We start from the raw sequence: 144,179 nt of genomic DNA, 5'->3' as shown, positions 1-144,179 counted from the left end.
AATCTCAAGAAATCTAATAATATTAATAACTCTTCCTAGAATTTATATGTACGTTAAGCAAGAACACAGGATAAAAGATCAACACAAAAATTGATCACGTTTATGTATACTAAAAATAGTCATGCAATCAACAAAATTAAAAGCACAATACCATCTACAAATGTTCCAAATATAGTAACTTATTTCAGTACACTAGTAACAAACATGCAAAGGATTTGTATATAAAGTATTTTAAAATGTTGATGATAGAAATCAAAGAAGATCTCAATAACTAGATAAACATACCACCATCTTAATTTGCAGGACAATGTAGTAGCATATTGGTGAAGACAAATAAACTTAATGAGCTCAGATAAAGACTTACACACTTACACTCAACTGATTTTTGACAAAGTAGCAAAAACAATTCAATTTCAACAAAAGATGCTGGAACAATGGGAAATTCACAGGTGAAAAAAATGAAAGAAACCTTGAACTAAATCTCATACAAAAATTTAAAGACTTAAATGTAAACAAAAAACTATAAAACATTTAGAGAAGAGTATGTAATCCCCTAACTCCCCCTCCCCCACAAAATGCACAACAGAAATAGAAGACAGTTTTCAGTATAAAGGCAAGGCAAGGAGTTCTTAAACTTGTCAAAAAAGAATTGTCTAGAAAAGGAAAAACTAACAAATTGGACTTCCTCAAAATAAAAACTTTTGCTGTGTGGAAGCCTATGTGAAAAGGATACAAAAACAAACTAAAAAATGTGAGAAAATATTTGCAACTGACATATCTGACACAGGAGTAGTTTCTACATTATACAAAGACCTCTTCAAAATCAACAGTACAAACATCCAAATAACTGACAACACCAAGTCCTGGTGAGGATGCAGAACCACTGGAATTGTACGCATTGCTGGCATAAATCCAAAATGGTATAGCCATTTTTGAAAGCAGCTGGGCAATTTCTCATTAAGTTTTATAATTATTATAATTATTACTATTATTAATTACCATATGTCCCAGCAATATCACTCCTGTTATTTACCCTTGGAAAGAAAACCTGTTCATGAATAGAGAGGTTATTAAAAATCACCTAACCCTGGTAAAAGCACAAACATCTTTCATTTGCTACATGGTTAAATAAACTGTGATGCATTCATACAATAGATTATTTCTCAAAAATAAAAAGGAGCAGACTAATGATATACATAAAAACACGGAAGGATCTCAAATAAAACATTCTATTTTAAAAACATCAGACTCAAAGGGCTATAAACTCTATCATTCTATTTATATAAGATTCTGATAGAGGTAAACCTATCAGTGGCTATTTAGGGGTAGGAGTTGGAAGAATGAGGGACACAAAGACATTTTTCGCAAAGGAAACACAAGACATTTTTGGTCTGTTCTACACTTGTGCAAAGGAGCACAGGACATTTGATATTTGATCTGCACTTTCATTATGGTGGTTGCTAAAGGACTGTGTATCTTGTTAAAACTCTTAGAAGTAACACCAAAGAGAGGATTCAGCATTTTACTTTAATAAAAATATAAATGGCATAAAAATTGTGAAACACGTAGGAATAAATGGAAAAACAGACATGTAAGACCAAACAACTATAAAATTATTGAGATAAATTAAATAAATGGTGAAATACATTATGTTCAGGGATTGTATTGTTCATTGCCATTCTCTAAATTTATCTAAAGACTTAAAGGAATTTCTACCAAATTTCCAACAGGCTTTTCGTTTAAAATAAATTATAAAATTTATTTGGAAAGGGTAAGTTTATTAATCCGCAGAAAAAAAGTCTTGAAAACAAAGAACAAAGTTGGAAGATGTATTACTTGATTTTAAGATTTACTCAAAAGTTATACTAATCAATCATTGATCAAAGGCTACATAAATATTTCTGTGAAAGATAACAGAAAGTCATATGTGATATATAAGGGGTGTGTGTGTGTGTGTGTGCATGCGCACGCACGTGTGTGCAGGCTATTTATTTTCAACAAATATACTAGAGTAATTAATGAGATGTTTTCACAAAAACTTTGTTTTGTGTTTTCGTATAAACATTGACTCTTTTCCTCCTCAGACACAAGGAGTATTCTGAAATGGATCATAGGCCTACACATGAAATTCAGAATCATAAGGCTTCTGGAGACTGTAATAGAAAATTTATAACATTGTGGTAAGAACAGATTTCATAGACAGGATACAATAAACAGAACCCGTAAAAAAGGTCTAAAATTGGATTTTATCAAAATTAAAAATTTTACTTATCAAATGACAATATTAAGGATACAAATAGGCAAACTACTCTCTAGGAAAAATAGTTGCAGCAATATATGAAAAAAGAACGCTATCCAGAATACATAAAGAATATAAATCAATATTTAACAATCTAATAATTACTAGGTAACATAATTGAATAGACTCTTTACAAAATAAGATATACAAATGGTCTGTAAGGCAGGAAAAGATATTTGACATCACTATTAATCAGTGAAATGGAAATTACAGTTACAATGATATTCTACTTCATGCTCACTAGAATTGTTACAATTAAAAACAACTAATAAAAACATATCTAAGGATATGCAAAAACTGGAGCCTTGATACTTTGCTAGTGGGAGCATAAGATTCAAACATTTAAAAAATATGAACCAATTTTCTAGCAAGTTTAATCATAACAGCATCCAGCTGGAAAAAAAAGTTCCTCAACTTCTGAATGGATAAACAAATTGTGTTATAGCCATACAATTGAATACTTGATAGCAATTTGAAAATGTCTACCATATTAATCAAAAACATTAATATCAAAAGTATTGTATTAAGTTAAAGGAGCCTGCTCAACACAATAGAATACATAGGATATAATATCAATCATATTGCATACAGTAAGTCCTCACTTAATGTCATTGATAAGTTCTGAAAAATGAGACTTTAAGAAACATTGTGTATAATGAAACCAATTTTTCCATAAACTAATTAGTATACATAAGAGCTAAGATTCTGCTACCTATTTCTGGTCTCAAAATCGTCACCAAATTCCTAAATAAAGACCAAAATGTTTATAATATTAATCTTTTAAATACATGTGAAATATACATGCATTTCAGAAAGATTAAGAAGAAGAAGCAAAGCAATGATTTACCTAACTATTCTATTTCAGGATTTCAGGTGGTCAGATTCTATCTTAGCAGGTCAGGGAACAAGGTGGGAACCAACCCTGGATAGAACACCATTCCATTGCAGGGCACACTCCCACACTCACACTCATTCACACCAGGACCATGGAGACATGCAAATTCACCTCACGTGCACAGCTGTGAAGTGTGTGAGGAAACCTGAGTACCCATAGAAAACCCAAGGAGACATGCTAAGAGTGTGCAAACTCCACACAGTGACTCTGGCCAGGAATTAATTTTTTTTTTTTTTCTCATCAACATTATGATGAAACAAGGTTGTTCAAGAACAATGATATTCAAGGAACTGCTGTGTAACTGATAGCAAAACCAATCTATGGCAGGAAATATCACACAGTTGCAGGGGGAGGAAGCTTACTGCTGACTAGAAAGTCCTATAATAAAACTTTCAAGGAGATGGGAAATAATTGTATTCACTATTTTTGGTAGTGGCTACAAAGGTGTATACAATTGCCCAAATTTATTGAATATAAAATTTAAGACCTGTGTAATTTATTGCATATTATTTATATCTCAAAAAAATACAGTGTGATTAGTCCTATGAAGGTTAAGGGCAGAAAGTTGGAGCAGGCATAAAAGAAGCACTCAGCCCAGGCATGGAGGCCCTGAGTGTACCTGAAACTTCTCCCAGCCAACAGACAAGACAAGGCCTTGAATCAAAAGCATGGACTAGGAGCCAAGTTGAGTGTCACAGTGTAGAGAAACTAGAGTGGAAATTCAAGCTAGATGTGATCCTCAATTTCTTTATTTTGCTTTGACATTTTAAATTGTTCCGGTCTGTTCTCAATTATGCCAACGGATAATAGGGAAAAGAATTTTGTCCTTGATTGGGTCAGACTCCAGTGTACCCCTGAGACCACCATGGGTGTTGGAGATGAAGTATGTGAGGAAGATGCTCGAGGCCCTGGTTCTCAAAGTGTGGACTTCAAAGTGTGGTCTTAGGAACCACAGCACGTGTATTACCCGGGAGCTGGTTAGAATTAGAAATTCCTGAGGCCCAATTTAGACGGTCTGAATCAGACACTCAGATTGCCTAGTAATTTGTGTTTTAAACATAAGCATTCAAGTTGATTCTGATGTAAACTGAGTTTGAAAATCGGTCTTCAGTGGCAAAGAGAATGATCAGAAAAAAACGTTTTCATGGCTGCAAGAGTCAGCACCTTCCTTCTTGGCTCTTCATCTTTATCCTATCCTAGAAGATTAAGATCTAATTATTTTATGTAGGTCTAAGGTGGCCCTTAGGTATTTACACTATAATAAATCCCATGGGATGCTGCTGCAGCTGGACTAGACACCACAGAAAACTGAGGATTATATAATTAAGGACAAAAAGTGTCTTTATATAAGGAAAGGGAAGCTTTCTAGAGGAGGTGATACCAATGTGAGCATAAAAGGGATAGGTTTTAGCCACAAATGTAAGAAGTAATTTCTATTTTAAGAAATAGTACGTACAGTTGACTTTTAAATAATGCAGAAGTTTGGGAACCACTACCCCACCACTGCAGTCAAAAGTCTACTTATAACTTTTGACTTTTCAAAAACTGAACTGCTAATAGCCTACTGTTGATCAGAAAAGTCTATTGACAACATAGACAGTCAATTAATTCATATTTTGTATGTTACACGTATTACATTCTTACACTAGCATAAGCTAGAGAGAAGAGAGGTTATTAAGAAAATTATTAGGAAGAGAATATATATTTACTATTCATTAAGTGGAAGTGGACCATCGCAAAGGTCCTCATCCTCACCATCTCCATGGTGAGTAGCTGGAGGAGGAGGAGGAAGAGGGGGGTTTGGTCTCACTGTCTCCAGGGTGGCAGAGATGGAAGAAAATCCACCTATAGGTAGATCCCTGCAATTCAAACCTGTGCCTTTAGTGGGTCAACTGGAATGAGAGTACTGCCAGCCAGTCAAAAGCTACATGCTGAGAGTTGAGATGATGTGAATCAATTAGGTTGGTAGGAAAATCAATAAGAATAGTAAAGAGATATATTATTCCATCATTAAAATGCCAGTGGGCAATAGTAGAAAATAAAGGCTGCATGGATGGGCAGAGTGGCTCACGCCTGTAATCCCAGCACTTTGGGAGGCCGAGGTGGGCGGATCACCTGAGGTCGGGCGTTCAAGAGCAGCCTGACCAACATGGAGAAACCCCATCTCTACTAAAAACAATAAATTAGCCGGGCATGGTGGTGCATGCCTGTAATCCCAGCTACTCGGGAGGCTGAAACAGGAGAATCGCTTGATCCCAGGAGGCCGAGGTTGCAGTGAGCCGAGATTGCGCCATTGCACTCCAGCCTGGGCAACAAGAGCAAAACTCCATATGAAAAAAAAAAAAAAAGTAAAGAAAAGAAAAGAATGGCCACAGAGAACAATGGGGGCTTATCCACTGATTGACCACAGCACATGCTGGTGGCCAAGGGCCTGCCTTCCAGCTACTTGCTTCACCAAGTGACTCTCAAGTCCTTTGGAACTGGGTTTCTGCTTTGTGGCCACGTAAATTGATCTTGATCTGCTCCTTGCTAATCTCTAAACCTGTCACGCTAGTCTCTTCATATCTTTTGTGTATATCTCATTCTGTTCTCCTCATCTAATTTCCTTTTGCCAGTAAAGAAATTTGTTTAGTGCAATACACACTTCACAGTCATTTTACATATCTTAGCCAGCTTTTTAACCTGACACCTGCTACTGAGATATGCATTGTTCCACTTTCCAGATGAGGGAATTAGGTCTCAGATGGCTTAAGTGTCCTAGCCAAGGTCATATGGGTTGTTAGAGACAGAGTGACCCTGCAGACATACTCTTTATATTCTTAGATTATTACTAATTTTGATTCACCCTAGCTTCAGGATTGCTTTCAGGGAAGTCAGTGGAAGGAAGAAGAAATCATTCTTAGACTCTTTCCAAGGCATAACTCTTAATGTTTGTTGCTGCCTTTTAATTTTCCCCTGCTGCCTCCTATTACTCGTCTCAGTAACTGCATTATTTAACTCTATTAAATATTTAGGAGTGCAGTATGAGAGATGTCATACAAAATAAAGTTTTATTATCCACAGGATACAGGTACACACATAAATTATGTGCAGAGACAGATGCACAATCCAGAGAACGATTACGCCCCTGGGGGAATGACGATTGTTGTATCATCAGCCTGAGCTCATATTCTTTACCTTCTTTCCTCTCAGGCTTGGGTCGTGGCATGGCTATTTATGCCTTTCTGATCTCGAAGTGGAATGACCTCAGTGCAGTGTTCTGCTAGGAGACAATGTCAGGGCTGATCATAGAGCTGATTCACTGTGCCCCAGGTGACAGGATCCATCCTTCAAAAGGGGTAAAGGTCAGCAGTCTCTTAGATCGTTCCAGTTCTATGGTTACAGATTGCATCCATTTCCAGAATGCTTAGCCTCTAACTCATATGCAAGGTGACATGATTGCTAAATGGCAAACTTAGAACTAGAACCCTGTATTTGCTAATCTTGAAAATTCTTTGCATTTACTTTTGGGTTTCAGGAGTTAATTTTGCCCTCTTATATTGAATGTGGTGATTGTTGCCCAGTGGTGATGAAGCGACTGTGCGTAGAAAGAATAGATCATGCTGACTTTCTGAACATAACTTCTTTTTTTTTTTTGAGACGGAGTTTTGCTCTGTCGCCCAGGCTGGAGTGCAGTGGCCGGATCTCAGCTCACTGCAAGCTCTGCCTACCAGATTTACGTCATTCTCCTGCCTCAGCCTCCCGAGTAGCTGGGACTACAGGCGCCCGCCACCTTGCCAGGCTAGTTTTTTTGTATTTTTTAATAGAGATGGGGTTTCACCGTGTTAGCCAGGATGGTCTGGATCTCCTGACCTCGTGATCCACCTGTCTCGGCCTCCCAAAGTGCTGGGATTACAGGCTTGAGCCACCGCGCCCGGACTGAACATAACTTCTATAGCAGCAACATCTGCATATCCATACTGCCTCTTCCTCTGATGGTCTTTCCACCTGCATGCCTTTATGTGCACAAGCATTGAGCCCTGGCAAATAGTTACTACACAATAAACATTTGCTTCTCCATTCCTTTTTTAACAAATATTTATTTGTAACCATTTTATGCTAAATATTGTTTTAGCCACTGAAGATAAAACACTAAGTGATAGAAATAAAGACTGTACTCTCTAGATCCTAGTTGGGGAGACAGCTACCATTAAATAAATACATAAATGAATGAGAATTGCTTAGTGCAGTGGCAGTGTATAAAGGGAATTTTGGAACACATTAGTTATTGAATGTTTAATAAGTAAATATGTGTCATAAGTGAATGTATGTCTGAATTATGTAAAAAAGATTACCCTTTAGCTCCTGATGGACAATAAAAATAATAATAATAATTGGAGGTTATAAAACCAATATGGGGTTAAATTAAAAAATATGGTGGTGATGGAAGTGTGGTAGGGAGAATAGTGACCCCAAAAGATGTCCAGGTTCTAATCCCTGGCATTTGTGAATATGTTACCTTACATGGCAAAAGCGACTTTAGAGATGTGAGTAAGGAGAAGGGCCTGGAGATGAGGAGGTTATCCTGGGCTATCTGGGTAGGTCCAATCTGATCACAAGAATCCTTAAGAGTTGAGAACCTTGAGTTGATCAGAGACAGATGTGACAACAGAGCAGGTTCATGGAGATAGCATTGAATGAAATCAAAATATTGTACCCCAAATATACTTCGTTGACATATTTCATGATGACTATTCAGAAGGCCTGCAGACAGAAGTAGCCCTGCTAAGCTGTCTTTTGTGGGGCAGATTTGCATCTGTCGGGAATCTGCATTGATGCAGACATGCTTTCTCTGAGGCCTTCCCTTGTCCAGAACTAGGGAAGATTAACTGAGAGTCTAACACCTCTAAAGGTCTGAAAGAAACATGTTCCATCCCTTCTCTCTGAGAGCTGCTCCCTGTCAGGGTTCATTTACATATCAAGACCACCTTTGCTAGCCAGTCCTCTTCTTCTCCCCATCCCATAACCAGTCTTACCAGGATCCAAATTCCCTTTCTTTCTGTCACCACAAGATGGCATATAAGCTTCTGAACTCCACTGGGGCATTGGGCTAATAACTGTGGTTCTCCCCGATGTGCACGTTTAACAATTAGGTATGCCATTTCCCTTATTAGTCTGCCATTGTCAGTTGATTTTTCAGTGAACTTTGAGAGGGCAAGGAGGAAGATTTTCCTTGGATTCTACAACAGCATAATAAAGACAGGTTTTGAAGGTGGTGGAACAGGACCCTAAGCCATGGTCTGCAAGCAGCCTCTAGAACCAAATGTAGGTGATGGAACAAGATTCTCTCTATAATCTCAAGAAGCAGCACAGTCCGGGCAGACACTTTCGTCTTCGCCTAGTAAAGCTGACGTTGCCATTCTGACATGTAAAATTCTACGATTGTAAATTGGTGTTGATTCAAGTCACTAAATTAGCGTTGATTTGTCACAATAGCAACAGGAAACTCATGCAGTCACCATGGAGTGATATGACGTCAACAGAATCAGAACATCATTATCTTCTCTTACTCTCATTTGTCCTGATTTTTCTTTCATGATAGCATTATACTTTTTTTCCAGGAACCTTTAATTTTACAGATCCTCAAACTTTTTGAAAACCTTTGAGGTAATCATATCACAAGGATGTGTTGAAACTTCATGTTCCGTTTCTCTTTGGAAACAAAAGTTTTTTGTGAATACAGGATTGCTACTATGAGATCTCTCGATGAGCCCCTGGCAACACTTTTATTTGAGAAAATAAAGTGTTTGAAAAGAACTCTTTTTATCCCAGTTTGACTGTTGAAAGTAATTGTCTCTGGTAAAAATGAAAACAAAAACAAAAACTTTTTTCTCTTAGTCATAGTGCAATATAAAAAATAGAAAAAAGTCTACTTTTTAATTTTAATATACTAGATAAGTTTCTAAAATGTTCTTTTTGCTGTCTGCAGCATGTAGCAGAAGATATTTAATTTTGTTCTCCTATTATTTATTTGTTGATATTTTTTGTCTGTTTAATGTTTATCTTCTCCCATATTTTTGGAGCATATTTGCTAAATACTAAAATTTGGGGGATTAATTAATTAATCCCTTAGTTAATGAGTGTATAAATGAATGGAGGGATTTTTATGTTGGATTTTTTAAAATCTTATCTTATTGCACCAGAATCATACACTCCCGAAGAATATTAAGTAGTAAAATAATGTGCTTTGTTTCACGTAAATTGGTTCTTCCTCTGCATTTAATGTAGCAAATCTAACCCTCCTCTTATTGAATATGAGAAGTTAGCGCTTTGTGAGACGTTCCTATTGCAAGACATTTAGTAAGTGCTTTACATGTGCTATTTATTGCTATAACCAAACTTCTCTATGTTGCTTCTCTGATGAACACTCTTTTGTCAGAATGCACACATACAAATTGAATAATTATCTTATTTTCTGAACGTGAATTGGGCTATGGTCTGATAGAAGAATACCATTTGAACCCAAGACTACATCCAAACCATCCTGAATATAATTCTGTAACCTCTAATACCCTATCATATACTTTGATGGACAAGATAAGGAAATGAGTCATAGCTTATACCTTTGAGATTAGTAAAACTATCTATAATCTCTCTTTCTCTCCCTCCCCCATTCCTCCTTCCCTCTCTGCATCCAGTTTCTCTATATATCTATCCCTCCATTGTACTTGAGTGCCCAGCCCTTTGTGTACCCTGTTCTATTTTGGTGAGAATTGCTGTGATGTCCCTTTCTTAGGGTTAAGGCCCTGTTAATAAGAGGTAGTTCATACTAAGATTCCCATCCTTTAACTAGAATACGTCATAACATAGAGACTAAAGACTTTGGACTTATTGTTGGTCGAAGCAAATTCTTTGTAGTGATTAAATGAAGGCAGTGATGGTCTAGCAAGACTATCTGAACATCTAATATACTCAATGGTTTTGGGCTGTCCAGTCCTGCTTACCTGGGAAATATCAATAAATCCAGCCGGCTCCCTATAAAGACAGACCCCTGAGGCCGATTATTTGGTTAAGCCTTAGGCAAATGAAAATGCAGGGAGTCAATGCTGGTTTGCCCTGCCGGGATACACTGGTGGAAGTGTTGGCTCAGCTTTGGGCACAAGCAGAAAGGGGCCTGCCTTCTGAAGAACCCCTTTCTCTAACTTTAGCACTTTCAGAACCTGCCTGGAATATGTGAGAATCTGAAAGTCTCAATGTTGTTCCCTGTCTCCCTGTCTTCTCCTCTGCCCTCCAGTGTGAAACAAAAGACAGCCTTTGTATATATTTGTATGCTTTTTGTTTGTTTTACTTTTTTTCATGCTAAGGGTTTCCATAGAAATATGTATTCACCCTGAGAGAAAAGTAACTGCTCTAGTTCCACTTCTGAAGAGTGTGTGTGCGCGTGTGTCTTAAAAAGACCAATAGAACTATCTTGAACCATCTTGAAAAGAGAGAATATTCTTTCTATATTATTTGTTCGGTGTTCATGCATTTTGCAAGTGTTGTTTTCCCATCTGATAGAGGCACAATTCTTGTGTGTACTTGGTAGATTCATAAAGACCCATCAAGGTCCAGCCCACATGTCACTCTGTTGGTTTATCCATCACTGGTAAAACAGTGCATTTCTCTCTGTGCGGAGACCTCTTTGTGTATAGATATTACCTCATCAATGACCCTGTGTTACTATTGGCTTATCTGACTTCCTTACCATCAGAATCTCAGGAGGGAAGGGGTGCTTTCTTTCTTTGTGTATCTGGCATAGTTTTTAGCACGTGCTAACTGAAAGTATGTTCAATAGGAATGTGTATAGCTGAATCTCTCTTTTAAACCTCTAACTTTAGTCTCTCCTTTAGTATGCCAAAGATGAGTCATTTGTCTCTCCTTCGATGATCACCACTGATACTTGCAAAAAGTCAAAAATCTGTCCTGTAATTTAGAAAGCTTGTGTTTTGTTTGGGTAGTCATTTTGAAGAAACAACCAGAGCTTGATAATAACCTGCATTTGTTAAATTGCTCTACAATTGCAGCTCATTTACAGTTGCTGAATGTATATTTTAGATTATGATAGCAATATACTCACATTTTAGCAAAATTAGAAATGGGTTAAAAATTAACCATAATTCTAACTCCTGAAAAATATTGTTGTTAGCAATTTAAAGTTATTAATATCACACACACACATACACATAAATATATCTATGTTTTTACTTTTAAAATAGCCATGCCATGTTTTTCATTGCGCTCATTGTGATGAGATGCTCATTGTGATAGATCAGTTCATAATAGATGCTCATTGTGAACTATTTAGGAAGATTACATTTACTTACATCTCTTAGACATAATCATTATTAGTATTGTGCTCTTTTCCTCTAGATTTAGATTCATGAAAAAGTTCACACACACACACACACACACATGCACACACACATTCACTGGCATACACTTTGGTCTACGAGTTCCCTTCATAAAATAAAACTGAAATGTAATGCTGCAGTGTCTCAGTGTTAAAGTTGTTTTAAGGAACGTGTGGAAGAGGGAAGTAATTTCATATCAGTCATCTGAAAATTATTCACAGATGTTAAACTCCCAGTAGATTTTTTATAGGTCTAATGACTGGAAGCCTAGGTGAGTCAGGTGACTGAAGAACACCTTTCAGAATCTTTTTAGATCAATGTGTATCATCTAGTATATCTGACGTCTCTCATATATTTATGCCATTCTTCATTTACTTTATGAATGAAAAAGTTAAAGGCAGAGATTTGTCATGTATCTTCACTATAAATTCATCAATTGTTGACACTGTTGAATAATAAATCCACCCAATTCTGGATCCTGAAAATAAATAATCATACAACATTTTATAAATACAATGAGCATCTATTATCAACATATACAATTTTATAAAATTCAAAAATATCTCACGGGCCAGCTTCTCTCAAGTTAATAAGGTTAGGTACCCATCAAAGAATTAATTGAAATTTATTTGTTATTTTTTGTTTGATGTTTTTCATTGGTCACTGTGGGAAGAATTTTCAACTTCCAGGGGCTCATATTTTCTCTTTTATAATTTGTTTCTTACATTAATTGTCTTCTGAATTTTTATACTTTTTAAACTCTTGCCATTTGAATTACTGATGTTGCTTTGTTGTATTTGTCCTTCCTTAAATCAGATGTACAGATCTGTATCTGAAATTATTTTGTAAATCATCATCACCACCACCATCATCACCATCATCATAACATTTGTAAATCTGCAGTCTTTCAGCATCTTTTGTGCTTAAAAAAATAAACTTTGTCCTGGCAAGGTGGCTCATGCTTGTAATCCTCGCACTTTGGGAGACCAAGGCAGGTGGATCACCTGAGGTCAGGAGTTAGAGACCAGCCTGGCCAACAACGCAAAACTTCGTCTCTACTAAAAATTAAAAAAAATTGCCCAGGCATCGTGGTGGGCGCCTATAATCCCAGCTACTCGGGAGGCTGAGGCATGAGACTGGCTCTAACCCATGGGGCGGAGGTTTCAGTGAGCCAAGATCGTACCACTTCACTCCAGCCTGGGCGAAAGAGCAAAACTCCATCTCAAAACAAACAAACAAACAAACAAACAAACAAACAAACTTTTTGGAATAGTTTTAAGTTTACAAAACAGTTTAACACAAAGTACAGTACCCTTCAATACTCCCTCTTCCTCCTCCCTTTCTCCTGTTATTAACATCTTGCATTACTGTAATATATTACTATCGATGAACCAATATTGATACATTATTATTAACAGAAGTCCATAGTCAGTAATGGGGTTCACTGTTTATATTGTATATTCTGTGGAATTTGACAGAAGTATACAAACATGTTTCAGTCATTACATTATCCTATGGAATAATCTCACTGCCCTAAGAATATACCACGCTCCAGCTTTTTATCCCTCGCTTCTCTCTTCATTACAAACCTGTGGCAAGCACTGATCTTTTTACTGTCTCCATAGTTTTGCCTTTCCGGGAATGTCATACAATTGGACTGATACAATATATATCCCTTTCAGACTGGCTTCTTTTACAGATCAATAAACATTTAAGTTTCCTTCATGCTTTTGTGTGACTTGATAGCTCATTCTAGAATCTCTTTCCGTCTTCTCAGTTCCTGAAATACAATGAATTGTGATTCAATTGCCATAATAGCAAGTTTTCCCAACGTTCCAATAATTATATAGCCACTTTTTAACTTTCCCCTTCATCTCATCACCTAAAATAAGTTTACTTTTCTCAATATTTCTTCTTCATTTTTCCCAGTTTGCAGATTTTTCTCTTTTGTAGGCAAGTAGACTGCATGTGCCCTAGGTTTTCTAAGCCATTTGTTTCTATTTGATACCAGAGAAATTGGATTAATCTACTTTCTTCCTGAAGGAACTGTATGCAGGTTATCGAATGTTGAAAAATCTCTTTGCGTTTTCCTAATAAGTTTTAACTCATTTCCTCCACAAGGGAGGTAACACTTTGCTAGGAATAAACAAGGCCAAAAGTTCAATTCTGCTGGCACAACAATTCCTTTTCTCCCTAGGGCCTCAGAACTTGAGCAGCCAACCATCAGTGTCTGTTTGTTTAATCAGCATAGTAACCAAAAAAAGCATGCTTTCATGGATACCAGAAATGAGAGGAAGTGCACAGAGCTTGTTTAATTAACGAGAAAACAGGATGTCATTTATTCCATTGGCATCAGTAACTATCAAAAACAGACATAACCTTCTTCTAGCATCAGATTGTAGAATGACAAGCTGTGTGAAATTTTCCCAAGAGACAACATTTAAAGATAGCCTTAAACAGAGTTGTCCCTTAGCTTTAAAACAAAAACCAATAACTAATTACATAAATAAAATCACAAAACAGGCATGTAAGTAAGCACATCAATCAAAAATAATGATTCTTTTTTCAGGGCTAAATTGGGTCTAGTAACAATTATTACACACAAAATCTGGGAGGTTCTTTGGTATTATCTCATATTTTTAAATAACTTAAGGAAACAATCTTCACATCACTTTACTTGTGAAGAGGCAAACTCAAAGGTTGTATAGTTTCTCTGGGTCACAAGGCTAATAAACAGGGGTGATTTCATACTTTTCATTTTAGTTCCTACATTCTCCTTCATAAACTTTCTACTTGATCAGATACACTTTCTAACCAGCCTCTTGATAATAACATTGTGGATTTTGGCTGCACGTACTGGCTCACCCTTGTAATCCCAGCACTTTGGGAGCCCAAGGCGGGCAGATCTCCTGAGGTCAGGAGTTTGAGACCAGCCTGGCCAACATGGCGAAACACCGTCTCTACTAAAAATAGAAAAATTACCCGGGCCCAGCGGTGGGCGCCAGTAATCCCAGCTCGTTGGAAGGCTGAGACAGGAGAATCACTTGAATGCGGGAGGCGGAGATTGCAGTGAGCCGAGATCCTGAGATCATGCCACAACATGGGCATGATCTGGGCAACAGTGCGAGACTCCATCTGAAATAAAAAGAAGCAAACAAACAAACAAAACACATTGTGCATTTCAATTGTTTTTTCTACCCTTATTGAAAAGAATCATTCAGTCTTCCACTAAATGTTGGAGATAGTAGACCATGAGTTAGCTTACATTTTTTATTTCCTTCATTTACCAGACACCCAATGTAAAAGTTGATTTCAAAGGATCCCATTACTATATTAACACGCAAAGGTGGATATGATTAATCTAGATTTTATCAATCACATATTTGAGATTCCAAAATTAAATAAACTGCCCAATACTACAGAATAAGTGGTTCAAAGCAATATTTATATCTAAATTCATCTTTTTTAACTTAACCCTTGCATGCTCACCTTAGTGAAGTCATATTGTTGAATATCTCATATGAATATCATTAAAATAATTTCCATTTATGTATAACTGAATAATTTTACTGAGAAGGACGTTTTGAAATAAATTCTATGTTGGATATCCAGACAATGTTTATAGAGCACCTTGGATTCACCACAGTTTGTGCTAGACATGGAGGACACGCATCTGTTAAATAATGTCTGTGTTCCCTCCAAAAGAAGCTTGCCATCCAGCTGGAAATACAGGCATGGGAATGAATTACTGCAATTAAATGGGATAAGTCTTAGATTGGAAATTTTGATTTTAACCTATGCTGATTTAGTACTAAATATAGTCACCCCATGGGTCTTTCCTGCATGCTGCACTGACAAAATCAATTTGAGACCACCACGTTGCAGTCGATAAACAGTTTAATTGACCTAAGGCCAGCAACATGAGAGAACTGCAGTTATCACTCAAATCAGTCTCCTCAAAGGCTCAGTTGTTAGGATTTTTATGGACAATTTGGTGGGCCGGGGCTAGGGAATGGGTGGTGCTGATTGGTTGGGGCTGAAATAATAGGGATATGGAAAACAATTCAGGGCCTGGTACACTGATTTTGCCTCTGGGTGCGACCACAGAACCAGCTGAGTCATGAGTCACAGTCTGCGTGGGGTCAGTCTGAAAAAAAACTTCTCCAAACAGCAATCTTAAGTTCTACAGTGGTGATGTTGGATGCAACTGGGAAAATCACAAATCTTGTGACCTCTGCCCACGTGATTCTTGAGCAGTAAGTGATTATAGAAACTGGGCCTACATTTCAGCAGAGTTCAGGCCCCTCTTATAATCCTAATCTTGCCACCCTTCACAAGTTTTACAACAGTGGTTTCACTTGGGGAAGGACTTCTATTATCCTTGCTTGAAGACTAGACTATTATCCCTCCCAAAGTTAGCTTGGCCTATGGCCAGGAATGACCAAGGACAGCTTGGAGGTTATAAGCAAGATAAAGTCAACTATGTCAGATTTCTCTCACTGTCATAATTTTGCAAAAGTGGTTTCATAACTAGATTTATCAAATCTATAAGTAAATATTTGGGTGGGGGAATGCCCAGTCAAATGTTATCTTTTAGGGGCAAATAACTTTCCAATCCCCATTTGTACTCTCATCACTGGCCATGCTGAATGCCTTGGAATTCCTTGAACACAGTAGTCCCTTGTTACCTGTGGGAGATACAATCAAGACTCCCATTGGATGCCTGAATCCCCAGGTAGTACCAATCCCTATATATACTATGTTTTTCGCTATACATACAAACCTATGATAAAGTTTAATTAATCTGACACATCATGTTGCTACCAATAATAATATATTTCTGTATATGTCTTCTACCCACAAATTTCATTCTTTTTCTGTCCTAACCAGGTATTTATCAAGTACTGTGGCTACACCTTTTCCAATTTGAGGTGCGGCAACAAAACTAGCACAAATTCCTTTTTCCTTTTCAAAATTTCACACATCAAAGATTTGTTCTGACTGTAAAATTTTAGCAAACTGTGAATTTTTTCTTTCCTTATTTAGAGAATTTTCACTTAAAGGAAGCACTTTACAGCTTCTCTTTGGCATATCCAAATTGCCAGCAGCTACTCTTGTGCTTTAGGACTATTATTAAATATAATAAGGGTTACTTGAACATAAACACTCCGCAGTTGATCTGATAACCAAGACAGCCAATAAAAGACTAACAGGTAAAGAGCTCCTACAGTGTGGATACCTTGTGCAAAAGGTGGGACAGATTTGGGAGGGAATGAGATTTCATCTCATTACTCAGAAGAGTGTGCAATTTAAAACTTATGAATTGTGTATTTCTGGATATTTCCATTTAACATTCTCAGATCACATTGACTGCAGGTAACTGAAACAGAGGGAGGTGAAACCACAGATAAGGGGGAACTACTGTAATTTACCACATAGGTTCACGACTTTAAAAACACATGAGAGTTGCAAAATGAGAACGTATGGACACAGGGAGGGGAACATCAAACACATGGGCTTGCCGGGGGGTTGAAGGCAAGGGGAGGCAGAGCATTAGCACAAAAACCTAATGCATATGTGCCTTAAAACCTAGATGATGGGTTAATGGGTGCAGTAGACCACATGGTATGTGTATACCTATGTAACAACCCTGCATGCTCTGCACATGTATCCCAGAACATAAAGTAAATTTTTTAAAAAAAATTGTACCTTCAACCTTAAATATCTTTCTATCCTGAAACTAGTTACCTCCAGCAACCAGATTACAGACTACCTCCTCTAGGACATATTATCTGAGAACCACACCAATTCTAATTCAATGTTGGTTTTCTGTGCATCACTACATTCTGTAAATAACTCAATTACAGCACAAATGACACATTTGTAAGGTTTATTATACCTAACCTGGATCCCCACTAGACAGCATAGTGCTTGAGGATAAAGATCCAAGAATTTGGCTACTCCTTAGGCTATAAAAGGTGCTCAAAAATTTTTAGTTGGCTGAAAAATCAATCAATCAATCAATAAAAATTGATTTGCTAGATGCTTTCAAATTTTTTTTTTTTAGTTTTATTTTTTAAAGGCAATATGTTGCACAGGCTGGTCTTGAACTCCTGACCTCAAGGAGTTCCACCTCAGCCTTCCAAAGTGTTGGGATTACAGACAGAAGCCACCATCCACAGCGGTTGTTTTTTTTTTTTTTTTAAGGCTTTTCAACATTCCATTTTCCCTTCAATATACTCTTCTTTTTTGAAAAATAAAATAAAACTCCAGAAAATAGAGAAATTTCATATTTAGAACTGATTGTATGCATGTATTTGGTCAGCATCATATTACCATTCATTTAATTTTTTTACATAATTTATCATAATTTATCCATAAGTGGATAAAAATCATTTTTTGTATTTGATCTCTGGTATATGAACATACTATGTTTAATTTATGTATTTTTAAAATCAGACATTTAGGTGCATATAGTAAAGGTAATCTTTGTTCTGCAACAGTATTGTAAATATTGAAATACCATTTCTTAATATAACAGAGATTTATTCGGGGTCCACCTAAACTCTAGAACAAGGAGTGTTCCTCTGTCTTGAGGGTCCTCAGTCTGGAAGATATGTCTGCTGTACTGTGGTAGGACAAGAAAGGGATAGAGAACTCACACTGGTTATTTTAATCACTTTTGCTCAGATTAGATGGTAAAAACTAATCACATCGACTGAACACAGGTGCACGGGTTTCTGGAAGATGCAGGTGTGTATATGGAATATTTGGGCTCAGCTATAAAGCGTGTCTAGATTGTCATTTTATAGTGCCAAGAGCCTCTTCTTCTTCTATGTTTGGGCCTATATGTGAGAGTTTTCTGGGGTAGAAATAGGATTGCTGGTATGGTTTCCATATTTTCTATTTTGCTAGAGCTGACACATTGCTCTCCTATATAATCATGCTAAATTATTTTTTTTAATTAGTGCTGAAGCAGCTATACTGGCATTTTGAAGTATATTTCTCTAAGTTCCTTGTGGTACTTGTCAACTGTATTCAAATCAACAATGGGAGATGATTTTGGACTTTTTTTTGTCTTCAATGAGGTCCCTAAAACACCTGTAGGCCCACAGATTTTTAAATTTCTTTATGGAGAGCGATTTATTTTCTTGACCTATCCCTATGTCAATGGTGTGTTTGTTTATTTATTTGTTTACAAAGAAAAGAGATTTCTTTGGCTCATGGCTCTGCAGGCTGCACAAAAAGCATGACACCAGCATCTCCATCTGGTGAGGGCCTCACGCTGCTTCCACTTGTGGTGGAAGGGGAAGGGGAGCTGGCATGTGCAGACATCACAGGGTAAGAGAAAGAGCCAGAGAGAGAGGGCAGGTGCCATGACCAGCTCTCAAGAGAACTAACAGAGTTAGAACTCACTCATTTCCCACCCACCCCACCACAAAAACAGAGAGCATTAATCTGTTGATGAGGTATCTGCCCTTGTTGTGTTGATTTAAATTACTATGTCTTTATAACAAGTCTGGTTATTAGTAGGGTTGGTCTCTTCGCACTTTCTTACCATTCAGAATTCTTTTGCTATTCTTGAGTATTTTGTTGGAAGTTTTAATAAATGGCATTATATGGATTTTATAGATTTATTTGAAGATAATTCCCATCTGTCTAGTAATAAATATTGGTTATAGCAAAGATAGTGTATTTTCTTTAACTGTTAAAATTGTCTCTCAAAGCTATTTTTTGGGATGATATTTTTAAGTCATTTAATTTCAGTCTTTCTTATTCTACCCTGTGTATATTTAAAGCTATAAATTTACTTCAAAAGGTAATTTATCTATGTGAGACTGTCTTAATGCATAAATCTCACAGTTGGATAACTCTAAATCTGTTAATTGTTATTGTGAGTTCTTCAGTAATTCATAAAGTATTTAGGCTGGTATTATTTTTCATATATTATGGCAAATTTAGTTTCTCTTTTACTATTTATAATTTCATTGCATTGTATCCAACAAATTTCTCTCCTTGACTCATATTATTACTATCTGATTTTTCCATTTGTTGTTCATGTTTTGTGAAAGTAATTTGTCTTTATATTTAGAGATGTTCTATTTTCCACAAGTTCCCAGAGATTTGATTGTGATGTTCACCTTGGTGTTGATTACATTGTTCTTTCCTGCTTGTGGTTTGTTGCATTTTCTCATATTTATGGTTCTATATTTATATCATATTTGGAAAAGTTGCATTCATTACCTTACATATGTATATGTAATCCCCTATATTGCCCCTCTTTCTGGGACTCCAATTATACATATGCTAGCTATGTTATGCCACCTATATATAATGTCCCATAGATCAATAATGCTGTGTTTTTGTTTTTATTCCCTTCAGTCTGTTTTTCTCGAGGCTTCATTTAGTTTGTCGAGTTGTATACTCATGGTTCATCATTCTTTCCCTCTGCCATGTTTAATATGCTATTAATCCCTTCCAGTGGTCTTTTTAAAAATTTCTGATATTGAGTTTTATTCTCTAGAAGTCTCGTACATTTCTTTTCATATCATTTGTTTTGTATTCACTTCATGTTCATATTTTGTACATGATTAAACAGATGAATCATTTTCACAATAGCTGTTTTACCATTCTTTTCTGCTAATTCTATCATCTTTGTCATTTCTGAGTCAGTTTCTTTCGACTGGTTTTTCTTCTAGGTATTAGTGATAATTTTAATTGTTCATTACTCTAGTACTTTTGAATTGGGTGTTGGACATTTGGAATTTTATCTTTTTGAATTCTGTATATTGATTTATTTATATTTTTCCCTACCTCTAAAGAGTGAAAGAATGGTGAATTTGTTTTCCAACAGTCAGCTAAGTACTTTTGAATTACACTGATCCTTTTGAAGTTTGCTTTTGAGTTTGTTTTGAGTACAACTATAGTAGTCTTTATTATACAGCTAGTTTCATGGACTGAAAGCCTGTTGTATTCAGGGAAGTCTCTGTACTCACTGAAACTCAAACAATTCCTGGCTTTCTGTGACCTTTGAGGATTCTTCATATTATAGCTTTGTATAATGATTTTTTCCTTCATATAATTGATTTTTGTTTACTCTTAAGGGATTTCACACTATGCATATTGGCATTCAGAGAAAGACTCATGGGCCCTTACACAGATTTTCTGAGCTTTATAGTTTCGCAGATTTCGTTCTCTAGTTCTCTCTAATTCCCTGAGTAACAACTTCTAGCTTTCTCAGACTCTGAAAATTCCAAGCTCTGTTTTCTCAACTTACTGAGATTCCCCAGCATGGTTTGAATTCTCCTGACTGGGTTACAGCACAGAAATTACCTCTAGACAGACACACTAGGCAGTGGTTTAGTTCATCTATTTGTTTCCCTTTCTTGTGAATTACTGCTCTGTGCTGCCTGTAGTACAACATCTGAAAATAGTGATTTCCTCTATTTTCTTCAGTTGTCTAGTTTTTGGGGAAAGAGGATTATTTCAGAACATATTATTCCTCATGGCTAAAAAGCAGAAGTGATCCCAATTGTTTCTCTCTCCTTTTAAATTATGGTCATGCATTTTGTCAAGTATATTTTAAAATATTTTACCTTTTGTTCTATGTTTAGAGTTGGAGAACTACATGATGCTCACCCTCCCATTTTTGTCAGAATTCCTAGACTACTCTAACTTTTTTTCTCCAAGTGTTTTAAAATACATATTTGAGTCACACAATTGGAACTCATATGTTCTAATGAAATAGGACTTTCTTAGCTATTCATTTAAAACTACAGAAACCTAATTCAACCCATATAAAGGGGAAAAGATAAAATTAATATGTTTATGTTAGTAGTTTGAATTTTTTGTTTTAAGCACTGCTGGGTGCAGAGATCCTAAAAGCATTTTTATCTCTGCCAGCTCCCCTGCCCCTACCCCCCTCATTTTTGTTACTACTTGACTGTGCAGTCCCTTTTTCCTCTGTTTGGCCTTATATTCTGCTCCTACAATTACCAATGGGAGTCTATTAATGACCAGTAGAAGTCCTAGTGGATACAGCATCTCTCTTTTCCAAGGGGCCGTTTCAGGGAAGTCCTCTTATTGAACTTGCTTCCTTTCTGTAAGTGCCCAGGAAGGGATATTATAATTAGCCTGTCCTGAGTCACATGACCATTATGTGTAATGGATTTGTAGGTAGTTACACAAAGGAACAAATGTTCCATCAGTCCTTGTGGTACCAGGATTTGTGTGTTTGTGTAACCAGATACAAATCATCCACTGCTCTGTATTCATGACACATGTTTCAGTCATACTTGATTTCTGAAAAATGTATACACTCATTAAAGACTCAGATCATGTTTTACAAGTCAGTGAAAAATATCCCAAGAAGGTCTAAAATTAAAATAGAAACATTATGATCACAGCTTTTGTTTCCAGGCTTATTTCTTACTAGGTCTCCAAGTTAAAGAGTTGTTACAATCAAATTGCTCTATTCACTGTCTACTGAAACATGTCCCATGCTTTCCTCAGCCTCATTTCTCAAACTGCTCTTTCTACCTAAAATGCTTCCAAATTCCCCACATTCTCGGCCAATGAAAAATTCTACACGGTCTTCAATACTCAATCTACAAAGCCTTACTGATTCACCTGGGCTTAAAATAATCTGTTTCTCTTCCTCTGAAATTTCTCAAGTGTCAAAGGCATTCCTTTGGCACTTAGTGATGCTAGTTACCCTTTTTCTAAATGTAGCTCATTACCTTACCTACTAGGTTATGAACTTTTTTAGGTTAGACATTTTTGCTCTATATCTAACATGTGGATAGTAAAACTAAGAGGACAAATTTCAGAGCCAGAAAACTGGGTTTGAGTTTAACCATAACCGCTCATTCTCTGTAAGATATTTTTGAGTGTGTTCCTTAATAGTTCATACAGAGTATCTATGTTTGTCATTGTATTAGTTTGTTTTCACACTGCTCAAAAGATATTACCTGAGATTGGGTAATTTATAATGGGGGTTTAATTAACTCACAGTTCTGTGTGGCTGGAGAGGCCTCAGGAAACTTACAATCATGGTGGAAGGTGAAATGGAAGCAAGGCACATCTGACACGGCAGCAGGAAGGAGAGAGTGAGAGAAGTGTCACACTTTAAAACCACCAGCTCTAGTGAGAACACACTCACTATCACAAGAACAGCATGGGGGAAACCTCCCCCATGATCCAGTCACCTCCCACCAGGATCCTCCCTCAACACTTGACACATGTGTATTACAAATCCAGACGAGATTTGGTTGGAACACAGAGCCCAACCATATCATTCTGCCCCTGACCCCTCCCATATCTCATGTTCTTTTCACATTTCAAAACCAATCATGCCTTCCCAACAGTCCCACAGTGTCTTAACTCATTCCAGTATTGACTCAAAAGTCCAAGTCCAAAGTCTCATCTGAGACAAGGCAAGTCCCTTCTGCTTCCAAACCTGTAAAATAAAAAGCAGGTTAGTTACTTCCAAGATGCAATGGGGGTACAGGCATTGGATAAATGCACCTATTCCAAATGGGAGAAATTGGCCAAAGCTAAGGGGCCACAAGCCCTATGCAAATACAAAAACCTGGCCAGGCAGTTGTTAAATCTTAAAGCTCCCAAATCTCCTTTGACTCCATGTCTCACATCCAGGGCATGTTGATGCAAGTGGTGGGATCTCATGGGCTTGGGCACCTCCACCTCTGTGGTTCTGCAGGTTATGGCCCCTGCAGCTGCTTTCAGCTGCTTTTTTATTTCATTGAGTGCCTGCTGTTTTTCCAGGCACATGGTCCAAGTTGTTGGTGGATCTACCTTTCTGAAGTCTGGAGGATGGTGGCTCTCTTCTCACAGCTCGGCTAGGCAGTGCCCTAGCAGGGACTCTGTGGGGGATCCAACCCCACATTTCCTAGTGCTCTAACAAGGACTCTGTGGAGGATGCAACCCACATTTCCTTTCCATTCTGCCCTAGTAGAGGTTCTCCATGAGAGTTCTGTCCCTGAAGCAGACTCCTGGCTGGACATCCAGACATTTCCTCTGAAATCTAGGTGGAGGTTTCCAAATCTCAGCTCTTATCTTCTGCACATCCCAGGCCCAATACCACGTGGAAGACACCACGTCTTGAGGCTTCCACCCTCTGAAGCAACAGCACTAGCTGTACCTTGGCCCCTTTTAGCCATAGCTGGAGCTATGGGATACAGAACACCAAGTCCTGATAATGCACAGAGCAGCAGAGCCCTGGGCCCAACCCAAAAAGACCATTTTTTTTCTCTCCTAGGCCTTCTAGCCTTTGATGGAAGGGGCTGTCCTGAAGATTTCTGAAATGCCCTGGAGACATTTTCTCCATTGTCTTGGATATTAACATTCAGCTCCTGGCTACTTATGCAAATTTCTGCAGCTGGCTTCAATTTCACCCCAGAAAATGGGGTTTTCTTTTCTAACACTTTGTCAGCCTGCAAATTTTCCAAATCTTTATGCTCTGCTTTCCTTTTAAACATAAGTTCCAATTTCAAACCATCTCTTTGTGAACACATATAACTAAAATGCTTTCAGAATCAGCCAGGTCACATCTTGAATGCTTTGCTAGTTAGAAATTTCTTCTGCCAGATACCCTAAATCATCTCTCAAGCTCAAAGTTCTGCAGATCTCTAGGAAAGGAACAAAATGCTGCCAGTCTCTTTCCTAAAGAATAGCAAGGGTGACCTTTGCTCCAGTTCCCAATAAGTTCCTCCTCTCCATCTGAGACCACCTTAGCCTGGACTTCATTGTCCAAATCACTATCAGCATTTTGGTCAAAACCATTCAGCAAGTCTCTGGGACGTTCTGAATTTTCCTACATCTTCCTGTTTTCTTCTGAGTCCTGCAAACTGTTCAGACCTCTGCCTGTTACCCAGTTCCAAAGTTGCTGCCACATTTTCAGGTTATCTTTATAGCAGTGCCCCACTACCTTGATACCAATTTTCTGTATTAGTCTGTTTTCACATTGCTATAAAGGTACTACCTGAGACTGGGTAATTTATAAAGGAAAGAGGTTTAATTGACTCACAGTTCCACATGGCTGGGAGGCATCAGGAAACTTACAGTTGTGGCAGAGGCCAAAGAAAAGCCAGGCACATCTTACATGGCAGCAGGAGAGACAGAGCAAGAGAGTGAGGAAGTGCCACACTTTAATACCATCAGCTCTAGTGAGAATTCACTGCCACACTTTAATATCATCAGCTCTAGTGAGAATTCACTGACTATCATGAAAACAGCATGGGGTAAACTGCCCCCATGATCCAATCACCTCCCACCATGTCCCTCCCTCAACAGGTGAGGATTACAATGCAAGACGAGATTTGGGTGGGGACACAGAGCCAAACCATATCAGTCATATAGAGATGATGATATCTGTCTTAATTCTTTAAAACATCTTTGCTTATAATACAGGGTAATTTTCTTAAAATAAATTTTTTTTTGGCCTTCTTGCAACTAGTACTAGGCCTCATACCCAGCCAGAGCTGAACAAATAGTTACTGATTGATTGCCCAGTATAAATTAAGCAAGACTCCTACTCGACACCTCCGAGATTTTTTACTTCAACATATTCACTTTAACACATTTAGATGGGAAATTAAAATGCAGGAAGAATCAGATTACATTTTGCTTGATTTTCGCTATTCTCAGCTGATTTTTTCAATGGACTTAAAATCTGAGGTTATAGCTTTATAGCATGATTATAAGGATGATGCTTTATTTTTATTTTATCAAAGAACATATGACTATAATGGTTTTTATAATGCTTAGCAGTAAATAGTTGTTGGACCTGTCAACACAAACATTTTCTAAATAGCATAGTTTTAGGTCATGACTTTTGCTCATTTTTTCTTTACCCGAAACTAGGCTAAGGCTTGGGGAAAAAAAGAGGAAAATTTACAATTATATTTTACTCATATTATCATGGCAGAAGAGAATTATGTTAATACCCACCATTTGTTAAGATACTTTACTTATACAAATAATCTCAAAGACAGAAAGAAATTTCATAATTTCATTATTAAAGTGATGAATTTAAGGCTCATAGAATTTAGATAATTCAAGTAAAAGTGCTTGCTGCTGGATCAGAACTCAAATGGTTTTTATTGTGATTTCAGTATTCACACTGCCACTCTACTACTATCTCATTACCCTCCATAAAAAGGCTTGACTAAAAGGTTCTATAAACAACCCTACTACAAAACGATTTTGAGGAGAGGATCTCTAAAATAGCCTCTTTTTTTTTTTTTTTTTTTTTTTAAATGGAGAAATTTTTATCCCAAGAGGATATTTGCTTATATCATCCATCCTGAAGATCTGCTGTTTTTTAACTAATCTGATGTTTCTACCTTGCATTTGCAACATCAAAATCCTTTCCTCAGTGTCTGTAATGTTATCACAAATAGAAGATAACAACGTGAGGACTGAATAAAGCAGGAGGAGGAAATAAACCCTAAAGAAATAAAGATCTCATTTTCATAGGAATTTTCCATGCCATGTGTAACAAAGCAATCGGAGGCAAAGCATATGATCCAGCCTTGTGATATAGCCCTTAGGAAATATCACTGTATAAATTAACTGTATGTGACATCAGTCATTATTTTTAACATCAATTAGACTACCAGTCAAGCATCTTTCACTAAAAATCAAACCAAAAGCTCATATTAGTCTGAAGACTGGAACAAATAGTGAAAGAAAAAAATATTATATTTTTAATTTATTTATGTGACCAAATTTGTGGTGAACTCTGATAGTTATTTTTTAGTATTACTCTTAAGGTAATTCTTTAAAGTTCTACTTATTCTTTATAGAATCCATATTATATATAGTTTAAATGCTAACCTGTCCTTCTTTCCCATGTGTTTATAAACTTTTAATATAGAAATGTTCTTTTATGTAAACTGAAATTCCAATACCAAATATTGGCCTATAGTAGGTCACTCATTTTGACTGTTGAAATAAACATGATTTTATACATTTAGTCTTTTATTTATTCTTACTAAACACATCTCTATTTAATATTCCAAAATAATAATTGGTTTAAGGTTATTTTGCTAAGCAATAATTGTAAATAATTATCATTTCTTTTATAACAAACATTACTACATATCTACAAATACCACAAATGTAAAATAGCACAAATATTACATTTGTGGTAAAAATCTAGAACTAAGTTTTTTCATGTTTTTACCAAGAAACATTATTATATTTCTTTTACAGTTATAGTTCATAAAAATGGATATTTCCTACTGAACTTCTGATGTATTAATCTCATAATCAGATTTTTGTGGAATGGGTATACATTTACATAATATAATTTTCTTGTTGAATTTCTGCTTATAAACGTGCTAAAGTCCCATCAAATAAACATAAAGCAAAGTAAAACAACAATAACAACAAATGTTTAGCTTTCTCTGGCACCATGGCAAATGGTAATTTGGACAAGTTAACCAAATCTAATTTAGTCAATTAAAGCAATGAAATCACTATTGATAGATTTTTTTTTTTTTTAAAGGAGACTCAAACAGAAGTCAACTAGTGTGAAACTCAAGAGGCAGTTGGGAAAACATCATAGATCTAGCCCGCTTGTAACCCCTTAAGCTAATTTCTCTCAGCCTGAGATCTCATACATTCAGGGTGTAAGCAAACACAGACGTTAGAATCCATTAAGAAAACAAACCGGCCAGGCGCGGTGGCTCACGCCTGTAATCCCAGCACTTTGGGAGGCCGAGGCGGGTAGATCACCTGAGGTCGGGAGTTCAAGACCAGCCTGAACAACATGGAGAAACCCCGTCTCTACTAAAAATACAAAAATTAGCCAGGCATGGTGGCGCATCCCTGTAATCCCAGCTACTCGAGAGGCTGAGGCAGGAGCAGCACTTGAACCAGGAGGCGGAGGTTGCGGGGAGCTGAGATCGCGCCATTGTACTCCAGCCTGGGCCAAAAGAGCGAAACTCTGTCTCAAAAAAAAAAAAAGAGAAAAAAAGAAAAAGAAAAAAGAAAACAGACCTTCTCATTGCTCTTATTCCTCATCTTACTAAATGATGTTTGCCCATTTCCTCTTCTTATTAGTCTTCTCAAAGTTGCTTATCAGAGTGATTTAGGGTTTTCATAAGAATTTTATTTATTTCACATGTTTTCCTTGACTCCTTTTTGGAGTGGAAGATTTACTATTCTTAGGGTGATCATACAACCCAGTTTGCTTGGGACAATCCTGTTTTTTACCTGTTGTCCTGTCTTACGATTATTAGCACTTTGTGTTCTCTTACACATTTCCCATTCTGTGGTTACAAATTATATGATTTCTCCATCCAAAGTCACTAACCTTAAGACCCTTGATTTTACCTTATCCTAATCTGGAGGTATTCATCCATTCTCACACTGTTTTAAGGACATACCCAAGACTGGGTAATTTATGAAGGAAAGAAGTTTAGTTAACTCACAGTTCTGCAGGGCTGGGGAGGCCTCAAAAAACTTACCATCATGGCAGAGGGTGAAGTAAACATGTCCCTCTTCACAAGGGGACAGGAGAGAGAAGAATGAGAGCTAAGCAAAGGGTGAAGCCCCATATAAAACCATCAGCTCTCCTGAGAACTGACTCACTAACATGAGAATAGTGTGGGGGTAACTACCCCCATGATTAAATTACCTCCCACCGGGTCCCTCCCAGGACACGTGGGGATTATGGGAACTATAATTCAAGGTGAGCTTTGGGTGGGGACACAGTCAAACCATATCGTTGACATACAAGACACATATACCTAAAAAGCACCTTCTCTCTGCCTCTATCTCTGTCTCTCTCTGTCTCTCTGTCTCTCTCTCTCTCTCTCTCACACACACACACACGCACACATGCACATACACAAGAATGCAAGCTGAGCAGAAAAGAATGATTAGAGAAGAAATATAGGTATCTGGAGAGGTTTAGGGTATAAGGTAGGCATTAATCTGAACATTGATAATTGAGAGAAATAAAACATTATTTCCAAAGGGAAAAAAAGACTGTTTTGTTTTTAAAAAAATTCCCATGAGTTCTGTAACAAATGACCACAAAGTTTGTCTTAAAATAACAAAATACATTTTCTTACAGATCTGAATGTCACAAGTCCAAATTTAGTGTTGCAGGACTAAAATCAAGATGTCAGCAGTACTGGTTCTTTCTGGATCCTCTAAAGTAAAATACATCTCTCACCTTTTTCAGCTTCTAGAGGATATCAGCACTCCTTGACCAATGACCTAATCACTATAACCTCTTCTCCATTGTTACATCATGTTCTTTTCTACTTTGACACTCTTACCTCCCTCTTACAAGAATGTTTGTGATTATATTGGGCCAATCCAGATAATCCAGGCTATTTCCTGCTTCTCAAAACTGTTAATCACATCTGCAGCCATCCTTTGCCATGTAAGGTAACACATTCACCAGTTACAGGGGTGTAAACATTTTCGTGGACAATTATTCAGTCTACCATAGAATACATTCTAGGCTTTAAAGATTTACATTTTTCACAGATGTAAAATATGCTTAGTAAAATTACTCTGTCTTTATTGACCTGTGGAAGTAGAAAACAAGTTATCTAGTCCCAAAATACAATGGTAAAAGAGGCATAAGAGAACAATCATAGAAAGTCCCACTCAAAAGGGGATAGATAAAACATGAAAGAAGTCACAACGAGAAATGTTGAAATTTAACAGGGCAAAACTCCAATAGATTTCAAAGCCTGGGAATAATATGCTGTGACTCATTTCTCTGCCCTCTGGGCTCACAGAGCTGGTCTTGGAGACATATTCCCTTTTATTGAAAGGTAGCAAATGTGTGCAGCTGAGTAGTTTTATCAGCCTATTTTCTGCCTATAGAACTGTTGGATGCCTATAGGCTTCTTTCATTCTGTTTCTTCTCTGACTCTTTCAGTCTCAGATGGCAGTGTTTCTGCTGGTATACATTTCTCAAAAATATTATGGTTTTCTCATGCATTTCACAGAACCGTACTCCATTAGACAAGAAGATTCTCCACAGATCTTTCCCAAATTATTGTATCTCTAGTTTTTTACTTCTGCTTAATTGACTAAGGGATCCATGAATCATACACCTAATGTCTTCTCTGTGTGATAGACCACTCTGACTTTTTTATATTTTCAAAGTAATAACCTAACGTTTTCCAGCCATCCCTTTTACTTCCTCTTGTGATCGTAATTTCCTATGAGTGAATCTCTTAATTTTAGCATTTTCTGCAATCTGGACAGGCTGAGAAATTCCTAAATCATTTAGTCCATATTCCTTTGTGTTTAATACTTTTTCCCTCAATTTTTCCCTTTGCTCTGTCACAGTACTATAAAAAAATAAGAAAAAACAAGGATACTTCATCAACAATTTGCTTGGAATTCTTCTCAGCTAAATATCCAAGTGCCTCACTTACAAGTTCTGTTTTCTATGATTTCTATAAGACAAAATGCAGCTAAGTAAGAAAATGCAGAGATTATGTCAATAGAGATAGGATAAATCAGAAAGGAAAGATGAAGAAAAGTTATACAGCTACAGCTTCATTTGTGTTTTCAAACATGCTCTAATTATCTAAGTGGAACTAAAATCTGTGCATACGAAGATAAATAATAATCCCTCTCTGCTTTCCTAGGGTTCTTGTCCTAGTGAAAAGAACAGATGAGCCCAAGTGACATGAAATATGTGTTTATTCTTACACTTTAGGTAGAATATCTACCACCAGAGTAATTTAAGCACAATGCTCACATATTTATTATAGGTTATCATCCAGCTGTAGGAATAATGAAATGCAATCCACAGTACATAACAGTCTTTCTAAAAATTCCTCTTTACACATCACTTCTTCACTAAGTACCCATGCTCATGGAAAATCACCATACGCTCACTTTTTCTCTTTTGCTCTTACTTCTATTCACCACTCTTTCCTGCAATAGTTTCTAATCTCCAGACTCACTCCATCCCTTTCTCATGCATTACTTTCATAGCAGGTTGGCATGCTATTGACGTGTGCTATTCTTCCCTTAATTTTAAAACCTAATAGATATGCCAGCAAAGAAAAGAAATGATTAAAAATAAAAATAATGTAGTTTGTCTCCCCATTACTCAATCAAAAAGGTTAACCAGGCTATAATATATAACATATGGGACACAGAAAGCATAGTAAATTTCAAGGAATATTTTGGGAGCATCCAGCCCAAGCTGAATGCTCCAGTAACTACGTTTATATGGGAGAAGTGGTGATAATTAAGATTTTGCAAAATTAAGACATTTTATCAAACAAATATTAAATTGGGAGGAAGGTTGAGGAGGTTTTGCATTGCAGGAATAGCGTGTCTAAATACTATGTCTTTGGTAAACGTCATTTTTTTTAATCACAATTACTTTTTTATTTTATTTTTAAATTATTTTTGATTCAGAGGGTACATGTGTAGGTTTGCTACTCGGGTATATTGTGTGACGATGCTGAGGTTTCGACTTCTATTTGAACCTCTCACCCAAATAGTGAACGTAGTAGCTTATAGGCAGTTTTTCAACATTTGCCCCCTTCTTCTCTTCCACCTTTTGAAGTCCCCAATGTCTATGATTTCCATATTTATGTCCATGTGGACTCAATATCTATCTTTCCCTTATAAGAGTAAACATGTGATATTTGATTTTCTGTTTCTACATTAACGCACCTAAAGATAATGGCCTCCAGCTACATCTACATTGCTGCAAAGAACATAATTTTATAGGGCTGCATAGTATTTCATAGTTTATATGTACCACATTTTCTTTATCCAATTCACCATTGATGAGCACCCAGGCTGATTTTATCTCTTTTCTATTGTTAACAGTGCTGTAATAAAGATATGAGTGCAGGTGTCCTTTTGGTAGAACGTTTTTTGTGTTGGGTGGGGAGTGATACATACCCAGTAATGGAATTACAGGGTCAAACAGCTTTCCACAGGGGCTGAAATAATTTTCATTCTCACTAACAGTGTAAAAGCATTCTTTTTTCTTTGCAACCTCTCCAATATCTTTTTTTAAAACTTTTTAATACAGCTATTCTGATTAGTGTAAGATGGTCTCTTATTGTGGTTTTGATGTGCACTTCTCTAATTACTGGTGATGTTGAGCAATTTTTAAAATATTTTTGTTAGCTGTTGGTACGCCTTCTTTTGAGAAGTATCTGTTCATATGTTTTGCTCAGTTTTTAAAATGAGGTTGCTTATTTTTTTCTTGTTGATTTATCCAAGTTCTTTATAGATTCTGATGGTTAGTCTTTTGTCAGATGCATAGTTTGCAAATATTTTCTCCCATTCTATAGGTTGTCTGTGTACTCTGCTAATAGTTTCTTTTGCTGTGCCCAAGCTCTTTAGTTTAATTAGCTCCTGCTTGACAATTTTTGTTTTTGTTTCATTTGCTTTTAAGGCCTTAGTCATAAATTATTTCCCTAGGCCAATGTCCAGAAAAATATTTCCCAAATTTTCTTCTAGAATTTTTATAGCATTAGGTCTTACATTTAAGTGTTTAATCCATCATGAGTTAAGTTTTGCATGTGGTGAGAGGTATGGGTCTACTTTCACTCTTCTGCATATGATTAGCCAGTTTGTCCAGCACCATTTTTTGAATCGGTGCCTTTTCCTCATTGTTTTTTCAACTTTCTGGAAGATCTGTTAGTTATAAGTGTCTAACTTTAATTCTAGCTCTCTATTTTGCCTTATTGGTTTATATTTGGTTTTTGTGCTAGTACCATGCTGTTTTAGTTACTGTAGCCTAGTATAACAGTATAGTTTGAAGTCAGATAATGTGATAACTCCAGCTTTGTTATTTTTGCTTAGGATGCTTTGGCTCTCTGGGATCATTTTTGGCCCTCTATAAATTTTAGAATTTTTTTTTAGTTCTATGAAAAATGACATTGGTAATTTGAATTTTGCTGAATCTATAGATTGCTTTGTGTAACATTAAAAGATTAATTCTACTGATTTTCCCAATTGATGAGCGTAGAATTTTTTCCATTTGTTTGTGTCATCTGTGATTTCTTTCAGTAGTGTTTTGTAGTTCTCTTTACAGAGATCTTTCACTTCCGTTGTTAGATATATTGCTAGGTTTTTTATTGTGTGTGTGTGTGTGGCTATTTTAAATGGAATTTGTTCTTGATTTGGTGCTCAGCTTGAATGTTATTGATATACAGAAATGCAACTGATTTTTGTACATCAATTTTGTATTCTGAAACTTTACTGAAGTGTTTTATCAGGTCTAGGAGTCTTTTGGAGAAATTTTTAGGGTTTTCTCATTATGGAACTATACCATCAGTGAACAGAGATACTTTGACTTTCTGTTTTTCAATATTATACTAAATGGGCCAAAGATGGAAGCATTCCATTTGAAAACTGGCACAAGATAAGGATGCCCTCTCTCACCACTTTTATTCAACCTACTATTGGAAGTTCTAGTCAGGGCAATCAGGCAACAGAAAGAAATAAAGGGTATTCAAATAGGAAGAGAGGAAGTCATATTGTCTCTGTTTGCAGATGACATGATTGTATATTTAGAAAACCTCATCGTCTCAGCCCAAAAACTCCTTAAGCTGATAAACAACTTCAGCGAAGTCTCAGGATACAAAATTAATGTGCAAAATTACAAGTATTCCTAAACACCAATAATAGACAGAGAGCCAAATCACGAGTGACCTCCCATTCACAATTGCTACAAAGAGAATAAAATACCTAAGAATCCAACTTACAAGGGATGTGAGATGTGAAAGACCTCTTCAAGGAAAACTATAAACCACTGCTCAAGGAAATGAGAGGACACAAACAAATGGAAAAACATTCCATGCTAATGGATAGGAAGAATCAGTATCATGAAAATGGCCTTACTGCCCAAAGTAATTTATAGATTCAATGCTATTCCCATCAAGGTAACATTGAATTTCTTCACAGAATTTTACAAAAAGACTTTAAATTTCATGTGGAATCAAAAAAGAGCCCACATAGCCACGACAATCCAAAGCAAAAAGAACAAAGCTGCAGGCATCATGCTACTTGACTTCAAACTATACTACAAGGATACAGTAACCCAAACAGCAAGGAACTGATACCAAAACAGAAATATATAGACCAATGGAACAGAACAGAAGCCTCGGAAGTAACACCACACATCTACAACTGCCTGATCTTCGATAAACCTGACAAAAACAATCAATTGGGAAAGGATTCCCTATTTAATAAATGGCATTGGGAAACCTGGCTAACCATATGCAAAAAAACCAAAACTGGACCCCTTCCTTACACCTTATACAAAAATTAACTCAAGATGGATTAGAGACTTAAACATATGAACTAAAACCATAAAAACCCTAGAAGAAAACCTAGGCAATACCATTCAGGACCTAGGCATGGAAAAAGACTTCATGATTACACACCAAAAGCAATGGCAACAAAAGCCAAAATTGACAAATGCTATCTAATTAAACTAAAGAGCATCTGCACCGCAAAAGAAACTAGCATCAGTGTGAACAGGCAACCTACAGAAGGGGAGAAAATTTTTGCACTCTATCCATCAGAAAAAGGTCTAATATCCAGAGTCTACAAGGAACTAAAACAAATTTACAAGAATAAAATGACCCCATCAAAAAGTGGGCAAAGGGTATGAACAGACACTTCTCAAAAGCAGATGTTTATGTGACCAAAAAACATACGAAAAAAAACTCATCATCGCTGGTCATTAGAGAAATGCAAATCAAAACCACAATGAGATACCATCTTATGCTGGTTAGAATGGCGATCATTAAAAAGTCAGGAAACAGGCGGGGTACGGTGGCTCATGCCTGTAATCCCAGCACTTTGGGAGGCTGAGGCAGGTGGATCATGAGGTCAAGAAATCGAGACCATCCTGGCTAACACAGTGAAACCCCGTCTCTACTAAAAATACAAAAAATTAGCCAGGCCTGGTGGCAGGCGCCTGTAGTCCCAACTACTTGGGAGACCGAGGCAGGAGAATGGCGTGAACCTGGGAGGCAGAGCTTGCAGCGAGCCAAGATCAGGTCACTGCACTCCAGCCTGGGCAACACTGAGACTCTGTCTCAAAAAAAAAAAAAAAGTTGGGTAACAATAGGTGCTGGAGAGGAGGTGGTGAAATATGAAAGCTTTTTCACTGTTGTTAGGAGTGTAAATTAGTTCAACCATTGTGGAAGACACTCTGGCAATTCCTCAAAGATCTAGAACCAGAAATACCATTTGACCCAGCAATCCCATTACTGGGTATATACCCAAAGAATTATAGATCATTCTATTCTAAAGACACATGTACACGTATGTTTATTGTAGTACTATTTACAATAGCAAAGACTTGGAACCAACCCAAATGCCCATTAATGATAGATTGGGTAAAGAAAATGTGGCACATATACACCATGGAATACTATGCAGCCATAAAACGAATGAGTTTATGTCTTTTTCAGGGACATGTATGAAGCTGGAAACCATCATTCTTGGCAAACTAACACAGGAACAGAAAACCAAACAACGAGCGTTCTCACTCATAAGTGGGAGTTGAACAATGAGAACACATGGACACAGGGAGGGGAACATCACACAGTGGGGCCTATCAGGGTGTGGGGGCCAAGGGGAGGGAGAGCATTAGGACAAATACCTAATGAATGTGGGGGTTAAGACCTAGGTGACAGTTTGATGGGTGCAGCAAACCACTATGGCACATGTGTACCTATGTAACAAACTTGCATGTTCTGCACATGTATCCCAGAACTTAAAGTATAATAAAAAATAAATAAATAAAAATAAATAAATAAATAAAATATGCGTCCATAAAAGAAGAAGAGGATGAGTAGTTCAGTAAGATGGCAGCATGAGAAATGTTTCACTAATTGAGCTTGCTTTAGTGATGGAGAAAGAAGGCCATGATCAAGGCCCATGGAGGCCTGTTAAGTGCTGAGAATGGCCTTCAGCTTACAGCCAATAATAAAATGGATCATTGGTTCTACAGTTAGAAGCAGCTGAATTATCCTAACCATACACATGAGCAGAAAACAGATTCTTTTTGCTGCCTCTGGAAAGAAATTCAACATATTGAAACCTGGATTTTAGTGCTGTGTGGTCCCATGGCAAGAGTTGTAAGATTACAAAGTTTTGTTGTTTTTAGCCACTGAATTTGTGGTATTTGTTATAGCTGTGATTTAAAAAAAAAAAAAAAAAAACTAATATGAACTTATTTTTTTTACATTTCTGAAAACTGTTTCACTTATACATATAAGAAAATAAGTGCCCAAGCTAAGAATGTAATGGTTGAGATGATGGTCATAATTATTAAATGAGAGTTAATTGAGCCTACTGTTGAATGAATTGAGTACAAAAAATAAAATGTCGAGAATAGATTCCAGTTTCATTTTTCTTGTTTGCTGCTGAATAGAGTTAGGGAGCTTTCCATTGACCAAGACAAGGGAGATTAGCAGGCTTGGTGTAGAAGACCAAAAATTAAGTTTGGTTACCGTAAAATTAACATGTTTGTGTGACATGCAATTAGGGAAATCCGACTAGATAGGTGTACAGGTCTGGCAATTATCAAAATTTATATTTTATGTATCTATATTTATATGTCTATATGCCATGTAGATATTAATATAAATACACAGATACAGAGCTATAGATATAGACATCTACATATAGAAATGCCGATATAGATATAGACATGTTGATATATAAAATCATTTATGTAACTTTTATTTGAAGCTATGAAAGTGGATTGGAATCTCGGCAGGGAGAAGAGGCAATTTAAAGTTATGTCCAACAATAGCAGAGACGTTGATAGGGATGGTGGTCAAAAATAAATAGTTATCAGGGAGATTGTAGAGTATCCAGTTAGGAGGAAAATAAGATTTAAAAATTTGAACAAATTACAGTGTTGAGAGTTTCAAAAAGTGATTATTGGTCAAGAATATCATAAATAAATTGGTTCCAAGTTACATAAATGCTGAAATTCTTTCAACTAGACAAAAGTTAAAATATTTGTCACTAAGAAAACACAATTAGATGACAGAGGGAATAAAATTGACGTTGGAAGTTGGAGAATAAAATAATGATTAATTAATGTAAGACACATGTGTAGATAACGCTCTCAAGTGAGAAATTGAGCAGAGCAATAGGACTGTTACTAGCGTCCAGGAAGGAGTTTGCTTCTGCATTGTTTTGTATAAATACCCACATGTTAATAAAGATGAAATTTTATTTCTTACTCACATAACAATCCACCTTAAGTATTTATTTGCAGTGTCGTAATGTTTCAGGAATCCATTTTTCCTTCCATTTTGTGGCTCGTATGCCTTATGGTCTTAGATTCAGTTCTGCCTTCTGTATTAGAAATCACATTAATTTCTTAACCATTTCAGCTCTGATGTGGCGATGTGGCCTCCATCATTTCCTCCACACTCGCATTGGATGGAATCCAGTTACATGTCACCACTAACTGTAAGGGAAGCCAAAAATATAGTCTAATTTTTTGGTAAGAAACAAAAATAATGGTTCAGGTAAAAATGTAGTCACTCTCAAAACAAGTAATTGTATTTTTATTCTAGGAGATATTTATTAAAAAATTTAAAAAGAAAAGAAAGAAAAATTTTTTAAAAATTATGAGAACAAAATCTAGTAAGAAAAAATAAATTAAATATAGGGGAAGGTGGGAGAGCTATATAATATGTTGTCACTTCCATTTTTTCAATTCCTCTTAATTTCTTCTTTACTCACTTTATTCAACATTTCTTCTTCTCTCAGCGATTTTTCTTCCTTATTATCCCCTTTATTTTCTCTTCTGATCCCTATGGTTTTTATTCTTTCTGTTTTTACTATCTTGTCCTCCTTTTCTTCTTACTACCATTTATTCTTCACAAAAATGACTTACTCATAATCTCCAAGGTCTTCCGAAAAAAAAAAAAAGGAAGAAAACGAATTTACCTTTGCTATCTTATCCGTGGAAGCCACTGTTAGAGTTAGATTTCCAAGTCAGTGGAACCACAGGCTGCCTTTGAGAACAGACCTACAGAAGGTACCCAGCGTGCCTTGCTAGCCCTCTAGGCATGAGAGGCGGTGCCTAAAAAAAAAAAAAAAAAAAAAAAAACAACGTGAACATGAACTCTGAACCTTTCTGTCTATTCTTCTGTTTCAACAGGAAGACGCTACTTCTTTCATAAAAATAATCCTGAAGTAGTTCTAAACTGAGACATGGAAGCTGAATAGTACTAGCTAAAGAATCCTTTAATTTTGTGTGTACATTTTCAAAAGACGAAAACATCACAAGTATAAGCACACTGTCATGCGTAAGAACCGTTAGCTAGCATAACCTATCTGTCCAGGAAGCAGCAGGGACTTGTTTGGAGTGAAATAATGCCTCTTTTCCCCCCGCTATAAATTGTACTGTATGCAAATACAATGAATAGAAAAGAAAAATTGCATTTGATTTTCCTGCTGTGGGTTGATGTATCACTTAGTAATTCATTTGTAGCTGTACCTCCTTTCTATTCTGAGTCATTGTATAGTCATCTTAAATCTGTAAACCTAAATAAGTGTAGGTTAGTTTCCACAGAGGATGATGTGTACATGTGCATGTGTGTGTGTTTTCTTGACAGCTCTAAATTATTCTTTACACATTTTATTTACTGGGTTTCTAACATATGTCTACACAACCAGGGGAAAATGTTAGTTGACCTTTGTTTGAGATTATACTTGATAAACTCTGTTATCACTTCTGTTAACCTAAACTGGTTAGATAATAAGAGAGATATTCCAGAACATTTATTTCATTTTATAGACGATAAAATGGAGACACACAGAGAAGTTACGTGCTCAAGGCCACATATATGTGACAAAAAATTTTATGTATCTTAGTGCTTCTATCACACGTTCTACAATTTTCACTCAGTGTATCAAAGGTAAATGTACAGTCCACAATAAATTATTATGTGTTGTCTACGATAGGTTGGTACAAAAATCCATGCTCTGATTGCAGATGGTCATTATTTTTCTCAAATAGAGTTTCCTACACAGTACCTTAGAAAATAAAGTACAATAATAGCTCTTTTCATTTAACTAAAATGACATTTTAATTTAGTAAAGTAGAATACAGATACATATATTTTTTACTAACTTCGTCGTTCCATTCTATTATGTTGCAAGTTGCTTTTATTCTTACTTCAAAACTTTCTTTTCCATTGTTTTATTTCAAAATGTATTTATTTGTTCCTGAACATAAAATAAATGGGAGTTCACTATGGAAAGTTTAAAACTAGAGAAAGACAGCACAAAATATTCATAACTAATAGCTGATGTCTTTTAGCATGTCTTGTTTCTGTTAGTATAGAATAGTTACATTTCAGACAACAAAATTATTAGTTTTCTTGTCTGAAATGTACTATTATATACTAAAGATCCATAAGGATCAGAGTTCACAGACTAAGTCTGAAATGGCACATGGATACAAATTTATACTGGTGTTCAAAATATGTAATGAGGCACAGGATTTTTTTTTTTCATCTCTGTAAATCTATTGAGTGACAATAAGAGCTGTAATATCTTCAATTAATCTCATATTTTAATAAAAATTTGCACCTGAAAGTTGGTGATATAGCAGTTATCAATCTATAAAATGCTATATAATATTTTAATTGCTTATCCCAAAATATCAATATAATTTTCTTTGACTTAGTATTTAAAATTCTAAAAGGAATACTTTATTGAAAGAAGTAGATTGTCAGCCTTGTAAGAAAGAATTTCTGCATTATATTAGGAAATATTTTTTATGAAAATGTGTTTTTAGGAGACTTTCTAGATCTGTGTCACTTTGTGCTTATATATTTTTAATCACATCGCTACTATTGCAAGGCTCTTACGTGGGCATGGTGTTTCAACATTAATGACAGCAACACATACACACCTACCATTAGGTGCAAAGCACCACTTTCAGAACTCTACATTAATTTATGTAATCCTCACAACAGTTCGGAAACTGATGCACTGAGATATTAAATGAATTAACAATGGAAGACTTAAAACCTGGAAGTTCAGTTCCAGATCTCTGCTATAAATCTGGATACAATCTAAAAGTACAGCCTCTCGCATGCTAATGCAAAAAATAGCATATTTATCTCCTTATACGTGGCATATTATTACGTGTATGACATATATATGTGCACACACATACATGTGGATATATATACACATGCATATATATGTATATGTAGGTAGGTAGGTAGATAGACAGACAGAAATTTAATCCAAGTAAGTTTGACATGTATCCTCACCGCTTAAAGCTCAGAAGTCTTCCTAAAATAGGTGAGGTAAATGTGTGAGTTGCTTTTGTAACCTGCTTGTCCCATATGTGGTTTTTATTTTATTTTATTTTATTTTGCCGGATGCTTACTTCAACCTTCCAGTTTTCCAGGTCAAAAATGTTTGGACTTATCTTCAGCTTCTCTCTTCCTTTACCAATCCTTATTGAATTCTCCAATAAATACTGCAGCTCCATTTCCTGTCCAAACAGTGGTGGCACTTTGTGAGCTCCCTTTATGGCCCATCATCTTTCTCCTGAATTATAACCTAACTGATCTCCCTGTGTCATATTTGCCCACCTTCACCTGTCCTCCACACAAGGTCCAGGGCAATACCATTCAGATGTAAGGATACAACAGTCTTGGTGTTTTCTTGCTCAAATTCATCTGATACCACTTGTAGTGAAATGGCATTCGTATGCGCTAAAAGTTCCTATGTATTATGGACTCCAGCTTCCTCCCCAACTTCAGGGCCTTCCGTTCTCAACTCTGCTCTCACTCTGTTGCAGGTGAACTTCTGTGCTCATTTCAGAAGATGTCAGTAAGGGGTTTGCCTTTGCCATTGCCATTCCTTAGGCCCGGGGTGTTCTTCCTAAGTTATCTATTTGATTCTTTCCCTCACCTCCTTCAGGTATTTATTTGAACATGTTATCTACTTAGTGAGAACTTCCCAGACCACTCTATTCAACAGTTTTACTATCTCCCCTTATATAAACTCTCAATATCACACTTATTAACAAATTTCTCAGCTTCAGGTTTTATCTTAGAACTCATGGCTACCTAGCATACTACAGATTTGATTTAGTCATATTGTTTATTATATTTCTCCTTCTTTTGGAATGTGTTCTTCAGGAAATTAAGGGTTATTTCTGTTTCACTCACTTCTATATCCCTATCAACAAGAATAGAACTGGCACCTAGTAGGTACCCAATAAATGTCTATTGAGCGAATATAAATAGGACATCTAAAAGTCATGTGTCCTTAAATAAGGGTGTACAATAAAGTGCAATTCACATTTACAAGTAAAGAAATTAAACTTGGCTGTAAATGTCAGCTCTTCTCTATTTCTGCCTTTATTAATAACAAGTATTTGGGCCTGGCGCGATAGCTCACGCCTGTAATCCCAGCACTTTGGGAGGCCGAGGCGGGTGGATCACAAGGTCAGGAGATCGAGACCATCCTGGCGAACACGGTGAAATCCCTTTTCTACTAAAAATACAAAAAATTAGCCAGGTGTGGTGGCGAGCGCCTGTAGTCCCAGCTACTGGAGAGGCTGAGGCAGGAGAATGGTGTGAACCCGGGAGGCAGAGGTTACAGTGAGCCAAGATCGTGCCACTGCACTCCAGACTGGGCAACAGAGCCAGACTTTATCTCAAAAAAAAAAAAAAAAAAAGTATTTGAAACAAGTCTCGATTTTCATACTTTTAATACCCTCAAATTTATAAATCTATTGTCATATGTCTAAATTATTATTTTTTTAAATTAAAGTAATTATGGGGTGAAATTAACATGACATAAAATTATAAAAATTTTAAAGTGAACATTTTAGTGGCATTTATGATATTCATGTTGTATAACTACCAGCTCTATCTAGTTCCAAAGTATTTCCATCACCATGAATTCAAAGTAAAACTCCTAGCCTATTAAGCAACTTCTGCCCATTGCTCTTCTGCTCAGTCTCTGGCAATACCAACCTGCATTCTGTCTTTTCCTGATATTTTATAAGTTATTTTATATATGTCTTTTCCTTATATTTTTTCCAAGTGGAATTCTGTGTGATTTTTTGCATCGGGTTCTTTTATATGATACAATGTTTTAGAGGTACGTTCACATTGTAGTACGTATCAGTCCTTAATTTTTATAGCTGAATAATATTCCATTTTATCTATATACATTAATTTATTTATCCATTCATCTGTTGATGGGACATTTGGACTTTTTTTACATCTTGGCTATTGTGAAAAGTGCTGCTCTGAGCAATCATGTACATGTACTTGTTTGAATGTCTGTTTTCGATTTGGGCAGGACTATAGGAATGCAATTGAAGCATTGTAGGATAATTTTGTGCTTAAGATTTTGGCAGGAGTATACTAGTAATGTAATTGAGGCATTGTAGGATAATTTTATGCTTAAGATTTTGAAGGATTGCCAAACTCTTTTCAACAGCAGGTGAACCATTTCACGTTTCCACCAGCAATATAGGTTGGTTCTAATGTAATAATTTAAACACATATTCTATAACACTGTTTTTCTTTTTTACAAAGAATTAGCTATCCTACGAGTGTTATGTGTATCTAGTGATTTTGATTTGTATTTCCTAGTGACTATTGATTTTAAGAGATTTTTGCTTAAGCTCTTATATTTTAGTTGTTGACCCACTTGAGTTATTTTTTGTATATGGTATGAGGCCCAAATTTATTATTCTGCATGTAGGTATCCAGTTGTTCAAGCACCATTGTTCCTTTTGTTTGCTTTGTTTTTTGCTGATCAAATTATCTTGGTACCCTTGCTGAAAAGCAGAGAGCCCGCATGTATGGGCTTATTTCTGGACTCTCAGATTTGTTTCATTAGTGTGTACATCTAGCCTAACATAACCTAATATGTCTAGCCTAGCATAGGGTGTATATTAATAGTAACACACTGTTTTGATTACTATAGCTTAGTATTAAGTTTTAAAAATGTAAAGTATAAATCCTCTGATATCGTTATTCTTTCACAAGATTGTTTTAGAAGTTTGGGGCTTCTTGAAATTTTATATAAATTTGCAGATGAGCCTTTTAATTTTTCCAAAGAGGTCCATTTAGATTTTGAGTGATTGCATTCAGTGTCTACATTGCTTTGCATAATATTGACATCTTGAAAATATTAAGTCTTCCAATTCATGAAGAAATGATGAACTGCAATGAAAAATACAACTGATTTTTGCATGATGATTTTGTATCCTGCAAATGTGCAGACAATATTATTTGCATTAGTAGCAGGCTTTTGCAAAGGACTTTGGATTTTCTAGTTGTAGTATCATGCCATTTATTAGTAGAAATAGTTGTACATCTTCTTTTCCAATGTGAATGCCTTCAATTAATTCTTCATGCCCAATTTCTCTAGGCAGAAATTCCAGTACAGTGATAAATATTGGTTGTAAAAGCAAGCATCCTTGTTTTGATCCAATTCTCTGAGGGAAATATTTCAGTCTTTCACCAATGAGTACGATGTCAGCTGTGAGTTTTTCACAAACACACTTGATTATGTTGGTAATGTTTCTTTGTATCCTTAGTTTGTTTAGTAGGGTTTCATTAGGAAAGAGTGTTGGGTTTCATCAAAGGTTATTTCTGTATATATTGATATCATCGTGTTTTATTTTTCCTTCGTTTAATCATGTAGCATATTGCATTAATTGATTTTCTTGTACTGGGTCACCTTTATATACCCTGTATATATTAATATTTCACTTGTTCTAAGTATACAATTATTTTAATATGTTATTGTATTCTATTTGCTACTATTGAGGATTTGTATCTGCATTATATTGTATGTTTGTATCTGCATTATATTTTCTTGTGATGTCTTTATGTGCCTTTTCTATCAGGGTAATGCTAACTTGATAGAGTAAGTTAAAAAGTGTTTTCTATTCTACTTTTTGGAGAATTTTGATAAGGTTTTGTGTCAATTATTCGTTTAATATTTAATGGAATTCATCAGTGAAGATATTTGCCCTGGGCGTTTCTTTTCTGAGAGGAAATTTTGTAGTGCTATTATTATCTTATTTCATTTTTGATTCAATCTTTTTACTTTTTATAAGTATGTTTCATTTTATTTTGCTTTATTGCCTTTATCTTTTAAAAAAATCCTATTTATTTACTTTTTAAATTTTACTTTAAGTTCTGGGATACATGTGCAGAATACGCAGGTTTGTTACATAGGTATACATGTGCCATGGTGGTTTGCTGCACCCATCGACCTGTCATCTAGGCTTTAAGCCCTGCATGCATTAGGTGTTCGTCCTAATGCTATCCCTCCCCTTTCCCCTGATGCCCAACAGGCCCTGGTGTGTGATGTTCCCCTACCTGTGTCCATGTGTTCTCACGGTTCAACTCCCACTTATGAGTGAGAACACTCGTCGTTTGGTTTTCTGTTCCTGTGTTAGTTTGCTGAGAATGATAGCTTCCAGCTTCATCCATATCCCTGCAAAGGACATGAACTCATTTTTTTTATGGCTGCATAGTATTCCATGGTGTATATGTGCCACACTTTCTTTATCTAGTCTATCATTGATGGGCATTTGGGTTGGTTCCAAGTCTTTGCTATTGTAAAGAGTGCTGTGATAAACATATGTGTGCATGTGTCTTTAGAGTAGAATGATTTATAATCCCTTGGGTATATATCCAGTAATGAGATTGCTGGGTTAAACGGTATTTCTAGTTCTAGATCCTTGAGGAATCACCACGCTGTCTTCCACAATGGTTGAACTAATTTACACTCCCACCAACAGTGTAAAAGCAGTCCTATTTTTCCACAGTCTCGCCAGCATCTGTTATTTCCTGACTTTTTAATAATAGCCATTTTAACTCATGTGAGATGGTATCTCATTGTAGTTTTGATTTGTATTTCTCTAATAACCAGTGATGATGAGCTTTTCTTCATATGTTGGTTGGCTGCATAAATGTGTTCTTTTCAGAATTGTCTGTTCATACCCTTTGCTCAATTTTTGATGGGGTTGCTTTTTAATTTTTTAAATTTATTTATTTTTTAGATAGATTCTGTCTCTGTTGCCCAGGCTGGAGTACAGTGGTGTAATCTCAGTTCACTGCAACCTCCGCCTCCCAGGTTCAAGCAATTCCCCAGCCTCAGCCTCGTGAGTAGCTGGGACTACAGGCACATGCCACCACGCCCAGCTAGTTTTTGTATTTTTAGTAGAGACCAGGTTTCACCATGTTGGTCAGGCTCATCTTGAACTCTTGGCCTCATGATCCCCCTGCCTTGGCCACCCAAAATGCAGGGACTAAAGGTGTGAGCCAACACGCTGGCCAGTTGTTTGTTTTTTTCTCATAAATTTGCTTAAGTTTCTTGTAGATTCTGGATATTAGACCTTTGTCAGATGTGTAGATTGCAAAATTTTCTCCCATTCTTTAGGTTGCCTGTTCACTCTGATGCTAGTTTCTTTTGCTGTGCAGAAGTATCTTAGTTTAACAAATCAATGGCTTTTGGTGTTTTAGTCATAAATTATTTGCACATGCCTATGTCCAGAGTGGTATTGCCTAGGTTTTCTTCTAAGGTTTTTATGGTTTCGGGTTTTACATTTAAGTCTTTAATCCATCTTGAGTTGATTTTTGTATAAGGTGTAAGGAAAGGGTCCAGTTTTCTGCATATGACTAGCCAGTTTTCCCAGCACCATTTATTAAAGAGGGAATCCTTTCCTAATTGCTTGTTTTTGTCAGGTTTGTTGAAGATCAAATGGTTGTAGATATGTGGTGTTATTTCTGAGGCCTTTTTTCTGTTCCATTGGTCTATATATCTGTTTCGGTACCAGTACCAGTCTGTTTTGGTTACCATAGCCTTGTACTATAGTTTGATGTCAGGTAGTATGATGCCTCCAGCTTTGTTCTTTTTGCTTAGAATTGTCTTGGCTATATGGGTTCTTTTTTGGTTCCACATGAAATTTAAAGTAGTTTTTTCTAATTCTGCAAAGAAAGTCAATGGTAGCTTGATGGGAATAGCATTGAATCTATAAATGACTTTGTCAGTATGTTTCACTTTTCTATGACTTTAGTTTTTATAACTTTTGTGTTTCTGAAAATTGTTCTATTCCTGAAAGCTTATCTAATTTGTTGGCATTTAATTTTTCATAGCATTTTTTAATAATCTGTCTTTCTTCATGTAAAGTCAGTAGTAATGTCCCTAGTTTGTTTCTAATTTTAGTTATTGTTACCATTTCTAATTTTTTCTATGAGTTCTAACTGAAGATTTGTCAATTTTGTTGATCTTTTCAAAGAATCAACTTTTGATTTTATTAATTCATCTCTATTGATTTTCTAGTCTCTACTTCATTTATTTCCATTCTAATCCCTACTTTTCTCTTTCTTTTGCTAGCTTTGCAATTAATTTGCTTTTCTTTTTATACTTCCTTGAGGTTTAAAGTTACATTATTGATTTGAAATCTTTACTTTAGGCTGGGCGCGGTGGCTCAAGCCTGTAATCCCAGCACTTTGGGAGGCCGAGACAGGCGGATCACGAGGTCAGGAGATCGAGACCATCCTGGCTAACACGGTGAAACCCTGTCTCTACCAAAAATACAAAAAACTAGCCGGGCGAGGTGGTGGGCGCCTGTAGTCCCAGCTACTTGGGAGGCTGAGGCAGGAGAATGGCGGGAACCCAGGAGGCGGAGCTTGCAGTGAGCTGAGATCCGGCCACTGCACTCCAGCCTGGGCGAGAGCGAGACTCCCTCTCAAAAAAAAAAAAAAAAAAAAGAAATCTTTACTTAAAAAAATGTACATCGTTGCTGCTATAAATTTTCCTCTATCGTTGCTGCTATAAATTTTCCTCTGAGCACTGCCTTCACTGCGTCTTTCCATTTTCATTTATCTCTAAGTATAATATTTTCTACATTATCTTTTGTTTTCTTCTTTGATCTCTTGGGTGACTGAAAATGTGTTGTTTAAATTCTATGTAATTGTTCATTTTCCAGTTTTTCTTTTGTCATTTACATTGAGGTTTATTTCACTGAAGTTGGAAAAGATGTTCTGTATGATTTTTAAAAATTTGTGAAACCTGGTTTGGGGCCTAATAACTGGTCCATCATGAGAATTTTCCTTGTTCACTTAATTATGATGTGGATTATTCTCTTATTAGATGAATTGCTTTGTTGAGGGTTCTAGTTTACAGTATTTTTGTAGGTTTCTTGTTTTTATATAGTAGTATTTATAGTTTTATAGTATTACTTAAGTCCTATTTTAAAAAAATGATCCTCATTCAAGCTATACTACTCATTATAAAAAGCAGAGATAGACAAGGCAAGGGGAAATGTAAATGCCACAAAGCTTTTCCAATGTTTTAAAACTGCCTTTTCTTGATTCAGTGTTTGGTTGCTGGGAAATTTTGCCCATTTTTCAGAGTTCTGAAAAAGTTGATTCTGTTCACTTTGTGTATTTTATTTATTTATTTATTTATTGTTTTTCCCTTTTTCTGTGTAAGGATGGGCATTGGGAGCTGCCTACAACATCTTTCTGCTGATGCTACTCTCTCTAAGCTATTTTTTAAGGCATGCTGTTTTTTTTTTTTTTAAATCATTTGGAGCAAGTGGCTTGATATGCTCATGAAGAGAGTAAAAATTTTCATTATCTCTGCCTTCATTGTTTTATGAATATGTTTATATAGGTGTGTGTATATATACATATATATACACATATATGATTTTTAAGATATTTTATGTCAAAAGCAGAAACCACAAAATTTGAATCAATCAAATTCACCATGATGATTTTTAATGCTCACTGCATCTGTTTATTTTCATAGCAGAAGCAGTTTGCTTTATGTGAGAACAGATGTATCTGTGATTATTTGCACCACAATATCTAAACATTGGAGTAAAGCAGCAATTGACAATTGCTGCCTGAGACTTCTCTTAAGTACACAATTAGTGAACAATGAATAACTCATTACCTCTTATAGCTTTAGAGTCAAGGAAACAACAATTAAAATTGGTGGTGTGAAAACACATACAAATAAAATCACATACACATAAACACACATCACACTATTTTTAATTTTCTGAAACTGAAAAACGTCTGCTCTGTTATTCGATACTCTCCTGTAGATGACAATTTTATCCAAAACATGTTATTTTTTTGGTATCTCAACTTTTTGATATTTGTTTTAATTCTTAATTTTAACGTTTTATATTAAAAGGGGAAGAAACAATAATGAAGGAACATAAGCCATAAGGAAAAAGATTAACTTCTTTCATGACTAGGTAAATCTTTGACAGATTAATCTCTGCTTTGTTATCACCTCTTTGGTGATAATAAGACAATTTTTATTAACATAACTCCTCCATACAGGGCATTGATTTTTCATTAGCTTTATCCATATTTTTTCTTTTGCAAATGGAGGATACGCATGTTTACCATACCGTTCTCCAAATAATTTATTTTACTTTTTTGTTTTATTTTGTCTTTATTGAGGAACAGAATTTTGTTCTGTCACCCAGACTAGAGTGCAGTGGTGCAATCATAGCTCACTGTATCCTTGAACTCGTGTGCTCAAGGGTTCCTCCTGCCTCAGCCTCCCGAGTACGGAGGACTAAAGGTGCTAACCACCATGTTCAGGTAACTTCTAAGATATTTTGTAAAGAATGGGTCTCACTGCATTCCGCAGGCTGGTCTCAAACTCCAGGCCTCAAGCAATCCTCTCACCCCAATCTTTCAAAGCACTGGGATTACACGCATAAGCCATCATGCCTGGCCTTATTTTACTTTCAGTATATGAACTAAAATAGGAAGCGAGTCTTTGGGTGCTCTGCAGAAATTCTACTACTCTCTCTCTATTCATCAATATCATATTCTTTTAGAAGAGTCTTTAGTACCTTCTCCTCCCTTGTCAAACCTTTATTTACTTCTGTTCATTTTTAGATGAAGATCTTCCTCTTCCACTAAGACACTATAAACCATCATAAAAGAATGTCTACCTTGCTCGCCCTTCACTTGCTAACCGATATTTATTCGATTTGTTCTTGTTTCTATATAGGAACCCTCCCTCAACCTAACCAAGGGTGGCCTCTTCATTTGTGCACTAGGTTCCTTTTCATAAGGTCTTCTAATATTATCCCTCTAGTGAATCTCCCCTATTTATTTTTTCTCTCTCCTTTTTTCATTCAAAAAACCACAAAACTTACTACTTTGAGAAAGATTCAGAGAATGAAGGGAAATGTCTACAATACTTCTAAAACTCCGAAACTTTCATATGCTTGAGTTTTTACTGAAACCTGGTTAGATATGATTATAGTGAGTTCCTTTGTTTAAAATTACTTTACTGAGGTATGTTTAACATACAAAAAGCTAATCATGTTTAATATCTAAATCTTGATGAGTTTGTATGTAAGTGTACACCCCTGAAACTATCATCACATTCTATGCCTTTTATAAACATATCCATCACCTCCAGAAGTTTCTTCACATCGGCTTTATTATTATGTCTACCTTCTTAGCAAAATTTTACTTATATAACACAGCATTTTTAACTGTGATCACTATGCTCTACTTCATTTTATTTAATATCATTAGTAATTTTTTTTTTTTTTGAGATGGAATCTCACTCTGTCGCCCAGGCTGGAGTGCAATGGTGCGATCTCGGCTCACTGCAAACTCTGCCTCCTTGGTTCACGCCATTCTCCTGCCTCAGCCTCCTGAGTAGCTGGGACTACAGGTGCCTGCCACAACACCCAGATCACTTTTTGTGTTTTTAGTAGAGACTGGGTTTCACTATCGTTAGTATATTTTTAAATTTTTATTTTGCAGAGGTGGGGTCTCACTACGCTGCCCAGGCTGGTCTCAAACTCCTGGTCTCAAGTGACCCTCCCATTTCAGCCTCCCAAAATACTGGGATTACAGGTGTGAGCAACCATACCCAGACTGTACTTTCTTTTAAATGAAAGTTATTTTTATTTTAACTTTCTCTACTAAGTCATATTGCTTCACGTATCTGGGTTATTTGACAAGCCAATTGCTTTTCTGTTTTTTAACCTTTATTTTAAGTTCAGGGGTACAAGTGCAGGTTTGTTATATAGGTAATCTTGTGTCATGGCAGTATGTTGTACAGATTATTTTATCACCCACGTATTAAGCCTAGTCTCCATTAGTTACTTTACCCAATCCTTCCCTTTCTCCCTCCCTCTAATAGGCCCAGTGTGTGTTGTTCCCCTTTACACATTCATTTGTTCTCATCATTTAGCTCCCACTTACAAGTGAAAACATGTGGAATTTGGTTTTCTGCTCTTGCGTTAGTTTGCTAAGGATAATGTCCTTCAGCTCTATCCATGTCCCTGCAAAGGACATGATCTCATTTTTTATGGCTGCATAGTATTCCATGGTGAATATGTACTACATGGTGGATATGTACTACATTGTTTTTACCTAGTCTATTATTGATTTAGGTCAGTCAACTCCACATCATGCTATTGTTAATTGTGCTGCAGTAAACATACACATGAATGTGTCTTTATAATAGAATGATCTATATTCCTTTGGGTATATACTCAGCCATGAGATTGCTGGGTTGAATGGGTGTGTCTTTTTTTTCTTTTTTTGAGACAAACGCTGTCACCCATCTTGGAGTGCAGTGGCATGATCTTCACTCTCTGTAACCTCTGCCTAGCAGGTTTAAGCAAATCTTAGGCCTCAGCCTACTAGAACTACAGGTTTCTGCCACCCTGCCTAACTAATTTTTGTATTTTTTGTAGCGACATGGTTTCACCATGTTCCGCAGTCTGGTCTCAAACTCCTGGTCTCAAGTGATCTGCTCACCTTAACCCCCTAAAGTGCTAGGATTACAGGCATGAGCCACCGTGCAAGTCTTCAAAGGGTATTTCTTTCTTTAGGTTTTTGGGGAAATGCCACACTATCTTCCACAATGTCTGAAGTAATTTACACTCCCACAAACAGTGTGTAAGCATTCCTTTCTCTCCACAACCTCACTAGCATCTGTTGTTTTTTGACTTTTTAATAATAGCCATTCTGTGAGAGATGGTATCTCATTGTGGTTATGATTGATGGTCGCATGTATGTCTTCTTTTGAAAAGTGTCTGTTCATGTCCTTTGCCCACTGTTTTATGGAGTTGTTTAGTTTTTTCCTGTAAATAGATGCTGGACATTAGGCCTTTGTCAGATGCATAGTGTGCAAAAAATTATCTCCCATTCGGTAAGTTGTCTGTTACTCTGTTAATAATTTCTTTTGCTGTGCAGAAGCTCTTTAGTTTAATTAGATTCTGTTTTTCAATTTTTGCTTTTGTTGCAATTGCTTTTGACATCTTTGTGCCTGTATCCTGAATGACATTGTCTAGGTTGTCTTCTAGAGTTTTTATAGCATTGGACTTTATATTTAAGTCTTTAATCCATCTTGAGTTAATTTTTTATATAGTGTAAGGAAAGGGTCCAGTTTTAGTGTTCTGCATATAGCTAGCCAGTTATCCCAGCACAAATTATTGAATAGGAAATCCTTTCCCATTTCTTGTTTTTGTCAGGTTTGTCAAAGAGCAGATAGTTTTAGGTGAGTACTCTTATTTCTGGGTTCTCTATTCTGTTTTATTGGTCTGTGTGTCTGTCTTTGTACCAATACCATGCTGTTTTGATTACTGTAGTCCTGTTGCATAGTTTGAAGTCAGGTAGAGTGATGCCTCCAATTTAAGCAATTTTTTAAAATTTAGGTAATTTAATCAGCTTTTATGGTTTGTTTTGTTTTCTGCTTAGGATTACCTTGGCTATTCAGGCTCTTTCTTTTGGATCTGTATGAATTTTAAAATAGTTTCCTCTAGTTCTGTGAATAATCTCAATGATAGTTCAATTGGAATTGCAGATTGCAAAACTTTTCTTCCACTCTATAGGTTGCCTGTTTGCTCTGATGATAGTTTCTTTTGGTATGAAGAAGCTCTTTAGCTTAATTAAATCCCATATGTCAATTTTTGCTTTTGATACAATTGCTTTTGGTGGTTTCATCATGAAGTCCTCTTTGCTCGTAACTATGATGTAAATGCTATTGCCTAAATTTTCTTCAAGGATTTTTATAGTTTTGGGTTTTACATTTAAATCTTTAATCCATGTTGAGTTAATTTTTGCATATGGTATGAGGAAGAGTTCCAGTTTCAACTTTCTGCATATGGATAGCTAGTTCTCCCAGCACCATTGATGAAATAGGGAATACTTTCCCAATTGCTTGTTTTTGTCAGGTTTGTCAGAAATCAGATGGTTGTCGATGTGCAGTCTTGTTTCTGAGTTCTCTATTCTCTTTCGTTGGTGTATATGTCTCTTTTTGCACCAGTACAATACTGTTTTGGTTTTTGTAGCCTTATAGCATAGCTTGAAGTCTGGTAGCATGATGCCTCCATCTTTATTCTTTTTGCTGAGGATTGTCTTGGCTATATGAGCTCTTTTTTGGTTACATATGAATTTTAAAATAGTTTTTTTTCTAACTTTGTGAAAAATCTCAGTGGTAGTTTAATGGGAATAATTTTTGCACAGTGACTTTGCATTTTGAGACTTTGCTGAAGTTTATGTCAACTTAAGAAGCTTTGGGGCTGAGACAATGGGGTTTTCTAGATATAGGATTACATCATCTTCAAACAGGGAGAGTTTGACTTCCTCTCTTCCTGTTTGGATGCCCTTTATTTCTTTCTCTTGCCTGATTGCCCTGACCAGGACTTCCAATACTATGTTGAATAGGAGTGGTGAGAGAGGGCATCCTTGTCTTGTGCCTGTTTTCAAGGGGAATGCCTCCGGCTTTCACCCACTCATTATGATGTTTAGCTTGGACTCCACCAACTCAGCCATCCTCTTATCACTCTGATGACATTTTCTCATACTAATTTATAAGCAATAACTGATATTCCTAAATTTTAACATTGTGGTGCACAAGATTCGTCTTTACACCCTACTTCTTAACTATCACCTCCACTTGAAAGTTTATTAGTTACCTCAAAAATAACATTAAATTTTTATTTGATTAAAAGGTAAATAGCTAAGTGTGCATGAAATATGATTGTATAATTCAAAAAATTTCTAAAAGCACAATTGTTTATTAGCATCACAGGGGCCCACCATTTGTTATTTGCTAATAAGTACCACCCCACAAGTTATCAATCCAGTAAACCTTATATAAATGAAATCATACAGTATGTATTTTTTTGTATCTGTTTTATCATAATATTATTTGTGCAGTGCATTCATAATGTTGTAAATGGACACATTGCTGTATAATATTTTACTGCACAAATATATTATAATTTATTACTGATTATTATATAGTCTGCTTCTAGGTTTTTGGTGTTATAAACAGTGCTGCTGTGAAATTTCTTGTACATGTGCTTTAGAGAAATTTATATACCCCATCTTTGGTGAAGATCTCAGAGTAGAATTCTTGGATATGTGTATATGTTATTTTATTATAGTAGATTCAGCTAGACAGTTTCTCAATGTGGTAACAATTTATACTCTCATCATAAATTTATGAGAGTAAATCTCAAATGTAATATATCCCTAACCACACTTCTTTTGTCTCCCACAAACTAGTTTCTTATTAAGTCATCTGCCATTTAAGTAAGTGGCAAATTATCTTCCTGTTTTGATCATACCTAAAAAGAATCTTAACAACACCTTTAACTCCTCATTTTCTTGGCTACTATATTTGCAATCCATGAGAAAGTTCTTAAGACTTCTTTTAAAAAATAATATGTATATATATAAATATTTACATAGTATATTACCATATTGATGTTTATATGAATATTTAAATATATATGTATAAATTATGTTTATATTATAAATAGAGTCTCTTTGTGTAGGCTGCCTTTATCTCTTGCTTGCATATTAATTGCCTCCATACTTCCATTCCATCCCTTACAGTTGATTCGCCACTGAGCAATCAATTATCTGGAACAGTGCCTGGTATAGAGCAGGTGCTGAGTATGTGGTATAATTGTTGAATAAATAAGTGGACTTGTCCTTTAATAAGTAATTTTCAAAGTATAGTGATAATCCAACATATATTTAAGAATTGAAAAGTATAGAAAACATCATTTGGTCCAGATTCTCCTGTTCAAACTGAAATTCACAAGGGAGTTATTTAAAGATGTTAAGCAGTATAGATGTATTCATCCATGTAGAATAACCAAAACATTTTATAGAGGCCTAAAACATATGTACTTCTAAAAGTTAATTATTTATATAAACCAACTAAAACGTAATAATATAAATTTTCTCATTAACTACATTAAATATGTTTAACATGATCCCGTATGTTCAAATATTCCTTAATTATCTAGGGTTGGCATTAGACATAAGAATGATTGCTCTAAACTATGATAATATGAATTCTAAAACATTTTACTTAGTCTGATTCAGTGCCAGGTTATAGGTGACCAGAGATTTCTGAAATAATATGGATATAGCAATTCCATATTCTTTAAACATTCTTGAAGTGACACATTAGGATACATGAGTTTTTTAATATTCAGTTTAATTGTGGTATCAGTTATCCAAATCTTTAGAGATTAAAATGTAATTTTTGTTGGGTTGTTGTTAAGAAATATCCATGCTAAGGATTCACTCAATACAAGTTAGAAATAAAGTTATTTAAAAGAAGCAAGAAAGCTTTTCCCTTAAAATTCCTCCTTCACTGATTGTCTAATGCAGAAAAGTGCTTAATTAGCAATGAATTTCTTCACTTCTTCTCAAATACACATTAAAACATGATGACGTTAAATTATATTCTGGGCTCCAGTTTCAATCAGAGATATAGGACAGAATCCTGGCCTATGGTTGTAAGAAAAGAACATTGAGAGTAAATTTAGGATATCATCGAGACAAGAATATTTCGAAGAAGAGAGAAACAGATGGCTCAGAAGTCTAGCTTTTATACCTTCCCTGTAGGTAGTGTGATGCCATATAATTCAGAGTGCTCACTGGGTGTGCGGAAATAACTCATACTTAACCTTGCCTTCATCATCTCCTAACTTTGACTTTGAGCAAGTTACATCATTTCTGTAGACTCAAATTCTTTATCTGTAAACTGGGGATAATGATCATTATTTTTTGCTAGGATTAAATAGGTAATGTATTAAAGCTTTGGTTACATTGGTTATGTTCAGTAGATGTTAGCTTTTCTGCCTTTCCCCTACAGTTGTTCTTGGAAACAAGTCCCTTGGCATGCTTCTGAGATTTTTTGTAGGTGGTGGTTGTTGTTCCAAACTCAGGATATTCTGTATCAAGTAACACAGCCTTACTATGCTATTTCTCCTCTCTTCTGACATTTCAGAAAAAGTACTGAAGGACATTGGAATGATGCTTAATGAATTTACACATGAAAGTTACTTTGGACTCTGAAGATGAAAGATCTGGTTGAGATTCCAGGTACAGCTCACCAGTTGGGTGCAAGCGGACAGATCTGAACGTATTAACCAACTGCTGCTGAATTTCAAAACATCTACAATCCATTGAACCTTCAAGCACCTTTGCAAACGTATTTTCACTTAACTTCTTAACATTATAGGTAATTTAAAGAAAAAAATTAGCTAAGTAGTTTGAGTTCATTTATATTATATTATCAGATGACATTTTTCTAAGCACTTTAAGCCATTTTGAGTTCTTCTGATATGTTTGAAAGCTTTAAAGAAAAAAATGTATGTTTTATATTTACAGAAAAGGGGAGGACGTATGTTAATAAAAGATAATTACCCTCAGACACTCAATTGTTAAAATACATTTGCAATGGTTCCTTTTCATTGAATCAAATGTAAAATTCGACCCATTTTAAATGTATACTCATTTTTCCGGGATGCAAAACAGAGAATATTGTATTCTTTAAAAACATTTTATTATAAGCACAAAAAGAAAATTTGAACTAGGAAAGTGAGGAGATTCCTTCAGGTAAGAAGTTTGGAACAGAGCAAGATCTATATAAATTTGAAAACATTGAATGTAATGCTGGGAAGATGAACAATATTCACTGTCTACTGAGTGTTTCCATGAGCCAGTCACAAGCGTTGAAGGCCTGAGCCTTCAGACTCCAAAACTCCTCCGTGACTCAGATGCAAAAAAAAGTAGTCCTAGTCCTACCTTTTTCTTCTTTTTTCTTTCTTCCTTTATTACTTGCTTTTTATTTTGAGATTATTTTTTCCTCAGTTCCTAAATTGAAACAAATGCATTAAGGAAAGAAATCACAGCATTTTAGTATAAGATGCATTCATGTTTCATGGAACCTGTTACTCCACTGGTGATTACGTCGGCTCCTCTTGAAACAGGGGCCCAGGGATGAGAGGGCCATAGTCCCCCATCATCCCCCACAGCCCCTTCCAAAGTCATTCTAATCCATACAGTCAAAATTCAAATAACATGCTTTTAATAAAACAAAGTTTCAAGACAAATCTTGTAGCGCTTCTGTCAACAAGACTGTTGCCCTTAAGTCATTCTAAACTGGAACCTATAGCACCAGCACTAGGGCCCCATTGTGTCACATCACAGGCATCAGGTAAATTTTGACATGAGAAGTTAAATGGATGAGGTGAGTTTAACTGCAGCCGGTCACTGGCAGCTGAGCACATTCGAGAGAATCATGGCTGCCCAGAGGCTAGTCTTTCACTCAGCCACATCCTGGTCTTTATTTTTCCAAAGAGACATCGCTATAGAGATATATTACACATTACATATCTATAATTAGAGCTATATTACACATTATGTATTTTAGATATGTAATTCTAACAAGTCTAGCTGGGGGTGTCTGTGTACTTAATCTTAACTCCTGCTTAGAACTGGGAAACGTGATCCATTAGATGCAGGATGCTCTCATAAACACAGCATCTCAGGCAATGAAGCTCTTCTATGCTTCAGTGAAAATTTCAGCCTAGAGCTCTTAAACTGATGACTCTGAATCAATTTTCACTTAGGCAGAGGTTTCTTTATAGTGGCTGATTTTAAGTATACTCTGATGAAATTAACTGTTGAACACCTCTAAATACTTCTGTACTTAGGCAGAATATGTTCAGTTAGTTGTCTTTTTGCAAAGGGATATATTTCTGTATTTCTTTCTGCGTATGTGAATATACATATATATGAAAATATACACTATATATTGTATTTGGTTTTTGTTTGTTTGTTTGGCAGATTTTGGCGTATTAGAAATTTGAGGTTTGTTGTAGGAAGAATGATGTCACCTCAAAGATGCCTATATCCTTATCCCTGGAAATGGTGAATATATTATGTTATTTGGGGTTGGAGGGATGAAAGTTGCAGACAAAGTTATGATTGCTAATCTGCTGATCTCAAAATAAAGAGAATAGCCTAGATTATCTAGGTGTGCCCAATGTAATGACAAAGGTATTTTAAAGGTATATAAACTGGTCTATTTTAAAGACACTTGCACACATATGTTCGCTGCAGTGCTATTCACAATAACAAAGACATGAACTCAATCTACATGCTTATCAGTGATAGACTGAATAAATAAAATGTGGCACATATACACCATGGAATACCGCACAGCCATAAAAAGAATGGGATCATATACCCTTTGCAGGGACATGGTTAGAGCTAGAGGCCATTATCCTTAGCAAACTAACACAGGAGCAGAAAACCAAATACTGTATATTTTGACTTGTAAGTGGGAGCTAAATGATGAGAATATAGGGACACATAGCTTGGAACAATACACCCTGGGGCCTATCAGAGGGTGGAGGGTGACAGGAGGGAGAGGATCAGGAAAATCAGCTAATGGGTACTATGTTTCATACATGAGTCATGAAATAATCAGCATAACAAAGCACCACGACACACATTTACCTATGTAACAAACCTGCACATGTACCCTGAATGGAAAATAAAAGTTTTCTTTAAAAAAAGACAGAAAAAGGGGAAGGAACAATCTGTGTTCAAGCAATGCCGTGTGGGGGGGAAAAAAAAAAAAAAAAAAAAAACCCTCTTCTACCCCTTGCTGGCCTTGAGATGGGAGGGGCACAGGCAAGGAATGTGGGCAACCTCCAGGAGCTAGAAGAAGCCAGTTTCGATTCTCTCCTAGAGATTCCAGCAAGAAATGACACCCTGCTGACAAAGTTGATTTCAGCCCAGTATGATCCATTTTAGACATTTGGTCTCCAGTACTGTAAGATAATATCTCTTGTGTTGCTTTAAGGCACTACATTTGTGGTAATTTGTTACAGCAGCACTAAAAACCAACAGAAGTTTCATTTAATTAAATATGTTCACATTCTGCTATGTATACCACTAAGTACAGTTGTAAAAAACTATGGGAAATAATTAGCAATATTTCAGGGAAGAAAGAAATCAGGCCAGGCATGGTGGCTCACACGTAATCCCAGCATTTTGGGAGGCCAAGACGGGCAGGATCATTTGAGGTCAGGAGTTCGAGATCAGTCTTACCAACATGGTGAAACCCTGGCTCTACTAAAAATACAAAAAAGTTAGCAGGATGCGGTGGTGCGTACCTGTAGTCCCAGCTACTCGGGAGACTGAGGCAGGAGAATCGCTTGAGCCTGGGAGACGGAGGTTGCAGTCAGCCAAGATCATGCCAGCCAGCCTGGGTGACAGAGCTAGACTGTCTCAAAAAAAAAAAAAAAACACACACACAAGTCATTCTTATCAAGGGTTTGTTAAAGTCAGGAGGTTCACACTACCTAAGCCAAGCTGGGGTAGGGGCATTCCAGGAAGAGGAAACAGCATTTGCCAAATTCGGGAGACCACCGGTGAGCTCCCCACTCACCTTCAGTACAAATGACCGTGGGGTTTTAGGTTGTCTTGGTTTTGTTTTTTCGCTTGACTATATTATGAAATGCTGTTTCTCTTCAATTTTACGAATATCATGGCCAAAATTTTGCCTCCGTTTCTGAAGTTTAGATAAGCCTCTCAGGGCCTGCTATATCTCAGAAACAGACTCTGAAAGTTCTCTGTCTTTCTTATTCTAACATGATTGCCTTTATATGGATGGACTTGGCATGAGCCACAGCACATGACAAGCTTAATATCAATTACCAAGAACCTGGATTACTAACCAGGAATATTTACTTTGTGCCTTACAGAACCTTCAATCTCCCTTGGTCCAAAGGTGACATCATTATCTGTCTCCAAATGCTGGTTTTCTTGACCTTTTGCTTTTCCTAGTTCTGCTGACCTTGCTCACTTCCTGCACACTCACTCTCACTTTGTACCCAGAGCCACACTTTGATCTCCTTCTCCATGTCCAGGCCTTTGTCTTCTTCCCTAGGATCCTGTCTCTGCATTCCCTGCTGCTTTCCTCTCACTGCCATCTTCATCCATGGTAGAACTTCACCGTCAGGTGATTTATTTGGCCACTTCAAGAATCAACATGTCATATTCATTCTTACTCTTCAGGGGCATGTCCAAAGCCGGCAGATTCAGACAACTTTTTAACAGGATTGCCTTGATCCCCTAAAAAGGCATTGGGCTGCAAGTCACAAAACAATTCTGCTGAGAGTTCCTAAAATAAGTTTTATCAGATTTGCTCCCTTGATATGAAATCTTTTCTCTTGCAAATCTCTCATTAGAAGGTTAATATCCTACCAAGGTTGGGTAGCAAACCAGCTAAATTAATCTATATGATCATTATCATATACACGATATACATTACACACACACAATACACATTATATACATAAACACACACATACATGTATTCATGAGTTAGGGCTTGTAGTGAGTTTATTTTGATGAGAAGTGTGGACAGGGAAACCTGAAATACATGTTTCTTTCCAAAATGTGAAGCATCTCATGAGAGGATGGTGAAGGTAATTCATTCACTAATTGTTTAATGTTGGAAAATATATTAATCCGTGGGAGGAGAAATGCCAAATACTGAGGTAGAAGGAGCTCAAACAAATTTGGATCTTCTTAAAACTTTGCCTCAAATAAACCCTGTGAAATATGTATCAATTACTAATTGAAGCCAGTGGGTATTAAAAGCATCTTAGTATTTTCTATCCAAAGTAGCAAACCTTTGTTTCTTCTGTATCACTGTCTTAAACAATAATGTAAACCAATTGCACAAAAACAAATAACTATGCTTTGGATAGTTTAGATTACATTTTGATTCTGTCATCTTCAGCTTTGCCTATGATTGCTTTCTTCAGAGTGACTCCAGCAAATCCGTCTTTTCAATATTTTATTTCTTTCCATTTAAAGCATTGTAGCAAGTATTTTTGAGGCAGATCTTCCCTATGTAGTATCTCCACTCAGGTCATTGCGTTCCGTGTGGAAGAAATTTGAAAAGTTAAAAAAGAAAGAAAATTAGCACAAACCTGAAGAGTGGTAGTTAATGTGGGCCTTTGCAAATGTACTAGAAAAATTAAATATGTTGTCCTCAAATTAGCAATAATTTTCTTAATATTTTTACATTCAAAGAAGATTGAAATATCTCCCTACTTTATCACTAACATCCAACAAAAACGAAGATTAAACAATCCCTGTTACGCGAGGCAATTGTCTTGAATGCTTTCACTTTCATTTGTACATTTTCCCCTAATGTCCTGTGTCCCATCTTCTTCTGAACTTTAGATGTGTTTTATTGTTGTTGTTCTCCATACTGTAATCAATGATTGGAACTGACAATAGTTTGGTTTATCTGTCTTATACAGCTTTCTCCCTGAGGATGATGGACCTATACATATTAATTAAAAACAGCCAAATTATAGTACAATTTATAGATTAAAAAAATCAGAAAGTGCCCCATTGTTTCTCCAGTTTTGGGATGATACTGGAAAACATATGGCTGAATATTTAATCTTCCTATAATAGATAACTTCCAAGTATAAATCATGATTCCCTCTTTGTTCCTATAGCCTTTCGGTCACTCCAAAATCCATTATAACCCTTCTACTGAAGGAAAAGAACAGACCAAAGAGAAGAGATGAACTTGCCACTATCTTTTCAGTGCCTTTTGTTGTTAGTTGTTTGTTATTGTTTATGAAGAGGGTGTCACTGGAAGACTCATAGACATACTGGAATAAGTTTGCTCACAGCTTCAATGTTTACATCTCCATCCAAAAACCAAGTCCAAATTCTCTTAGTTTCAACTCCAAATTCTCGTATGAACTCATGAGCTCGTGAGTTCATAAACTCATATGAACTCTCAATGGTCCACTGCCCCTTGCCAGTCTAGGCAACTATGCCCAGAGAGTGGGGAAATCCAAACCACCAGCAAGGTTGATAAGTCTGCCTTTTGAGGTCTCTTGAATGAACTCACAAAATGTCCTCATGAAAGTTTGGTAGGTTGGTAGGGGCATTGAACGTTTTGCTGAAATGATTTTTTCCAGTCCAGGTTACGTTACTACATTGTAGCTCTGGAACCACAGAATCTTTTTTTTTTTATGGTTTTGTGTTTTTGACTAGCTGTTTCTGAGAATCCATCCTTAATGTGAAAGTTTCTTCCCTTTACTTGTAGACTCTCACATATGTTCATTCTCCTCTATGATTACCTTCAAAGTTTTTTTTTTTTTTTTTTTTTTTTTTTTTTTTTCTGCCTATATCTAGCCCTGGAGCTAAAACTCCTGGCAAAACAAAGACACATTTTCCCATTCCTTGACAATTCCTTCTTTCACTCTTCCATGTAGCCTCTCATACCTCTGCCAGGGGCTGCTTCCCTGGAAGGTCAGCCAAAGCCATGAACATCCTAAAGCAGAGTATCAAGAAGTCACCTAAAGGCAATTCAGTCATTGCAAATGTGATTCCTCGGATGTGTCCAGATATAACTCAAGTGCGCTAGAACCTATAACATTCTATGCAAATGAAAATCATTAGATTTCAGTTAGTTCTCTCCAAATAGCGTAGTTTCCTCAAAACTGGGTATCAACATGTACAAAGCATCAGCAGTCAGATTGCTAAAAACATGCCACAGTACTTTTACACTACAGGATTTGCCCTAATATGCAAAGTTGCTGACTGGCTGGAATTTCTTTTGAATTCCAATCTGACCAATGAACATATATATACAGAAAATAATTGACTTCCTGGGATTAAAGTCCTTGGAGGGGTGTGGAAGGGTCATTTTCCCCAGTGGTTCTTGTGGTGTTTCACATGCAGTATATAGTAGGAGTTAGAGAATCTTCAGATAACAGGAAGACAAAATTATGAAAGATGCATCATGAAACAAATGCCGTTTTGCTTCTATCTGTTTTTAGATTGCCTTTGACAAATGTTCAGATTTAAATAAAAGTTCCAAGACTATTAGAAAGAATTATCATATATCCTTCACTCAAATTCCCCAAATGTTAAAGTTAATGTATTTCTATATTTGCTGTATCATGGTCCCCTCTTTCAGATAGTTAGATCGATATGTGAATATATAGGTAGCTATGTCTACATTAATCTATATAATCTATCTACTACCTTCTATCATCTATTTGTCTATCTATCCATCTATATATCTATCTAATCATCTATCTATCTCTCTTTTTTACTTACGAGACTAAGTTGCAAATATAATTCTATTTTACTCCTAAATACTTAGGAGTATATTTCCTAAAATTAGGGCATTCATCCTCTTACATAAAAATAGAACACTATTAAAATCCAGAAGTAAGCACTGACAGAAGAGCATTATCTAACCTGCAGATTTTATTTGAAATTCATCAACTGTCCGAATATTGTGTGTTATAAGCCAAGGCAATCCCAATTACTGTGTTGCACTTAATTGTCATGTCTCTTCAGGATCTTTCAATCTGGAGAATTTCTCAGTCTGTTTTTGACTATTTTGACATTGACTTTTTAAATTTTATTTTATTTTAAGTTCTGGGATACTCGTGCAGGATGTGCAGGTTTGTTACACAGGTAAACGTGTGCCATGGTGGTTTGCTGCACCTATCAACCCATCACCTAGTTATTAAGCCCCACATGCATGAGCTATTTATCCTGAGGTTCTCCCTTTCTCTGACCCCCGCAACAGGACCCAGTGTGTGTTGTTCTCCTCCCTGTGTCCATGTGTTCTCATAGTTCAGCTCCCACTTACAAGTGAGAAAATGCGGTGTTTGGTTTTCTGTTCCTATGTTAGTTTGCTGGGGATAATAGCGTCCAGCTCCATCCATGTCCTTGCAAAGGACATGATCTTGTTCCTTTTTATGGCTGCATAGTATTCCATGGTATATGTGTAACATATTTTATATATCCAGGATATTGACATTTTTGATAGATATAAGACACTTTTATTTTTTAAAAATTCCCACTTGGAGTTTTTCTGATATTTTCTTGACATTAGACTATGGGTATAAATTTTGGCAGGAATATCACAGACTTGCTGTTGGTTTTTCTCATTGCATTTCATGAGGAGGCACATTGCAATGCTGACTTAAAGAATATTGTTGATCTTAACTTTGATTACCTTGGTCAGATGGCTTCTGTCAGGTTTAACTTCTGTAAAGTTTCTCTTTCTCCCTTTGCAGTTAGTAAGTAATTTGTAAGATGACACTATCAGACTAGGCAAATATTCTTTTTAAATTTTTACCCCCTAGCTTTTTTTAAAAAAAAAATTATTCATCCAATTTATTTATTTGTTAAGTAGCTATTATGTACATCAGAAATTATAAACTTAGATAGCTAGACAGACAGAAGACAGTAGCTAAGTAGATAGATAGATAACATAGATTAATCTAGACATATCTACCTATACCTTCGTGTGTGTCAAGTGTAGGAAGCAGCTAACTAATGGAAGTCTTAGATTTTCCTTTCAAATATTCTTCACTTTTTTAAAAACAGTTACTGGCCAAACCAGATTCCCTTTGGAATACATCTGGCCCACTGCTGTCTACCAATGTATGCAAATATCCTTTTTGAGGTGGCAGATACAGTCTCTTTCTTTTGAATTCCAGTCTGACCAATGAACATATACATACAGGAAATAATTTACTCATTCAGTCACCCATTCATTCAATAACATTTGAAATGACAACTATATTTCCAAGCGTTTGTATGAAGTAGAACACCAGGGCAGTAAGATTCAGAGGTTACCATCATATATGTTGAAATATGAACCCTTCTCTCATAACCAATCAGAATTAGTTTTCTCTTTATTAGAATTCCCACATAATTTTCTGTCTTGCATATATTTCTTTTTTATTAATTTTTAAAATTGTGGTAAGTTACAAATAAGGTAAGCTGTGTCATCTTGACCATTTTAAATGTGCAGTTCAGAAGTATTAAATAGATTCATGATGTTGTGAAATCATCATTGCCATGTATCTCCATAACCCTTTTCACCTTGTAAAACTGAAACTCTTTATCATTAAACAAGAGCTCCCCATTCCCTGACTCCTATCCCCTAGCAACTACCCTCTACTTCCTATGAATGTGATTACTCTAAGGATCCCTGTGTCCCAACAATTGTAGTAGGTACCAGGGATACAATAGTCAATACATAAAATATTTGACAGTTTTTTGAGAGCAGTTAAGCAATATTCACTATCATAAATAGGTATAACCTTCAACAAAATTTGAACAGAAGAATTTAACCAAAGCATCTTAAGTTAATTATAGAAAGTTGCCTGACACCGTAATTTTTTTTTTTTTTTTTTTTTTTTTTTTTTTTTTAGACGGAGTCTCACTCTGTCGCCCAGGCTGGAGTGCAGTGGCTGGATCTCAGCTCACTGCAAGCTCCGCTTCCCGGGTTCACGCCATTCTCCTGCTTCAGCCTCCCGAGTAGCTGGGACTACAGGCATCCGCCACCTGGCCCGGCTAGTGGTTTTTTTTTTTTTTTTTTTTTTTGTATATTTTAGCAGAGATGGGGTTTCACCGTGTTAGCCAGGATGGTCTTGATCTCCTGACCTCCTGATCCGCCCGTCTCGGCCTCCCAAAGTGCTGGGATTACAGGCTTGAGCCACCGCGCCCAGCCCACTAATATTTTTAATAGAAAAAATAAAATAAAATTAGCTTAATATTTACCCACAGTAGAGAATATTTAACCACCTTATGCTAAAACTACAATGACAGCATATTCTATAGACGGCAATAAGAATGAGGAGGATTTTATTGAAAAACCAAAAAATAGAAGTGTGCACTACTGTTATGTAACACAAATATGCTTGCATGTATCTGCCACGTATTTATTACTTTTACCAAGAGTTTATAATATGAAACTATTAACTATAATTCAGGAAATTCAATGCATGAGTCTAAGTTGGCAATGTGTCTTACTTACTTTAACTTTTACTATATTTAAAGTTTTAAACATTTTGATGCATTTTTATTATTTAAAAGACTAAGAGATGAAAATATAAAGATTAATATTTTCTTTTTTTTTTTTTTTGAGACGGAGTCTGGCTGTGTTGCCCAGGCTGGAGTGCAGTGGCCGGATCTCAGCTCACTGCAAGCTCCGCCTCCCGGGTTTACGCCATTCTCCTGCCTCAGCCTCCCAAGTAGCTGGGACTACAGGCGCCGCCACCACGCCCGGCTAATTTTTTGTATTTTTAGTAGAGACGGGGTTTCACCGCATTAGCCAGGATGGTCTCGATGATTAATATTTTCTAACTAAAACACTGTGTGCAATTTTACCTTATGCTCTCCTTAGGACCTGTGTGATCAATTCCTCATAGAATTTGATATGAAATAAAATATGGGAAGAAATCTATGCAAACCTGTCTTCCTTTTTAAATCTCTTAAAAGTATCCAATCCATGTGAGAAAGAAACCATTCTACCGCTATTGGAAACAAAGAGGGACTTGATAAAGACATGTGTAGAGGCATGGGATGAGAGTAGAGGAAAGGGAATTAGAAGCTCACTTCCCTAACAACCACCATTCACGAAACTCAGGTGAGACTTCCCAGGGGTTTTTCTCAGCTCTGCCTCCATTCACACAGTCTCCTCACTTCCCTTTTCATTAACATTTTCCAAATGAGATTCGACTCTACAAAGAAAGATAAGCAAAATATACGAGAAGGAAGAAATTCTAAAATTTAACTCCATGAAACTTTTAAAAAATTTTTTATCTTGATACAGAAATTTAAATTCAAATATATAATTAAACCATTAGCAGACTAAATCTAGGATTTATATCTTTCAGTTGAATAAGGAAGTGAGGGTAAGACATGATTGATAAAACTAGAAGTAAAGAAAAAAATGCAAGAAAAAATAATCAACAGAGAATGCAGAAAAAGACAAAAAAAAACCTTTACATATGAGTTTTTCATAATACTATGAGGAAGCTAGTGTGTGTGTGTGTGTGTGTGTGTGTATGAAAGGATCTTGTAAAAATCTAGCTCAATCACTTTTATAAATATAGACGTAAAAACGTGAAATAAAATATTACCAAATCTAATCCAGCAAGTCATGATCAATTACAGTGTCATAAGGGAATGCAATTTCTTCTGAAAGCATGAAATTTATTAATGTAGCTCATAATGTTAATGTATTATAGTAGAAAAAGAAACATAAACTGGATCAGTATTTCTCATCAGGGACACTGATTGCAGTTGAACATGATATTGCTATGCATGCGAAGAACCATTGGTATTTCTGCCACTTTCCAGTAAATTCCTGTCATAGTCACCAGTTACTGAAACAACCAAAAACACCGCTTCCCTCTTTCACACCACATTCAAATGCTTTCTATGGGAGACGAATACTACCTCTGGTTGAACGTTATAAGTCCAGCCAGATAGAAGCTGAAAAGCTTTTGTAAGATCTAATATCTATACTTTTTTCCAAGTATTGATAAACCAAGAACAGTTAAGTTTGTCCATAGGAGAACAATAGCAAGTATCCTTTTACAAGATGAAATGGTGAAAATGTGCTGCACTGAAGACAGAAAGAAGAAAAAGAAGGCTGATTTGACAACTAATACTCAACATTGTTGGAAATTCATGTCTATGTGAGTATAAGTATTGGGGAAAAAGTAAAACAAGCATGAATGATAGTGGATGTGATTGTCTCCCTAGCACATCAAAGAGACATATATGAATGAAAAATAAATAATTACGTGCTTGTGTGCAAGTGTCTGTGTGGGATCTAAGCCATGAAGGAAGCCAATAGAATATATAGATAAATCCATACAGCTGTCTATACATCAGCAGTGAATAATTTAAAATGGAATAAAAAGGAAAACTCGAAATGCAGTAGCAAGATATGAATACATTTAATATGGAAAAGCAAATAATAATTTGGAAGACCTGTATGAAGGAAATGTTAAACTTTACTCATGGACATAAAGAAAATTGGATTAACTTCAGAAATATTCTGTGTTCTCGGATTCTCTCCCAAATTAATCAACAATTTTAAGCAGAACTATCAGAGATAGGAACTTTGTGTGTGGTAAAACTGGCATTTCAATTCATTGGTGATAGGATACATAATTAAATGAAAAATTTTAAGTCAAATTCTTAGTGGATTTTTGCTATTTACTTTACAGTTTGACAAAATAATTCTAAATTTTACCAGGAAGTACAATCTCTGGAGAACAGATACTATTTTTAAAAGAAAACAAGTAATCAGTATTTGCCTTAGAAAATGCTAAGTTACATTACAAACGTACATTAATTATAGCAGTGTGGTATTAATATATAGGAAAGAACAGATTGTAAAGTTCGGAAACATTAAACTAAAAAGAAGCACTTAGAATATGATAAATATGGCCGGGCGTAGGGGCTCATGCCTGTAATCCCAGCAGTTTGGGAGGCGGAGGCGGGTGGATCACCTGAGGTCTGAGACATTGGAGACCAGCCTGCCCAGTACAGCGAAACCCCGTCTCTACTAAACATACAAAAAATTAGCCGTGGTGGTGCGCGTCTGTAATCCCAGCTACTCGGGACGCTGAGGCAGGAGAATCAGTTGAACTCGAGAGGCAGAGGTTGCAGTGAGCCAAGGTCATGCCACTGCACTCCAGCCTGGGAGACAAGAGCGAAACTCTGTCTCAAAAGAAAAAAAAGAAAAAAGAGTATGATAAATATGTCATTTCAAATTACTGGGGAAAGGTATGTTGTTTAAAAATAAGAAAGGAAATCAGTATATCAAAGAGATATCTGCACTCCCAAATTTAGTGAAGCATTATTTAGAATAGCCAAGATTTGGAAGCAACCTAAGTATCCTCCAGTAGACAAAGGGATGAAGAAAATGGGTCCCTGTACACAATGGAGTACTATTTAGCCATACAAAATGAGATTCTATGATTTGCAACAACATGGATGTAAATGGAGTTTATTATGTTGTAAAATAAGCCATAAACAGAAAGACAAACTTCCCATGTTCTCACTTATTTGTGGGAAGTAAACATTAAAACAATTGAACTCATGGAGCTAGGAGAATGTTGGTTCCCAGAGGCTGGGAAGGGGAAGACAGGAAAGAGAAAGAAATAGGAATGGTTAATGGGTACAAAAATATAATCAGATAGGATGAATATGATCTGGTATTTGATAGCACAACAGGGGCACTATGATCATGAATAGTTTACTGCACATTTTAAAATAGTTAGGAAAGCATAATTGAAATGTAATAACACAAAGAAACAATAAAATGCTTGAGTTGATGGATACCCCATTTACCATGATGTGATTATTAAGCATTGTATGGTTGTATCAAAATATCTCATGTATCTCATAAATATATATACCTATTATGTACCCACAGAAATTAAAAATAAAAAATTAAAGTAAAAATAAATTTAGGTCAATATTTTAAAATTAATTTCTTTTGTTTTCATCTATAGATACTTCATAATTTTCACCAAAATAACTTGTGGGTTGCATATATTTGAAAGTATAAATAATGTTCTAAATCCACTGGAATAAAATTTAGAAAGGAAATACACACAGACACACATGCATGTGTGCACATATATGTTCATAATATTGGAGATGTTTTTAAGATTCACAGTAAAGTAAAATGTGCAAAGGGAAAGACTGCTAGACCTAGCTACTTAAAAATGTAATGTTTCTTAATGGTAAGTACAGACAACAAATTAAAGACCAAAAAGTGAACTAACAAAAGTAATGAATGATTCCGATATGACAGCAAAGGGTTAATATTGCTAATATTTAGAACCTTTTAAAAGATCATTAAGGAAATAAAATGACATTATTAGAAAAATGGGCTAAGCATATTAATGGACAAAAGTTTAATGTATAAAAAAGACACGTGGAAAGACATTCATCCTCACCAGCAAAGAAATGCAAGTAAATGCCAAAAAGCCATGCTCTGCCTATGAGAGTGGGAAATATAAATAAGTATATACAGGCATACACAAGTACATACTTGTACTAATTGGCATTGATGAAAGTAATAAAAACAAACTTTCATTCGCTCATTTTTTTTTTTTTTTTTTTGATTAATGAAGAGTTCTATTGTAAGCCTTTGTCCAGAAATGTGATCTCTGTTAGGGGATTCTAAGGAAACACTAAGAGAAATAGGATATAAACGAGGACGCTTGTTGCAGCACTGTCTTAAAAAGAAAAAAAATATGGGGAACAAAATTCTGTCTCTCTGTCTCTGTCCTTGAAAACACACATGCACATAGAATTGTTTAATCACTTAATAGTCATACAAAAATGTTATACCATCATTAAAGTAACTCAATACGTTATTTCCTGACATTATGCAATCTCTTCATGACATATTGTTATAAGCAAAAGCTGTATTATGAATATAATTGCATCCAATTTTTATAAAAATGTATGCACAGAAACAATTTTGAAAGTACAGCACATGCTCACATTAACGTTTAGTATCTCTGGACTTTGAGATTATGAGTATTTTTATTTTCTTCTTAATAATATTCCATATTTTAAGTCTTTGAAATGAAAACACATTACTTTTATAATTATTAAATAATAAATTATCGATAATTCTAATTGTTTTTCTAATGAGAAGAAACAATAAAGCTATTTCCCTAAGCTTCCACAAATATGTAATGTGCCTATTTTGAATATTTTTTCATATTTTTTTTACACTTATATAATGAGTTCTATTTTTCCGTTTTTGTTCAGGCTGGCTAGAAGCTCAGAAGCTATTGTCATTTTCTAGTAAAAGATTATCTTAGTCCTCATATTTTGATTTCTTCTCTTTTCTAATTTAATATCTTTTCACACTTCAAAATTTACAATTTTCATCATTATTCCAATTACTTTCTTTTTAATATTTTTATTACAAGTCAACTCAAATTCTACTTGAAAGGAGTCAGAATATCAGGACATAGATAAGCAATGTAATAAAAAATGATGTGCTATTTCATGTCTATTGTTTCATGATTGAGTTTCACCTTCTTTCTACTCCCTGCTACACCCCAAAAAAGGAAGTAAGGTTGTGTTAGCTGGGAAGCTAAGAGAGAAAGCTTTTTTGTCTGATCACAGACAAGTTTAAGTATTTACTAGCATTGCACTGGTGCTTCAGAGATTAAGTTCCCAAAAAGTGGTCACATACGAAGAAATCAATAATAAAATATTCTGTGAGGGAAGGTAAATTCTTAAAATTTCAAAACAGTGATATTCTCTCTCCAAGTATTCCTCTTACCCCTTTTTGATAATGCCTATTTTCTTCAACCTAATAATCCTATACACTTTTTATTTAAAATGTTTTAACTTAGTTTTTTTTAACATATTAAACATTCCAGAAGGTAGGCATTATTATATCTATTTTTCATGCTAACAAAGACAGACTAAGGCAGGTCAAGTGACTTGCCCAAGATCAAATAGCTAGTAAAATAAGCAGAACTTGGTTCTGACCTCAGTTTTTTAAAAATTTTAACTATAGTTCTATTCGTCATCTATCAAGATGCATCAGCTGCATTGTCAGTGAGAAAGGTTTAAGAATTCTAAAGTTGCTCACACTGCATGGTTTCAGCTAAATTTCCAGTTCCTAACAGGATTACAATGTATGTAGCGTTAGTTCATCTTTGCAATCTAAGCTGACTTAAAATTTTAAATGACTTGATGTAGTGCTATACTCAAGAAAAGTGCTTCTTTTAGCCTGCCTTCTGATATTTATTCCTTCTGTTAGAAATTTATTTTATCTTTATTCATTGGAATTTGTTAAGATCAGTTAACAAGAAATGTATTGCTACTAAACTTCTGGGTGACATTTGCGATATGTTGAGTCATTTATGAGATCTACTTATTTTGAATATACTGATGAAGAGGTTCTCTCCAAAAATTTATTTAGGTGGAATACAGACTTTGAAGTCATGGATAACTGGGCTAATATTCTATTTCAAACAATTATTAGCTTTATTACTGTGGACAAATTCCATGTTCTTTTCAAACCTCAATTTCCTCATCTATGAAATGGGGCAATTCCCACTTCTCAAGGCTGTTGTATGGAACTAATGATAATGAAAAGGAAGCACTTAATCTAGTATTTGTCACACAGTGTGTACGAAACAAATATGAGTCTAAAAATTGAAGTAAACCGTATAAGCCTAATAGTAATATTTCTATCTGCATCAATTATATCTGCACTAATTATGTATCATAGACACTGTCTCTGCTATGGAATATGATGAGAAAGATGATGATTCTATAGGTTAGGGTCCCACCTGGAAACAAATGGTTCACTTAATATTGGCATTCAAAGAGAGTTTCATAAAGGGGCTATTTACAAAAGCGTGCACAGCAGTAAGAAAAACCCATAATGGATGGTGAAGTATCTCTTGATTGCACACAGTCACTACTGTCCTAAGGTCTGAAGGGATAATAACTGCAGCTGGAAGAGACAGCTCTCCAACACAAGCTGTGGCCCTGGTGGATCATTGAAAAATTGGTCTAATATGGAGGAAAGCAAGGATGATCACTTTCTGCATTTGTTCTGTGATCTGAATGAACCCAGTCGGATGTAACATGGCAAGACAGCTAGGTTCTATATGTCCATAGAAGACAACTTCTTGGACACTGAACAAGAGAAATGAGTCTTAGGAGTCAAGACAATAACACTTAAGCAAAAATAAGATACCATATATTAAAATTTGAAGGGAGAAAAAAAAGCTGCTCACGTGTCCTTCTCTGTGCAGTATTACCTATGGAAGCCCTTGAGTCAAACGAGCAAAAGATTATAAGTTAAACATTAAATCAAATGAAAACATATGTTATTTGAAAAATTAAAGATGGATAATAATAGTGATGAGAATAAAGAAAAAAAGAGGGTGGGGAGAATAGAGAGTTAGAAATGGTCATTGAATGGGCAAAAGAAGAAAGAGAAAAAGAAAGATCATGGCCATGGTCTCTACAAGAACTAAAAAGAAATAGATTTGGGGTGAATGTTTTACTCGGAAAAAAGTTGGGATTACTACCAACATAATTCTTGGTCTACCTCTTTGAAGTGTATCTTTCACCCAACAACCCCATATCTAACTCCCCTCTTTCAATCTTTGAACAGTGGCTTAATAGTTTGTATCCCAATGAGCCCTATGCTGATTTTTTTTTTTTTTTTTTTTTTTTTTTTTGAAACAGAGTCTCACTCTGTCACCCAGGCTGGAGTGCAGTGATGCAGTCTCAGCTCACTTCAGCCTCCTTCTCCTGGGTTCAAGTGATTCTCATGCCTCAGTCTCCCGAGTAGGTGGGATTACAGGCATACACCACCACGCCCAGCTAATTTTTGTATTTTTGGTTGAGACGGGGTTTCACTATTTTGGCCAAGCTGGTCTTGAACTCCTGAGCTCAGGTGATCCACCTGCCTCGGCCTCCCAAAATGCTGGGATTACAGGGGTGAACCCCTGCACCCAGCCTGATCATTCTGTCTCACATTGTGCTCCTGATCTCAATACCCTGTTCATTTTTTCCATCATCTGTTAACATACCATATAATTTGCTTCTTCATAATAGATATTATGAACAGCCTATCAACCCATGTAAAACTAAGCTCTAAAGGGTCAAAAATGTGTGCTTTATTCATCTATGTATCTTAAAAGTCTAATACAGTTCTGGGCATAGATTAGCTGTGGTGCTGTATAGCAGCACAACTTTGGCAAGTTCTCTTCAACATATCTAGCCCTTTTGCAAACTGATTAGTTTATTTTCCCTGCAATCAGAGTCTCCGTAAGAAAGAACGATGCCCCTTCCTTGTACAGGCTTGGCTTATTGTGAACTATGTGACCAGATATAAAAGGATTCTTATGCTGCTTAGACATTTATGACTTAGGGTAAGACATGCAGCATCTTTAACCATTTGAAAAGTGTAAGTATTAATTCTTTATTTCTCAGCCTGAGAAAGCCACCAAGTACAATGTAGGTACCAAATAAGTCATTCCAATTATTTTTTTAATTGCCTTCTACTTACGTCTGTGCTCTTGCTTCCAAATGGATCACGGATCCAAAGAACCATGAAATCTTTTGTGCCTTAATGGAGCAAACATCAGTACCATCCCTGGAGGCAACTTGTGACTGGGAAATTTTTCTCTCAGCTTTGCAACTCTGGTGCTTGAAAACCTTGGCAAAGGATCAGACATGCAGCCATGGGCTTAGATACTTATCCAAAATTACCTCCTGAACATTCTGAAATTTTCTAATTGCTAATTGCCAATCAAGGGCTGTTTTATAAGGCTTGATTCCTACCTTACTCCCTCTAATGTTAGTAGACTTTTAATTTAAACCCAGAAATGAAAACTAGTCTCAATTTTGAGCTGAGATCAGACTTTAAAAGTTTCCACTTCATTACTTTAATGCGCACGCACACACAGACACACACACACACACGTATGGGAAACCAATTTGGGCAAGGGTCATAGCACCCATTTTATTAATATTAATTCCTTAGCAGATACCAATCTTTAAATTCATGTTGGTTTTATAATATTCTTTATGTAAAATAAACAAATAAAAAGAAGTAAAATTAACATTTTTTGAAGTTATAGGTCAGAAGAAATTGAAGTTTCTCATCCAAGTATAAAAGGTTAACAACCACACTATAGAACAACCACCCAATATAGAAAAACACAGCATTGACTTTAAATAAACCATCCAAGAGATGGTGAACTTCCTTAAATGGCAAGAAATACATAGTTTTTCTTTTCTATTCTAGACTCAGATCTTTAAATATTTTTAAAATAACTGTTGTCTGTGGGAAAAGAGCAGATAAACCAAGGTTTTAGAGTTCCTTCAACAATCATAAATATATTTAACTAAAAGACTTGTTGTTATTATATCAAATGTGTCTTGGAATGGGTAATACTTACCTTTTCTATATCACTACCTCAATTATTTCTATCTCCAATCAATTACACAATGTATCTATGTTTGTTCTTTTGTGTGTGTGTGTGCACAGAAGCAGATTTGTGCAACATAATGTATAATGTAACTACTTTTCTGAGTGTTTTTTGGTGCCACGTATCACACAGATCTTCCCACGCTCTGGGGGGTATGGAATGTTCCGGCCTTTACTACTTGGTTTCTTACCTGTGGTGGGACTAGAAAAAGACAAGCAACTCAGCCTATTCAGCTTGGATTGATTAATTTTATTTATGTAAATGAAAATATGTGGCAGACAAACCAAGGACATTGCTAAAATGAGAAGGATGGGAATAACTAATAGCTGCCCATAGGGATGACTATTCCGGCTGCCTCAAAGCTAGCATCCCTTTTCACAGGCACTGAAAGTGAGGCTAGTCTTCAGTGCGCAAGTCTAGTACTGTACAAATAAGTAAGTTAAAGGGTTCGATTACTAACACAGACCCCATCTCCACCTGCTCCCTGGTCACCTCTCCTTCTGGTTATTCGCAGATAGAAAAATGTTAGATCCTGGGCCTGTTTGTCTAACCTTTTGGTTTGGAGGTCAGGAGATCAACAAAGACCAGAGAAGACAATGTCATTCAGGGCAGTTTTCATGTCTAGTTTTCTTTCCTGCTGAAAGACTTAGATAAGCTGAGGATTAAATATAACTCATGCCCTTTAGATGGTGGCACTTTCATCTACAAGAGCTTTCTAAAATTTAATGCTAACAAATGCTAAAAGCAGACATTTCCGTTCACAGCATGAAAGGAAGCATCATTACATTACAGTTTATTGGGGAAAGGGAACCTTTTGGTAGGTAAAAGAGAAGGGTTCTCCTAACCTCTTCCTACAATGTTGTTAGGTGTTATTTTAGTTTGTATATCATAATAACAGCTATGGTCTGGTTAAAATTTCTGTTTTCAAGACATAAAATCAATGATATTTTACAAAGGTTTAATAGTGGCATTTACTAAAAGGATCGTAGGTTATCTTATGGAACCTGAAGGTACAATATGATGCCAGGGTTGCTCCAGAATTCTTCATGTCTCTTTGTTTCTCGTGGTCCAGACACTGTACAATTTTCGTCAGAGGACCTTCCCTGAAAACTGTAGTGGAATTAACACATAAAGAGGTCCTCAGCCAGGTGCTGTGGCTCACGCCTGTAATCCCAACACTTTGAGAGGCTGAGGCAGGCGGATCACTTGAGGTCGGAGTTCAAGACCAGCCTGACCAACATGGAGAAACCCTGCCTCTACTAAAAATACAAAATGTGCTGGGCGTGGTGGTGCGCGCCTGTAATCCCAGCTACTCAGGAGGCTGAGGCAGGAGAATCGCTTGAACCTGGGGGGCCAAGATTGCAGTGAGCTGAGATTGCACCATTACACTTCAGCCTGGGTAGCAAGAGTGAAACTCCGTCTCAAAAAACAAACAAACAAAAAAAAGACGTCCTCCCCTGCACATATCCCCACCCAGTTGTCTATCACGCCATCTATGTTGTTTTTTTACATGGTGATTATTAATATCAGTGCATGCTTGCTTACCATCATCTGTCTCAGTGGCTCCTAAGATAACAAAAATCTTACAAGTCAAAGGGCTCTTCCTTGCTCAAAACTGTTTCTGTAGCAGCCAAAATGTGTCTTGGGCATAATGTACACTCAGTAAATATCTGTTGAGTTATTAACTTAATAACTGAAACCAAAATTGAAAAACAATTGAATGTTAGCAACTATCTCTTAGTTTACCTTCAAAGTCGTTCTTTCTTGTACTCTTTTATCTTCCTTACTCTCTTAATGTTTTCTCACTTTCACTTTGGCAGCTAATCTTTAGCCTTCTTCTTTTCCCCTTGACCTCATTCACATGATCTCTTGTCTGTTTTATTGTTATTATTATTATCATTTTAATATGTAAACAGTGTTTATTGCTCTTTGCAAGTGAGTTTTCTCTACTTTCTCCATGTAGTGGTAGAAAACAGCTTTCTCCATAGAATCCTCGTTGATAACTTCTCCAGAAAGAATGTAGACTAAATTGGGCTCCATAGGTCTCTATTACAAATTTCTGAAAGAGAAATTTTGATAGACCCAGCTTGATATTCCACATTTGATCAAATCCCATGTGTTCAGAAATGCTGTGTAAGATGCGACGGAAGCTGCTGAGCATTTCCAATGCTGAGAGGTGGAGAATCTTACAAAGAAGCTACTGTGAGTTTGAGAGAGAATTCAAAACAGTGCCTGGTACATGAATGGATTTCATCCTAATTTCGCAGAAGAAAAAAACTAAGACTTAAAAGCTAGATAAAGACTAAGCAAGTTGCAGAAATCATTAGTCATCAAGTGCCAGAGACAATTTCTAAAGTCAGGATGTTTGATTCAAGACATCTATACTTAATCATCTTGGTCTAATTATGCTGTAGAACTATCCAGAGGAAATTGAAAACCTTATGAATATGATAAGCTACCCTTCTCTTGGTTAGTTATGTTATGTGACAAAGGTGAAGGGATTTTACAAACGCAATTAAAATTCTTAATTATTTGACTTTGAAGTAATCAAAGAAAGATATCCTGGGTAGACCTGACCGGGACCTAATCAGAGGAACACTGAAATAAGGTCCTAGAAGCCTGAGAAAATTTCCAGCTGTCTTGAAAGAAGCTAGTCCCTATGCTTTCTACAGTCATGAGGTTTCAAATCTGCCAAAAATGATGTGATCTTAGAAGTGGGCCCTGCACTTCAGATGAGACCACAGCCCAAGCTGATAGCTTGATGTGAGACCCTGAGTAGAGGATTTGGATAGACTGTGTCCAGATTGCTGAGCTAGAGAAACTGTGGAATAGTGAACATTCATAGTTTTAAACTACTAATCTGCGATAATTTGTTATGCAGCAATAAACAATGAATAAATATTAAGTAAAGATAATAATGCAATCATTGGGAAAATTATATGGACGTGAAGTTCTTTTTTTATTCCTTCTCTTTCTTTCTTTCTTTCTTTCTTTCTTTCTTTCTTTCTTTCTTTCTTTCTTTCTTTCTTTCTTTCTCTTTCTTCCTTTCTTTTCTTTCTTTCTTTCTTTCTTTCTTTCTTTCTTTCTTTCTTTCTTTCTTTCTTTCTTTCTTTCTTTCTTTCTTTCTTCTTTCTTTCATTTTATTTTATTGTGGTAAGAACACCACATGAAATCTACCTTCTGATATATTTATTTTAACTATAGCATTTTGAACATGTCTTTTCTACCCCGTGAGCTTAATTTTTCTTACCTACAAAAATGAAAGATTTGGGCTTAATTTGTTTTTGTTTCTTTTTCCAGCTATCTGCTTGCAACATGATATATCTGATAAGAGAAGCTTCAAATATTGAATACTGGGGAAAGATGGAACTGTAAAAAGCATTTTCTTCCAATATCCTAAAACTCACAAGGATATGCCTTTTCTCCTCCTCAGAGCTGCCCATTGATACCTTGCTTTGCTGCTTCTGTTTATATGCCCCACCTTAAAACAAATCTCCACAAATACATTAGAGTAAATGGTTAATACTAGGTTGGAAGGCCCCATCATGAGGCTTTACAACTAGGCCAGAGATGCAGTACTTCCCTTTGGGGAAGGTAACTCTTTCTATTAATAACTTAAAGGAGCTCATTATGGAAGTCAAACTAGAATCAATTAAAATGAATAATATACTCAAAACACCTGGGGAGAAGGACCCTAATTCCAAGAACAGTAAACTTGAGAATAAAATATCATGAGATCTCATTTTCAATTAAATTATCTTGAACGGGGTTCAAACTCAGAAAGTTTGTATAATTACTAACTAAATTACTATTATCTTAATGTTGAGATTAAATATTCTCCCCTCGTCTTTGATTTCCCTCTTTTCCTGGATTCTGGTGCATACTGAAGCACCAACTGCTAACAAGGGCATTTGGTAGTAAGACTTACATCAGAAAAAGAGGATATTACTCTCTCAACATGATTATGCCGTAAGGAGATAAATACTGACAGTGCAAAATCTCTGATTTACTAGTAGAGACCACACCTACAGTAAAGCAACATATTCCTATTTAAATTTTAGAGATATTATTCTGATTGCAATGTAAAGATTAACAATGAGCAGTGGAAAAGCCTAAAGGGAGATCAGTTAAGAGAATTTTTAAAAGGCCTTAATGAAGATGATGGTGAAATAAACTGAATTAAAACAGTAGCATTGGGGGTGGAGAAAAGCATATAAATCAAAAGCCACTAGAGAGCTAAAAATGACAGGATTTGTGATTGATTAGCAAACTGGGATAATAAAGAGAAAAACAAATCAAGGTGATACTTAGATTTCTGTCTTGAAAAAAGACAAAACACCTCAGGAAGGGAGGTGGTGGGATGACCTGTATTTCTTAATTTATTTTGGAATTTGATTGCTTGTGGAACTTCTCAAATTTAGCTACTAAAGAATTAAAGCCTGCATCTAAAACTCAGGAGGTAGATCTGAGTGGAAGGATATTTGAAAAGCATCAGCATTTCAAGATGAATTGAAATTAAGGAAGTTGATTCAGTTCCCCAGGGAGAATGGGTTATTAGAACAGTGCCTTTTCAAGAGAAGAGAGTGATTTAAGGAGAAAGAAAGTGTTGACAGATTCAAGTGCCGCTGAGGGGTTTAGAAGAGTTAGAACGTTGTTGTACTTGGCATTAGGTTTATGTGCAGGTTTCACTGTTGTGTTGCTATAATAAATAAGCATTATTTTCCATCACTGCCTCTTAAATTTACATGGCAGAGCTGTCTACTTCTGATCAAATTTGTTGTCTCTTCTTTGTGGTTATAACCAGATGACATTCTCAGTCTCCCTTCCAGTTGGCTGAAGTTATGTGACTGAGTTCTGACAAAAATAATACAAAGTTTTAGTCAAAATTTGCAAAAAAAGACTGTTTGTTTATGACTTTGTGGTGTAAAGGAATCCCTCTGCCATCACATTCATTTCAACAGAGGTTCAAAGATGATTGAAAGGAAAGTAAGGTTGATAGAGTATTTTAGCTCAGGTTGCTATAGCAAACACCATATACTACATGACTTAAAGAAAAGTCATTTATTTCTCAAAGTCTGGAGACTGGAAAAACCAAGATCAAGGATGCAGAAGATCTGGTACCTGATGAGGGCTCTCTTCTGGATTCCCACACAGCCGTTGTTGCCTGGGTGCTCACATGGCCTTGCCCACGAGCAGGCACATGGACCGAGAAAAGGCAGCAAGCTCTCAGGTGTTCCCATCATCAGCACTGTACCCTTATGACTTAATTACCTCCCAAAGACTCCAGCTCACCTAACACATCACAGTGGACTTAGGGTTCTAACATATGAATTTTGGGAAGACTCAAATACTTCATAATGTAAAGTAAAAAGAATAAAACACTGAGGCAATTTCTGAATGGCAAGCATGCTATTCGTGTGGAATTTGGAAACCAACCAAGCTGTTACCTGTTCTCGGACTCCCAGCCTTCACAAAGTAAGAAATAAGTTTCTGTTATTATGAATCACTCAGTTTAGGGTACTTTGTTATAGAAGGAGAACAAGGTGGTAAGGTTGTATGGAGATTCTGATGTTACCTCAGGGTTTTCCATACCACCTTCTTCTATTTCAGTCTACACAACTTATTTTTGAGGAATTTCATTGACCTGTATACTATTCATTGCTATGTGTAAGTAGCCTCACCTTTTCCTTGAGGAATACATTCCAAGACCCCAGTAGATGCCTGAAACCACAAATAATATGAAACTTAATTGGCCTAAATTGGCAAATGTTTCTGTTTGTTTTTTCCACTCACAAATTTAGTGCCTTTTTTCATCTTAATTAAGCACTCATCACATAGTGAGGCTATAGGTTCTGCGGTTTGAAGGGAAATGGCAACACAAGCAAGAATTTCTTTTTCCTTTTTCACAACTTCACAGGTAGAAGATTTGTTCTTACCCTGGATCTTAACAACCTTGGTATGTGTTCTTTGTTCCTCACTAGGTGGAGAACTTTCACTTTTTCACTTACAGGAAGCACATTATGGCTTTTCTTTGGCATATCCGCATTGCCAGCACCACAACCATTGTGCTTTGTGGCCATTGTTAAGTAAAATAAGGGTGACTTGGCCACAAGGACTGAAATGCTACAACAGCGGATCTGATAACCAAGAGAGCTACTAAGTCACTAATGGGTAGATAGTGTCTATAGCATGGATACACTGGACAAAGGGACAATTTACATCTTGGGCACAAGATTTCATCACACTTCTCGAACTCATTATTTCTGGAATTTTCCATTTAATATTTTTGGACTGAGGTTGACTCTAGGTAACTGAAACCTTACAAAGTGAAACCTTGGATATGGTGGGACTACTGTACAATGAAAGAATCTAAATCTAAACTCACATTGTACTACTGAACTTCAGATAAGTGTATGGAAATGCTTACTGCACATCGCTTTTTAGAACTTCCTAAGATATATAAAAATATGCCAAAAAAACCTTATAACCCTTCACTACTATCATCAACACACACATGCAACCACACTACTATTCTTTCTACTGTGTATATTGAAGGCAAAAAAAATATAACTTGGGCATGACTTTTATTTAATCCCTTGAAATGGAACAGCTATTCCATTCCAAGTCATGCTAATATTATGATCTAAATATTTTTCACACACACGCCCGCTCTCTCCACCCCTGTTCCTACCTCAGACTTATTATTCTGTGGTCTATAGAGCTGTGACTCAGGGCTATCAGTAGATCTCATTTTTATTCAGACAGTGCTAAGTTCACTGTAGTCCTCTGGAAGTCTGTGGTGGTCTCTGACAGTATCTCAGAGTCTGGCCATACTACTCAAATTGCAATCAGATTTGATGAGGCTCTCATATAAGCAAAGTGGGCTGAAGGACAGAGGCCAATTGGAGCTGATAAATGCCCTTAGGAACCTGGTGCCAAGAGATTCTTAATGAAGTGTTTTGGGATGAGGAAATGTTCGATAACCATAACATCATAATTAATGATCTCAAAATGGAAGAAAACAATGAGTATAACAGTTCGCTGATGACAATAAATAAATGAAGAAGTGTTGGACATGCTATTATGAGTCTAATATTTATAAAAGATTTACATGATTAGGCAAAATTTTAGAAAGTGATTTAACTCTCCAATTTGCAATGGAATACATTTCTGAGAGGCAGGCTAGACAGTAACAGGATGTAATGCAAATCTCTGAGGCAAGACATTTAAAAGAATAAATGAATCATTTAATTTGCCTAATTTTTCCCACTAATTATCACACTATTTATGTGTTTATTTTTTCAGAATAATTGATGAAAATAATGGTGGCTCAAAATGTTGAATTAAAGTCATATTTACTTTATGATAAAAATGGTACTATGTTTTGATAGCTTAATTAGTGCTCTAGTATTATCTCAAATAATAACTAATCTGGAGAAGCCAATGCAGAAAAACCAAAAGCACAATATTTATAATCATTTTCCTCATGTTTGTATTGCCTTTTATGTAGAGCACAGTACTTCATACTGTATGTTTTGTGTTTCAGACATAAAGTCCATTTTTCTGGACTTCTCAGGTAAAATGAATTTTCTGATTATCAGGAGAGAAACACAGGAATGTAACAGGCAGAAAAATGTTTTCCCCTCACCAAAGATGACCATGTCTTAATCCTCAGAACCTGTGAACATGTTAAGTCACATAGAAAAAGGGACATTGCAGATTTGAGTAAGGTTATAGACCTTGAAACAGTAAGATTATCCTGGATGCTCAAAGTGGGCCCATTAAAATCACATAGGCCCATGAAAGAAGACATAGTCATCAGGTTGCAGACGCAGCAGAAGGGGAGTGGGAGAAGGATTTAGCTTGCCATTCCTGGGGGCCACAAACCAAAAAAATGTGGGTGGCCTCCAGAAACAGTACAACCACCAGGTGACAGCCAGCTCTAAACGGAAGTTAATTTCTGCCAACAACCTGAAAAAACCTGAAAGCAGATTCTCCTCCAGTCTGCAGCAAGGAAGGCAGCTCTGTGTATGCCTTGATTTCAGCCTGGGGTGGAGGAAGCTGGGTTAAGCTGTTTGTGCACTGCCGATCCACAGAAATGTGAGATAACAAATAGGTGCTACATTTAATCACTGAGTTGTAGCAATTTGTTATAACAATGATAGGCAACTAATACATTGAACCCACTAAAGATGCCAATTACTGGAAATTTGTATTAGTCTGCTAATAAAGACATATCAGAGACTGGGTAATTTCTACAGGAAAAAGGCTTAATGGACTTACAGTTCCACATGGCTGAGGAGGCCTCACAATCATGGCAGAAGGCAAAGAAGAGCAAGTCTCATCTTATATGAATGGCAGCAGGAAAAAAAGAGCTTGTGCAGGGAAACTCCCCATTATCAAACCTTCAGATCTCGTGAGATTTATTCACTGTCATAGGAACAGGATGGAAAAGACCTTACCCTATGATTCAATTACCTCCCACTGTGTTCCTCCTACAACTGGTAGAAATTTAAAATAAGATTTGGGTGGGGACAGAGCCAAACCATATCATTCCACCCTGACCCCTCCCAAATCTCATGTCCCCAGATTTCAAAACCAATAACACCCTCCTGATAGTCCTACAAAGTCTTAACTCATTCCAGCAGTAATTCAGAAGTCCAACTCTATAGTCTCATCTGAGACAAGGCAAGTCACTTCTGCTTATGAGCCTGTAAAATCAAAAGCAAGTTAGTTACTTCCTAGATACAATAGAGGTAGAGACATTGGGTAAATACAGCCATTTCAAATGGGAGAGAAATTGGCCAAAACAAAGGGGCTACAGATCCCAGGCAAGTCCAAAATCTAACAGGGCAGTAAAATCTTAAAGCTCCAAAATGATCTCCTTTGACTCCACTTCTCACATCCAGGTCACACTGATGCAAGAGGTGGGTTCTTGGACAGCTCCACCCCTGTGGCTTTGCAGGGTACAGCCTCCCTCCTGGCTGCTTTCACAGGCTGATGGTGAGTGTCTGCAGCTTTTCCGGATGCACATTGCAAGCTGTCAGTGGATCTACCATTCTGGGGTCTGGAGGACAATGCCTCTCTTCTCACAGCTCCGCTAGGTGGTGCCCCAGTAGGGACTCTGTGTGGGAGCTCTGGCCCCACATTTCCCTTTCACATTGTCCTAGCAGAGGTTATCCAAGAGAGCCCCGCCCTTACAGCAAACTTCTGCCTGGACATCCAGGCATTTCCATACATCCTCTGAAATCTAGGCTGAGGTTCCCAAACTCCAGTTCTTGACTTCTGTGAACTAGCAGGCTCAACAACATGTGGAAGCTGCCAAGGTTTGAGGCTTGTATCCTCTGAAGCCATGACCCAGGCTCTACTTTGGCACCTTTCAGCCATGGCTGGAGCAGCTGGGACACAGGGCACCGAGTCCCTAGGCTGCACACAGCACAGGAACTCTGGACCTAGCCCACAAATCCACTTTTTCCTCATAGATATCTGGGCCTGTGATGGGAGGGGCTGCCAATGAAGACCTCTGACATGCCCTGGAGACATTTTCCCCATTGTCTTGGGAATTAAGATTTAGCTCCTTGTTACTTATGCAAATTGCTACAGCCAGCTTGAATTTCTCCCCAGAAAATGGGATTTTCTTTTCTATTGCTTTGTCAGGCTGTAAATTTTCCAAACTTTTATGCTCTGCTTCCCTTGTAAAACTGAATGCCTTTAACAGCACCCAAGTCACATCTTGAATGCTTTGCTGCTTCGAAATTTCTTCCACCAGATACCCTAAATCACCTCTCTCAAGTTCAAATTTTGCATATCTCTAGGGAAGGAGCAAAATTCTGCCAGTCTCTTTGCTAAATCATAACTAGAGTCACCTTTGATCCAATTCCCAGCAAGTTTCTTATTTCCATCTGAGACCATCTCGGCCTGGACTTTATTATCCATATTGCTGTCAGCATTTTGGGCAAAGCCATTCAACAAGTCTCTATGGAGTTCCAAACTTGCCCACATTTTCCTGTCTTCTTCTGAGCCCTCCAAACTGTTCCAACTTCTGCCTGTTATCCAGTTCCAAAGTTGCTTACACATTTTCAGATATATTTTCAGCAGCAGCCCTGGTACCAATTTACTGTATTAGTCTGTTTTCACAATGCTAATAAAGACATACCAGAGACTGGGTAATTTATACAGGAAAAAGGCTTAATGGACTTACAGTTCCACATGACTCGGGAGGTCTCACAATCATGGCGGAAGGCAAGAGGAGCAAGTCACATCTTACATGGATGGCAGCAGGCAAAAAAAAAAAAAGAACTTGTGCAGGAAAACTCCCCCTTATAAAACTGTCAGATCTCATAAGATGTATTCACTATCATGAGAACAGCACGTGAAAGACCTGCCCCCATGATTCAATTACCTCCCACCAAGTTCTTCCTACAACAGATGGGAATTTAAGATGAGGTTTTGGTGGGGACACAGCCAAACCATATCAAAACTTGAATATACAAATGACATTTGTTCATTTAGTTATAGGCTAGAAGCCTATAGAGGCTAAAAAGAATGTAGAACCATTGGTTGTTTCCCTTAAAATGAGGTATTGCTCAAAGTTGTTCCTCTGCAATTTTCTGTCCTATCATTTATAAATGTTGGTCAAATACTTTTTTAAAAAATATAGTTAATTTTAATAACAAAAGTATTATGTGCCTTGAAAAAGATTCAATACAGAAGTTTGCAAATGTAAAGTCACAGTTGTTTCATCATCTGTACTTCTAATACACAGAGTAAGTAGTGATAATTTTTCCCAGATATGCTTCTGTATATTTATCTTCCTAGATTATTTTTATTTATTCATTTTTAGTAGATAACACATCATAGTTAAGTATTCAGATAAATATATGAGAAAATATTTTCCATGTCTGCCCTATGTAACCAGGTCTTCCCAACCCAAAATAGGCAATCACATTTTTGTATTTGTGTATTCATCTAAAGATTTTAATGTATCTGCAAATACTAATATATATTTATCTTTATAATTTTTACTTTTTTTTAACATGCTGTGCACCTCATTCCGTACTTTGCTTTTTTATAACTTAAAAACATATTTTGAAAAATTTTCATATTATTACATAAAGCTCCTAATTCAAGCAACATGATTGCGTAATGACTACATTAAGAACAAATTCTGGGCACAGGGCAAATTACAAATGTATATAAACATGGTCCCTTTCACCAATAACTATTTCACCTAGCAAATGGGTAGCGTAAGTAGGAAAGAGCTATCATATAAAACAGTTCCAATAAAACCCACAAGAGTAATGTAGGCACTAAACAGTATAGAAAATATTGGGAGGGGAAGGTCACTTTCAAATAGGAAGTTTTTATGTGTGTTCACAATTGAAAGAAGTAATTTATGGTGGCTAAGAAAACAGGAAAAAATATTCCAGGGAGATGGCAAGGGCAGGAACAACCTCATGGCAAGAAAGTGTAGCATTATGGGGAAAAAAGAAGCAAACATAAAAATGGCCACGTAAGGTAATAAAGATTGGCATGTGAAGGCGTTTGAAGGTATTGGCTCCTTCATGATTGCCCTGTGAAGGGAAATGAAGTGAAAAGAGACCCAGTGTCAAATTCTGACTCTCCCACCTGCAGCCTTATTAATGGGTAACCTAGAAGAGGAAGGAGTTTATGTTTGAAATAATGTTTGAAAGCCTTTCTGGAAAGATGCCTAAGTAGTGAATTAAAGGGAGTGTGATGATGTAAGTTATGCCAAGTCTCATGTGCTATGGACTGAATGCTTGCATCCCCACAAAATTCATATGTTGAAACCCTAACTCCCAATGCGATGGTGTTTGGAGGTGGAGCCTTTGGAAGGTGATTATGTTTAGACGAAGTAATGAGGGGAGGACCATCATGATGGGATTAGCACCACTATAAGATGAGACAGGAAGACCAGAGCCTCATTCTGCCTGTACCATGGGAAAGCACAGTGAGAAGAGTACCATCTGCAAGTCAGACAGCGAGCCCTCACCAGGGATCAGATAAGCCAGCATCTTCCCACTGGATGCCCCAGCCTCCAGAACTGTAAGAAATAAATGTCTGTTATTTAAGCCACTCCATCTGTGGCATTTTGTTATAGCAGCCCACACTGCAAATGTGATGACATGGAATAAAAAGGTAGGTATCACTGGAGCATAGGGAGCAGGAAGCAGAGTGAGATGAAGTGAGACTAGGGAGGAGAAGAGACACAAGTCATGCAGATTGTGTCCACCAGGGTAAGGGGTGCATATTTAAGAATACAGGACATGCAGCCGGCGCAGTGGCTCACGCCTGTAATCCCAGCACTTTGGGAGCCTGCCTCTACTAAAGAAACAAAAAATTAGCCAGGCATGGTGGTGTGCATCTGTAATCCCAGCTACTTGGGAGGGTGAGGCAGGAGAATTGCTTGAACTCAGGAGGCGGAGGTTGCAGTGAGCAGAGATCACGCCATTGCACTCCAGCCTGGACAACAGGGCGAGACTCTATCTCAAAAAAAAAGATTACAAGACATGGAAATCTATTAGAATGTCTTAGACTAAACATACTGTATATAAATAAATTAGTACTGTTTATGCCTCATGGTTAGTGTCAAAATGATGACTATTATTCTTATTTATCTTAGATGGTAAAGTTGGCATAAGCATCTTTTTAATAAATTATTTCCACAGGATCTTGATAAGTTAGGATAGATTATAAGCTATGTCATGGTACATGGGACCAAAATTAATACTGCATTAATATACAACCCTACTAAATGAGAATCAGAAGTATCTTTCTGTACATAGAAAAGAAGAGGATGGGTTCTGAGTGTAAAATGTTAGGAGTTGCGGTCGGCAACAGGACAGGGGCTAAATCAGGCAGAGTCCTGTAGGCCATGGTAAAGGATATAAGGCTTTTACTTTGAATGACATGAAAATCCATTTGAGGCTTTGAGTAGCGGGGTGAAATCACCTGGCTTTAAAAGCTTACTCTGGCTTCTGTGTGGTTGGAGGACAGAAAGAATGCAGATCAGTTAAGAAGCTGCTAAAATCACCAAGAACAAAGACAATAGTAACATGGACCAGGGTGCTAGTTATGAAGTGCTGTTAATTGATTAGATTTTGGATATATACCAGTGGAAAGCAAAATAAGTTTGCTACTGGATTGACTGTGCTCTGTGAGACAAAAAGAAGACACAAGAATATAATGCATTAAAATTGTACTTTACGTCTGGGTCTGCCTCCCCAAAACCCATCACCCCAGTCTAATAAAGGGAAAATCAAATTCTAACAGAGGGACATCCTACAAAATTTCTGACCAGAACCCCTCAAAATTGGCAAGATCATCAAAAACAAGGCAAGTCTGAGAAACAGGCACAGTCAAGAACAGTCCAATCAGATATGATTGTTAAATTGCCTTCGTCGGTTCAAGATGCAGTAATAAAAATACAGTAGACTGGCTGGCTTAAACAAAAAGCATCTTTCCTCATGATTCTGGAGGCTAGTTAGTCCAAAATCAAGGCATCAGCAGATTTGGTGTCTGGTGAGGGCCCTCATCTTGGTTCATAGATAGTATCTTCTGATCTCAGATCAGAAGACATCTCTTGATCTCCTTATCAGGTCACCAATCCCGTTGTGGAGCTCCCCTGTCATGACCTCATCCAAGTCCAATTACCTTCAAAAGATCCCACCTTCAAACCCCATCACAATGTGGCCTCAAAATTTTAATTTGAGGGAAACACAAACATTCAGTCCATAGCATAAATGTAATGTCATATCCTGGATGGGATACTATAATTTTTTTAAAAGTTCATTAGTAAATACTAAGGCAAATTGAATGAAGTGTGGACCTAATTAATTAAGTGTGTCAAAATGTATTAATAGTCACAAATTTTCCATACTAATGTAAAATGTTAATAATAGTGGAAACTGGCTAATAGCTAGATCTTCACTTTTTTGTAAATCTATAAAGGAAAGCCTATGTATAAGAAAAAACGTAGAGTCCAGAATGACTTAACTTTTATGTCCTGAGCAACAAGACAAGTGCAGTTGTCATTTAGTAAAATGGAAAGAGTTGGGGGAGGAGATCTGGTGTTCTGCAAAGTGATATGACTTGCTTCTGCCTTCCTCCCTGACATTCCTCTACTCCATCCTCAAGACACAGAGACAGAGGACTTACTGCCACGTGAGTACCCAAGGCTACAAAGGTCAGATTTAAGAAAGTTTGGGTTTCTTGGGATGCCTTCTTGGAAGAAGTGGTGATTGCGGAATGCACTGAAGATGGGAAGTATTTGTAAACATAGAAAGGATAAAACACTTCATTGCAAGGAACTTCGTTCCTACCTTTGTAATCCCACACTTTTATTCTGCATATTTCCTTGCCTCTTTAGTTGATATGTCTTCCCATTTAGTAGAGTTTTGATTAACTTTTGCCCTTTATTCACGTTCATTTACTCTCTTTTTCTCAAAGCATGTTTATTATTAAGTAGTAGGTAGCCCTCTGGGGACACATTAATTTTTTTAGGAATCCTTTCCCGTGCTACACTGGTGTCCTTTATCTTCTCGTTCCGTTTGGTTGCAGTCAGCACTTTTTCCTGTCTCATGAAATGTCTCTGATGAATTGCACCGCTCTCACTGCTATTACTACAAATAGGAGATGCAACTCCCCACCATCTGCAATAACAGTGCTTACAGAGACACATTAGCTGCATTTAAAATTATAACTCCTTCATAATATTCTAAATAATTCCTCTGAAGCATAGGAATAGAAATAAACTGTGAGGTCGCTGATTCCCAGCTATGCTTTCTTCAGGCAGCACTGAACTAAATCTACTACAAATATGGAGGCTTGCACATATGTAACAAATATTCTTGTCAACTCTTACCCATTTTTAGGGATTAGTCATAGTGTCTCTCATAGCATCCCTTTCGGAATAACTGGAAAATCTATTCTTTTATATTTCCATATTTTGCTACCCTATTACCAATGGGAATCAGAAATAAATCAATTCTCTTTGCCAATTTCATAGATCATTAACAAATTTCTCCTCTTTTTCCAATTTAAAACCCAGTAGGTAGAACTATTTAGCAAATAACAAAGTATAGTTTGCTAACGTAGGTGAACAAGTGTGAACAAGTGTGAGGAAAAAATGATTCAGGGAGTAAAAATGATCATAGTAAAGTCTAGTTGCTGTTTATCCTTAACTAGATTTTGTCTTCGTTTCTAAAAAGATTTGACTGCTCATCTAAATTTCAACTCAGGATTGTAAGGGCCAGAGGATGCACTCAAGTTTCAGAGCAGTTCAGGGGTATTACATTTTGGTTATGCCTAAAAATCGAGAATTGGCTCTAGAGCGCTTTCCCCCTGGCGGGTGGGAGTGCAGGGACGAAGGTGCGAGATGAGCACTATGTTCGCAGACACTCTCCTCATCGTTTTTATCTCTGTGTGCACGGCTTTGCTCGCAGAAGGCATAACCTGGGTCCTGGTTTACAGGACAGACAAGTACAAGAGACTGAAGGCAGAAGTGGAAAAACAGAGTAAAAAATTGGAAAAGAAGAAGGAAACAATAACAGAGTCAGCTGGTCGACAACAGAAAAAGAAAATAGAGAGACAAGAAGAGAAACTGAAGAATAACAACAGAGATCTATCAATGATTCAAATGAAATCCATGTTTGCGATTGGCTTTTGTTTTACTGCCCTAATGGGAATGTTCAATTCCATATTTGATGGTAGAGTGGTGGCAAAGCTTCCTTTTACCCCTCTTTCTTACATCCAAGGACTGTCTCATCGAAATCTGCTGGGAGATGATACCACAGACTGTTCCTTCATTTTCCTGTATATTCTCTGTACTATGTCAATTCGACAGAACATTCAGAAGATTCTCGGCCTTGCCCCTTCACGAGCCGCCACCAAGCAGGCAGGTGGATTTCTTGGCCCACCACCTCCTTCTGGGAAGTTCTCCTGAACTCAAGCAGAACTCTTTATTTTCTACCATTCTTTCTAGACACACGCACATCAGACTGGCAAATGTTTTTCAGCAAGAGCCACAGGTAGCCTTACTACTTGGGCCTCTTTCTAGTTTCGAATTATTTCTAGGCCTTTTGGGTATGATTAGAGTGAAAATGGCACCCAGCAAACTTGATAGTGCTTTTGGTCCTAGATGATTTTTATCAAATAAGTGGATTGATTAGTTAAGTTCAGGTGATGTTTATGTAATGAAAAGCAAATAGCATCCTTCTTGTTTCATTTACATAAGTATTTTCTGTGGGACCGACTCTCAAGGCCCTGTGTATGCCCTGCAAGTTGCTCTCTAAGCGCATTTAGAGATTTAGAAGAAAAATTTAGTTTGTATAACCCTTAATTGTAACTGTTTGTTTTGTTGTTGTTTTATTTCAAGCCAAATATATGACATAAGATCAATAAAGAGGCCAAACTTTTAGCTATTTTATGTACAAGGAGAGATCTGTTTCATTTTGTTTTGCCATATTTCTAGATGTAAGTTTTAGCATGGGCCAGGAAGGACTAAAATAAAAGTTTTTAAAGTAAAAAAAAAAAAAAAAAAATCGAGAATTGGCAAAATTTAATAAGCACGGGCTTTTACAGCTGCCTCCCGACACATCCAGGCTCAAACAGAAAAAACATTGCTTCCAGCTGAAGGGTTTTCCCACGGCCTCATCCAATCTGTTGTGGCTGACACCTGCTAACGGAGGAGAGGGGGAGCGTATAAAATGGACATGCTGCCACAGCCTGTGGGTGTAAGGCACTGGCCATTCTTATCTGTTCAGTCAGAGGCTATATTTGTGTCTGTGGGTCATAAGTACTGCCGAAGTGGCAAGACTGCAGAGCTTGGCCCTACTGTACCCTTGGCATAGAGGGGAACTGGAATGACATGTGCTTGTAGAGAGCTGAGCGGGTGTGTTTGTGATCTTTACCAGAAGAGCTCAGGTGGCTGCAGACGTTATTTCACCATCCACCTCAGTCAAGGTACTTAACTGCAATCTCAAAGCTGCATCATCCTAACATAATCATCCAACCCATATAAAAGAAGCCACATTACACGATGAGTTTGTATACTTAAAGTGACCTATCATGGCTATAAGATTAGTGATAGCCACAAGGCTCACTTCTCACTCAAACTTCTCATGAGGCCTACACTGTGTGTCACTTAACAATGTGATGTAATGTGGTCTGGGGAATTCCCACCTTTGCCGAGAGATTACCTGATCTTCATAATAATGAGACCAAAAACACTGGTTTCCCCAGGGACAAGGCCACTTTAGCAGAGACGCAAAATGAACCTTAAACAAAGCTCATCCTTACAAGAATTGCCTAAACTTCCTTCATGAAAGAAATATCTGGTAACTGACCTGAACTGTACACAGATAAAGAAAAGGGGTAAGAATCCCTTGAACTCTGAGAACAGTCTCTGGATGGAGAATCTTGAAAGCAGGGGAGTCATCTGACCCCTTTCTATATCTAGCCTATGCCACTAGCCATAGGCATAATGCATATGCTCCTGTTATCCATCTTGTAAGAACATTAGCCATAGGAATCTAGCATATGCTCCTGCTATCTATCTTGTAAGAACACTGCCAGAATAAACTGTACAAGCATGACATGGTGTCTAAGACTCATCATGGGTGGAATTGGAGGAAGGGGAAAAGGTGCCGCTAGGGAAGCTGGTTAACTAGGACCACTCTGGGGAAAGATAGGCTCCAGAGCATCTTCCGTTGGTTTTTCTCCCATTGTACTATCAACTGATCAACAGAAATGAATGAAACAATAAATAACTAAATGAGTATATCTTTTAGTTATACAGCTGGCTTGTTTGTAATACAAAGGATAATTGTTTGGGGGGATAGATAACTGAGTCTTCATGGCGTACTATGCAGTGCATGCCTGTATCACAACATCTTATCTACCTCATAAATACATACACCTACTATGTACCCATAAAAGTTAAAAAATTAAAGTACGTATATTCTAAAAAGTAAATGCAATAGGTGATTCTAGGGACAGCACTGAAGTCTAGTATTAGCTCTTAAGTGAAACACATTTGAAGGACTCCCATGGTATGTTTTATAAAAAATGTGAAGAAAGAAATTCTAAGTAAAAGAGGTCGAGGAATATGTATGTGATACCAATTCAAATGCTACCTATCTTAGAAAAGGAAGTTGTAGAGTAATTTTAACTAGAGCTTGCTGTAAGTCATTCAGCACATCTTTGGAATCGTTTTCTGTGACCAGTATCCAAGTACCTATAAGATAGGACTGCATAGTAAATAATACCACAGGTAGCTAACATGCCTGTGTGAAAAAGTGAGAGCCTTTGCTACTTCATAATCCAAAAGGGAGGGAGGAGATATTCCTCTCTCAAGAAAAGCAACAGAACTCATCTGAGTACAAAAAAGGAGCTAAGAAGAGATAAGAATCCATGCAAGGAGCCAAAACAGCCACAGAAAGTTAGTGCTGAACAATATACATAAATACCTGTTGAAGCAAGGAACTTCAGGACAGAGACCCAAAGTTATTCCTGGAAATAGTGAGAAGAATATTTGTTGGTGCTCAGAAATGCTTGAGATGCAACTACGGCACTCACAGTACTGGAATATGAGGCTGGCTTTGCACTCTACCATTTCATAACTGAGAGCCAAACTGGAGCAATTGTAGTTGTTTTCTACTCTTTCAGTTTGATTTTACACTACTGGTTGATGTGAGTAGAAGAAGTGTGGTCTATCCAAATAATTGAGGAGTTACTAAGTGGTCATCCTTGGGCTCATGATTAATGAGGAATAAAAATGAAGCCCAAAGTTGTCACTTCATTATTTTTATGTTCTAATTTTTAGGTTGTTGAATTATGAAGTGTTTGTGGGTAACTGAACCTAGTTTTAAATTCTGCCTTACTCGCTTTTTAGCTCTCTGGCCTAGTCAAACCCACCAAACCTTGTAAATTTTACTTCTCTAATCTGTGAAGTGGGGATAACATTTTATGACATGTGTATTGATATGGACTGAGTTTGTCCCCTTAAAATTCATAGGTTGAAATCCTATGCTAGTGGGAAATGGCAGTAGGAGGTGGAGCCTTTGGGAGGAGATTAGGCAATGTGGGCAGGGCCCTCATGATTGGCATTAGTGCCCTTACAAAAGAGACCCCAAGAAGTTACCTTGCATCTTCCACTATGTAAGGTTACAGTAAAAAGATTTGTCTACATACCAGGAAAAGAGGCCCTCACAAGACACAGAATCTGCTGGTGCCTTGATCTTGGACTTCCCAGGCTCCTGATGATTCTGTTCTTTATAAGCTACCCAGGCTCAGATGTTTTGTTATAGCAGCTTGAATGGATTAATAACATTCAAACATGAAGGTCAGTGATTTATTTAGTCCTTTGTAGAACCTGATGATCAAGATTAGTGCTTTCCTTAGTGAGGAGGGTAAGTCAGCAGTGACCCCACAGGCACAATTTTAGACTGAGAGCCTCCTGTGTCTTCACAGCTCCCTGTGATTGCTCCTATCACACTACACCTTTCAGTATAGCATCTGTCTTCATGGATGTCTCCCCACTAGACTGTGAACTCCTAGAAAAAATGAATGGTGTCCTAGTCACCTTTGTGTCTATTATCTGGAAAATATAAGGACTAGGAAAATACGACACAAATAATTAAGTAAATGAGGTCATATATTATAACACTTTCAGTTAGGAAGATGTTAAATAGTAGCATATAAAAATTAACATATTGTTTATATCCCAAATCTGAAATAACACAGATAGTCTCAAATAAAATTTCATCAAGAATAACATGCACTCAAGGTAAGATTTGAAAGTACATTTAGTATAGCCAGTTTAGCTGCTGTTTGAAAATATGCACCCTGTGGGACTCTCAGCTGAAGCTTAAACTCTCAACTGAAGTTGTTCACAAAGGCCAGTCTCCCTTAGAAGAACTTGAATTACAATTTGCATCCTCTCCTGTCCCCTACCCCCAGGATCACCCAAATCTCTGACCAGCTTATCAGCCACCAGTTTCTGTCTGACTTTCAGCCACTATGCCAGTTACTACAAATGAGCTTGTTCTTAAAGAGATCTTTTGCCAAATTTTGAACTCACTTCTTTACACTTCCGTTCTCTCGGTATTCTGACCCTTTTGTGGCTTTCTCAATTGCTTTGAACTCTAATTCTTGTCCCCAAAGCACTGTAATTTCTACCAGCTTTGCTCGGCTTCTCAGTTTCTTCGAAGCTGCTTTCTTTCAGTTTTTCATCCTCTGGAACCCGCATAACTTTTTTTTTTTTTTTGGAGTCTCGCTGTGCTCCCAGGCTAGAGTGCAGTGGCGTGATCTCGGCTCACTGCAAGCTCCGCCTCCCGGGTTCACGCCATTCTCCCGCCTCAGCCTCCCAAGTAGCTGAGACTACAGGCGCCCGCCACCACGCCCGGCTGGTTTTTTTTGTATTTTTAGTGGAGACGGGGTTTCACCATGTTAGCCAGGATAGTCTCGATCTCCTGACCTCGTGATCCACCCGCCTCGGCCTCCCAAAGTGCTGGGATTACAGGCTTGAGCCACCGCGCCCGGCCAAACCCGCATAACTTATGCATCTGCAAATGCCCTGAGGGGGAAAAATAGTGGAGCAGATTGGAAAACATATTATTGGATTTTTTTTTTTTTTTGCCAGCATGTTTGTTTTGAAATCCCTGGTAACTTTGATAGCTTTTCAATACCTAAAATCAGAGATTTAAAAAAATATACACGTTCTTCATTTTTCTGATTGTCAAAGACTAAATCTAGGCTTATTTGTTAGCAATATATTTTCTGCTGTTATCTAATAAGCTTCTAATCTATGGGCTGAAGTCCCTGTTTGGGGCTAATAAGTCATCGGCAAATTTCAGTCCCACTTCTCACGTGGGCTTTATCCTTTGCTTCCTCCTCACCTGCTCACTCAGTTCTCAGTCTCTCGGCTAAATGATGCAAAGTGGAAGGTTGAATGGGAAAGGCACACCCTTGTTCTCCTCAGTTGTCCGGTTATTTAATCCAAATATTTAACACATTTTCAAGCCTCTAAGATCAGTTTTTCACAATTTATTCACCTGATCACAAAGCAAATGCAACATATCTCAGGATTATTTTTTTCAATAACACTCTACTTCCATTGCCAATTTCTGTAGTATTCATGGAACGTTACAGAAGAAACTACAGCAGACAGATCCTGAATTTTCAGTGGATTAATATTATAAAGGCTAAATTCTTGCTCACATTACATTCACATGGGACTGGGAAGCTCCTCAGGGCTGCTCTCCATGCAGTGACGCAGGGATCAAGGCCACTTCCATCCTTTGTCACATCATCTGGAACCGAGAGTCTACCATATCCTGGCGGGAAAAGTGAAATCTTGAGGATCTTATGAGTTATTTAAAAAACTAGCCCTGAAAGTGACTTATGCTACTTCCCTCTATAAACTACTGGCCAGAATTAGTGACAGGAATTTAACTAGATGCACGAGGCCTGGGAAATGAGGACAAACATTCTCTACCACAGGTTGTGCACTAAAATAGTCGATGACCACTAAGCCCGAAAAGAACATTCACTTTGTATGGTGAAGTTCATTTAAACAAATAGATGGCTTAAAAATATTTTCTAACTTTACAATTTTACCTTTTCACTCACCTTTCTATTCTAGTTATCATGCAATTTTACTGAAAGCCAGTAAAACAGTTGATAATTTTAGGAAGAATCTAAATTTACAGTTATTCATAGATTATTAAACTATTTTTACGTATCATGTATATTAATGCAAAACATTTAATTATATCTAATGCATTCCTTATAATTAAATACTTAATTTCTATTTTTTAATATTACAGCCCTAGTATGAATCATTGTCAGAAACTTAAAGCAGAAAACTCTTAAAAAGTCTATTTATTTGATGAATATGTTCACGGATTTATAAATGAGAATAGAATCATTTCATTCTATCACATGATTAGTAAGAGTTGAAAAAAATGGGCACGATTAACATACATTTTTGAGCAAATAGTTAATTATTTAAACCAAATTATCAGACACCAATTTGCTATCAATGCAACTGCAGAGACCAAATTGGTTTCAGAGCACAGAGCTTCCAGCCCCTAAATGGAGAGTGTGACTTTCACGCTTCCTGTGGTGCATCAACTCTGAAATACCAAAGCCCACTTTCCATGTGATTTTAATGTTATACCACCTTCATAATTATAGAGCATAATTGTGAGATTAACTTGATATTTTATCTGGTACGCATTCATTCTCTTTTCTTCCCCCTCATGTGTGTTTGTTCTGCTTATTCAACCTGGGATTGTCAATTTAGTCCCTCACTGCTTTGTCTTTGGGGTGCGTCTGTGTTGTAATTTCCTATTAGTGAGTTTCTGTCTAGGTCCATCAGTGGGAACATTCATGTTAAATCCTGTTCATAATTCTTTAGCTCAAGAGCACATCCATGTGACTTAATCCATGCATGGATTGTGTATGTATATACATATTTACATATGCATCCAGGGAAATGTATTCAAGAAATATGATGTAAATTGAAGATGAAGAGATTAATAAGTATTTTAATTCTTATGTATTTTCACCTTTACATTTATTAGGAATGCTAATATTTTATGGCCACAGGTGATGGATAGTGGTAGGATTGTGAGAGGAGGCAAAAATAATTTGGACATAGAATGAGTGATGTATCATGTAAGTGGCAGAAACTGATATCTCTGGCTACCTTATTAAGATTAGACTGAGGGAAATGGCTGATAGGGATCAGAACTTAATTTAAATGCAGAAAAGCAAGAAGAAATTTACATAAAAGCTAAACCCTCCAACAGTGAATCTAAAAATGTATAAAACTTAAGAGACCCACGCTTCTCATTTGGGTACTCATTGCTTTCATATTTTGCAGAGAAAGGGGGAAGCAAAAAGTTGAGAAAGAAGCGTTTCATTTAGCTATTTTTTTCCACCTAATCATCTTCTGTTGTCAAGCTATATCTTAATTATTTGGTAGCCTGAACCATCTCTAATTTCTCCTCACTAAAGACTACAAGAATGAATTATGGTTTTGATGTAATTACAAAAGTGCATGCAGTTTTATCCTGTACCTTTATATGACCTGAATTACATAACGTCAAAAGGAATTTGATAAAAAGTTCACTTCATGGTAAGAGTACATTTACTATTATATCTATGTGATACATTTGAACAAATACATTAGAAAGGGACATTTGGCACAGGCTAAATTTCAGGAAGTCAGACTGAATGATGTTAAGAGAGAATATTAATCAGCTGGATATCACAGCACCTGAACACATGATCCTGTGTTTGAAACGTAGCCTTTTTCTAAGGTCCCATTTTTATTGATCCTGATAGCTTTTGTGTCATATCCATTAATTCCATCAAATCAAAGAGGAAGATTAGGGTCATAAAAAAGGAAGCAGTACCCAGTCCATTTGTCTAGGTTGGCGGTAGCAGAGCCAAAAGGAGAAACAAGCTGGAGAAAAGTTGAATTGAGTCTAAGCTTTGTATGAGCAAACCCTTAACTGTTCTTTCTCTATACACAGAAGAGGCTACACCTGCTTCCTAAAACAACAAAAACAACAACAAATAATACCCATAAATAACACACAGTTCCTAGGATCGTTGTTTGGGTGTCAAAGAGTGATCCTCAAGTTTTATATGATACCCAAGTTAAATAAATTTTCCTTATCAGACTTAGCAAGATTGTAAACATCTTTAATCAAGTGACCTTTATTAGTTACGGTAAATGATCCACCATTAAAGAAGAAAAAAAAGAAACGAGACCCTAAAATAGAGCAATTTAAATAAGTTTATTCCTCTAACATGGCAGTCTAGTTCATTAAAGATGACTGTTCACTTTTTCTTCATAAAGTTTCCAGATTGTTGCTGCTGCAACAATCTCTAGATTGTTGTATTCCACAGTGTGGGAAAAATTGACTGATGGCTGCATCTGCATTTTAGATCATAGGAAGGGGCAAAAATGTCAAGGGCCAAGAAGAAAGGCCTTTCTTTAAGTTGGAAATGGCTGAAAGGAAGCTCATGTCCTGATGTATGCACCTTTATTGTTCCAAATCTAGTTGCATTGTCCTAAGTAGACGCAAGGTAAGCAGGAAAAGATAGTTACGTGTATTAGAAAACTGAGAACACAGTTTTTAAGGATACTAGCCTGCTGCCACAGGACTGCATCAGGACATGACTTCCCTAATCCAATCTCTTCCATCTTTCCTAAATGCCTATCCCTTTTTGAGACACGCATTCAGTGCTAATGGCCTTGCTTTAATAGATTAACTCACAGCTAACTAGGGGTCAAATAGTTCCTAGCTGCCTATGTGTGTCCACTACCTGGAATCAGTAAGAGCTTTGATTTATTTTTTCTTATCAAATCCAATAAATCTACAAAATAACTGCATAAACTTGTAGCCACAAACTGACCACATTCCTCATAAAGTAAGAGTTTGCCTTGCTCTCCAACAAGGGGCATGTCATAATATCAGGACCAAGGAGGATGTGGGTTTGAAAGTTGATTACAGATTTCCAGACTTTAGACACTGAGCTGTATTTCAAAATTCACAATGTAATTGACTTAAAATCAGAACTCTTGAGTAAAATAATAAACTAAGTGTTTAAAAAGATTAACGACAAATAAAAACTCTAAAACTACTCACGCAGCAAGTCGAATAGCTCAATCAGTGGGAAATTCTTGTCAGGCACTTTGATGTGATCATTTTTACCAAAAATATCTCCGTAAATTGCCATGTGATTAAACCAGAATCATTTATTTACAAATTCTAATTTGTAAGACATCAAGCATATGTTTTCCAGTCTATTTAATTTTCCTAAGTACTCTCTTGGACATTTTGGTATTAACAAGATCTTTCTTTCATTACATCTTATAGCCTTGAATAATTTGGCTATAGTAAAAATGATTAATGAGCCCAAAAGCAGATTGTGTGCATATGTCGTATATGAGTATTACCTATACAGTAACTGTTCTTTACCCAAGGTAAAGGTTTCCCCAAAGAACAGAGAGATTTTCTGCAGAGGTTACTTGAAAAGTCAAAGCAGTATTAGTGAGCCTCTATCAAATTCTGCACAAGGACATACAGTTGATTAAGTATTGTATGAAAAATACCTCCACCAGTCCCTCCATACTCACATATGTCTTCTCAGCTGTCAGAAAAGTCTCTTGATTGCTTGCCAGTCTTTTTCTTATAGTCCCGGGGTAACCACAACCAAAAAAAATGATAAAATACTTGTGTCAGATACATAAGCCAGCTCTGTCTTACAGCCTTGCATCCAAGTCAAGCCTATAAATCCTCTCTCCATAAACATCCCTAATTTGGCTTCTTCTTCCATGGGCCCACTCTCTCACCCAGCTGATGAGTTAGTCAGCAATGCCAGGGAAATGATAGCTTTGAAAAAGATAAGGAAGGGGAGCACTATCATTTATCCCCCATGGAGTCTCACCTGTCCAAGTGCTTTCTAGTTGCTGACTGATCCAGAGGAAACTCAAGGTAGAAGTAGGGAAATATCAGGTGGGAGGAAAGATATAGTCAGGGCAGAGAAACAGGCAGTTCACTATAGGCATCACACCATTGGTCCTTCTTTACTTGATTTGCTTGTGAAGGGTGCTTTAGGTTTAGAGTTGGGTTAATAACATAACTACAGAAATTTAATTGGAATAAACAGTAGGCAACTTGACAGTGAAAAAGTTTCCATTAATAAGTCATATTGGGGGGGCGGAGCAAGATGGCCGAATAGGAACAGCTCCAGTCTCCAACTCCCAGCGCCAGCGACACAGAAGACCGGTGATTTCTGCATTTTCAACTGAGGTACTGGGTTCATCTCACTGGGGAGTGCCGGACGATCGGTGCTGGTCAGCTGCTGCAGCCCGACCAGCGAGAGCTGAAGCAGGGCGAGGCATCGCCTCACCTGGGAAGCACAAGGGGGAAGGGAATCCCTTTTCCTAGCCAGGGGAACTGAGACACACAACACCTGGAAAATCGGGTAACTCCCACCCCAATACTGCGCTTTAAGCAAACAGGCACACCAGGAGATCATATCCCACACCTGGCCGGGAGGGTCCCACGCCCACGGAGCCTCCCTCATTGCTAGCACAGCAGTCTGTGATCTACCGGCAAGGCAGCAGCGAGGCTGGGGGAGGGGCGCCCGCCATTGCTGAGGCTTAAGTAGGTAAACAAAGCTGCTGGGAAGCTCCAACTGGGTGGAGCTCACAGCAGCTCAAGGAAACCTGCCTGTCTCTGTAGACTCCACCTCTGGGGACAGGGCACAGCTACACAACAACAACAACAACAACAACAAAGCAGCAGAAACCTCTGCAGACGCAAACGACTCTGTCTGACAGCTTTGAAGAGAGCAGTGGATCTCCCAACACGGAGGCTGAGATCTGAGAACGGACAGACTGCCTGCTCAAGTGGGTCCCTGACCCCTGAGTAGCCTAACTGGGAGACATCCCCCACTAGGGGCAGTCTGACACCCCACACCTCACAGGGTGGAGTACACCCCTGAGAGGAAGCTTCCAAAGCAAGAATCAGACAGGTACACTCGCTGTTCAGAAATATTCTATCTTCTGCAGCCTCTGCTGCTGATACCCAGGCAAACAGGGTCTGGAGTGGACCTCAAGCAATCTCCAACAGACCTACAGCTGAGGGTCCTGACTGTTAGAAGGAAAACTATCAAACAGGAAGGACACCTACACCAAAACCCCATCAGTACATCACCATCATCAAAGACCAGAGGCAGATAAAACCACAAAGATGGGGAAAAAGCAGGGCAGAAAAGCTGGAAATTCAAAAAATAAGAGCACATCTCCCCCGGCAAAGGAGCGCAGCTCATCGCCAGCAACGGATCAAAGCTGGACGGAGAATGACTTTGACGAGATGAGAGAAGAAGGCTTCAGTCCATCAAATTTCTCAGAGCTAAAGGAGGAATTACGTACCCAGCGCAAAGAAACTAAAAATCTTGAAAAAAAAGTGGAAGAATTGACGGCTAGACTAATTAATGCAGAGAAGGTCATAAACGAAATGAAAGAGATGAAAACCATGACACGAGAAATACGTGACAAATGCACAAGCTTCAGTAACCGACTCGATCAACTGGAAGAAAGAGTATCAGCGATTGAGGATCAAATGAATGAAATGAAGCGAGAAGAGAAACCAAAAGAAAAAAGAAGAAAAAGAAATGAACAAAGCCTGCAAGAAGTATGGGATTATGTAAAAAGACCAAATCTCCGTCTGATTGGGGTGCCTGAAAGTGAGGGGGAAAATGGAACCAAGTTGGAAAACACTCTTCAGGATATCATCCAGGAGAACTTCCCCAACCTAGTAGGGCAGGCCAACATTCAAATCCAGGAAATACAGAGAACGCCACAAAGATACTCCTCGAGAAGAGCAACTCCAAGACACATAATTGCCAGATTCACCAAAGTTGAAATGAAGGAAAAAATCTTAAGGGCAGCCAGAGAGAAAGGTCGGGTTACCCACAAAGGGAAGCCCATCAGACTCACAGCAGATCTCTCGGCAGAAACTCTCCAAGCCAGAAGAGAGTGGGGGCCAATATTCAACATTCTTAAAGAAAAGAATTTTCAACCCAGAATTTCATATCCAGCCAAACTAAGTTTCATAAGTGAAGGAGAAATAAAATCCTTTACAGATAAGCAAATGCTTAGAGATTTTGTCACCACTAGGCCTGCCTTACAAGAGACCCTGAAGGAAGCACTCAACATGGAAAGGAACAACCGGTACCAGCCATTGCAAAAACATGCCAAAATGTAAAGACCATCGAGGCTAGGAAGAAACTGCATCAACTAACGAGCAAAATAACCAGTTAATATCATAATGGCAGGATCAAGTTCACACATAACAATCTTAACCTTAAATGTAAATGGACTAAATGCTCCAATTAAGAGACACAGACTGGCAAACTGGATAAAGAGTCAAGACCCATCAGTCTGCTGTATTCAGGAGACCCATCTCACACGCAGAGACATACATAGGCTCAAAATAAAGGGATGGAGGAAGATTTACCAAGCAAATGGAGAACAAAAAAAAGCGGGGGTTGCAATACTAGTCTCTGATAAAACAGACTTTAAACCATCAAAAATCAAAAGAGACAAAGAAGGCCATTACATAATGGTAAAGGGATCAATTCAACAGGAAGAGCTAACTATCCTAAATATATATGCACCCAATACAGGAGCACCCAGATTCATAAAGCAAGTCCTTAGAGACTTACAAAGAGACTTAGACTCCCATACAATAATAATGGGAGACTTCAACACTCCACTGTCAACATTAGACAGATCAACGAGACAGAAAGTTAACAAGGATATCCAGGAATTGAACTCATCTCTGCAGCAAGCAGACCTAATAGACATCTATAGAACTCTCCACCCCAAATCAACAGAATATACATTCTTCTCAGCACCACATCGTACTTACTCCAAAATTGACCACGTAATTGGAAGTAAAGCACTCCTCAGCAAATGTACAAGAACAGAAATTATAACAAACTGTCTCTCAGACCACAGTGCAATCAAACTAGAACTCAGGACTAAGAAACTCAATCAAAACCGCTCAACTACATGGAAACTGAACAACCTGCTCCTGAATGACTACTGGGTACATAACGAAATGAAGGCAGAAATAAAGATGTTCTTTGAAACCAATGAGAACAAAGATACAACATACCAGAATCTCTGGGACACATTTAAAGCAGTGTGCAGAGGGAAATTTATAGCACTAAATGCCCACAAAAGAAAGCAGGAAAGATCAAAAATTGACACTCTAACATCGCAATTAAAAGAACTAGAGAAGCAAGAGCAAACACATTCGAAAGCTAGCAGAAGGCAAGAAATAACTAAGATCAGAGCAGAACTGAAGGAGATAGAGACACAAAAAACCCTCCAAAAAATCAATGAATCCAGGAGTTGGTTTTTTGAAAAGATCAACAAAATTGACAGACCACTAGCAAGACTAATAAAGAAGAAAAGAGAGAAGAATCAAATCGACGCAATTAAAAATGATAAAGGGGATATCACCACCGACCCCACAGAAATACAAACTACCATCAGAGAATACTATAAACACCTCTACGCAAATAAACTGGAAAATCTAGAAGAAATGGATAATTTCCTGGACACTTACACTCTTCCAAGACTAAACCAGGAAGAAGTTGAATCCCTGAATAGACCAATAGCAGGCTCTGAAATTGAGGCAACAATTAATAGCCTACCAACCAAAAAAAGTCCAGGACCAGATGGATTCACAGCTGAATTCTACCAGAGGTACAAGGAGGAGTTGGTACCATTCCTTCTGAAACTATTCCAATCAATAGAAAAAGAGGGAATCCTCCCTAACTCATTTTATGAGGCCAACATCATCCTGATACCAAAGCCTGGCAGAGACACAACAAAAAAAGAGAATTTTAGACCAATATCCCTGATGAACATCGATGCAAAAATCCTCAATAAAATACTGGCAAACCGGATTCAACAACACATCAAAAAGCTTATCCACCATGATCAAGTGGGCTTCATCCCTGGGATGCAAGGCTGGTTCAACATTCGCAAATCAATAAACATAATCCAGCATATAAACAGAACCAAAGACAAGAACCACATGATTATCTCAATAGATGCAGAAAAGGCTTTTGACAAAATTCAACAGCCCTTCATGCTAAAAACGCTCAATAAATTCGGTATTGATGGAACGTACCTCAAAATAATAAGAGCTATTTATGACAAACCCACAGCCAATATCATACTGAATGGGCAAAAACTGGAAAAATTCCCTTTGAAAACTGGCACAAGACAGGGATGCCCTCTCTCACCACTCCTATTCAACATAGTGTTGGAAGTTCTGGCTAGGGCAATTAGGCAAGAGAAAGAAATCAGGGGTATTCAGTTAGGAAAAGAAGAAGTCAAATTGTCCCTGTTTGCAGATGACATGATTGTATATTTAGAAAACCCCATTGTCTCAGCCCAAAATCTCCTTAAGCTGATAAGCAACTTCAGCAAAGTCTCAGGATACAAAATTAATGTGCAAAAATCACAAGCATTCTTATACACCAATAACAGACAAACACAGAGCCAAATCATGAATGAACTTCCATTCACAATTGCTTCAAAGAGAATCAAATACCTAGGAATCCAACTTACAAGGGATGTAAAGGACCTCTTCAAGGAGAACTACAAACCACTGCTCAGTGAAATAAAAGAGGACACAAACAAATGGAAGAACATACCATGCTCATGGATAGGAAGAATCAATATCGTGAAAATGGCCATACTGCCCAAGGTAATTTATAGATTCAATGCCATCCCCATCAAGCTACCAATGAGTTTCTTCACAGAATTGGAAAAAACTGCTTTAAAGTTCATATGGAACCAAAAAAGAGCCCGCATCTCCAAGACAATCCTAAGTCAAAAGAACAAAGCTGGAGGCATCACGCTACCTGACTTCAAACTATACTACAAGGCTACAGTAACCAAAACAGCATGGTACTGGTACCAAAACAGAGATATAGACCAATGGAACAGAACAGAGTCCTCAGAAATAATACCACACATCTACAGCCATCTGATCTTTGACAAACCTGAGAAAAACAAGAAATGGGGAAAGGATTCCCTATTTAATAAATGGTGCTGGGAAAATTGGCTAGCCATCAGTAGAAAGCTGAAACTGGATCCTTTCCTTACTCCTTATACGAAAATTAATTCAAGATGGATTAGAGACTTAAATGTTAGACCTAATACCATAAAAATCCTAGAGGAAAACCTAGGTAGTACCATTCAGGACATAGGCATGGGCAAAGACTTCATGTCTAAAACACCAAAAGCAACGGCAGCAAAAGCTAAAATTGACAAATGGGATCTAATTAAACTAAAGAGCTTCTGCACAGCAAAAGAAACTACCATCAGAGTGAACAGGCAACCTACAGAATGGGAGAAAATTTTTGCAATCTACTCATCTGACAAAGGGCTAATATCCAGAACCTACAAAGAACTCCAACAAATTTACAAGAAAAAAACAAACAACCCCATCAAAAAGTGGGCAAAGGATATGAACAGACATTTCTCAAAAGAGGACATTCATACAGCCAACAGACATATGAAAAAATGCTCATCATCACTGGCCATCAGAGAAATGCAAATCAAAACCACAATGAGATACCATCTCACACCAGTTAGAATGGCGATCATTAAAAAGTCAGGAAACAACAGGTGCTGGAGAGGATGTGGAGAAATAGGAACACTTTTACACTGTTGGTGGGATTGTAAACTAGTTCAACCATTATGGAAAACAGTATGGCGATTCCTCAAGGATCTAGAACTAGATGTACCATATGACCCAGCCATCCCATTACTGGGGATATACCCAAAGGATTATAAATTATGCTGCTATAAAGACACATGCACACGTATGTTTATTGCAGCACTATTCACAATAGCAAAGACTTGGAATCAACCCAAATGTCCATCAGTGACAGATTGGATTAAGAAAATGTGGCACATATACACCATGGAATACTATGCAGCCATAAAAAAGGATGAGTTTGCGTCCTTTGTAGGGACATGGATGCAGCTGGAAACCATCATTCTTAGCAAACTATCACAAGAACAGAAAACCAAACACCGCATGTTCTCACTCATAGGTGGGAACTGAACAACGAGATCACTTGGACTCAGGAAGGGGAACATCACACACCGGGGCCTATCATGGGGAGGGGGGAGGGGGGAGGGATTGCATTGGGAGTTATACCTGATGTAAATGACGAGTTGATGGGTGCAGCAGACTAACATGGCACAAGTATACATATGTAACAAACCTGCATGTTATGCACATGTACCCTACAACTTAAAGTATAATAATAATAAATAAATTTAAAAAAAAAAAAAATAAGTCATATTGTTATTTATTTCGGCCAGTAATGTCTATCTATAAGATATGCACAGACAGACAAGATTATCTTTAATGCTGTCACGCCAAGTATTTCAATTATTTTCTCCTTTTAGCCACATGGTAGAATTGCACTCCTTTTGAAGTTAATAAGCCAAACTTGACTTGCTTTGAGTGATGAGAGAGGAGAAGCCAAAGCATAGACTGTTCTGGTACCCACAGTTTAAGAGAACCACTGTCCATGCTCCCCAGAAGGCTTTATTCCTTCCCCATTCAGTTTCCATAAACAAAGGGGAAACTGAACCCTTTTCTCATAAATCCCTGGTAGAGGCCTGCGCCAGCCTGAATGATTTCCTTATTTATTCCCCATGCCAACCCCTGCTCCTCCCCTCATCTCTGGGGTATTACATAATCAGTGGCTCAAAGAACAATTCAGTTGGATTTCAAACAAGCTCTGTTGATAAAAGTGAAAAGTGTTCACCTAAGCCAAAGTTGTTTTCTGTTTGTTTGTTTGTTTGTTTTTGTTTTTGAGACAGAGTCTCTCTCTGTCACCCAGGCTGCAGTGCAGTGGTGCAATCTCAGCTCACTGCAACCTCCACCTCCCAGGTTCAAGCAATTCTCCTGCTTCAGCCTCCCAAGTAGCTGGGATTACAAACGCGCGCCATCATGCTCAGCTAATGTTTGTATTTTTAGTGGAGACGGGGTTTCACCATGTTGGCCAGACTGGTCTTGAACTCCTGACCTCAAGTGATCCACCGGCCTCGGCCTCCCAAAGTGCTGGGAGTACAGGCATGAGCCACTGCGCCTGGCCCAAGCCAAAGTTTCAAATGGTACACATTCCCTAAAAATGGTGCCCTGTGAATTAGTATGTGATTATATGCAAACAGATGATCATGAAATAATTACAGATAGTAGACCATAAATGGCACAAACAGACAATATTGTAAGAAATCAGGAAGTGAGGGGGATTTAAGTGCTTACCAAAATGACATATGAACAAATAGTCTGTGAGTTGCTGAATGTGACTGTCATTGTAAAGAACTGCGAAGTGTCTTTTAGCATGCCTCTAACATGGTAACCATGTTGTATTTTATTTTATTTTATTTTATTTTATTTTATTTTATTTTATTTTATTTTATTTTTCCCCCCAGTGGCATCTTGAAAAGAAAAGAAAAAAAAAACAAACACAAAACAACATTCAACCTCTAACTTATTGAAATTTGGAAACTCAAAATAGTATGGTGAGAATAAAATAAAATAAAATGGACTGGGTACTGCTTTCTTTTTTATGACCCTAATCTTCCTCTTTGATTTGATGGAATTAATGGATATGACACAAAAGCTATCAGGATCAATAAAAATGGGACCTTAGAAAAAGGCTACCTTTCAAACACAGGATCATGTGTTCAGGTGCTGTGATATCCAGCTGATATCCACCATGGCCAACATGGTGAAATCCTGTCTCTACTAAAAATGCCAAAATTAGCTGGGTATGGTGACGCGCCCCTGTAATCCCAGCTACTCGGAGGCTGAGATGGGAGGATTGTTTGAACCTGCAAGGCAGAGGCTGCAATGAGCCGAGATCACGCCACTGCAGTCCAGCCTGGACAACAGAGTGAGACCCTGTCTCAAAAAAAAAAAAGAAAAAAAGAAAAAACAGCTGACAAGATATTTACTTGGTTTTCTAACTCTGAGATAAGCTATAGCTAATTAGGCTGGAGAGATCAAGAATGTCTTCAGAGACGAAGGACATCTACTTGCTCCTTGAAGGATAGAAAGGCTGATTCGGGCAATCATGTTGTAGAGTAAGTAAAACTGTAGAAGTTGGAAAGCACAAAAAAAAGTAGCGATAAAATGATGATAGGTAGCATTGATTGAGTGCTTACTGCTTGTAAACAATAAAGTGACAGTTTTACATGGATAAAACCACTTAAGTTTCTCAACCTGGTGACGTAGGTTCTTTACCCTCATTTTATAGCTGTGAAAACGGAGACAAAAGGAGGTTAAGAAACTTGTCCAAAGTATTCCCACTTACCTACTCCGCTCTATTTCCTTTGACAAAGTGAACTGAATGGAAGGTCATTATAAGGGACACTGTAGAAGAAAGAATGGAAAGCTAGAGTGAGGCCAGCTGCTGGGGGAGCCACACATGCCAGACTAAGGTGTTTGGGCAAAATCGAAAGATATTAAATCTGCTTTCAGGATTCTTATATTTTTGTTGAGTGAGGTAAACATTAGCAAAGACTAAAATGACAGTGTGTAGCAAAGAGATGTATTGCACACAAGCACAGGTAAACAACTAGCACAGACAATACAAGTGCAGGTCATTTAACTTGTGCTTGAATTAAAAATAAAGGGATATCTTACCCAAGCCTTGGAAGATCTTAAATTTTGAAATTTTGAATACATTATTCTATATACTAAATTGATTACAAAGGTGTGGGGAAGGTTCTTTAAATTTCTCTGTTTAAAGAAGATATACAATCTTCACTTTAGCAGCATTTAGATATTATTGTCTCACTATCCACTGATATAAGGCTGGTTTGGCTAGGATATATTAAATTGGGGTTTCACCCCTACCTAACCGGATTATCCCATTTCTGATCTTAAATGTTTCAGTCTATTTATTGGAAGAACTGAGTTTTATATCTAGCTGAAGAAAAAGATAATTACACGCGATAGTAAATATGCAATCCTGTTTCCTGGTTGTTCAAAATTTCTGACCTGAAATACAAGTAAACTCTGTGGTTTACTGAACAGAATCTGATTCTCGGCATTAATAGCATTCCATACAGTCTACTAAAGATCACCTTTTATTGCATTTCTCATAAGGAGATCAGAGGGGATGGTGAACCATCTTCCTATAGCTTTTTTCTCTCTTCTAAAAGCGTACATTGCATCCCTGTGGAGATACAAGAAAGGAAGATTCTTCAACCTTTGTTCCCTTTTGGTCATTTTCTTTTAGGGCAATCTCCTCTCACATCTGCATGCACCTGATCATGCATGACTTATTCTTGCTGGAAGTTTGTGACTAGTTCTCAAATTGAGCTGCAAACGGCTCCTCTGTGCAGGACTACTCACTGACAGCCCTCTCGTAATAGGGAATGTGATTGTTGTTCTTCCCCTCTGTGGGTTTTTGTTGTAGTTGTTATCGTTGGCTTCTTTTTCCCCCCAGTGGCATCTTGAAAAGAAAAGAAAAAAAAAAAAAAAAACACACAAAACAACATTCAACCTCTAACTTATTGAATTTTGGAAACTCAAAATAGTATGGTGAGAAGATTTGTAATTATACCTATCTCTCAGGGCATAATGACTTAATTAATATACCCTTCACGAGATTTTGCTCTGTGGGAAGCACACAGCTGCACTGGCTGATGGAAATTAAGGTATCGTGAAGTGCAGAACTTGAGTGTTTTGATTGTGTGTGTGTTTTAAATGTTTAATAGAGATTTTTTCTTCCTTTTGGTTTAATTTGTGCACAGAAATCAGCTCCTCCCCTTCATCAGCCTGTAGATGATAAATGGTAAGGAGGACAAATGTATGGAAAGTTGAAGCTGCTCAAGTTGCTAATGACAAAATCAATCATAGCTGGATATCCATGGCTCAAGGCTATTTCGAAACATTTATGCTATTTGTTCTATTTTGCACAATTATTCAACCTAAGAGTATTCCCAAGATGGTTTGGAATTAGATTTTTATTTTCACTCTCACTGCCTGCCTGGATTTTTTAGAGATCTTATATTTCTCTATTTTTTTCAGTTTTTGAGAACTCATGTAAGTTCATGCCTTCTTCCTTTTAAAAAGTGACTTTGGCCAGAAGTGGTGGCTCATACCTGTAATCCCAGCACTTTGGTAGGCTGAGGAGGGCGGATTATGATGTCAAGAGATCAAGACCATCCTGTCCAACATGGTGAAACCCTGTCTCTACCAAAAGTACAAAAAAAAAATTATCTGGGTGTGGTCACACGCACCTGTAGTCCCAGCTACTCGGGAGGCTGAGGCAGGAGAATCGCTTGAACCTGGGAGGCGGAAGTTGCAGTGAGCCAAGATCATGCTACTGCATGTCACCAGCCTGATGACAGAGTGAGACTCTGTCAAAATAAATAAATAAATAAATGTGACTTTATCGCGTTATACTTGAAAGTTATTTTTGCTTATGAGAAGCAATAACTGCCCTCTTTGATCCATTTGCACTAACTCCCAGGAAAGCTCAAAAGTCAGGTATAATTTCAAGACCCTCGAGCACTTCCGACAGAGGGAAACTGTGCTGATGCAGTCCTGCCTCGGCTAGGGCAGCATGGGCGTGTTCCACATTCTAGAACTTTCTTTTTCTGTCTTTCTCATGCTTGTGCTCTCTTTCTCTCTCTTTTTCATACAAACTTTTAGAAAGAATAAATTGATATATGTATGAATGATTTTGACTATTAGGTAAAATTTATGTGTTGTGAACCTGAGTAACAAGAAGCCAGGAAAAGCCCAATCTAGTAAAACAGAAAGAAGACTGGTGAAATCAAAGGCCGTTTAAACCAAAGGTCAAGTCAAGAGAAAAGTTAACAAACACAGTGAAGAGGAGGCTAGAAACAGAATTTTACTGGCTTCTTGATGGTTGTTGTCATGGTGGATTTTTATTCTGTTTTGTTTTTAAGCTAAAGAAGGTCAAAAAATTCTATTATTTCACTTTTATTATTTTTTCAACCAAGTGAATGACTGTGAACCTGTAGAACAAAATGGGCAAAAACAAAATCTAGCCAGCTTCATAAGGACCAGGAAGAGATACTTTCAGTGATTTAGATGTTAGGGTTCAGAAAACAATACCCCAAAACGAAGGCCTTAGAAGCAGCCTCAGAAACAAAAGTTTTTCCCTGACCTTCTCCTGTCCAGTCTCTCAGTCCCTTTCTCCCACTAGACTAGCCATAAAAATTGGAATCTTTCTTTCCCAAGACGAGTCATAGAAACCATAACCCCTTTCCCGAAAGCCAGCTATAAGACCTAGAAATATTCCTCTAATTTTCTCTCAACCTTTCTGGATAAAAACTCACTGAAAAGAAATTATTTGACATACCTTGTTTGACTGTAGATCATAAGATCCCTATTCCCCCTATTCCAGAGAGGGCCCTGACCCACACCAAGAGAAAGGAATGCATGCTCAGACAGGCTCAGAAGAATCTAGAAAGACGGGCCTTGCTGGGTTTCCCCACTCAGTCCACTAGCATTAAATCATACCCATTTTGTTGAATCATGTTTCTACATAGCTGTACATATTTTGTTGAACCTAAGCACAAAAAAGACAATTTCCTCTGTATCTTTGTGTTTTCATTCTAAAGGCCCCCATGTACACGCAGTAAATAAATGTTTATGCCTTGTTTCCAATTAATCTTCATTTTGCATGTTACTTTTTCAGCGAAGCTTCAGAGGAAAAAGAGGAACTCAGCCCTTGGTGCTACATAAACAATGAATGTCAAAAATCTATAGGAATCATATTCAAAAGTCTGAAACAAAATCTACAGATACACCTGAGATTTTTCTGAAACATCTTGGGCCACTAGAGAGGCTCCAAGCATCTGAATATGCACCCACTGAGTCATAAAGGTTACAAAAGAATAAGTGTAAAGTCTGAGAATTAGCAAGTAATAAGTTTGACATTGAGATGAGGTATACACTTAGGACCCAGAAGACTGGTGCTGGATTCCCAACTCTCCAACTCTTACCAGCTGTATGAATGGGGACAAAGGGAGTGAACTGTGAACTCTCTGGTGGCAAAAAGGTCTTGCCTAAACACTGTGCCAAGAGGACTGACCAAACTTTATCCTGGCATCCCCCTACAATATGTCATGCTCCTAAAGGTATCAACAGCCCCCAGACTGAACCTTTCTTCAATAAAATGCAATGCTGGCAACTGAAAAATATATTTTGTCCAACCCATTTGCCAAATGTCTTCCACTAGCTTTTGACTGATGCCCTCTCCTATAAGTTTCCATTTCCCTTAGTCTTCTTTTTGTTCTCTTTAGTTCTCCAACCCAAATTTGGTTGCTTTTTTTCACTCCCCCATAGCCTCTTTATGTTCCCTGCTTGTTATGTCTTTAAAAATTTAAATCATCTTTGTCTTAGTTGGAGTTAAGCTTAGTTTATACTGGAGTCTCTCTCCCTTACTGCAGTAGTCTGAATAAAATCTATCTTGTCACCTTTACCAAGTGTTCATTGCTTTTTTTCTTGGACAGTTTTCTTTTATGCCTCAGTTTTTTGTCTCTAAAATGGGGGTACTTACAATACTTTCCCTCAGGTTTGTCATGAAAATTAAATAGATAAATATTTGTAATGTGCCATATGTGTTTATTGAATAAATACAGCACATTTATTGAATAAACACATATGACACATTAATTTTAAAATTTAATTTAAAAATTAATTTTAAAAATTTTCAGCAAATTTACAGTAACCCTAACAATATAGACATTTAAACTTTACAATGATTTTTCTGTAAAGATTCCACATTGGTTTGTAGTGATCTTCTGGCTCCAGAATACTACCCCAATGTCACAATTCAAGGTCAAGTGTATTAACCATTCCTTTCAAATACCCACTCTGATTTCCACCTGTGGTGCTCATTTCTGCTCTTCTGTGACATGGCAGCATCACGTGCAGTTTCTGTAGTCTTACTTATGTATCTTTCTCTATAAAAATCTCGCATCCTTTTCTTTACAGTACCAAGCATTTTGATTATACCTCTGCCATAAAACTCAGTACAGTATCTATCTACCTTTCCTCTTTGATGTCCTTGTATTTCAAGGGCTTATAAATTTTTGCTGTCCAATTTATAAAGTGTGTTTATACTCATGATATTGTTCAATTCTTACAATTCCATGACATATTTTTATTTTCTTTCCAATTTAATATACACAGAAACAAAGTCGTGGATAGTAAATAACTGAACCAGTTTAATTTACTTGAAAATGGTGAGACCAACACTTGTTCACAGTTATTCTGTTCAATAGAAATCTAGCTTTACTACTTTTTAGATGAGCTCTTATGGGCCAACTAATGAATTGTTTGGAGCCTATGTAAAATGGGATTGGCCAGGCACAGTGGCTCACACCTGTAATCTCAGCACTTTGGGAGCCTGAGGCAGGCGGATCACCTGAATTCAGGAGTTTAAGACCAGCCTGGCCAACATGGTGAAACCCCATCTCTACTAAAAAAAAAAAAAAAAAAAAAAAAAAAAAAAAAAATTAGCTGGGCATAGTGGTGGGTGTCTATAATCCCAGCTACTCATGAGGCTGAGGCAGGAGAATCGCTTGAACCTGGGAGACTGAGTTTACAGTGAGCCGAGACCATGCCATTGCACTCCACCCTGGGCAACAAGAGTGAAATTCTGCCTCAAAAAAAAAAAAAAATGGGACTATGATATGCACTTCAGAAGGCTATTGTGACACCCCCAAACCATGGCATATATTACATATATTAAAGTGATTTTGCTTCAGAGAAGACTATTAAGTGCTTTCACCCTCCTTTTGGTCAGCAAAACAATGGTGTCTTAAAGTCTCTGCTAAAATAGCCTTTCAGAAGCAGCACAAAGTTCAAGTTAGATGAAACAAAAAGAGGTTGCTAATTTCAATTAGAAATTGCCAATGTAGATACTGTATAGCACATAGATTGGACACGCTTTCTTTAATCAAAGCATGGAGTTTTGTGATGCGCTGAGTCATACAATCATGAGATCCTTGAGTTTTCTCCTCTTCACTTTTTAAGAAAGAAAAAGTCTAGGTCTGAATGAGACTGACTAACTATTATACTAAATCATCAGAAAAGCTTGGAATTATTCAGAGAGTGGTGCAAGATGACAGATTAGAAGCCTACACTGTTCATTCCCCCACTAGAACACCAAATTTTAACAACTATCTGCACACAGAAAAGCACCATCACAAAAAAGAAATCAGGTGAGTAATCAAAGTACCTGATTATTAACTTAATATTATGAAAAGAGGCATAGAGGACGGCAGGAAAAAGACAGTCTTGAACTACTGATGTCGCCCTTGCCCATTCCCCTGTAGCAGCCATGCAGCAGGAGAACCTGTGCACTTTGGGGAGGGAGAGCACAGCAATTGGGAGACTTTATGTTGAACTCAGTGCTGCCTTGTCAGAGCAGAGAAAAAAAGCTGTGCTGGGATCAGTCAGAGACCTTGAACTTGGAGGAAGTATTTGGACCAGCCCTATAATGAGAGGAATTGCACTTCCCAGAAGTCAGAGCTTGAATTTTTTGGTAAAACTTGCCATTGCAGGCCGAAGTGCTCTGGGGTCCTATTAGGTAAACTTGAAAGGCAGTCTAGGACACAAAGACTGGAATTCCTAGCCAACTCCTAGTGCTAGGCTAGGCTTAGAGCCAGTGAACTAGGGTGGCATATGATCTTAGGAGATTCTAGCTGGCATGGCAAAAAAGAAAGAGGGAAAAGTAAAGTGGACTTTGTTTTGTACTCTAGGTACCAGTTCGATCACGGAGCAACAAGTAGGCCCTTGAGGTCCCCAAGTACAGACCTAGGTTCTTGGACAGCATTTCTGGACCTGCCCTTGGCCAGAGCAGAGCACATTGCCCTGAAGGGTGAGTCCCAGGCCTGGCAACGTTCACCACAAACTGACAGAAGAGCTTTTGGTCTTTAAATGAACAACAGCAGCTGCCTGGCAGAAGCCTCTGTGGATTGGTGGTGATGGTGGCCACTAGCAGAGAGGCTCCTCTGCCTGTGCAAAGGGGAGGGAAAGTGGGAAGGACTTTGTGTTCGGACTGGAGTGCCAGTTTAGTCACAGTAGAATAGAATGCCAGGTATATTGCTAAGATTTTTGACTCCAATCCCTGCAACTCAAACAGTATCTCTGGATGTGCTTGGATCCTGGGGGAACTTGCTATCTTAAAGGAAAGGATATTGGGCAAGACCCAGTGTTGTGATGGTTTCAGGTCTCACACAGCACAGTCCCAGAAGTGATTGCCACAGTGGTGCTTATATCATCACATTTCCAGTGCCAGATGGCTCAGTAAAGAGATAGCCTCCATATGATTAGGAGAAAGTGAGGGAAAAGAACAAAAATTTCCGCCTGGTAATACAGCGAAATCTTCCAGATCTTATCTAAGACCACCAAGCTGGCAAATCTATGAGTCTGCAGAAATTGCAGCATTATTGATATCCAAGTTCCCTCAAACACTTGGAAAGTCTTCCCAAGAAGGAAAGGCATAAACAAAGCAAAACTGTGACGTCTACAATAAATAACCAACTCTTCAATGAGCAGACTCTGAGGAACGTCTATTAGCATCAACATCATCCAGGGAAACATGGCCTTACCAAATAAACTATATAAGGCACCAGAAACTAATCCTAGAGAAACAGAGATATATGGCTTTTCAGAGAGAGAATTCAAAACAGATGTTTCAATGAAACGCAGAGAAATTGAAGATAACACAGAGAAGGAATTCAGAATTCTATTAGACAAAATTAACAAAAAGATTGAAATAATTAAAAAGAATCAAGCAGAAATTCTAAATCTTAAAAATGTAACTGACATGCTAAAGAATGCATCACAGTCTCTTGATAGCATAATTGATCACACAGAAGAAAATTAGTGACTGTGAAGTTAGGCTATTTAAAAAAACACAGTCGGAAGAGATAAAAGAAAAAAAGAATAAAATAAAAATAATGTGAGAGGCCGAGGTGGGTGGATCATGAAGTCAGGAGTTCAAGACCAGCCTGGCCAAAATCTTTACTAAAAATACAAATATTAGCTGGGCATGGTGGCTGGTGCCTGTAATCTCAGCTACTCGGGAGGCTGAGGAAGCGGAATTTGCTTCCACCTAGGAGGCGGAATTTGCAGTGAGCCAAGATGGCGCCATTGCACTCCAGGCTGGGAGACAGGGTGAGATTCCATCTCAAAACAAACAAACAAACAAAAGAAGCACTCCCTAAACGATCTAGAAAACAGCCTTAAAAGCACAAGTCTAAGAGTTATTGGTCTTAAAGAGGAGGTAGGGAGATAGGAGTAGAAAATTTATTCAAAAGATAATATCAGAGAACTTCCTAAACCTAAAGAATGATATCAACATTCAAGTAAAAGGAGGTAGGACACCAAGATTTAATCCAAGGAAGACTACCTTAAGATATTTAATAATCAGAATCAAAAGATGAAGGATAAAGAAAGAATCCTAGAAGTAGAAAGAGAAAAGAAACAAACAACACACAATGGCACTCCAATATATCTGGCAAAAGACTTTTCAGTGGAAACTTTACAGGCAAGAAGCGAGTGGCATGACATATTTAAAGTCCTTAAATAAAAGATTTAAAAAACCTCTCAGCATAGTATATCTGGTGAAAATATCCTTCAAACATGTTGAAAAAATACTCTTTCAGACAAGGAAAAGATGAGGCATTTAATCAACACCAGAGCTGTCCTACAAGAAATGCTAAAGGGAATTATTCAGTCTGAAAGAAAAAGACATTAATGAGCAAGAAGAAATCAACTGGAGGTACAAAACTCATTGATAATAGTAAACACATTGAATAACACAGAATACTATAACACTGTGATTGTGGTGTGTAAGTGTCTCTTGACATAGGTAAAAAAGACTAAATAATAAACCAATAAAAATTAATAACCACAACAACTCTTCTAGACATAGGCAGTACAATGAAACATAAAGAGAAACAACAAAAAGTTAACAAATGGGAGGATTAAATGAATACATAGGGTTTTTATTTTTTTTTAATGTTTGTTATGCAATCAGTGTTAAGTTTTCATCAGTTTAAAGTAATGGGCTATAAGGTAGTGTTTGCCCACCTCATGGTAACCTCAAATAAAAAAACATTGAACAGATAAACAAAAAGTAAAACACAAGAAATTAAATCATACCACCAGAGAAAATCATCTTCACTAAACAGAAGTTAGAAAGGAAGGAAAGAAGGAAGAGAAAATCACAAGACAACAAGAAAGCAAATAACAAAAGGACAGGAGTCAGTCCTAATGATATTACTTATCAGTAATAACATTAAATGTAAATGGACTAAACTCTTCAATGAAAAGTCATAGAGTGGCTGAATGAATGAAAAAACAAGACCCAATGATTCATTGCCTGGAAGAAACATACTTCACCTATAAAGACACACATAAACTGAAAATGAAAAGATAGAAAAAGATATTTCATGCCAATAGAGACTTAAATAAAGCAATAGTAGCTATACTTATATCAGAGAAAATAGATTTCAACACAAAAACTATAAGAAGAGACAAAAAGTTTATTATATAATGATAAAAGGGTCATTTTAGCCAGATGATATAATAATTGTAAATATATATGCACCCAAACCTGGAGCACTCAGATATAGAGAGCAAATATTATTAGACTTAAAGAGATAGACCAAATGCAATAATAGTTAAAGACTATTTATTACATTCAGCATTGGCATATTTCCCAGACAGAAAATCAACAAAGAAACATCAAACTTAATCTACACTATAGAACAATTATTGGGGAAAACAGCCTCCAATATTTCAATGTATGTTCTTTCTGTTTTCCCTAAGTGTTGGCCTGTCTGAGAAATAGAAAGAGTACAAAGAGAGAAATTTTACAGCTGGGCCTCTGGGGGTGTCATCACATATTGGTAGGACCGTCATGATGACCCCAAGCCGCAAAATCAGCAACTTTTTATTAGGGATTTTAAAAGGGGAGGGGGTGTACAAATAGGGAGTAGATCACAAGAATCACATGCTTCAAAGGGCAATAAAGATCACAAGGCAAGGCAAAATTAGAATTACTGATGAGAGTCTATGTCCTGCTGTGCACGCATTGTCTTGGTAAACATCTTAACAGGAAACAGTGTTGGAGAGCAGACAGCCAGTCTGACTAGAATTACCAGGCTGGAATTTCCCAATCATAGTAAGCCTGAGGGTACTGCAGGAGACCAGGGCATATTTCAGACCTTATATCAACTGCATAAGATAGTCACTGTCAGAGTGGCCATCTATAGACCTACCCCCAGGAATGCATTCCTCCCCAGGGTTACTCCTTGCTGGGGAAAGAATTCAGTGATATTTCTCCTACTCACACATCTGTTTATAGGCTTTGTGCAAGAAGAAAAATATGGCTTTATTCTGCCTGACCCCGCAGTCAGTCAGACCTTATGGTTATCTTCCCTGTTTCCCTGAAAAATCACTGTGATTCTGTTCTTTTTCAGGGTGCACTGATTTCATATTGTTCAAACACACATGTTTTACAATCCATTTGTATAATAGTGGTCTTGAGGTGATATACATTTTCAGCTTATGAAGATAGCATGATTAAGGGATTAAAGACAGGCATAAGAAATCATAAGAGTATTTATTGGGGAACTGATAAATGCCCATGAAATCTTCACAATTTATGTTCAGAGATTGCAGTAAAGAGAGGTGTAAGAAATTATAAAACTATTAATTTTGGGAACTGATAATTGTCCATGAAATCTTCACAATTTATGTTCTTCTGTCTCAGCTCCAGCCAGTCCATCCGTTCGGGGTCCCTGACTTCCCACAACAAACAATTGACCCAATATATATTTACAGAACATTTCCTTGAAAAGCTGCAGAATACACATTTTTCTCCACAGCACATGGATCACTTTCAAGAAGAAGCCATTTATTAGGTCACAAAACAAGTCTTATAACATTTTGAAAAGTTGAAATATCAAGCATTTTCTCTGGCCTTATGGAATTAAACTAAAAATCAATGATGAGGAGTTTTGGAAAGGATATAAACATGTGGAAATTAAATAATATGCTCTTGAATGACCAGTGAGTCAATAAAAATATTAATAAGAAATTGAAAAATTTCCTGTAATAAATGAATAATAGAAACACAACATCCCAAAACCTATGAGATCCAGTGAATGAAGTACTAAATGAGAAAGTTATAGCTACAAGTGCCTATGTCATAAATGAAAAACTTCAAATAAACAATCTAATGACGCATCTTCAAAGACTAGAAAATAAAGAGTAAATTGAACTAAAACCTATTACTAACAAATTAAAGATTAGAGCAGAAATGAATAAATTTGAAAAGGAGAAAAAATACAAAAGATCAATGAAGGAAAAATTCAGTTTTTTAAAAACACAAACAAAATTGGCAAACCTTTATCTATTCTAAGAAAAAAAAAGAATACCAAAACAAATAGAATCAAAGATTAAAAAATGAGACATTAAAACTGCAGAAATCATACTGCAGAAACTCAAAGGATAATTAGTGTATCGTATGAGCAACTATATTCCAATAAGTTGGAAAACTCTCAAAGAAATGGATAAATTCCCAGGTACATACAATCTACCAAGATTAAACCACGAAGAAATTCAAAACCTGAAGAGATGAATAAAAGGTAACAATATAGAAACCACAATAAAAAGTCTTCCAGTAGGAAAAAGGCTGGAATCTGATGACTTTACTGCTGAATTCTACCAAACGTTTAAAGAATAAATACGAATCTTACTCAAACTCTTCCCAAAAATAGAAGAGGGAATACTACCAAACCCATTCTATGAGGCCAGTATTATGCTGATACCAAAAACAGACAAGGAGATATCAACAAAAGAAAAATACAGGTCAATATCTCTGATGAATATTGATGCAAAAATTCTCATCAAAATATTAACAAACCAAATTCAATGAGAAAGAGATAATTCATCATGACCAAGTGGGATTTATTCCAGGCATGCAAAGATGGTTGAACATTACCAAATCAATCAATGTGATATATCATATCAACAAAATGGACTAAAACCATATGATAATTTCAATTAATGCTGAAAAAGCATTTGATAAAGCTCAACATCCCTTCATCATGAACCCCCTCAAAAAACTGGTTATACAAAAAGCATACCTCAACATAAAAAAGCCATATGTGACAAATCCACAGCGAGTATTTTACTGAATGGGGAAGAAAATGAAAGTTTTGCCTCTCAGATCTGAAACAGAATAAGGACGCTCACTTTCACTACTATTGTTATATTGTTATATTTCAACATAATACTGAAAATCTTAGCTACAGCGATCGGACAAGAGAAAGAAATAAAAGACATCCAAATTGGAAATGAAGAAGTCAAATTATCCTTGTTTGAAAATGATATCCTGTATTTGTAAAAACCTAAAGAAACTATCAAAAAACTACTAGACTGATAAATTCAGTAAAATTGCAAGGTTCAAAATTAACATAGAAAAACATTCAAATTGGATTCAATGCATACTTCCCGGTTGTTGGGTGCACCAAAATCTCACAAATCACTGCCAAAGAACTTACCCATGTAACCAAATGCCACCTGTTCCTCAAAAATCTATGAAAATTTTTAAAAAATAAAAAAACATAAATCAGTAACATTTCTATATGCCAATAGAGAACAATCTGAAACAGAAATAAAGTAATCCCATTTACAACAGTCACAAATAAAATACCTAGGAATTAATCAAAGAAGTGAAAGATCTCCACAAAGAAAACTATAAAACACTGATGAAAGAAATTGAAGAGGACATAGAAATGAAACATCAATCCTTGTTCACAGATTGAAAGAATCAGTATTATTATAATGTTTATACTATCCAAAGCAATCTACACATTCAGTGAAACTGCTATCAAAATACCAATGACATTTTTTAAAAAAATTAATAAAAGCAATCCTGAAATATATATGGAATCACAGAAGATCAAGACTATTTAAGGATATTCTGAAAAAAAAAAAAAAGAACAAAACTGTTGGATCCACATTACCTGACTTCAAATAATACTATACAGTTATCGTAACCAAAACATCATGGTACTGGCAGAAAAACAGACACGCTGGACCAATGAAATAGAACAGAAAACTCAGAAATAAATCCATACACCTAAGGTAAACTCATTTTCAACAAAGTGCCAAGAATATGCATAGGGAAAAAACACAGTCTCTTCAATAAATGGCCCTGGGAAAACTGGATATCCATGTGCAGAAGTATGAAACTTGATCCCTATCTTGCCTTATACAAAAATCAAATCAAAATACATTAAAGATTTAAATCTACGGCCTCAAACTATGAAACGACCACAAAAAATAAAATTGGAGAAACTCTCCAGGACATTGGTCTGGATACAATTTATTGAGTAATGCCCTACAAGCACAGGCAACTAAAGCAAAAATGGACACATAGAATCCCATCAACTTTAAAGCTTCTGTACAGCAAAAGAAACAATTAACAAATTGAAGAGACAACCCATAGAATGAGAGAAATTATTTGCAAACTACCCATCTGATAAGGGATAAATTATCAGAATATATAAGGAGCTCAAACAACCGTGTGGGTAAAAGCCTAGTAATCCTATTAAAAATGGTCAAGGGATTTGAATAGACATTTCTCAAAAGACATACAAATGGAAAACAGGCCTATGAAAAAGTACTCAATATCGCAGATCACTAGAGAAATGCAAACCAAAACTGCAATGAGATGTCAAAATGGCTTATATCTAAAAAACATTGCAACAACAAATCCTGGTGTGGATGTGAAGAAAAGGGAACCCTTGTTCATTATCGATAGGACTGTAAATTAGCACAGCCCCTACGGAGAACAGTTTGGAGGTTCCTGAAAAAACTAAAGATAGAGCTACTGTATGATCTAGCAATCCCACTGTTGGTTATATATCCAAAAGAAAGGAAATTGATATATTGAAGAAGTATCTGCACTCCCATGTGTGTTGCATCACTGTTCACCTTAGCCAGGATTTGGAAGCAGCTATGTGTCCATCGGCAGATGAATGAATAGAGAAAATGTGGTACTTATACGCAATGGAATATTATTCAGTCACAAAAAAAGAATGAGATTCTGTCATTTGCCACAACATGGATAGAATCAGAGGACTTTATGTTAAGTGAAATGTGCCAGGTACAGAAAGACAAACATTGTATGTCCTCACTTATTTGAGAGATATAAACGTGAAAACAATTGAACTCATTGACGTAGAGAAGAGAAGGCTGGTTACCAGAGGCTGGAAAGGGTAGTGCGGGTTCAGAGGGGAGGTGGGAAAGATTAATGGCTACGAATAATAACAATAATAATCATAAATTTTAGAACTAATAAGAACTAGTACTTAATGGTACAACAGGAGGGCTACAGTCAATAGTAGCTTAATTGTATATTTAAAAATAACAAAAAGAATATAATTGAATTGCTCGTAATACAAATAATAAATGCTTCAGGGGAAGAATACCCAATTTTCCATGATGTGATTATTAAGCATTGCATGCCTGTATCAAAATATCTCACATACCTCACAAATACATACACCTACTTATTTACCCACAAGCTTTTTTTAAAAACATTGGCAGTTAATTCAGCCATGAGAACAGATTTTTAGAAAACAAACTTAAGGAAAAAGGATTTTAATTTAGTCCAACATATGATAATAATAGTAATTCTATCAACATTTATTTTAATGTAAAATATATTAGCGTTTATGCTATGGTTTTTTATATCTGCAAATATATTTCATCATCGCAGTAATGTATATAGGTAGTTACTAACCGTTTTCCCTGCGATAAAGTTTGTGCAACTTCCCCAATGCCAGCTAGCCAATAAGTGGCAGAATTTGAACACAGACCTAAGACTGTGCATCCAAAGAGCTCACTGTCAATGCTCTGTATAGAGAAAGACATTTTAGTACTTATGTAGAAGTTCTGTAAGAGACACAAGATGAAACAATTAAAATAAAAAATCATCTAGGTATTAGAGAAGGGATACATGTAAAAATTTCTAATTTTAATCTAGGAATTGCCCATACATGTCAAAAAATAAATGTAAAAGTTAAAAAGTTTCAATTCATACTTCTGTAACCTCAGACATATCCAAGCCAGCCCCAGTCCACCTAGTGTACCAAGATACAAAACCACAACAAATAAGTTAACTGTAAAACTGGTTTCTGAAATTTTGGAATCTCAATGCTCACGGAAGAGAATATATTACGAGGCATCCCTTGATAATTCATGTATTTTGCAAAAAATCAGTTTTCTTCTTTTCAACTCCAATTTTCTGTATTTTGCAAACATCATACATTTCTCTGCAATTTATGTTCAAAACTATTTCAAATAATCTGGAAACATAAACAAAGAGAATTTTGCCCATTATAGTACAACTTTGATGGGTGGTCACATATAATGGAAAATAAGTTTTCTTAATATTGACCCTAGATACACTGATGAACTCAGTATTTTTGCAACCAATAAACACATATCAAATTAAAGTTAGAAAAAGTGTACAGTGAACCACGTTTTTATTTGTTGGATCAAAGAGGTAGAAGACTGCAGTAGTTTCAAGCACAGCCTTTACAGTTACACAGACCTTAATCAGAAGGCTCCTCCAAGAACTCCGAAAATGAACTTCAGCACTTCATTATGTCTTTGCTTCAGCGGCATCTTCATATCTGTATATTTAAGGTGCTGATGGACAGATTGCAGGACGTTTATCAAGATTGAAACAGATAACATAGTTACTATTTTTGACATTTTACTACATTATAAATATTATATTATGACCTGAGCATAAAGTATAAAATACAATATTCAAATTATAAACGCTAATTGATAAATGACAGCATCGCAGTTTATAGCACAAGCCACAGTCTTTCAAAAAGAAGTTCACATTTGAAATGAGGAGACATATACTTCACCTCTTTCAGTTTTAAAATTTATATAAGCAATAAAGGTCAATTCATCACACGTACATAACAATTGCTCCTGTGGTACGGCACAGGTATATTGAGGAAGAAATGTAATAAAATAGGTTTCCGAACTTTAGGAATAAAGGCGAAAACTTATTTGCTATTAAAATGACCTAGTGTGGAGTTCAAGAAACTCTAGAGAATTGAGCCAACTCTACAGATTAAATGACAAACCAGGAATCTGTTTCCCAACAGGGGATATGCCCTTGGTTTCAGTAGACTACAACTGAGTGTCCAAATGTCTGGGAAAGAGGGAATTTATAAATTGAAATAAGATCTCTTGGCACATGGCTTTGCAGATATGTATTGGCAAAAAAAAGGATAAATGCTGGTTCGGTACCAAGACACCTTGTGAGATGGCAGTTCCCATGGTGATATCCACCATCTGCTGGACTGCAGACCTCCAGGCTCTGGAACTTAGATTTGTCAACACCCCTGATGATGAGATTTTTAGATGTCAGTTCATGCTAATGAATCCCGTGAGACCAATGTTGAAGACTAACCTGCCAACCAAACAATTCACAATAAACAGAAACAGAACTGTAAAACATGCTGGCATACTGCATAAAAGACACCAAAGCATTCGACCTCTAGTGGAAGATTACATTTCCAGGAAGATGAATGGTATTTGGTACTTCAATATCTGTTTACCCCATTTCTTTATATATTCAAAACCCTAAATTCCAGCTATACACATGACCATCCAGGTAACAACTTTTGTGTAGCTTGACCATATATTAAATAAACATATATTGTGCAGTTGGCCATATATTATAAATCTTACCAATATTTCTATGGAAGAACTTTATAAGTAACATCAGAGGAAAGAGTTATACAATGCAATATTAGGTGGGCTAAACCTGGAGTGATAGAAGGGAGAACATTCACATCCTTCTAAGGGATTTAAATCACATACGGAGACTGTCAAAAAAAGTAATTTGAAGAATTCTGTAATCCTACCACAGGGAACTTCAGTATTAACCCTGTGCGGTTTTTGTCTGGGCTGATTTGATAAAGAGAGAAATAAGCTTCTCTCCTTTTAAGTTATTGATGTTTTGCCCTTTGCTACAAATAGCCAAATAAATTTCCTAACTAATAACCATACTGGCATAATTTCAAGTTCTTGAGGTGATGAACCTCTGTCCAATTCATGTAATATCTGGACCAGTTGTAAGTGCAATGTAATTAGAGAGTAGTTTGTAGTCAATGAGTTTTTGAGGAATTAGGGAAGTATATATAGAAAGGTTGGCAAAAGGGAGCCATGCTGAGCAAAGGACAAACAGGAAATGAGCTTAGTATATTGAGAGAATAGTGTGGAGCCTATTATGCCTGAAGCAATAAGGCTCAAATAGCAGACACTGTCATATAAATGAGACTGGAACATGCTAATTATTAGCTAGAACATTATATTAACTCAAGTATTTTGCCTTTTTTCATAATTCTGAAATACCTCCAGAAAGCATATGCAAAGAAGAAATTGATAAATCGATTAGAGGTACAATGAAGAAATTGAGAAATGGATTACTGATCCTTATGACCTGTTTCACTTACCTGTTTCCTTATTTATTTTGCCATACAGGCCTATAGGCCCACAGAGAAATCTAGTACTGTAAAGCAAATAGAAGCTTGCATTCAGAAGGGTTCATCATTAACAGTTTCTTTTTTCAGTGAATGGAAGAGTTTAACATAAAAATAATTTTATAAGCACACATTCAGAAGAAGTTACTTGAAGAAGCTTCTTTCTGCCATATGCACTTATACATCCAAAGAGATATCCAGCCCTGAATGGAATTTGTCTACAAAATAAATCCAGAGAGGGCATTTGGAAGCACAAAGGACAGTGGCAGGAACATAGAATATAACTGCGCAGCTACTTTAAGCTCTTAAGAGGAAAACTGTTACATAAATCCCATCAAATAAAGCATGTATATGGGAGCTTCACACTAGAAGTTTGGAAATGATTCATAATTTCAGATAGCTTCATCCTGCCAATTGTCTGAAATAAAATTCTGTTTTCCCACTGATGATTAATCATATTCAAAAATAGGAGAGCTTAAAGCATTGGGTAAAAATAGGAAGAGAAAGTGAAGAACACAAGGGTCATAGATAAAAATGTAGTTTTTGTGGAAAGATTAGGTAACTTTCCCTCTTGTTTTTTTTTAAGTTATTCTCTAAATCAAAGCCATCTGGATTAGAGGGACTTAATTTTTCTCTGTCTGTGCCTTTTTCAAGACAATAGCACGTGATGTAGTTAATATATGTCCACCTAAATCTCTACTTAATCTGCTTACACACGACAGAGAATAATAAACCCAGAAAGAATCAATTCCTGAGAATCACTTCTCTTTCTCTTTAACTCATTGATTCAGGTTAGCTTCAAGATGATCTCTCAATGAAAATACCGCATCTGTTTTATAAATGTAGGGTTTTCTGTATTTGATGACTATTCAAAAGTGCTTGATGAGGACTAAACATTTATTGAAGATTTAGAATATTTAATCAGATGACATCGTCTTGTCTCCTTTAATCCTTGTGAGATATTATTGCCATATTAAATAATTTTCCAAAGATCTTGCAGCTGGAATGTGAGAGTGCTAGACTACATGCCCAGTTTTTCTGATCTCAAAGCCCATGTTCTCCAACTCTGGTAAGTCCACAGTTTAGGGAACACATACTGCTACTTCTCCCCGCCTTGAAACAAAATCTGCAGTCACCTGTAGATTAGGGATATTTACATATGACTCCTCCCTCTCTCCCTACAAAAACATACATGTTTTCTCATCAGAGGTTACAGACTCACAGCAGTGAGAGACGCAGTCATTGAAGGGTTTTGAAGTTGAAAGATATTATCTAACCTTTCACAGGATCTTTTTGGCTGCTGGCTTGAGAAGAGACTTGAGGGAGACAAGCATAGAAAGAGGAAGATGTATTAAGATTCAGTGTCTTACATAAAGCAATAGAAACAGTGAGAAGTAATAAGAATTGAGATATATTTTGAAAGTAAGTAGAATTTCCTAAATAATTGGACTTTTGGAATGAGAGAAAGAGAGTAGTAATAAAAAAGTTCAACATTCAGCCTGAGTAAGTGAAAGGTTGCTATGAACTGAGATGGGGAAAGCTCCAGGAGGAGCAAGCTGGTGGGTGCATGGGGGCCAGCGTGAATTAGGGATTAGGTTTTGAGAATGTTCAGTTTGAGATATGATTTGCACATGCAAATGGAAACATTGCATAAGAAGGTAGGTATACAGCCTGAAGCTCATGAAAGTGGTCTAAGGTGAATATATAAATTGGAAGTCCATATATACAATAGTATTTAAAGCCACAGGGCCAAATGAGATCATTTAAGGTGTGAGTGTAGTTAAAAATTAGAAGAGAATCAATGACTAAAATTTTAGGCACATCAATATTGGGGTATCGTGGGGAAAAGGGGGAAGCATCAAAGGAGACAGCTGTGGGATATACTGTACAGAAAACTAAATCCAATAAAGTTTCACTTAAGAGATTTTATATTGATTGGATCCACTTTTGACAAACATGCACTCTAAATAAACTTTATTTTGTCAGTGAGATAATACCTCTACACGCAACTACTCATTACTTCAGGCAACAATTATTAAACATCTCAATGCCAGGTGTCCTACGTACTAACAAAATCAAGACCAATTTTAAAAATCCCTACCTTCAAATAATTCAGTCCAAAGAAGAAAAATTGCATAACATAAGAAAAATTGCAATTAAAGTTGTCAGAGTATTATAAGAGTGATATATACCAAGTGCTGTACTCCGGGACTTCCACCAAAAGTACTACTCCAACTTTTGCCGGTGGCAGGTGCAAGGAGGGAGGTTATGTTTGCAAATGGAAAAATGGGAGCTTAAAATCGCCCTTGGTGCTCTTTTTTTTTCCTTAATTTAAAAGCCCTCTCTAAAGCTCTGATGGCCCAGTAACTCCCATATTTCATATGCAGGCATTTGACTTATAAGGAGCATCTAGTTAATATGGTAGAGTCTGGGAACACGTCTTAAGTTGTTTTTCTCCTGAAACCAAATGACCTTCAACCCCACTCAACCAACCCCTGCAGATGGACATGGAATAGTCTTAACTGACAGTGAAAATTTTCATAAGATGAAATATGAGGAATGTTTTTGCACTTCTGTACAATAATAGTGAAATGACAAACATATTATGAACAGCATCTTACTTTAAAAAATACTGCGCAGCCTGTTGGCAGTCTTGAACATGGGAAAGATTACTCTGAAAGGCCCCACAAAGTTCCTTACTTCAGATGCCTAAGTCTGGAGAGTGTGAGAGAGACAAAAATGCCTCTAACCACATCATATATCTCAGAGAGACACTGGACCAGTCTAAATGAGGCATCAAGTGGAAGGGTCCTGTGTCTGAGCTGCATAGATAATGAGCGAAACAGAGTTAAATGACTACAGATCTCACTGACATGAGGAAACATAAACAAAACACCAGCATACACAAACACATTGTGTCATACAGGCTTGCACAATTAGCCATTGAGACATATTATCTCAAAGAGGTGATGAAAACTGGGCACATGGCCTCTGCAATAGACTGCATATCAGATCCATGAGAAAGTGAAACAACATAGAACAGTTCAAGCTGCTTGCCTCCAGCTTATACCCCTAGTTCTTCCCTAAAATATTCTTCAGAAAATAGCTGTCCTAGAAAACACATGTGTCATTCAAAGATGACTAAGAATCATAGGAGAATCTTAATGAAGTCTATGGCTACAAATTGCAGAAAAAGAGAAAGAAATGAGTTAAAAATATAAAATGAATATAGAAAACCGAAAAATCACATCATAAAGTAGATGTCAAAGACACATTTCTAGATGATATCAAATACATTAAGGAAACTTTAACATTTAAAAATAAAGTTCAATAATGCAGCATGTAAAGGCAGATGTAAATAGCAGTTGATGCAATTCAGCAAATAATTAAATTTAAAAAAATCTTAGCACTGGTGTGAATATCCACCATACAAACAAAAAGAGAAAGTCATTGCTGAAAACAGAATTGTAGACATTAAACAAAATTGATAACATCTAGAAAAATAAATTGAAAAAGGTAGCTTTCCAAATAATGAAAGAATGATAGAAATTTAAAAAGATTCTAATTCAACTTATTTTTTATCCCTGAACTAGAAGAATGCAACAGATAGAATATAGAACTATGAAAAACATAGCAGAAGAAAACTTCTTGAAAAAAAGAATACCTGAATCTGTATATTGAAACCTGTACCATATCCAGGAAAATTTGAGCAGGTTAAGTCGAGTAGGTTAAGAGCAGTTAACCTACAACGTATCCATCTGAGGCTACAGAACTTTATTTAAAAAAATAAAAATAAAAACACTTTTTGTTAATCCAGGCAAAAAAATGTGTATGTCAAATAATGTAGAGGAAAAAACAATTCAGGTTAGTCGTAGCCTGTCCAGCAATAACTAGCTGTAGAAAACACAGGAAGAAACTCTATAAACAATTCATGGGAAAAAAGCGTGAGAAAAAATTTGATAACTAGAACGTTGTTCAAATACAAAGACACAATGAGCATTGTCCACACGTGCAAGAATGATGCAAAAATAGAAGGGTCCAGGAAAGAAAGGACCCATTATTCTTTCCTAAAAATAGCTTTTTTGAAATCTAGAAAATTATGGAGAAGGGTTTTAAAATTAAATAGATTTAAATATATAATTGAAGCAAAATAAAAACCTGTGGTAACCAGAATTATAAAATATAATTTATATTTTAAAAGATAGACCTAATATAAATTTGCTTACCTATGCATTTTTATTCCACAGTTAATAATACTGCTTAAAAAAAAAATCAAATTATGTTTAAAGGCAGGAACAGTAGCTCATGCTGTAATCTCAGTACTCTGTGAGGCCAAGCAGGGAGGATCACTAGCCTTGGCAATATAGTGAGATGCCCCAACTCTAGAGAAAATATAAAAATCAGCTGGTCATGACAGCACATGCCTGTAGTCTCAATTACTTGGGGGGCTGAGGTGGAAGGATCACTTGAGCCCAGGAGGTCAGGGATGTAGTGAGCATGTGATTGTGCCATTGTACTCCAACCTGGGCAACAGCGTGAGACTGTGTCTCAAAAAAAAAAAAAATTACAAAACAAAAATGTGTGTGTGTGTGTGTGTTTAAGCACATTCTTAAAAGTTATACAATAATCAGCTAATAAAGAGGAAGATTATAAATCCTCCAAAATATCAAAAGATTACAAAATTTAAAAATTGAAAATAAGCCATAATATTTAAAAAAATTATTTGAATATAATAGAAACTAAGGCAAGATAATTATACAAAGACAGTACAATTATACGATTATGCCTTTTGATATAAGGACAGAATCAGGCAGTTGATACAGACACCATATGGACCAAAGAGCCAAACATATTTACTATCTGACCCTCTAGAAAAAAAATTTTGTTGGCCACTGCTTTGTTATATAAAGACATCATGAATATTAAATATCTAAATGCTAGAAATCATTCCTCATATATTATTGCATTAAAATATATAAATACTCAATTTAAAGAAAATATAGTCAAAATACAACTCTATAATGATTAATAAGCTTAACTATCTCCTTGTTTGATGCATCAAATATAAAATGTAAGGAAGCATGAAGCAGATCTAAACAACTATGTAAATTTAGCAGTTCAGTCTATACCAGGGTGTGGATACAGGCACATTATATACTGTTAGTGTATATTAGATACAGATTCAAGGAAGGGCAGTCTAGCACTACTCATCAATAGCTACAATTCTATTTCTAAGAATTTGTCCTGAACGCATATTTTCGAGTGATGGAAAAATTTGTATATCAGGGTGCTTTTTTGAGCCATTGCCCATAATAGCAATTACAAACAAACAAAAATTCAAGAAATACCACAAATAAAATTGGAAATAACCTAAAAGTTTAATAAAGAAAAGAATAGTGAATTAATTTTAAGATAAGTATGATGAAGCTATTAAAAACAATAAGAAGAATTTATAAGTTTCCAAGAAATATTAAGTGAAAAGTAGAAGCAAACAGAAAAACAAAATGAAAAACCACTCAAATGTAAGTGTAGGCAAGGAAATTTTCTCATAGATTATATAAAAAATATTAGATGAGTTTATATTTTAGAGTTAAACACAGGAATTAGGGTTGGGAAGAGTTTTTTTTTTTTTTTCATTTTAAAAATGATGTTAATTTTTTATAACAATTAATTTAGCTTAACTTTTTAACAAAGTAGATATCTCACTTAAATGGCAGTGGTACTGGGCTAGATTTCTATGGGGAGATTAGTGTGGAATATATCAGAACCAAATGGCTGCCTATGCTTATTCATATGTTCGCCCACGGACACACTCACCCATGACAAGAGTGGCTGCCATCATGAACATTAATATAAAGGAAATTAATCATCTACTTCCCTTGGAGACATTGTATGGACACAGCTGAAAGCTTCAATTTCCTACTTTGCTCCTGGGATCTCATGACCAAGAACCAGAACTACCTATTTGTATAATTTTGTAATATCTGAAATTCATGTCTGGCGACTGTGGGCTGCAGGCCTTCACTTTGCCTCGTTTTCCTTAATAAGATCTTCAACTTGGAGATCTCATTTCACACTTGTTTTCTCTCACTGCAGGTGATGTGGCACTCATCACATGCTGATATCGCTAAATGTAAACACATTGGCACCTACTGACTATTCTTACACAATATTTTCTGGGTACCAATTCAAATAAGCCTTTTTTTTTTTTAATGTGTTATGAATTTTCTTTTTCTCCCAATTCTGTGATTCAGTTTTCTCTTTTTTTCTAATCTTAAGGGAACCTATAATAATTAGGAAAACAAACCTGTACTTAAAAACTTGAAGAAAAAAACTATTTTTGTAGTTCTCATTAAAAAACAAAATAGAGTTGTGTGCTATACCTCTTGATATTTATAAAAATTCAACATTTAGAAAGTATAATTGTGATAGGGTTCCTGTATCTCTGTACATTGGAATTTCGATAGTAAAAGACATATAAGTGGGCCAGGCAAGATGCCTCAGACCTGTAATCGCAGCACTTTGGGAGGCCAAGGCAGGTTGATCACTTGAGGTCAGGAGTTCAAGACCAGCCTGGCGAATATAGTGAAACCCCGTCTTTACTAAAAATATAAAAATTAGCCAGGTGTGGTGGTGTGTGCTTGTAATCCCAGCTACTCAGGAGGCTGAGGCAGGAACCTGGGAGGCAAACATTGCAGTGAGCTGAGATCACACCACTGCACTCTAGCCTGGGTGAGAGAGTAAGACTCCATCTAAAATAAAAATAAAAAAAAAAAAAAAAAAAAAGACAAATGATTTCAATCACCTATAAACAACTAGAGCAACATGCAAGGTTAGAGCTGAAGAGGAGTCCAATATAAATCCACTCTCAATTGATAGATGAGGAGCTGATAATCAACACAATTGCCTTTCACGTGCTTAGGGATTTTTTTCCCCACCTGTATTCAAGATGCTGTAGAAACTGTGCTTATCCTCCAGAGGGCGACCTCTTATAACATCACAGCTTCCAAGACCAGAGACTTTGAGTTAATGACGCCTACCAAGCTTTTATATCTAGAACACTTGGAATTAGGACTCTTAAGTTTTGGTCAGCTGGTTAAGGGTTTTGGAGCAGTGAGTTACTGTATCTCTGGAAATATGAAGTCCATTTGCGAACATGTGCCTCAAAGAGACAATTAGCTGGTCTGTAAAGAGAGAATAATGAAGTAGTTGTGCCGAAAGCAAAGGAGTGATTGTGCATCCTAGGAGAAGCAGAGAAAATTCCTGTAACTCTCTACTCCAATGCTGGTTGTCTCTGAATTCTTTATTTATAAGTGACAGAAAATGTAACCCAGACTTCTGAAGGTCAAAATAGAAATTACATATTCGTGGAGTTAAAATCTTAGGATATGTTTCCCGTGCGGTTCGCGCTAGAATCCAGACGCTTTTCCAACATCATTTTTTCCCTTTCTCCAGTCTTTGATTTCACTTCCCTAAAATCTACTTCACTGGGAGACAACCTCATCCCATGTGTGCCAAAATAGTTGCCAATACTTTTTTGATGCTAAATCCAGGTTAAAGTAAAGAAGTAAAGGGAGAAAATTTCTTTTCCAGAAGTCCATTGAAATTCTCATTGTATCTTACCAAATCAAATTGAGTCCTTGAACCCAAATTTTGCATTCAGGGTTGTTATGGACTGAATTGTGTCCCCGCAAAATTTGTATATTGAAATTGCAACCCAAGAAATGACTGCATTTGGACCTTTAGGGAGGCAATAAATTTGGATCTTCTAAACAACTCTGATTACCTGTTCCAAAGAAATGACAAACAATGTATCTACAGCTGAAATCATCATTGCCCCAACAAACCTATTCTCATATATATCCCAATATGTTCTTGTTTTGGCCTCTCTCTCAAGCCTGGAATCTGGAAAACATTTTTGAGATCCCTTTGAGGGCACATGATTCTACCTCCCTAATATGATTTGATTATATTTGCATGTTTTTATCCTCTTTGACTGTGTATAAGGTGAGGGCCATCACCTATCTACCCTATAAGACTGTAAGACTGTGGTAGTTACTCTCAAAAATAGTCAGAATTAGGATGACAGAGACATGTGACCATGTCATTTCCTTGCTGAAAATTCCTGGATAATTTTATGTTGCTTACTGATTTCAAGCAAGTTCCTTTACAACAGAGTCACTAACAGCCTTTTATCTTCTGATCCTACTCACTTCACATCCTATGCTCTATAGAACTGGTTATGCCCTTCCGCATGATTTTTTCTGAAGTGACTTCAAGTGTGTCCTTCTGGATGTTTCTTTGGCTACTGTCTCCAGCAAGTCTGAATTAGGCCTCTGCTGTCTGCCAGACCCTGTAACATCACATTCCTCATTGCATCACGATTGTCTTTTGCTCTATTTGTTGCTCCCACTGATTGTGTGGAAACTGTGAATGGTTTGATTGTGGCTGGGATTATTCATATCTTAATTTTATTTTATTCCTCAGTACCCAGTACAGTAAATGGCACACAGTGGCAGCTTAGTAGGGAGAGCTTCTTCCTCCACCACATCCTCAGTCCATGACAGGGAAGTAGCAGCCATCACTGGGAGAAGTTTTGCTATTTAATGACCTATGTGTCCTACTGAGGAGGATGCATATCCTAGTATGTATGTATGCATAGTCTATTGTTCAACCTTTCTACAGCCTCTCTTCACAGCACACCAGGTGAACTGTGGGTACTAAATGTCTTCGTCAAACTCAGACACCAATTTTTGAGGAGAAATCACATGCTTGCTCTTCTTAAGATCCAGTTATTGTAATGATATGGGAAGCTTTGTGACACATGCAAATTGATGACTTCCAAAGTATAAAAAAAGAAACCTGAATATGTGCATATTCAATTAGAACAGCTTATTCTTGAGGCTAGCTTAGGAGAAAAGATAATCATCTGTAGACAAATGTGATTTTGCAGTGAATAAACCTCTTAAGATTAGAGAATTAAGACTGACATTAATTATATATGTCATTATTGTACTTAACTCCTTGGTTAGGAAGAAAAAGACATATATAATGATGGTGAAAATTACTACTATTTGTTCACATTACAGTTAGAAATCTTCTCTGTTATATCCTTGAGGAATACCATCTGGCTTGAAATGTTTGAACTTGCTAAATGCTCTCTAATAACAAAAGTAAACGGAATTGATTTGAAGAAGGTTTTTGTTGTTGTTGCTGTTATTGTTTGTTTGTTTTCCTGAAAGCATGACTAGAATTTCTATGTTTTGTAAAGGGGCACTTTTTATTTTTTTCTACTCTGTCTCTGTAGATTCTTTGAAAATACACATTCCACACATCTGGGATTTAATTGCCTGAATCACCTTTTTGCCTGACAATTTTTGTTTAATGTTCCTGACAGCTTGACATATTTGACATTGACTCATTGATATACTGCAGTAATTCCAAAACATTCAAATAATTAGATGGGTAAAAGTTCAACGCCTCTTCCTTCAAAATTGGTCACGGTGATATGGCAAGGTAGAAGGGCGCAGAATCAGAGAAGCCTTGGCTTCACCTGTGTGATACCTAGCAAGCTCTGAACCTCCACATGGCTGAACTTTCTCCACAACCACAAAGAAATTAAAATGTTTTCCATTGTTTCTCGTGGATAATTATAAACTTCAGGAAATACAATACATTTCATGAAATACTCTGTTTTCCCTTCTGAGAACTTGCAGTGGTCTCAAATTATCTTTATTCTGTATTTGTTTTATTTTACTTTATTATTTTGTGTTATTTATTTATTTATATTTATTTATTTATTTTTAGAGACATGGTCGTACTCTGTCACCCAGGCTGGAGTACAATGGTATGATCATAGCTCGCTGCAGCCTGCAGCTGGAGCTCAAGTCGGCCCTCGCAACTCAGCATCCTGAGTAGCTGAAACCACATGTGAGCCCCACCATGTTCAGCTGCTTCTTCTTTTTTTTTTTTCTAGAGATGGAATTTTACTACTTCATCCAGGCTGGTATTTTGTGATTATTTTATAAAAGTTGCCCATGTTTTTGCTATGAGCTTCACAGCAGTAGGCAAACATTTGTGTTGCTTGTGTTGCAGCCTCAGTACCTAGCTCAGTGCCTGGCACACGTGATAGCTCAGTAAATATTTGTTGAATATCTGAAGAACCATTAGAGTTTTACTCAACAGCCATAGCTCAATACTTGGCTTCTTAAGTGAAGGGAGAAAGTACCTTAACATTTTCTGAGTACAAAAAATGGAAGGAAGCATGATTATGAATGTGTTCAACGGTTCTAGACAGTGAGTTACACAAAAAATGAATGAATGAAGGAAGGAAGGAAGGAATAAATATAAAATAATCATTTCATACATTTCGTGCTCATTGCAGTAGTGTTTATTATGTTCTGGAAACTCCTTGAGCTGAAACCACCAAGAAATGTTGAAACCAGAACTTACTTACATTTAGATTTTCCTACACTAATGTCCTTGCCATATTGGAATATTAGACTTTTCTTAATAAACAGATCTTTAGAAGTTATGTAATTCAACTCTTTCTTTCAGAGACTGGATACCAGAAGTCTTACATATGGAAAGACTTGTCATCACAAAGAAGTGATTGAACTGGGCCATGGTGTCTTAGGAAGTTAACAATCTTAAAGGCAATTCTCTGAGAGTATTAGTCAATTCATTTTTTAAAGAGCTCCACTGAGGTATAATTGATAGGCAATAAAATGCATATGTTTAATGTATATATTTTGATAACTTTGGACATATGCATATACCTACAAAACCATTACCATAATCAAGATAATATGCATATCCATCACCTTCAAAGCTTCCTTATGTCCCTTTGGGTTTGGTTTATTTGTTTGTTTAATTTCGTTTAGTTTAGTTTAGTTTTGTAGTAAGAACACTTAATATGATATTGCCCTCTCAACAAATTTTAGTGCATAATACAGTATTTTTGACTACAGGAACTATGCTTTACAGCAAATCTCTAGAATGAAGTCATCTTGTGTAACTAATACTTTAAACCAGTCAAACAATAAGTTTCCATTTTGTTCTACTGTTGGTCCTTGGTAGTCACCATTCTATTATTTGCTTCTATGAGTTGATGACTTTAGGTATTTAAAATAATTATGTTTTAAGGCCGGGCGTGGTGGCTCAGGCCTGTAATCCCAGCACTTCGGGAGGCCGAGGTGGGCGGATCACGAGGTCAGAAGATTGAGACTATCCTGGCTAACACGGTGAAACCCCATCTCTACTAAAAATGCAAAAAATTAGCCGGGCGTGGCGGCGGGCACCTGTAGTCCCAGCTACTTGGGAGGCTGAGGCAGGAGAATAGCGTGAACCCGGGAGGTGAAGCTTGCAGTGAGCCGAGATCGCGCCACTGCACTCCAGCCCGGGCGACTGAGCAAGACTCCGTCTCAAAAAATAATAATAATAATAATTATGTTTTAAAATAGAAGAAAAATGTTCGGCTAAAGTCTTATAGAAAGAAGCCAAACTACTAGAATAAGTATTATAAATGACATTTCCAAGATGAATGAAAACATCTTAGCTTCTTGAATAATATGGACTTTAATATGACACCTTAATCTTAAATACCTGCCACTTGCCTCCCACCTTTCTTCAGAATAAAAATTAAGACATTCTACTTAGCCCCAAAGATCTTTATGCAAATCCCTGACCCCAGACTCTGCATACAGTTTTGAAAAATTTTATTTAGAACAGGGTAAAAAATGCTGAGATTTTTAAACTAAAAGAGAAAATGTAAAGTTGATCTCTTCTTGATGCACTGTTCTAGAAATTTTAATAAGTTCATGGAGCACAGCTATAATCAGGATACAGAGCAGTTCCATCACCATAAAACCTTGCATGTTATTCCTTTTTTCCATCACACCAACACTGGCAATACTGATACGCTCTCTTTCACTGCAACTTGACTTCTTGAGAATCATAAATGATATCATACAGTATATAAGCTTTGAGACAAGCTTCTTTCACTCAGTAGAATGCCATTGAAAATGTCTTTGAGATTCATCCAAGTTGTTCTGCATATCAAGAGTTTGTTCCTTTGTAACAGGGAGTAATATTCCATTCTACGGATGTACCTTGGTTTGTTTGTTCACTCATCTTTTGAAGGATAATGAGTTGTTTCCACTTCTGGTGATTATGAATAAAATTGCTGTATACTTCATCCACAGATACTTCTGTGAACATAAATGTTCCTTTCTTTGGTGCAGGAATAAGTAAACTAAGGCTTACAGACCAAACACACTCCACTGCTTGATTTGTAAATATACTTTACTGGAATGCAGCCATACTCATTTGTTTACATATTATCTATGGCTGTCTTCGAGCTACAGCTGAGCAGTTGCAATAAAGCCCAATGAGCCTCCAAACCTGAAGCTTACATTATTTACTCGAGGCTATAAAGTTTTCTGACTTCTGCTGTTATATACATGCCCAGGAGTGGAATTACTAGATACTATCGTGAAGGGAGTGAACTGTAAGGTAGGCCTCAACAATCTCTGTCTTTTGGTGTTCACTACTTCGTAATCCCCTAGAGTGTGGGAAGGACCTCTGAGTTGCTTGTAACCAACAGAATATGACAAAGATGCTGTGTCATTCCTGTAATCATAAGACTCTCCTTGATGACTTGACAATGTAGGGAGCCGTATCGTGAAAACCCACCTGGCAAGGAACTGACCAGCAGGCTCCAGCAGCTGTGGGAAGACTCTACTGATGACAGGTAAGAAGCCAGACATCTCAGACCTAGAGTTATAAGGAAACCTGAGTAAGGTTGGGATGAATTTATCCCCATCAACCCACCAGGTAGGAATAAAGCCTGGGGGACACTTTGATTGTATCCTTGTGACCCTAAGCAAAAGCTACAACTAAACTATCCCTGTGCACTTGACCCATAGACACTATGAGATAATGTGTATTATTTCAAGCAAATGAATTTGTAGTGATTTGCTATGCATTGAGATAACTAACACATGTTCTAAATTTAATACAGATATTACAAAAGCCAGTAAAACTATTTTCCAAGATGTATTTACCATTTTGTGTTCCCACTAGTAATCTACGAACTTTTCTAGTCATTAGTTGATGTGTGTGTTTTAAGACACTGATAGGTAGATAGAGATATCTAATTTGAATTACCTTATGTCTAATGATGCTAAACATATTTTCATGTTCTTATTTGTTTATCCATAGACTCTCTTGGTGACATAGGTTGGCTCTGTGTCCCCACCCAAATCTCATCTGGCATTGTGATCTCCATGTGTCAATGGAGGGGCCTGGAGGGAGGTGATTGGATCATGGGGGTGGATTTCCCCCTTGCTGTCCTCATGACAGTGAGTGCGTTCTCATGAGTTCTGGTTGCTTGATAACTGTATAGAGCTTTCCCGTTTTCTCTCTCTCTCTCATACCACCATGTAAGATATGCCTTGTTTCCCCTTCACCATTTGCCATGATTGTAAGTTTCCTGAGGCCTCCCCACCATGCAGAACTTTCAGTTAATTAAACATCCTTTTTTTATAAATTACCCACTCTCAGGTAGCATCTTTTATAGCAGTGTGAGAATAAACTAATATAGTTGGTAAAATTACTATTCAAATATTTTGTTCATTTTTTTATAGTTGTGTTTTGTTTTCTTAATTGAATTTTGAGAGTTCTTTATATATTATGAATACAAGTGCTTTATCAGGTGTGTGAATTGCAAGTATTTTTTTAGTTCATAGATTATTATTTCCTTTTCTGAAGAGTGTGTTTTATAGAGAAAACATGTTTATGTAATGAAGTACTAATTACATTTTGTATGTCTTGCTTTGGTGTTATGCCTCCTTACCTAAACCCATATCTCAAAAGATTTCTCCAGTTTTATGTTTTTTACTTTTTATATCAGTGATAAATTTTGAGTTGGTACTTACATGAAGTTCAACAACTGCAACAGGTTTTTGTTTTTTTGTTTTTTTTTTTTTTTAACATTTTTCCGTATGGATGTTTGATTATTGCAATCACTTTTGTTAAAAGATTCTGTAGGTCCCTTGACTTGTTTTTGTACCTCTGTCAAAGTCAGTTGGCCATATTTGCTCAGACTTTTTCTAAAGTTCTTTGTTCAGTTTCTCAATCTGTATGCCTATATTTTTGCAAATACCATAATGTTTTGACTGCTGCACTTCTATAGTAAGCTTTAAAATTATGTATTATAATTGCTCCAACATTATACGTCTTTTTCAAAATTGTCTTAGCTATTCTGTTTGCTTTATCTTTCCATGTAAATTTTAGAAACCGTTTGTCTATATTTACAACAAATTCTTCAACAATTTTGAGTCTATCAACACGTGAACATAGTATGTCCTCCAATTATTTAGGTCTTGTTTGAATTTTTTTTGTAGCTTTTAGCATAAAGTATCTGAACTCTTTTCAGATCTGTAGCTAAGTATAAATTTCAGCTTAAGTTAAGAAAGTAGTATTTCTGCTGGGCACAGTGGTTCAAGCCTGTAATCCCAGCACTTTGGGAGGCCGTAGTGGCCGGATCACGAGGTCAGACATTCAAGACCAGCCTGGCCAACATAGTGAAACCCAGTCTCTACTAAAAATACAACATTTAACCAGGCATGGTGGCACTCGCCTGTAATCCCAGTGACTCAGGAGGCTGAGACAGGACAATTGCTTGAACCCAGGAGGTGGAGGTTGCAGTAAGCTGAGATCATGCCCACTGCACTCCAGTCTGGGCAACTGAGTGAGACTCTGGCTCAAAAAAAAAGAAAGAAAGAAAATAGTATTTCTGAATCTATTAAAAGTAGCACTATTTCTTTTTAAATTTCTAATTGCTTATTTCAAGTATATGAAAAATACAATAGCTTTTTTGTCTATTGACTTTGAATCCTGTGGTATATTGCTTACCTCACATCTGAGTTCTAAGAATGTATTTGTAAGATTTCATGGAATATCCTACATACCCAATCTTACTGTCTGCTAATAGTGGCAGTTTTGTGGTTGTACCAATATGTATGTCATTTATATCTTTTCCTTGCAATTTTGTACTAACAAGAACCTCTATTTAGTATAAAAATATTAAATAAGAGTGGTAAATGGGACATCTTTTCATTGTTCTCTGTCATGATAAAGACAAAAGATGCTAGGCATCTGTACTGTGTTTATTAATGTGTGGGTGCCAGATGCAATATTTAAATGTTATTTTCTAGTGTGGCAAATTTCACTAAGCAGCTAGGAATCTTCAATAACTCTCTCTGCCCTCCCCACTTTCCTGGAGCCAGCTCATGCCCAGAAAACTCTGCTAATTCAGTATCTACTTTTGGAGTTGTTACAATGGCTTCTCTGAGCCCTTGTTGGTTGAGAGAGTTAAACACACTTGCTCTGTGTTAATGCAACAAGTAAAGGGGGAAAGACCTAATTTGAGAATCTGATTGTATCCTTTACTCCTATAGGAGCTCCTTCTCTGTGGTGATGATATGAGGCAGTGTAAATGGAGGAGGCAGTAATCTAGAGTTATTTTGATTGAGATTAAGACCAGGATGCTTGACAAGCAAATGCAGTCAACAACCAGCAGCCTTTGTTCGTATTCCAATTTTTTTCTAATTTGAATATTTTATTTATGCCGAGGTACTATGTTCGGTGCTTTAAAATACAGGTAATTTTATTTTTATCTTAGATCCATGAAGTTGTAGTCTTATTTTCATCCTACAAGAAAGAAAACTGGAACCCAGAAAAATACGGAATTTGTCCAATACTATAATGCAAATAATAAGCTATGTGAAGATTTAAACCCTGATGTAATTGATTCTAAAGTCAAAGGAAAGCCAAGAATTCCTTTTAAGTGAAGAACAACAACAAAATCACTTCTTTAAAATGCAAATGAAGTTTTGAGAGCATATGATCCTCTTAGCATTGGAAGAACATCGTGGATAAATTCAGCAAAATGCAATTATGTCAAAAGATAGAAATGTACATAAACATATAAATGGAGAGATGTGATGAACCATAAATCAGGGAAGGGGAATAAATAGATTTTGGTCTGATAACATTTCATTCCCTTTGCTGCCAACTCTTGCGGTTCAACTGACCAAAAGTCACTATGAAAAAAGGGAAATAAAAGCAAACTACCAAGAAACAGCAAGGGAAACAATAAAGCAAGATAGGGAAACAATAAAGCAAGATATGTGAGGCTTCATGTTTGTACATCTGAGGAAGTGGTTAATGATACACATTACAAAGGGAAGTGAGACAGAAGCATAAGCGGGCTGCCACACACGGTTAGCAAAGCGGAAGTACGTGAGGACAGTGCAGTAGATGCCCTTTAATACACATGCAAGAAAATGAGCACTGCACTTTTCTCTGTCTTTTTTTTTTCAGAATTTTGTTTTTCTGACACCCTGTGCCCTTATGCTGTCTGACATGGCCATGGACAAGTTTTGTCCCCCAACTTTGGGACTCTGCCTTCCTGGGGATATAAACAGGTTTGCCTGGCTTGGCCACATTTGAGCTTTATGTGAGGGGTTTGGCTCTTAGCCTCTATCTTTTCCCTCTCCTCAGCAAGGATGCTTCATTTCAAATCTGGCACCCAGGACTCAAGGTCCAAAAGAGATCCAGTTCACCTAAACTTTGCTGAGGAAAAGTTACTGTAATAGTAATTTTAAAACTCTTAGATTTTATTTCATTCTCAACTAATGCCTATAGGTAGGAAGAGCAAATGGATTAGCTCAATCTTTTGTATGAAAAAATTATGGTAATAAAAAGCACCAATGCTTACGGCTATCAAGTGGCTGAGACTGTATTCCAAATACCCAGATCACAACAATTTTCATGATTCAACTCTGCCAAATGAAATTAGAATTGCCACTGCTAACTCATCCTCTTGGTGGATTCTGGAACTTCTGTGGAATCAGGAATTTATTTATTAAAAATTCCAGGATTGGTGACATTGTTGGAGCATCAGAAAATGATCATTGTACATTCAGAGTGAGCTTTTTCCTCCCCTACACAACAAGTAATTCAATTATAATAACACTTTTAAAAATAATGCAGTGCTTTGGGGTGAAATTGCTTTGCCATCATTAATTAATGCATTCCCTCAAGGACATGCATCTTAATGTCTCACGTTTCTTTGGTCTACCTTTCTTTTGCAGCTCAGAGGAAACAACTCAGTAGAGCTGTTTTTCTTGGTACAAACAGCATGACTCAAAGCATGGGGTCAGGTTAACTCGTGTCTATTAGTATTTGCCACAAATGTCACAGACATTGTTGAATACATAATTTAGCTTGGCATTATTTCTAAATCTATTTTCAGCAGCTTAATTGGAGATTAAAAGTCAATAGGTAGATTAAGTTTAATTCTACTAAGATGTGAGCAGTTGCTTGCTTAATCACCTCCACCTGCAGAATTCCTGTGTCCCAGGCTGGGTACACATTAACAAAATCCACTTTATTTTTTCTTTCTGTCTGTATGTTCTAAGACATTGTAACACAGAGTCCTAGAAAAAAATTGACTAAAAATGTAAAATGTTTCATCATTGTCCAACAAAATGACTGAGAAGACAAATTTGGGGGGAGCTTTAAGTTTACACTGAGATGTACATACAGAGATGATGCAGTAATTTGGGGAAGTGATAGAGAAAATATGTAACATCTTTTAAAAATGTTAAGTTAAATAGATGAAAATAAAGGGTTCTTGAGAATAAAGTAACGAATTTAATCAAAATTTTATATAAAAACTGGAATGTTGGCACTGATTGATAATTTAGAATATTTATGAGAATGCACTTTGCTGGTGTCTAATATTCATCAATTATCTAGTCTGTCTAAGACTGTGCTACAAGGCTAGTGACTCCCAAAATCCACTGACCATTATAATCATGCATGCTTTTAGGTTTTTGTTTGTTTATTTGTAAAACAGATGTTCCAACTCCTCCCAGGCCTAACAAGTCAGATGCTAGGTTGGGGCTGGTAGCAAAGAGAAAATTTATAAATATAGTAATCTTCTCAAGTGATTCTGAAGCCAATAGTTTGGTCCTTGGAAGTTTGTGCTGTATGGAAAAAAATCACCCTCCTTGGCTAACATTTGTTATGCTGGTAACACAAATGCATCTGATTGATCATTTAATGCATTGCATATAAGAATCTGTCCCAGGGGTAAGCAAGGTAAGATTTGTGGGCCAAACCTGACCCTGTCCCCTTGTTTTTCTATGCCTTGAGAGTTGAGATTTTTACATACATATGTGTGTATTTACATGTTTGAACAAAATCAGAAGAATGACACTGTTCCATAACATGCAAGATTTATGTGAAATTCAAATGTCAGTATCTGTAAAAAAAGTGTTACTGGAATACAATTATACCCATTTGTTTGTACACTATCAATGGCCATTTTCATGCTGTGATAATTGAGTTAAATATTTGCTACAGAGATTGTATGTGAATTACAAAGCCTAAAACATTTAATATCCACCCATTTACAAGAGAGGTTTACTGACCTTTTATTCCCCAGTTTGAAAAGCGAGTTCAAAGCACATGGTTTGCCGAAGCAATTTAGTGAGACATAGGAAGTGAAAATGCATCCAAAATCCAGTCTGGAATGTATTATCTCTCAGTAAAGGAAATCCAGACTCATTGTCTTGTTTGCAGAAGTCCACAGTAAGAAAGACATCCTCCAGAATAGTGGTTTTCAATGTGTCACCATGAAACAACAGCATAAGCATGAATTGGGAAGTTACTCAAAATGAAAATTCTGGGCCCCCACCCTCGACCTATCAAATCGAACATTCCAGGATCCAGGTCCAGTAATCTCTATTTTAACAAGCCTTCTGGAGGATTCTTACACACATTTACAGTGCATGGAGACTACTTCTTCAGAATCACTGTGCTAAGGAACGTTTAGGACAAAGAGAAAAGTAGTCATAAACATGAATGTGGATAAAATCCATTTACAACCAAATAGTCAAGCCCATCGTTTTTGTCACTCCTTGATGTTGACAGAGTAAAGTAGTTTTCCCACAAACAGACACAAAAAAATAAGAAAAATAAAAGGAAATCATATTCTGTTTGGTGGAACACAAACTTACAAAGTGCCTGTGCTCAGATTTTAGTGTAACCATGGCCTTGAATTT

At 36.7% G+C, this 144,179-nt stretch overlaps 1 protein-coding gene and 2 long non-coding RNA genes across 8 annotated transcripts; 2 read left to right on the top strand and 1 right to left on the bottom strand.

Moving 5' to 3' along the window:
• Nucleotides 1–11,399: 11,399 nt before the first annotated feature.
• LOC103877312 lies at nucleotides 11,400–14,587 on the bottom strand. 2 transcript variants are annotated; one of them, XR_004176455.1, is made up of 3 exons: nucleotides 14,549–14,587; nucleotides 13,156–13,346; nucleotides 11,400–12,044 (listed from the first exon to the last, which is right to left on the bottom strand). It is a non-coding gene; the product is annotated as an uncharacterized LOC103877312 (long non-coding RNA). The 2 variants fall into 2 exon arrangements; XR_004176454.1 differs by lacking the exon at nucleotides 14,549–14,587 and having other exon boundaries at nucleotides 13,156–14,462.
• A 12,961-nt stretch (nucleotides 14,588–27,548) lies between these two features.
• LOC103877313 lies at nucleotides 27,549–77,342 on the top strand. 5 transcript variants are annotated; one of them, XR_001894519.3, is made up of 6 exons: nucleotides 27,549–28,985; nucleotides 36,970–37,082; nucleotides 54,917–55,150; nucleotides 56,761–56,844; nucleotides 65,275–65,422; nucleotides 77,091–77,342. It is a non-coding gene; the product is annotated as an uncharacterized LOC103877313 (long non-coding RNA). The 5 variants fall into 5 exon arrangements; XR_001894522.3 differs by lacking the exons at nucleotides 65,275–65,422; nucleotides 77,091–77,342 and adding an exon at nucleotides 65,180–65,229 and having other exon boundaries at nucleotides 27,557–28,985; XR_001894517.3 differs by lacking the exons at nucleotides 65,275–65,422; nucleotides 77,091–77,342 and having other exon boundaries at nucleotides 27,561–28,985; nucleotides 56,761–56,965.
• Nucleotides 77,343–89,137: 11,795 nt separating this feature from the next.
• On the top strand, nucleotides 89,138–90,247 carry LOC100998459 (calcium load-activated calcium channel). Its single transcript, XM_003909240.5, has one exon. The coding sequence runs from the start codon at nucleotides 89,188–89,190 to the stop codon at nucleotides 89,752–89,754; it is 567 nt and encodes a 188-aa protein (XP_003909289.1). The 5' UTR covers nucleotides 89,138–89,187; the 3' UTR covers nucleotides 89,755–90,247.
• The last annotated feature ends 53,932 nt before the right edge of the window (nucleotides 90,248–144,179 follow it).

This window comes from Papio anubis, chromosome 10 (genome assembly GCF_008728515.1).
Source record: "Papio anubis isolate 15944 chromosome 10, Panubis1.0, whole genome shotgun sequence".
NCBI classification, from domain to species: Eukaryota; Metazoa; Chordata; class Mammalia; order Primates; family Cercopithecidae; genus Papio; species Papio anubis.
Note: the sequence above shows the minus strand (reverse complement) of the source record. Positions and strands in the feature narration are given on the sequence as shown.

What these genes read in the sequence shown, in the direction of transcription:
- LOC100998459 (XM_003909240.5), top strand. Translation starts at nt 89,188, where the DNA reads ATGAGCACTATGTTCGCAGACACTCTCCTCATCGTTTTTATCTCTGTG.